Source organism: Geotrypetes seraphini, chromosome 1 (genome assembly GCF_902459505.1).
Source record: "Geotrypetes seraphini chromosome 1, aGeoSer1.1, whole genome shotgun sequence".
Taxonomy (NCBI): Eukaryota; Metazoa; Chordata; class Amphibia; order Gymnophiona; family Dermophiidae; genus Geotrypetes; species Geotrypetes seraphini.
Genome location: NC_047084.1, coordinates 302,498,280 through 302,630,282, shown reverse-complemented (window position 1 = coordinate 302,630,282; position 132,003 = coordinate 302,498,280). Strand labels below are relative to the sequence as shown.

The 132,003-nt window shown below is 41.9% G+C and overlaps 1 protein-coding gene across 2 annotated transcripts; it reads left to right on the top strand.

Moving 5' to 3' along the window:
* Window positions 1–10,473: 10,473 nt before the first annotated feature.
* Window positions 10,474–113,014, top strand: LOC117365089 (fibroblast growth factor 18-like). 2 transcript variants are annotated; one of them, XM_033955040.1, is made up of 6 exons: window positions 10,474–11,252; window positions 25,251–25,281; window positions 87,945–88,033; window positions 97,660–97,837; window positions 107,999–108,105; window positions 112,526–113,014. In XM_033955040.1, exons 3-6 carry the CDS (start codon window positions 87,980–87,982, stop codon window positions 112,823–112,825), a joined length of 639 nt encoding a protein of 212 aa, XP_033810931.1. In that variant the 5' UTR covers window positions 10,474–11,252; window positions 25,251–25,281; window positions 87,945–87,979; the 3' UTR covers window positions 112,826–113,014. The 2 variants fall into 2 exon arrangements, with proteins under 2 accessions (XP_033810931.1, XP_033810921.1); XM_033955030.1 differs by lacking the exon at window positions 87,945–88,033 and having other exon boundaries at window positions 10,475–11,252.
* Window positions 113,015–132,003: the final 18,989 nt, after the last annotated feature.

Below are 132,003 nucleotides of genomic sequence, written 5' to 3'. Positions count from 1 at the left end.
GGAAGGCACTCGCACATGCGTGGTGAGGCAGACTCGAAACTTCTACGTTTCTACAAGCAAGTCTGCTTGCGAGGCTGTCCACATCCGGGCTCCATGGATGACATCACCCACATTTGAGAATAGCTGCCTACTGTCCCTGGATAACAACTGTTACGGTAAGTAACTGTGCATTTTTGGTTGAATGTAATTTATTGGAAATAGTGCATACTTCGGTCACTAATAGACTGGATTATTGCAATTCTCTTTTAAAACCAGCCTTACAATAAGTGTAAAACACTGCATGTACTTTAATAACTGAAAATAGGAAGTACATTGGCTTTCAGTGGCTGCTCATGTTACTTTTAAGATACTTTGGTTAGTATAGAAATCAAATCATCTGAGACTTTCCACTTAATTCTCAAACAAGTTGACAAGGTATGAGTGGTGTTCAATAATTTATCTGCCTGAGTATGAAAGAAAGTAGCAAGTGTTGAAACAAGTCCATGTTGTGACATGTTTAAAGCTTACTCATGCACAGTTGTGGCTCAGTGTGAGTCCAACATTCGAGACAGGATGTCAGGAGCGTTCCCGTGCAAATCAAGTAAGAAACTGCTAGATTTGGAGCACTATTCAGTGATAAAATTTCTCACAGAAATAGGGAAAAAGCCAAAGGAGATCCACGACTGCAGTTTATGGCAAGTCTGGTCCATATCCTACAAAGTTAAATTTTGGACCAAGCAGTTTAAGTGGGGTAGAGAGTGCAAAATGGAGTCAATGTAGTGGAAGCACAAGTCCTTTCCCCCCCCCCCCCCCCCCGCAAGAAAAGTTCAAGACAGAAAAATCTGCAGGCAAAGTCATGGCAAATGTCTTCTGGCATGATGAACTTTTGCTTTTGGAGTTCATGCCACACAAGACGACCATAACCGGGGAGAGTTATGCTATCTCAATGATCGCTTTGTGGGTGTCAAGGAGAAAAAGACGAAAAATAGCAGGCATGCTGCTACATCACAACAATGTGCCAGTGTACATGTCACAATAAACACAGGCTGTCATCCAAAAATGTGGGTTTCAGCAGCTGAACAATCCACCCTAGAAACATAGAAATAGACGGCAGATAAGGACCACGGCCCATCAAGTCTGCCCACTCTAATGACCCTCCCTATTTATCTTTGCGGATAGATCCCACATGTCTATCCCATCTGGCCTTAAAATCTGGCACGCTGCTGGCCTCAATAACCTGGATTGGAAGACTATTCCAGCGTTCAACCACCCTTTCAGTGAAGAAGAACTTCCTAGTGTCACCGTGCAGTTTCCCGCCCCTGATTTTCCACGGATGCCCCCTTGTTGTCGCGGGACCCTTGAAAAAGAAGATATCCTCTTTCACCTCGATGCGGCCCGTGAGATACTTGAATGTCTCGATCATATCTCCCCTCTCTCTACGTTCCTCGAGTGAGTAGAGCTGCAACTTCCCTAACCGCTCCTCGTATGGGAGCTCCTTGAGTCCCGAGACCATCCTGGTGGCCATTCTCTGGACCGATTCCAGTCTCAGCACATCCTTGCGGTAATGCGGCCTCCAGAATTGCACACAGTACTCCAGGTGCGGTCTCACCATGGATCTATACAGTGGCATAATGACTTCCGGTTTGCAGCTGACGAAACTCCTGCGTATGCAGCCTATGATTTGCCTTGCTTTGGATGAAGCTTGCTCCACTTGGTTTGCAGATTTCATGTCTTCCCTGACAATCACCCCTAAGTCTCTTTCCGCTTCAGTTCTTGTCAGGATCTCGCCATTTAGGGTCCTGACCTGCCTCCCTCATTTTTGTTTTTCATAATTTTGTAGAAATCTCTCCATGGACAGTGGTTTTCAAGTAATGAAGCTGTGACATCCTGGTTTGAAGGTCAAACAGAAGAATTCTTTTCAAAGGGGTTAAAGTCATTGCAGGAAAAGTGTATGGAGCTATCGAGAGACTGTATTGAAAAATAAAACAAAAATGTTTGGAGAACATTTCTTTCCTACTGAGGTAGATACATTATTGAACGTCCCCATATATACCTGAAAAGACACTTTGCTCATCTAAAAAATGTTTTCTCCGGCTTCCACCTCTTGATATAATTAAGCTTTTAACAGTGAGAAATGTGGTGTTTTCATATGCTGGTCCTTTGCTTTTGAATTCTTTATCATATTTTTATTTTAGTTTTCAAAAACTTTTAAAAACTTGGCTATTTCAACACTTTAATTTCTAAATTCATTTTTTTTGTACTTTTATGTGACTTATATTGGGTATTTGCAATTAGTATGTTGTTATTTTTTTCTTTTGGAACACTACCACTGCACTTTTCATATTGTACTTAGTAGTGCAATGAAAAGGCTTGCTTTGACTCAAATTTCTTAAAGTATTGGTTGTCAGTCTATCTGTTTTGTGTGTGTGGGGGGAGGGATTGGGGGTTAATATCTTCATTAGATTTAAAGCGATACAGAAGTCACCCTGTATTATCCTCACAAAAATTACAGTACTATTTAATAAGTTAGGAAACCAAAACAAAAATTATTCAGCAGGCAATATAAACAATAGTTGTGCAAAGGAGCCCAAACCTTCTTAAAGTGCTGAACCCAGCAATGCTTAATAGCAGTTACCTTGTCATATTTGCATGTAAGGCAGAGAGCCCAGCCTACCATGCATGAAAAACCAAAGTGGCACTAGCATTCTATTCTGTCAAAATATGCTGTATTGCCAAACTCATAAGAATATCAAATAACTTAGGGCTCCTTTTACAAAGGTGCGCTAGCAGTATTAGCGTGCACTTAGTGCACGCTTAAATGCCAAATGCACTAGCTGCTACTGCCTCCTTTTAAGCAGGCATTAGTTTTTTTGGCTAGCGTGCGCTAATCTTGTGCATGCGCTAAAAATGCTAGCACACCTTTGTAAAAGGAGCCCTTAGCCTTATTCTTTTGCAGTAAATGAGGTAAAGCAGCTGATTGTAAAATAACAATTTTATAGGACAGCTCAATATGAAATGTAGAAACATCCTAAATTCTTTGTTTCAATTCTCTGGAACATCTAGAAGGAAAATCCATATACTAGGAAAATCCATATACTTGAAAACCCTATAAAAGAATTCCAGATCGCATACTCCTAGCAATTAAAGCTTAGTCTTTTCAGTACAGGGTAGTGGAAAAACACTTAGCCAGGGCAAAGAGAAGGATAAATAGAAAAGGTCAAGTAGTTAAAGATTAATTGCCATGATGAAAATTGAAATAGAATGAGATGGATAGAGAAAGAGAACAGGCTAGAAAGAGAAGAGCCATCAGCCCACCAGATGTTGAGCCAAATGTGTGCTCATCTGCAGATATTGCTTATTTATGCCCACCTGTGAGATACCTAGGGACAACTCCATCCAAAGTAATAGAGCAACTGGGAGAGACTATTATAAAGAGCAAAATTACTGGGCTGGATTAATGGGAGACAACTATTATTGATTTAACCAAGGGAAATCATGCCTCACCAATCTGCTACATTTGTTTGAAGGCAAATGAATATGTGGTCAAGGTATATCTGAATGTTCAGAATGCATTTGACAAAGTACCTCAGGGATGACTCCTGAGGAAATTACACAGTCATGGGATAGGAATTAGTGTCATATTGTGGATGAAGTAGTAGTTAAAAGATTTAGAAAGAAACAGGGTTACATGGTCAATATTCTTTTTTTATCTTTATTCATTTTTTAAACTCAAAATAAGTATAACACAAAATACAATCATTTTATACTTTAACATTACTTATATCATCAAATTATAGCTCTCATCAAATATCCCCCTCCCTTATATCCAACAATTAATCATAAGCAGGAGAAATCATAAAATATTCCCACCCTCCCATCCCACCCTAGACGTGTATGAACAAAAGGGAATTAATGTTTATTCTATGCAATACTTTCAATCTTTACAATATCTTGTTAATGGCTCCCAAATAACCTGAAATTTCTTAAAACTTCCTTGCTGCACGGCAATTATCCTTTCCATTTTGAAAATGTGACACAAAGAGTTCCACCAAAAGCTATAATTCAGCCTATCCCAATATTTCCAATTATTTGTAATCTGTTGTATGGCAACTCCTATCATAATGAGTAAAAGCTTATTGTTATTAGAGGATATTTGGCTTTTTGCCCTCATTGACATGCCAAACAATACGGTATCACAGGATAATGCCACTGGATTATCTAACAAATTATTTATTTGGTCCATATTCTTAATGGAGAAGAGTAAATAGTGGAGTTCTCTAGGAATCTGTGCTTTTTAACATGATCTGGAAACAGGACTAATTAGGGAGGTGATAGCATGAAGTTATTCAGCTGATAAATCACAAGAGGATTGTGAAAGATTGCAAGATGGTAGATGACAGTCTGAACAAAGGCAAAGTGATGCATGTTGGGAAGAAGAACTCAAAGTATAGCTATATGATGCAAGATTCCATATTAGGAATCCAGGAAAAGGATTTAGGTGTCATCATTGATTATATGTTGGAACCCTCTGTTCAGTATGTTAATCAGCGGCTAACAAAACAAATACAGTGTTCCCCCGTGAATTTGCGGTTCGTGAATCACAGACTCGCTCATTCGTGGTCTGCTCCGACCACCTCTTCCTGCAGCTCCTGATTGGTGTAGCCTGACTTTACTACATGAAGAGGTGGTCAGAGCAGACTGCGAGTGATTTTCTTTACCCGCCTGCACTCCAGCTGCCCTCTCCTGCTTCCCCTGCCTTTTGACAGGCAAAAATCTGCATTCATAGTTTTTCAAAATTCGTGGGGGTTCCTAAAATGGAACCCCTGTGAATTTCGGGGGAGTACTGTAGAATTTTAGTAATTATTAAGACAGGAATGGAGAGCAAAAGTCAGAATATTATAATGCCTTTGTATCACTCCATGGTGTAGCTGCATCTCAAATATTGTGTGCAATTCTGGTCACTGCATCTCAAATAGCAGAATTAGAAAAAGTTCAAATAAAAGCAAACAAATGAAAAAAAGGGTGGAATGACTTCCCTATTAGGAAAGACTAAAGAGGATAGAAGTCTTCAGCTTGGAGAAGAGACAACTGAGGGGAAGAGATATGATAGAGGTCTTAAAAAAATACTGAATGGAGTGGAACAGGTAGATATCAATTGCATGTTTACCATTTCCAAAAATACTAAGTAGTAAATTTAAAACAAACCAGAGAACATTTATTTGCTTAACATGCAATTACATTCTGGATTCATTGCCAGAGAATGTGGTGAAAGCAGTCAGCAGGGTTTAACAAAAGGTTTCCTAAAGAAAAATCCATAAAGCATTATTGATATGGACTTGGGAAAATCCACTGCTTATTTTTAGGATTTTGGGATCTTGCCAGGTACTTGTGACCTGGTCACTGGTTTTGATGGATCTTCAGTCTGTTCTAATATTTATGTACTTAAGTACCTTGGCTGGCCTGGGTCTCTTGCAATCAGCAGGCTTCCTAGAGCTAGGAGCAGTGATAGAAAGCATAATATGAAGCCATATTTTCTATAAGAGAGTCTGAACAAATTCCTGGAAGAAAAGTCCACAAGCAGTTAAGATTGATCTGAGGAAAGCCACTGCTTATTCTTAGGGATAGGTAGCATGGAATTTTGCTGTTTGGGATCCTGCCAGATACTTGTGACCTGGATTTAGCTACTTTGGAAACAAAATTTTGGATTAGAGGGATCTTTAGGTTAGCAATTCTTATGTACAGTAGGTTAGCAATTTTTGTGTACAGTAGATTCCACCAAAGTGTATACAGCTAATGAGGTGAGAAATGAATGAGGTTCCCTTGAAGTGTAAAGGCCTGTGAGGATTCTAATTATTTGATAGTATCTTTCAACCCATCCTTTTAGAAGGGAATGAACTAGGCACAATGGCACAAAACCCTATACTCCACATACAATACACAGAAATACCCTTACAATGGATGCAGAGGAGAATTAAGGTGTTTTCCTCTTATTGTATTTATAATATTTATATCCTGCTTATAACACAAAGGGGACTATATATATATTTTGGTGTCATCTGAATAACAGCAACACAAACTCCTTCCTACTGCCAGATACTCTGTGAAATAACAAAATACTGGAAAAAATGCACAACACAAATATTGCAAACCTGCCCTACCAAACCAGCCTTAACACCTGAACCCTGACAATTAAAACAGGCATTCCAAACACTGCAATAAGCACTAGCACATCAGTGCATCATCTCCTGTAGGGAGACAAAGATCACTATTTTGGAGTGACATTAGACTATCAATTATCCCTTATACTCTTCAAATCTGGGGTTTTCACTTTAAGACAACTATGCTGTGGTTGAAAATTCTTTGATCATAACTCTTTACATGCTTTTGTTCTATTGCAGCATTGATTATGCATGTCTGACACAAACTGCTTTGAAAAAAATTCCAATCTCTTCAAAATGCAGCTATTGGACTTCTTTGCCATGCCAAGTAATTAGATCATGCTACTATGCTGCTAATGAACCATCATTGGTTACCTGTGACTTTCTGCATCCAATACAAAATTCTTATGTTAGCTTTTAAAGCCTTTTGGTTAGGTCGGTCTTTTGACCCTTACCATCCCATACTCTCCAGTTCATTTTCTTTGCTCCATTAATAATCAATATTTATTGTACTTGGTCCCATGGCCACTGTGAGTTCCCGTAGTCTCTCGAGACTACGACGGGAACTCCCTACAGCTATTTCCTAATGGTGATCTGCACGGGGCAGGAGCATAGGAAGATTGCTCCTGCCCTGAAAGCCGCTAGATCACCAAGTAAGGCCGGGATGCCAGGGGGAAGACTTTACGATGGTTTTTTTTTCTTTCACCCCCCCCCCCAAAAAAAAAAATAAAAAAAAAATTGCAAATATGTGAAACCGCGATTATCAAAACCGCAAATGGGGAGGGGGAAGTGTATTCGTCTCGGCCTCTTTTCTGGTTGCAGGTTGGATGAATATTGATTCCTAGTAAGTGGGGGAACATAAGGCAAGAGGAACTAAAGGTGCATTAACAGATTTAGCAGGTGCTAAAGGCCGCTCGGCCTTTGTATATCTATGAGCTGCATCGTGCACAATGCTTATTATTTATTTATTTATTTAATTCATTTCCTGTCCCGTTGTCCCCAAAGAGCTCAGAACAGGTTACAGGTTAGATACACCTCTCCCTCCGTATTTGCGGTTTCAGCTATTGCGGTTTCGATTATTCATGGTTTTTAGCTCGCTGGCTCCTCCCCCCCCCCCCCATATTACATCAGCTGGTGTAGAAAAATCGCTGATTCCAAGCATTTACAGAGAAAATCGCCGATTCCCAGCACTTTCTTCACCGTGTTTTGCCTCTTCTTCAGGAACAGGCCAGATGGGTTTTAATAGAAAACAGCGAATAACATGAAAAAGTTATTCGCGGTTTTTCTGTATTTGCGGTTCTGTTAATCCCTTATCACTGCGAATACGGAGGGAGAAGTGTATACATAATTTCAGTACATGAAGATTACGGTACAAGTTTTTATCCTAACTTGACACATACTAGGGGTCTAATACTAATATACATGGTTACAATTTACCATAGTTATCCTTAAAGTGCAAGTTTTCCAGTACTACTTTTATCCTAATTGACACACAGACAGTTTTCAGGTTGGATTTGCCATGGTTACAGTGCAAGGCTTTACAATAGAAGTTTTCTTTACATGCACTTACTGGGTTCTGGTACCAATATGCATTTCTTTGTAATCCATCGGTCAAGTGAAGGGGAGTTAGGTGAAGAGGTATGCTTTTATTGCTTTCCTAAAGTTGAGGAGTCCTTCAAAGCAGGACAGGATTAATTTGTCGAGGGCCCCTAGGCACACAAGTACACTGGGCCCCCCTGCCCCTCCCCACCCCACCATGCGCCCAGGCGGAAACAGGAAGCTGCGTCAGAGGGAAGCTTTGGGCAAGCAGCACCGCTTGCACAATTACAGTTCTCGTTGCCTTTCTAACCCGCATTGCTTGCTTGTCTTACTTTCTGTTGATGGGGGGGGCATTGCCGATTGGGGGGTGGGCCCATGTTGCCAATCGATGCTGGAGGGGCCCATCACCGTTTGGAAAAAACAATGTTGATGCCCTCCTTCATTGGGCCCCCCTGACCATTTTGGGTCCTAGGCACATGCCTACTTGGCCTATTCGTTAATCCTGCCCTGCTTCAGGGGATCTGATCTGCTAGCACATCTTATTAAGAGGATGGTGAGGACCCCAAAGAGTAAGCAACTGAAGCTGTATCTGAACCCAGTTTTCCTGCCCTCCCTCCCTCCCACTTTTTTTTTTATTTTTTAACATATATACACACACACAAAAGGATCTGACGACACTGGAAGAGTGGGCCAAAAAGTGGCAAATGAGCTTCAACATAGGGAAATGCAAGGTCATGCATGTAGGGAAAAAGAACCCGATGTACACTTACAAAATGGGGGGATCACTGCTAGGGGTAAGTAACCCTGAAAGAGACCTGGGAGTGATGGTAGACACAACATTAAAGGCGTTGGCACAGTGTGCCTCAGCCTCAAGGAAAGCAAACAAAATGTTGGGTATCATCAAAAAGGGTATCACGGCCAGGACGAAGGAAGTCATCCTGCCACTGTATTGCGCAATGGTGCGCCCCCATCTGGAGTACTGTGTCCAGTACTGGTCACCATACCTCAAAAAGTCCAGAGAAGAGCAACTAAGCTGATAAAGGGTATGGAAAACCTCTCATACACTGACAGACTGAAAAAACTGGGGCTGTTCTCCCTAGAGAAGCGGAGACTTAGAGGAGACATGATAGAAACCTTCAAGATCCTGAAGGGCATAGAAAAAGTAGTCAGGGACAGATTTTTCAAATTATGGGGAGCCACAAGTACAAGGGGGCACTCAGAGAAATTGAAAGGGGAAAGGTTTAGAACAAATGCTAGGAAGTCCTTTTTCACCCAGAGGATGGTGGATACATGGAATGCGCTCCCGGAGGCTGTGATAGGCAGGAGCACGTTACAGGGCTTCAAAGAAGGTTTGGATAGGTTCCTAGAGGACAAAGGGATTGAGGGGTACAGATAAGAATAGACGTGGGTTATAGGGCTAGGAGTAGAGGTAGGTTATAGAAATAGTCAGGGATCACTGCTCAGGCAATGGGCCTGATGGGCCGCTGCGGGAGCGGACCGCTGGGCGAGATGGACCTCTGGTCTGCCTCAGCGGAGGCAACTTCTTATGTTCTAATAGGGTCTATCTTTACATAAATACAGCCAGAGCTGGCTTTTAACCATTAGGTAGACGTGACATCATGTAGGGGAGGCACAATAGAACTCGACAGTCGCACAAATGCAAAAAATTATCTCTCTATGGACCTATATAAATATGTAAAATTGCGCTTAATATTTGAAAGTATTATGCCCAATTATGTTTTTACAGGGTTGCTCTGGAATAGTTGGGATGAGTCTATTTATTGAGTTTAGTCATCAAAACCTGTGATGAGGGGAGGTTTAAAAGCGTGAAACTTAACCTTCAGGTCTCCTTTTACGAAGGTGCGCTAGGGTTTTTAGCGCAAGCACATAATTACTGCGCGCTATAGAGCGTGGTAGCTGAAAATCTACCGCCTCCTAAAAAGGAGGCGGTAGTGGCTAGCGTGATCGGGAATTTAACGCGCGCTATTGCGCGCGTTAAGGCCCTAGCGCACCTTTGTAAAAGGAGCCCTCAGTCTTTGCACCCTGTTTTCCTGGAATACCATAATAGCAGTGCACCAGCCCTGAACACAGTCTTCCACATTCAGAGTTTACATTTCCTAAATATAAATATATATCCAAAGATTTATTCTCACATACATATATTATACTTTGAAACCGTACATTTCCACTTAGATATGCATTCCCCAAAGACGAGTGTTGCATAATCCTATTACAGGTACCCACATGCTGGCTCACCTGCTGGAGGTATACCATATGGTACATGCATTTAACATGTGTATCTCACATCAATACACCCAAGTACATCTTTGTAGATATAGATATACCCATTTAGAAGAAATAAAGAAAAAAAAAAAAGGTTTTACATTCCAGCAACCCCTTTTGCCTCCACCCCATTCCTTAAAAATCTTTCCCAGAGAACTTAAGTCTATGGCTTAGAACCAACAATTGCACAGCTTAGAGCAATGCACCTGTACGGCAATGCTTTTAGCATTTCCACACCCACTCTTAAAAAGTTAAAAAATCAAAGTAGCCAGGGGGGACAGAACAGCGAAAAAACCCTGCAACTTCGCTCCCCCTCCTTTTTTTTTTCGGTCCTTTTGCCAAAAAAAAAAACAAACCAACCCTCTAGGGGGAAAAAAATGTTGCTGAATGTTTGTGAGGAGCTAAGGAAGAGAAGTCTTATCATAGGTGGAAATCAGTGCAGCTTGGCCGGGCAACAGAGCGACCCCTCCCACTCTCGAACTTCAGCCAGGCTCGTCCAAGCCAGAACTCACTCCCTTCGCTGCAGGGCGCAGGGAGGACCGAGCCTCAGCACAGGAGCTGCCACTTGCCTGAGTGCCTCCAACATCTTAAAAAAAAAAAAAACACAAAACACACCCCACCTTTCCTCAAATTTCCTCAGTTCTTGTCATTAGACCCGGCTTCAATTAGAAACTCTTCGGGGATTTTCAGAAAGAAGGCTTATCGGCCAGCAAACATTTATGCAAATACTTAGAACTAGCAATACAGCCAGAGGGGGCAGGTCGGAATCATCCACTTGAAGAAAAGGGACGAGGGATGCCAAGAAGCGGCACCATCAAGAGCTCCGGGGGAACATAAAAGCCGGAAGATCTCGCCGAAGCGACAGGTTGCTGCGGGATTTTGCCAGCGCCAGCGCTATGCGGTGCCTCTTCCGCGCGCCGCTCGTTCCCACGCATGGCACGTCGCTCTAGGTCCGGGGCAGGAAGGGCTCGGGGACCGGCGCGCAGATCCCACGCTCCAGGAAGGACAGAGCGCCGGGGGGCTGCCAGGAGCCGCTGACAGATAAGCCAGGTGAACTTCCTGCTGCCCGCCGCCAGTCTCACCTGGAGCAGCCTCGCCTCCCCCCGATGGCACGCGCGGGACTCCGTCCCGTGCTGGAAGGGGCAGAAGCCGAGAGCCCGCAGCCGTCCGGCCCCTGAAGCTGTATGGGAGACACCGCGCCGGGGGTGGTGGGGGCTGTCAGGGCACAAAGCGCGCGCCTGAGCGCAGGATCGCAGCCACCATGCCTCTACCTCTCTCCCGAATCCTGTGCTTGTAAGTATTCCTTCTTCTGTTATTACACCTATTTTTTATTATTATTATTATTTATTCATTTTAAAGCCATAAGTAAGTGCAAAATAAAATACAATCATATAATTCTATAAAAGCACTAAAATTCAATTACAATTATAATCTATGACAAAAAGATTACACCTATTAAGGAACAACCAGCGATCGTTAAGAGCCTTGTTTGCCCCTATGATCATTTCTTATGGGGGGGGGGGGAAGTTACACTTGTCAGCTGGCATGACTCAAAAGTTCGGGTATAAATATTCTGAACTTGGGGTCCCCCCCCCCCTTAAGGATGGGCAGCCAGAAAATGTTCATTTGTTGTAATTTCCTGTTTATGGCCATTTTTTTTAAATTGACTATTTTGTCAGTTTTTATTACAATGTACACTGTTTGGAAATAGTGCCTATTATGTGTAAAAAGAGTGCACTATTTTTATTTTTTTAGGATGCGCTCTTTTCCCAATAGGGCTGGCGCACTTGTTTGCGGGTTGGAAGTTCTACTATCTGAAAATACTGTGCTTTCTTTCCAGAAAGTGCTCATTATTATTGGCAAGACAAAGCATGCAACGTAACTTTTTTTTTTTTTCTGCTCATTTTCCGCTGCAATATCGTTCATATTTTCTATGTCTTTGCAAAGGACAGCCCATCCTCAGTTTCCCCTCACAAGCACTGGGCTACTGCAGAGTCCACTTATGAAAATGTCTTTCTGCTTTGCCTGAACACTATTTCCATTCTCACCTGCCCAGGTTTTACATCATATAGTGATATAAAAGTAGTAAACACAATCCGTTGTACCGTGAAAAACATGTACATATTTTTCTCAGTAGCTTCAGAGGATGCCTCTTGAAAGCATCCTATGGGAACCTTACCAAATGGAGGATACCCTTTATGGAAGATTTTAAAATAGAACCAAAAATGAGGATGACAGGCATAGGCTGCACTATGGGCCTTATTTTATAAAGCATAAATGTATTAGACTAAGTACATGCATTCTAAGTAGATGTGCTGACAAGATCGGCAGCACAGAAAATAGCTACTCCTTGGATTTTGACCAGGTACTAGTGACCTAGATTGGCCACCGTGAGAACGGGCTACTGGGCTTGATGGACCATTGGTCTGACCCAGTAAGACTATTCTTATATTGTATCTGTGCAGTTTACACCCCACCATGCCCTGTTAAAGTATGAAGATCATTTAAGTTTTGCTTTGATTCTGTCCTCTTTCAATACAGGGATCCACATATTTTTGAATATCATTACTGTTTTGTCCCCACCACGTCCACCAGGAGGATCTTCCAAGTACTTCCTGACATTACTCCTAAGTCTATCTCTCTGCAACCTTAATTCATGTCCTCTAGTTCTACTGCTTCCATGTTTCTGAAAAAGATTGGTTTGATGCGCATTTGTATGCATGTTATACATAGGTGTTCAAGAAGATATAGTTTGGGTGGAGCAGGGAAAGAGTTACAATGTACAGTGTGCCCATATTTTGTAAAATAGTCAAGTATATGCATAGAGCACACACATAAATCAAAGTCAAAAAGTAAAGGCAAAATACATTTTTCCACATAGTCCCCATCTAAGACGACACATGTGTATCATTCAACTAGCTTCTGCATTCCTGCAGAGACGTTTTTCGGCTGCTTCCAAAGCCAGGTGAGCACCGCTTCCTTTACTTCATCATGCTTTGTCTTTTGCTCTCCGGGTTGCAGTGATGCACCCATGGCTCGTCTCCGGTGACAATTCTCTCCAGAATACTCAGATCTTCTTCATACCATCTCGGGAAATGGGTCGCAACTTTCACACATTGTTGCTTGTGCAGATTAGTAAGCTGTTTGGAAACCCATCATGTGCAGAGTTTCCTGTATCCCAAGTCATCATGCATTATAGCAAATGCAGATCCATAGTTGATATCCAAAAATGCAGTCAATCGAGACACCTTTATCCGTCGGTCTTCTCAAATCAAGGCATCTGTCCCTGTCAATGTGCTCTTGTGCACACGATGTTGATGAGTGGCCAGAACGACCTTTGTCGGTTACACCTGTTTTTCCGGGAAGGGGTAAAAATAATTATTGTTTTTTTGTTTTGTTTTTTTACCAAAGGCAAGGTAAAACTAAAAGAACCTTACGGACCTTACGGACCTTGCGGATCTAAAACTGCATGTCCTTAAAAATCTGAGGTCTGTGCATTGACAAGTTTGCCTTTTAGCTTATTCTACCGTTTTCCCTGCACGCTCAGCTCAGGCCCTCGGCTCTGCCTTCCCTAATGGCTAAGGAGGGAGGAGGCGCACCGTGGCTTTTGCTAATTAGCCCGATCGTCCCTTCCTCCAGATCTCTCCCTCCGCGCTGATTCTGAGAGCCCCCGTGATATGACACTGGATGGCAAATAGCTGGGTTTTAGGGGGGGGGGGTTAAAAATGTGTGCAAAAGTCTGCAGTGCATCTGACCTCGCGGACCTCACGGATCTGAACTGCACATCCTTGAAAATCTGAGGTCCGCGCCACTTTTAGTCTCTGGCTCTGATAGACCTCGATGACAATTTAGCTCTGACGGATCCTAATGCTTTTTCCTCCCTATGCTGAGACTAAAAGTGGCACAGACCTCAGGGCAAAAGTTTTGCCGCTAGTCTCAGCATAGGGAGGGAAAAGCATTAGGATCCGTCAGAGCTAAATTGTCATCGAGGTCTATCAGAGCCAGAAACTACAAGTGGCACGGACCTCAGATTTTCAAGGACGTGCAGTTTTAGATCTGCGAGGTCCGTAAGGTCCGTGTTATACCCCTTCCCTGTTTTTCCTGCTTTAAACCTTTTCCCCCACTCATAAACCTTTCATTGATTCATGGTGTTATGTCCGTACTGAGTCAACATCTCATGGTGAATTTCCACAGGTTTCTCTCCCTCTGCCCAAAGAAAGTGCACTACTGCACATTGTTATTTGATGGTGCGATCTTGCAACGGAGTGTTCCTGACCTTGTGGCTGCCACATGACTAAAGGCTGAGCACTGTGCATAGACGAACTATCCATCAGGCAATGCACGAGTACATATGTTGCATTTCACTAGCTCTGTTCCAATTATCGTAAAACTTAAAAATTGCCTTTAATTTTTGATTTGCATATGAGAGAATTTGTGGGCCACTGGGAACCTTTGTCACCTTTTTCATAAAGGCACATGGGACTAAATTTCCTATTAAAAACCCCCACCTACTTCATTACTGTAGGCTACCACTATCACATTATATACAGCTGGTCCCATTTTATGCAATAAGACCTATTTATTAATAGTGCACATTAATAACAGCAGATGCACTAAACAGGTCCACCTATTTTGCCTGTACAAAATAAGTTCATCTCACAAGATCAAGCATATACTTTTCCAAAATTATTTATAAACACATTAAATTACATTTTTCAAGTTCAACTTTTGTGGAGCACTATATAAAGACTATTCTCTGCCAAAGTGTGCATCTCATACCAATAGGCACTCTTTTTTTTTTTTTTTTTTATAAGAATTGCTTAGTCCATTCAAGTAAAATTCAGGATGTTATTCTTTCAATAATATTCAAAAAATCCAACTATGGAATTCAGCAAACTACTTATCTTATGTGGCCAAGACATCCAGGCAGCTGTATTCCATCCACCCCACATGAATTCATGTTTTTGATCAAATCTGCTTTGGAGATGAATAGAGCATCTGGTTCACTTCATTAACATTTTCCAAACTCTGTTCAACAGTTTGATTTTCCCATGCGGGATGTAATATAAAATTAATTCAATTGTAAATAAGTGAACATTAGAGATGATCAAAGATTGCAAACTTGCTGGCACCTGTTGTGGAGTATTTTATTAAATATAATTATCAGTTTATGGACCTGCAGTGGAGACTAAGATATGCAACATATGAGATCTGACAATTAAGTTCACAAACTCATCCTAGAAAAAGTGCTATTTACCTCTTTGCTGAATATTATTGTGGTCACCTTCAAAGTACTCCCCTTTGGAAACTATGCACCAAAGCTAGCACCTAGTTCACCCTTCAGTTTTGAAACTCTTTTTCTGGAATGACCATCAAAGCTATCCCTGCATTACCTTTGATGTCTTGAATGTCATCAAACTGTCTTCCTTTCAATATTTACTTTATCTTTGGGTAAAGAAAAAAGTCATTGGGGGGCCAGATCAGGTGAGTAGTGAGGGTGTTCCAATACAGTTATTTGTTTTCTGGCTAAAAACTCCTTCACAGCCAGTGCCATGTGAGCTGGTGCATTGTCGTGATGCATGAGCCATGAGTTATTATTTTGTATTTATTCTATACCGTTTCCCCAGAGGAGCTCAGAACGGTTTACATGAATTCATTCAGGTCACATAGTAAATGATCCACCAGTTTGCCCATTAGTTATTCTCATTAAAAATACATGATTAAATTAACTTGTCTCTTCTTGGATATTTCTGGGCCATCTAAAGTCCACCTGGTATTGTTCTAAGTTTCAAGCATTTTCCCTGTCTGTCCCAGTGGACTCACAATCTGTCTAATATACCTGGGGCGTTGGGGAACTAAGTGACCTGTCCAGGGTCACAAGCAGCAGCATATGTTAGAACCCACAACCCTAGGGTGCCAAGGCTGAAGTTCCAACCCCTGCGCCACACTCTCACATATAGTATGGTAGGCGATAGCATGGCAAACATTGTTTTGTCATCCCTGTCAGACATACTGTATTTTTCGCTCCATAAGACGCAGTTTTTCCATCCCCAAAAAGGGGGTGGAAATAAGGGTGCGTCTTAAGGAATGAATATAAAAAAAACCCAAGACAGCCAGACAGCCAGCCCCAAGGCAGCACCACCCCCCATACTTTTTTTTTTTTTTTTTGCTTCCCGGCTCCCAGCGTGCTTTCTGCGCTCCTTCCTTGGTTCCTCTGCTCTCTTCCATCAGCAGCACAGCAGTGCATGAGGCAGGCACATCCTTTTAGCGTGCCTGCCTGGTCCGCGTTGCACTCTGAATGGCTGCTGTCAGTTCTCACGAGTCCCGCAAGAACTCACGGCAGCCATTTGGAGTGCAGCGCAGGACCAGGCAGGCACGCAAAAAGTGCACGCCTGCCTCGTGCACCACTGTGTCGCTGCCAGAAGAGAGCAGGGGAACCGAGGCAGGGGTGTGGAAAGTGCGCTGGGAGCCAGGATGCAAAAAAAAAAAAAAGGTACGAGGGGGCTGGCTTGGGGATTGAATGGCTGGCTGCTTTGGGGCTGGCTGGCTGGCTTGGGGTTGGCTGGCTGGCTAACTTGAGACTGGCTGGCTGGCTGGCAGCCTCTACACGTGCCTACCATTAGATGTGCCCACCGCTAGACTTGCCCTGTACCCTGTCCCTGCCTACCACTAGACCACCAGTGAGGGGACAGGGTGCAGGGCACACCATTTGGTTCAGAATTTTTTTCTTGATTTTTCCTCTTCTACAGGTGGGTGCATCTTATGGTCAGGTGTGTCTTATAGAGAGAAAAATACAGTAGTTAACAAAGCATAGTAAAACATAATATGACAAACATAGTATGATGGGTCTAGTATTACAAAGCATAGGTAACATAGTATGACATGAGTTGGCAAAAAGTTCAGGTTGTTTTCATCTAACTTTTTCACGCAGCCCTTTCAGCACTTCCAAACAGTAAACTTGGTTAACTGTTTGCTTTATAGGTCCTGAATCATTTTGTAGGGTTTTATATTATGTGGATCTAGCTCAAGCCTTTCCAAGTTGTAGCTCAATGGTACAGGTAGAGTAATTATTTTCCTATCTCTGAAGGGTTTATCAAAAAAGGTTACCAACATCGTTTTGACTCTTGATTTGGACTGGTGGAACTTTTTTTGGTCATGGAGAATTGTGCTCTTTGATGCTTTGTTTCAGGGTCGAATTGGTACACCCATGTTTTATCACCAGTGATAAGATGGCCCAAAACATGGTCTTGCCTCTCCTAAAGGTCTTGGGAAACTTTGACTCTCCTTTGCTTTTGTTCAACAGTGAGCTCCTTCAGGACCATTTGTGCACATACTTTTCTTATGCCAAGATTTTCAGTTAAGATTTTCCTAACTCTCTATCGATGTTTACTTGGTCTGCTATGCTTCTCACAGTCAGCCAACAATTATGATGCACAGTCCCTGTCCCGGGCGCCACCAGTCACCCTCGCTACACCACTGAGTACATTGACTAGAAATCAGGTCCTCTTAAGTATTTTTCCTAACTGTCCCAGTAGGCTCACAATCCTTCTGTGGTACCTGGGGCAATAGAGGGTTAAGTGACTTGCCCAGAATCACAAGGAGCAGGCTGGGGTCAAAGTCACAACCTCCTGGTGCTAAGGGCTTGGATTTTATCTTCTCTCTATGAGCAGTTGGCTTTTTTTTTCCTGAATAGATCCAGAAAGGATGTTGTCTGTGCTTCCTAAGCATGCCTATGCACTGCTCTCCCCTTTTACACAGTTGTAGATTAGTCATTGGTTTCCTACACCCCACAGATGGACACTAAACTGCACGTTCAGCTGTCTGCACCCATACCATACCATGCATGTTCTTCTTCTTCTTTTTTTTTTTTTTGCAAATCATTTTTATTAAAGTCAGCCAGAGGAACAAACAGGCTACAGGATAAGCAGATGCATAACAGAAGCGGCTGTGAGCAATGCAAAACAAGCACCAGCAGCATAGGAGATATGAACAACATAACAACCATATGTAATAAAGAAAGATAAAAAGAAGAGGAGATGCCCAAGATCCCCCCCACCCAGAATAAACCACAAAATCAAGGGCACAAAGCGAAGAGAGTATGGGAGATTACGTAGCAAAGCTCCCTCTTGAGGCTAAGAGGAGGAAAGCACCTGGTTGTGTTGTATGGTGTGGATGTTGCCCCTCGCATTGGGGATTACTAGGGAAGAGTCATACATGTTCTTCTATACCGCAAGTTTCAACAAGGATTCAGTGCGGTTTACAAGATTTCTAATCTGTGGTCATGAACGGTGAGCTGCAGGGCCGAATAATCAGTTTGGAAATATTCCTGCAGTTCGAATCATAGATCAGACAAAGAGATGACGAGATGAGTCTTTAGCAGTTTCTTAAAGTTGCGATATGTGGTCGGCTGACGCAAATGTTGCGGGAGGCTGTTCCAGATTTTGGGGCCTTGGAAGGCAAAAGTAGACTCATGTAACTTCTTTTGGTGTACGCTTAAGGGTGAGGGGAAGGCTAGCTTAAATCGTTGTGACCATCTCAAATTGAAGAAGGTGGGTGTAACTATGATGTCAGAGGTTAGTCCTGTGGAATTCTCCCCGTAGATGGATATGTGAGCCATGCAACCAGGGAGCCTAAGCAGTCACTCCATATAGACAGTTCAACAGCAGGTTTTGTATACAAGTAGAATGCATTATAATGTAATGTAATGCTAGTTTATGCTTGATGATATATCTCCTTTTATAATATTATAACTTTCTGTTACTTCTTCATAGATAGTCAGTAACTAAGAAGTAGCTCAACTATTACAATCAAAATACGATGACTCCTTTGGACTCTCATTGAGATGCCCTCCTTGTGGCAGCACAAAAGCCATGTCCATTGAACAAATGGTTCCTACAAAAGAGTGGCATAGCCAGAAGGAAATTTTTGGGTGGGCCAATGGGTGAAATGGGGGGACATAACGCATTTCCTTTATGTTCCTCTTTCCCCACCCTCCACCAAGCTTAAAAACTGAATACCTCAGCAGGCAGTGATCCCCAAAGGCTCATCAGCTGAAGATGTTTTCAGCTCACTAAACAACCGGGCCATCAGAGCACTGTAGCAGTCGACCGAGCATGCTCGAGAGCTGAGTATACCTAGAATGCTGGAATCAGTGATTGGGAGCCTTGCTGCTGACTGCTGCAATATTCTGATGGTCCAGGGCTTCAGTGAGCTGAATAGGTCTTCAGCTGATAGGCCTTGGGGAGTCTATGCCAGCTACACCAGTGGTCTGTGCCACTCTGGGTAGGCCTGAACCAAATGCGCCTCTGTTAGGCTCCTGTTTTGGCTGAAAGTTTCCCAGCATAATAATTTTTAAAGCCATTGGTTACACATAAACTATTTTTAGCATGTTCTGAAAAATGTCTAAATAGGGCTATAAAAATTAGTGACAAACCTTTCAGGTGGCATTAACCAAAGGGTTAAGGCTTCTAGCATTTCAGGCTACTGGATTTGTGTTAAATTTCTAATTAAATAATTTGAGGTCTCATGTTCATACAGTCGGGAAATCCAATAAAGCTATGGGCATTAAAGAAAACAATAATTTCTTAGCCATACTACAAAGCTACCCCTCCCCCCCTCCTTTTTTTTTTAGTTCAAATAGTTTTATTGATTTTATAAAAGAAGAAATACAAAGCCAACAATATGAGTGCTCCAACAAGGAACACAGTATAACAATATCATTAACAAATGTGAAGTGCGTCCATAATTAAACAAGAATCACAAATGAATAAATGCATCAGAAATAAAATAGACATGAGAGAAGACATAAGTTCAAGAAAAGGAGATAAAACACATTAGGAGACATGTTCTAACGATGTACCAAATTAATAAGTTACCCCCCCCCACCCCCACTTTCACGAAGCCGTGTTAAGCTTTTTTTTTATCATTGGTCGCAGAGGTATTAGCTCCGACGCACATAGAATTCCTATGAGCATCAGAGCTAATACCACCACGGCCAGCGATATAAAAAGCTTAATGCGGCTTTAAAAAATGTGGGGTTAGTCCATGATTGGGGAACCAAATTTGGCCCCTTAGGGTCTATGCATGTGTGTGAAGAACATGAAGGTACTTGAGAAATGTGTCAGTGTGTGATGGAATGTCACAGGAGCTCTTATTTGAGCTCCTTTTGTTTCTAATGTTTGAAGTTTTGTTATTTTATGGGAATGTTCTAATTCATCATACATCATTTTGTCATTATTACCGGTGAAAAAATATAACCTAAAACATAAGGGGAACAAATTTGACGGTGGGTTATTTATTTACTGGCACTTGCTATTCGTCTATTTAAAAGTGTTGAAAGTGACTCCACAAAATCATTATGCAACCATACAGTCAGCAAAATAATACAAATTCATAAAGCACAAACAGATTAATGCACACATTGACTCCAATACAATCACATAAAAGGCAATTCTTTAAAGGGTGCCTAAATTTAGGTGCCAATAATGTGTACAAATATATAGAATAATAGCACTTACAAATGTGATTGATGTTAATAATTGTCAGTTACACACATGTGTGCTAGGCTCTGATCTATATTCAGTTTACCTACATTACACAGCCCATAACTGCAAGGGAGGCATTAACATGGACAGAGCATGGGCATGTCATGGGTATTTCGCTTAGTGATGCATATAGTAAAGGCTGACCAAAACTGTTTTTTTTTTTTTTTTCAGTTTTGGTTGCAACCAAAACTATCTGAAAGTTTTCTGCCACAATTGAAACTGCAGCCGAAACTCATCACATGGCTTCAGCCAAAATCACAATCACAGTAGCCATTTTAGCAAGACGCCGTCAAAAGGCAAGAACGAAGAGGCCATACTCCTGCCCCCAAAGATTCTCCCACTAGACCACCAGGTATTTAGGTAGGACCCCTGGAGGGTGGAGGAGAGGTTGTGATGCTGGCTGGGGGGGAGGGAGATCAGAGTTTTGGGATCCATTTGTTTTTTGATTTTTTTACAGAAACAAAAAGGCTTATGCAGGTCCTGGCCTGATAAACCAAAAACAAAAGAAACAATGGAGAAGATATTCATTCAAGGCCATGTAACTCTTATACAGGCCCTAGATGAATATGAGCCAGCCTGCCAGGCATTATTCCCTTTTCAAAGCTAGTGCCTGGACATGGCCCGATTCCAAATATAAAGGCATAATTAAGCCAGCAACCACCACTGGCTGAATATTGGGGGGACAGTACACAAGCCAGAATATAATAAAGAAAATAGCCTTGAAACACATGGAACACAGCTAATGAGATCTGAAACTAAAAGCCAAAGAGCTTTCACAGTGGCTGACATTGCGCTACACTTGGAGTAACAGATGATGTCATAACTCCATAGAGAAGCCAGTTCCTAAGGAGTTTATTATCCCAAATGTATTAATTAATTAATTAATTAAATTTGTTTTTTATCCCATTATCCCCAAAGAGCTCAGAGCTTAAGGCCTCCTTTTATCAAGCTGCGTTAGGTTTAAAAAAAAAATAAAAATCACAGAACACCACAGTAAAAGCTCCAACGCTCATAGACTACCTATGAGCATCGGAACTTTTACTGCAGTGGCCAGCGACAAAAAAACCTTAATGCGGCTTGATAAAAGGGGGCCTTAAAGACTTAAATTCCTGCTAAAATATGGTATCAAACATATTTATTTGGCACATTTTATCTGATTGTAGGTATGTTTCCATTTCACAAGCTGAGAAGGTTGAAGAGCATCCAAAAGAGGAAACTATTTTAGTATCTTTAAACTTGACTAATTTTCTGGAATCCTCTCAGGGGGTAATTGTAACAAGAGCTACCCTCTTAGTGACCTTCTCATCTGAACAGTGAAAATATTAACATCCTAAAATATATATATATTTATTTACTGGCACTTGCTATTGTATATAAAAAAGATGATTAGTTTTGTGGCCAACCTATTTGGTTATTTCTAGGATTGGCCAGGACCACACAACCTTTTTTTAATTAATCTTTATTCATTTTTAAAGCTCACAATAAGTGTAACAAATAATACAATCATTTATACTTTAACATCACTTAATAAATCTTCAAATTGCCTAACATGGCATCAAATAACCCCCCCTCCCTTATACCCAACAGTTATTCATAAGCAAAAGAAATCATAACATATTCCCTCCCCACCCTGGACGTGTATGAACAAAAGGGAAAAAATGAATATTTATTCTATGCAGTAATTTCAATCTTTACAGTATCTTGTTAATGGCTCCCAAATAACCACACAACTACGTTGAAAATAATTATTGAAATTGAAAGACAGAGTAACATCTTTAGAAGGAATTTTTTTCCTCCAGTTTCCCTGTAAATGTATGATAACAGAATCTAATAGATATATTTACTTTGAACCTTCTTATTGTGAAAGATTACTGATTGAAAAAAGAAGTTTCTGTTGAGGGATAATGAGAGTGGATATGATAAAGTAATAGAATGGGTTGGAAGATAGGGGAGGGTTTACTGCTTTAAATTTTAATGCCTGAAGTAGTCCTCTTGCTGATGTAGACTATTACTTCTTTTTGTTTCATTTATTGAAGTATGTAAAGTTAAAAATTTAATTAAAACAAAAAAATTAGCCTCGAAACACATGGAACACAGCTAATGAGATCTGAAACTAAACGCCAAAGTGCTTTCACAGTGACTGACATTGCGCTATACTTGGAGTAACAGATGATGTCATAACTCCACAGAGAGGCCAGTTCTTACAGAGCTCCCCCCCCCTTTTACAAAACCGCGGAAGCAGTTTTCAATGCAGGCTGGTGCGCTGAATGCTCTGTGCTGCTCCCAACTCTCATAGAGTTTCTATGAGCGTTGGGAGCTGCGCAGAGCATTTAGCGTGTCGGCCTGCGCTAAAACTGCTTCCACAGTTTTGTAATGGGTGGGGGGGGGGTTAAAGACTTTGGGCCTCTTCTCACAGTTTGTAGTGCGGAAAGCCGCGCTGAATGGCCCGCACTGCTCCTGATGCAGTTTGATAGAAGAGGCCCTTCAATTCCACATTTTATGTACCTTATAAACTATTGTGCAAGATCATAACTGCATTACTTGCAATTGCAGTACAAAAAAAATGAATACAAAGAGTAGTCACCCTCCCCCTCTCCGCTCCCTGCTCCCCAGGACTACCTTGCAATCTCTGGTAGTCTAGCAGGTAGGGTTACCAGACGTCCGGATTTTCCCGGACATGTCCTCCTTTTGCACATGTCCGGGGTCTGAATGGCTTTTCAAAACCCGGCACTTTGTCTGGGTTTTGAAAAGCTTGGAACAATCACCAATGGGCAGGAGGGCATCTGTGCATGCGCGGATGCCACGCAATGACATCACATCACATGCGTGTGCACATGACATCATCACGTCACATCCGCGCATGCGCAGATGCCCTCCTGCCCGACGAGAGCAGGCAGCGGGGACGGGGCTGGGACGGGATTGGGAGTGGGACTGGGGTGTAACGCGGTGGGGATGGGTGGAACTGGGTGGGCCTGGGGGCAGATCTAGGGGTTCAGATTTTCTAAATGGAAAATCTTGTAGGGTAATTAGGGAAGAAACAATGCTCCAGGTATGGTAGACATTTTAAGAGCAGAATGGGAATGGGCAGGAGTAACGGGGATTGTTTCTGCCTCAGTTATACTCCTAGACCACCAGAAATTGTAAGATAAGCCTAGGGGTATCAACCAGTGAGAGGGGCAACACCTGTTCAAGTAGAGGAGGAGAGAAGGAGGGCGACAAATAGGAAAAAGCACAAATTGTCAGCTTCCACCAAGACACATGGTCTTTTTTGGCTCAACCAATACACGGCCGAAAATGAAAATAATCTTACAGCCAAAATCGAAACCGGGCTGAAAAAGCATTTTGTGCTGGTTTCAGCGCCATAACCCCCCCCCCCCACCAAATTCATTCAGCCTCTAGCACACAATTTATAGAATATATGGCACACGCAAGCACACCTACTAACAGTAATGAGATGACATAAGTGGTCGCACCTAAATTGTGATGTTCCAAAGCAGCTTTGCATTAGTGTTCTGTAATGACATAGGCATGCCTTTAAATTGTTAAAGAATTGACAATAAATACGCCCCTTTGTGGCACCACAAATATAGCACTAATTTATAGAATTGCCTCCGTGGCATATACAAATAGAATTGGTATATAAATAGACAGAATGACAAGGGGACAAATTTTTCCCCACGGGAACTCATTTTCCCTTCCCGCCCCTGCAAGTTCTTTTCCTGTCCCTGCCCTATTCCTGAAAGTTTCATCCTCATTCTCACAAGCCTCAAAGACTTTAAAATCGTAAGTGTTCGAAGCTCGTGCGGTTAAGGCAGAGCTTGCAAGAATGGGACAGGGACAGCGACAAAACTTGCGGGGGCAGGGACAAATATGTCCCCGTGTCATTCTCTATATAAATACCTGAAGCAGTACAAAGTCATAAAACATAAATAAAGGGGCTGATTCTATAAAGAGTGCCTAACTTACCCCTCCCCCCCCATTTTACTAAGCCACGGTAGAGGTTTCTACCTTGTCCCAGGGTATTAAATGCTCTGATGCTGCTCAATGCTCATAGAATTCTATGAGCGTCGGAGCATTTAGCAACCCAAGGTGCAATAGAAACCTCTACTGTGGCTTAGCAAAAGGCGGGGGGTATTAATTGGCAAAATACCCTTTATAGCCTCAGTAATTGGTTAAAAAAATAATTAGGCGGCAGGCACCTATTCAATTCTATAAAAGATAGGCACCTATCGCATGGCAATTAGTGGTGTCTAATGCCTAAGTGGGCGTTTCTATGGGCGGAGCGTGACTTAGGCGCCGCTAAGCATGATTCTCCAAAAACGTAGGCACCTGAAAAGTAGGCCTTTAAAAACCCTGGCCTATATTTCAGGCGCCCAAGTTTTTACATAAGCGCCGCAATTCTGTACACGATGCGTAAGTGTGATTGACATGCAGCTGGCGCCATTTTTTCTAGGCACCGGCCGATTTAGGCACCGTTTATAGAATCAGCCCCAAAAGGCGAACGTGCATTTTGCTTCAACATAGATCACTTGTTATACATATACTTTGGCTGGAGGGTACAGAGAGGGAGAAGTCCCTCCCTCTGTACGAGACTGCTTTGTGCTTCCACTGCCTGCCTGTCTCTGAAGAATTCTGGTGACCGAGCGCCAGACCTGTGCTTACTGTTTCTCCTCTATTTTCACTTCATAATGGCTGAAAGGTTTCATTTCCCTAGTTTCATCTCTTGCTTTTCTTTCTCTCCTTTTAGGTATGTCCAGCTCCTAGTTCTGTATTTCCAGGTAAGTACTGAGCTACACTTACATTTATACATTTATTTTTGTGACCTGAGCCATGGGGCAAAATATATATACAAGGGTCCTTGCTGTACCATGATTTTGTAGCTGTGATAAGGGCTCTGAGACTCTGCCCTTGCTGCGAGATTGGCCGATCTCTGTGTAATGGCTGCAGGAGAACGGGGGGGGGGGGGGGGGGGGGGGGGGGGGGGGATGGGGGGGACGACAACTGTGTGACAATGGTGGCGACAGTGAAAGCAAGCATCTTTTCTCTTTCTCTTGTTTTGTCTCTCCCCTTCCCTTTCTGCTGTGATCCTTTCAATATCCCTCCTGTACCAGCAGTTCATCTTTCACCATGTGGTTCAAAAGAGTACCATCCTCTAGCCTAGGAGGAAGGTGCAGCCCTAAGTGCCACGCTGCTGCCCTGAATTGTATGAGAGGATTGTCCAAACGTTATCAAGTTGAATGACTCCCTTATATGTGCATAAATTTCAAAGATGCATATAAACTTTTTGTGAAATCACTCAAAAAAGAAATAATATGCTCAGAGACCTGGAGACTAGACCTGGAGAATACTCCCCATCCAATCATCGCATATATTTATTAATAAATGCCTTAGATGATACAATATGAGCCTTAGATGTTATCCACGTTCAAAAATGATAAAGCACTTACCGTATTTTTCACTCCATTAGACGCACTTTTTTCCCCCCAAAACTGGGTGGAAATTAGGGTGCGTCTTATGGAACGAATACCCAAGACGTGGCCCCCCCGTTACCTTATTCTAAAGCGGCCACCCTCCCTCGCTGGATGCGGCGCACAAGTCTGGCTGGCTGCCTGATTCCCGCCGCTTCCTCCGAGAACTGCCGGCTGACTCCTCTTCCATTCTCTCGCATAGCGGTGCACCAGGTTGCCTGCCTGAGTTCTCGCGGGAAGTGGTGCGGGACCAGGCAAGCAACCTGGTATGCTGCTACGCAAGAGAATGGAAGAGTAGGCAGCCGACATGGTGCGTCGCTTTCAGTGAGGTGCCGCATCCACAAATTAAAAAAAAAAGGTGTGCAGGGGGCATCGGGGAAGAGGAAGAGGGCCAGGGCTTGCCTGTCACCTGCCTGGAGGGTGAGGAGGAAGAGGCCGGGGCCTGCCTACTGCCTGCCTGGTGGGTAGGGTGGGAGGAGGAAGAGGGCCAGGGCCTGCCTGTCACCTGCCAGGGGGGTAGGGAGGAAGGAGGGAGAGGCTGGGACCTGCCTGCCTGCCCTGCCGAATTAAAAATAGGAAGGGAGGAGGGAGAGGCCAGGGCTTTCCTGCTGTCTGTCTGGGGGAAGGCCTGTCTGCCTGCCTGGGAGGGGGAGGCCTACCTGCCTACCTACCTACCCACCCACCCACCCTGTCCCATCCCTACCTACCTGCTTGCTCTGTCCCTATCTGCCCTGTCCCCTGTCCCTGCCTGCCCTGTCCCGGCCTACCACTAACCACCAGAGAGAGGACAGTGTAGAGAGCCTGGAGGGAAGGGAGACAGGGTGCAGAGCTTGACAAGGAGTATGGGGTTGAGTGCAGAACCTTTGCAGGGAGAATTTGGTTCAGAATGTTTTTTTCTTGTTTTCCTCCTCTAAATCTAGGGTGCGTCTTATGGTCAGGTGCGTCTAATGGAGCAAAAAATACGGTATCTCAGTTTAAACTTATCATAGCTTAAACTCCTCCCTTCCTTTTACCTCTCCACTGTCCAGCAGCACCTCTTCCCTGCTCCCCCTGTCCAGCAACAGCCCTTCTCCCTTCCTATTACCTCTCCACTGTCCAGAAGCACCCCTTCCCCTGCTCCCCCTGTCCAGCAGCAGCCCTTCTCTCTTCCTTTTACCTCCCCACTGTCCAGAAGCACCCCTTCCCCTGCTCTCCCTGCCCAGCAGCTGCCCTTCTCCCTACCTTTTACCTCCCCACTGTCCAGCAGCAGCTCTTCTCCCTTCCTTTTACCTCTCCACTGTCCAGCAGCACCCTTCCCTGCTCCCCCTGTCCAGCAGCAGCCCTTCTCCCTTCCTTTTACCTCCCCACTGTCCAGCAGCACCTCTTCCCTGCTCCCCCTGTCCAGCAGCAATCCTTCTCCCTTCCTTTTACCTCTCCACTGTCCAGCAGCACCCTTCCCTGCTCCCCCTGTCCAGCAGCAGCCCTTCTCCCTTCCTTTTACCTCCCCACTGTCCAGCAGCACCTCTTCCCTGCTCCCCCTGTCCAGCAGCAATCCTTCTCCCTTCCTTTAACCTCCCCACTGTCCAGCAGCACCCTTTCCTTGCTCCCCCTGTCTAGCAGCAGCCCTTCTCCATTCCTTTACCTCTCCACTGTCCAGAAGCACCCCGCTCCCCCTGTCCAGCAGCAGCCCTTCTCCCTTCCTTTTAGCTCCCCATTGTCCAGAAGCACCCCTTCCCCTGCTCTCCCTGTCCAGCAGCAGCCCTCTCCCTTCCTTTTACCTCTCCATTGTCCAGCAGCACCCCTTTCCTGCTCCCCCTGTCCAGCAGCAGCTCTTCTCCCTTCCTTTTACCTCTCCACTGTCCAGCAGCACCCTTCCCTGCTCCCCCTGTCCAGCAGCAGCCCTTCTCCCTTCCTTTTACGTCCCCACTGTCCAGCAGCACCTCTTCCCTGCTCCCCCTGTCCAGTAGCAGCCCTTCTCCCTTCCTTTTACCTCCCCACTGTCCAGCATCACCCTTTCCTTTCTCCCCCTGTCTAGCAGCAGCCCTTCTCCATTCCTTTTACCTCTCCACTGTCCAGAAGCACCCCTTCCCCTGCTCTCCCTGACCAGCAGCAGCCCTCTCCCTTCCTTTTACCTCCCCACTGTCCAGAAGCACCCCTTCCGTTGCTCCCCATGTCCAGCAGCAGCCTTTCTCACTTCCTTTTACCTCCCCACTGTCCAGCAGCACCCCTTCCCTGCTCCCCCTGTCCAGCATCAGCCCTTCTCCCTTCCTTTTACCTCTCCACTGTCCAGCAGCACCCCTTCCCTGCTCCCCCTGTCCAGCAGCAGCCCTTCTCCCTTCCTTTTACCTCCCCACTGTCCAGCAGCACCTCTTCCCTGCTCCCACTGTCTAGCAGCAGCCCTTCTCCCTTCCTTTTATCTCTCCACTGTCCAGAAGCACCCTTCCCCCTGCTCCCCCTGTCCAGCAGCAGCCCTTCTCCCTTCCTTTTACCTCCCCACTGTCCAGCAGCACCCCTTCCCTGCTCCCCCTGTCCAGCAGCAACCCTTCTCTCTTCCTTTTACCTCTCCACTGTCCAGCAGCACCTCTTCCCTGCTCCCCCTGTCCAGCAGTAGCCCTTCTGTGTGTGTCTTTCACTCCCACCTCCCTGTCTTTCAGTGTGTGTGTCTCTATTTCTATTTGTCTGTCAATGTCTCTGCCCACTACCTGTCTGTTTATTGTGCCCCTTCTCCCACCTATCTTTTTTTTTTAATCACGGGCAACCAGCACACAGTAACCACTGCTGGTTACAGTAAACCGCCGAATGCTCTCTCATCGAACGCGCACTAACATTTCTCTCCCGGCCATGGAGCTACTGATGACGAAGGCAGTGATCACGCAGGTAGGAGTGCGCATGCGCTTAGGGTTTAATTATTAGTGATTTAATTAGAAAAGAAGGTAATTTTATCAATTGCTGTTAAACCATAAACTGTTGCTCTAGAACCTTGAAAAATATGTTATAGGAAACTGGGAGCAGTGGTTAAGACTACATTTGTAAAAGAGGAATGCATAAGGATACATTTTTCAAATTTCTTGTCCTTCTCACTCATTCTTGTACCAAGGAGGGAGTGGATTTGTTTACCAGCTGTATGTAGGCTTGAGCTGATGTTAAAACTGAACTAGATGCCTAGCACTGTGGGGCAAAAATCAGAGTATAATGCCTCAGACCAGACTGTTCGCCGAGTCAATTTCATCTTGCTGCCTGGAAACAAATTTTACAGTGGGAAGCGATGTGAAAACTGACATATAAGGCACTGAGAATATATTAAAAATAAATATATTTTTCAATACATAATCTTTAGGCCCTTCATTGCACTGATATTTCAATATTTCAGATTTGAAGAAAGAGATGCTTTAATTGCTGATGGTCCAATATTCAGTCCAGGCGGCCAGTGGGTTAATTGGATGTTGCATAAAAAAACAAAAACAAACAAATAGCATTACAGACTATACATGTTTGCGGTAGACTGCAGACAACTATAGGGTCAGTATTGAGTTAGTAGCAGTCAGCTTAAACTTTGACCGCTGCCAGCTAATTAGACTCAGATAGTCAATGCTGGGCCATATCCTGGCAGTGGCATCTTTGGAAGACATGAAAGTTATGCAGGTACTGGCCTAAACAGGCAAATATAAGATTGCATTAAAAAAAAAAATAAATAAAAATACTATCTACCTAGTTAGGTATGTGAGCACTGGCTGGGACTATCGCACACATCTGCATGCCTTCCAGCTCTCCTAGAGTCCTCTCCCAGACTTCCCTGGTACTAACTAGACAATGCTGTGGCGGTCACACTGGTTTCTCAGGGGCACTCTGTAGTTAAATGATGCTGAAAATCTAGAGACGGCACTCAGGAGCCTCTTCTGCCCACTTAGACCACACAAAATATTGACCCCCATGTCTGGATAGTTGTGACATTCAGCTAGTATCCATACAGTCGAGTGTTTTAATGCAGAGCAGCCTTTTTGCTGGCCTAACCTAACCTAAAAAGATATAGCGGAACTAGAAAAGGTTCAAAGAAGAGCAACCAAGATGATAAAGGGATGGAACTCCTCACGTATGAGGAAAGACTAAAGAGGATAGGGCTCTTCAGCTTGGAAAAGAGACGGCTGAGGGGAGATATGATTGAAGTCTACAAAATCCTGAGTGGAGTAGAATGGGTACAAGTGGATTGATTTTTTTACTCCATTGAAAATTACAAAGACTAGGGGACACTCGATGAAGTTACAGGGAAATATTTTTAAAACCAATAGGAGGAAATTTTTTTTTTTTTTTCACTCAGAGAATAGATAAGCTCTGAAACATGTTGCCAGAGGATGTGGTAAAAGTGGTTAACATAGCTGGTTTTAAAAAAGGTTTGGAAAAGTTCCTGGAGGAAAAGTCCACAGTCTGATATTGAGACAGATGTGCAGGAAGCCACTGCTTGCCATGGATCGGTAGCATGGAATGTTGCCACTATTTGGATTTTTCCAGATACTTGTGACCTGGATTGGCCATTGTGAAGACGGGCTACTGGGCTAGATGGGCCATTTGTCTGACCTAGTAAGGCTATTCTTACGTTTTCTTAGAATAGCAGATGTTATCTGTATAGTTAGGTGAAACACACTCATTCCATAGTATTTCCACCCAGGCACTACTAGGACAATTCTATACTGGGGCACATGGAAAAAACGTAATCTGTATAGGAACCAAAGCTCTAGATTCCTTTATAGAATACTGGCATAGCCTGGTACTGACATGCCTAATATTTAGGTGCCTTTGCTTACACCAGTCATAGGGCTCCTTTTACGAAGGCAAGTGTGGAATAGCACACGCTAAATTGCCACATGCGCTAGTCGCTACCGCCTCCTTTTGAGCAGGCGGTAGATTTTCGGCTAGCTCGCGCTATAGCGTGCGCTAATCCGGTGTGTGCACTAAAACCACTAGCGCACCTTCGTAAAAGGAGCCCATAGTGTGACAGGGTATATGTAACATAGAGTATTCTATGTTATGCGTGTATGTAGAAGCCCCACCTATGGCCTGCTCATTCTCCCCTCCCCCCTTTGTACACACCTCTTTAAAATTGTGCTGGGTAAAAAATTAAGTGGGTATTTGCTGACTAGCACTTAGGCAAAATTTTTACATTTATGTGTGTATGCACACAAACACGCATAGAACGCTATTATTTTAACCATTTTGCACATGTAATGCATGCATAAATGTGAGACTCTGGCTCATAGAATTGCCCTTTATAATAATAATAATAACTTTATTTTTCTATACCGCCATAGTCAAACTGACTTTTAGGCGGTTCACATAGAAAGAAGGCTGGACAATCAGCGAATTACAAAATGCAAGAAGAAGGATGTTACATAATACATTGGGGTTGAAAGGGAAAGAATACCTGAGCGAGGACATCTGATTAAGCAAGGAATTTGTCAAATAGAGCGGTTTTAATTGATTTTCGGAATGTGTTGTAGGTCTGTCTGGCTTTATTTATGTGGTTTATATGGATAGACTCAGGCAAATAAATTGATAAGGGGGACCACAACTAGTGATTAAAGAGAATATGACAAATCTGGTGGAGAATATGGTTAAAACTGGTGGAGGAAGAAAACCTGTTTTTTACATCTTTAAATGATTTGGAATTTTTTGAGACAACACCACCTCTGATTTAACTTTTTGAATCAAGTATTTGGTTCCCACGTCGAAACCTGCAATTTAAGATAAGTTTGTTATTTTGGAACTTCTGATTATGAGAACGTGATAGACTGTGGGTCACAACATATTGAATACTTCTTTGATATCAATTGAAATATATTGAATATGCGATGATTGGGTGGTGAGGCGACATTCTTAGGGTTCGCCCCTTGTTTTTACCTCTATGTCTCTGAGCACATGTTTCATTATAAGTTGATATGATTTTGAAAAGTAACATCTGAACACAGTAGAGTGATTTTATATCAGATTTGCTTTATATGGATAGTACTGAGGCTTTAGAAGAATTTTTAGTGGTAGTATCCATATAGGGCCGGATTCAGTAAATGGCGCTGAGAAAAATCATCCCAGAGCGCTAGTCTATAAAGAGCGCTCTGGGATGGGTGCTCCTAGCAGGGATTCTCACGCCCAACTTTGAGCACAAGGACTTACATCAGCTGAAACCTGATGTAAATCCTGGCCCCACAACTTGGGCACACATCCCCCCAATTCTGTAACACTGTGCGTAATTCTTTGGAATGCTCCTAACCCGCCCATGTCCCTCCCTTGGCCACACCCCCTTTTGGGTTGCATGCAAGAAGATTTGAGTACACAGCCAGATCCAAATGCAGATCCAAATTGGTGCCGATTAACATCAACGGTTGTTAGCAACCAATTATTGATTAATGGCTCATTAACTAATATTTTTGTGCGTAGATCTGAGGATCACACGCAGATTTGGGCACCATATAAAATCCAGGATATAGTGCCATTGAAAATCCAGGGAGAGGAGACATATATTTTAAACGGTTGTGCTAAATGTATTACTCCTGGAGGAATTCTGCGTTACTGTGCAATGCAGAATTTCCCAGGGACTTAGAATTACCTGAGGTCTGCATAGATTTTGGTAGCTGTAGCCTGAATCACTTCCAGTAACATCTTTGAGGCCTGCGTGGGCTCTGCAGACTTTCCTCTACTATGGTCCCACCCTTGATGATTTCACTTCCTCTTTCTTCAGTGTAACTGTGGTAAAGGGAAGCCTGAAGAGCCATCAGCAGGTTGCCATTAACTGGAATTGCCTTCATAGTGGTAGTGGATAGGAATACTGGATTGGGGATAATAAGGAGAGTGTGAAAGATGCTGGTTGGGGAAAATATTTGAGAGAGTGAGAGATACTGGCTGGGGGGGAACAGGAGTGACAGAGATGTTGCCTGGGGAGGGGGGACAGGGGTAAGGGAGATTCTGGCTGGGGGGCAGGGGTGAGAACATGAGAGATGCTGGCGGGGGGAGGGAGGGCAGGGATGAGAGTGTGAGAGATGCTGGCTAGGGAGGGGAAGGGGTGAGAGAGTGAGAGATGTTGGCTGGGGGGGGGGACAGGGGTAAGAGAGAAGCTGGCTGGGGGGACAGAGGTAAGAGAGATGTTGCCTGGGGGGGACAGGGGTGAGAGATATGATGGCTGGGGGAAAGGGGTGAGAGCTTGAGAGATGCTGGTTGGGGTTGGCAGGGGTGAGAGAGTGAGAGATTTTGGCAGGGGGTACAGGGGTGAGAGCGATTCTGGCTGGGGCGATAGGGATGAGAGAGATGCTGGCTCTTTGTTTTCTCTAGTATAATTTAACGAAAATACTGGATTGTAATGAAATTCTAGATGACAATTAGCAAAAGTATTGTTTAAATGTCAAATAAATTTGCAGAATTTGCCAATTTTGTGCCCAGACTTCCACCAGGAGTAATATATACTTCCCTTTCAATGTTGGACCCTGAGTCAATGCAAACCAGTCTCCAGGTGGAAATCTGTGACCCTCCCCCCTGTCGCCCCTTCTCTTTCTCTGTGCCATGGACATCCTCTGGCCCCTAATACAGACAATTCTGCTCATAGAAGTCCAGTTGTGAGAGCATTTTCCTTACAGAGCTCTTAAAAAAAACCCCCAACAACCCTACTCCCAAGAGTATTTTGTTTCCAAGAAATCTTTTTACAAGAACATTCTGCCTATAAAACACTTTTTCCAATGCCCCAGCATGTTACACTGCTGATAAGAACATAAGAACCTTTACCTCTAACCTCCAGAGTGGAAATGGAATTTACATAGCACCACTGCAGCTTTCCCAAACTCCTCAGATGTGAATATAACAGAAGGAAATATCTGGTACACTGGACTTTCCCATTTCCTCCTCAAATGATTCTCTGCTGCAGGATAAGGAAATAATTATTGGCAATGTAATAATGAATTAACCTGCCTAGTATTTGTTTTGGCTCTCTTAATACAGAACCACACACTAAGAGCACACCTGGTCTTCTGTCGTGCATGTATTCTTAGCTAGGCTGCAAGGAAGCATTCTAGAGGTGTGCTAGTGCACTGTTCTTCAACCGCCGGTCCGCAGGAAATTTCTGCCGGTCCGCGCAGGACCGGCAAGATTAAAGTGACCATAGGTCCGTTTTCAGACCTCCTGTCCCGTTGTCCCCACACACAGCTTCGGGACAGCGGGACAGGTGATCATTTCCTTTCCCTCCCTCCTTCCTTTCCCTGGGTCCCCTTCTCTTACCGCCCTGATGCTGCTGCTAAAGCCGACAGAAAGTCTTCTTTCTGACGTCAATTCTGACGGAGAGGACGTTCTGGGCCAGCCTGGCTAGCCCAGAACGTCCTCTCAGATGTCAAAATTGACGTCGGAAAGAAGACTTCCTGTCTTCTTTAGCAGCAGCAGGGTGGTAAGAGCAGGGGAAAGGAAGGAGGGAATCTTTTATTATTATTTTTTTTTTGTAGGGCAGGGAGGGAAGGAGGTAGGCAGGCAAGCAGGCTGGCTTTGGCCAGGGAGGGAGGGAGAGAGAGGTAGACAGGCAGGCAGGCTGGCTTCGGGGGTGGGGGTGGGACAAAATGTGGAAAGCAGTGAGAGGGACATAGGAAGGAGGCACTGGGGCACTAAAGAGATATGAAGGAGGCACTGGGGGCACTATGGACATGGGAAGGAAGCACTGGGGGCACTAAGGACATGGGAAGGAAACACTGGGGGCACTAAGGACATGGGAAGGAAGCACTGGGGGCACTAAGGACATGGGAAAGAGGCATAGGTGCACTAAGGACATAGAAAGGAAAGAGGGAGGGAATAGAAAGGGACAATTCTTGGGCATGAGTGCAGAAAGAAAGAAATGAAAGGAAGGATACACAGACAGAAGGAAACGCAACCAGAGACTCATGAAATCACCAGACAGCAAAGGTAGGAAAAATGATTTTATTTTCAATTTAGTGATCAAAATGTGTCAGTTTTGAGAATTTATATCTGCTGTCTATATTTTGCACTATATTTGTCTATTTTTCTATAGTTACTGAGGTGACTGAGCTCGCGGAGATGGGGCGGAAATAGGGTTTTTAAATTTTAGTCCTAGTAGTTTGCCGGTCCACAAAATAATTATTTTATTTATGGGTGTAAAAAGGTTGAAAAACATTGTGCTAGGGTACAAGGAGAAAATGTCATCCACGCAAAACGCAGATGTAAGGCCCATGGCTACTTTGCATCTGCGGGCAGTTTTCAGAGGGAAAGACACACACACATACACTAGTGAAAGTTCCTTGCAAGGTGCATGGTTCCAGAATTTTACAGTGTTACAGTCGAGTCTGAGTCTGTATCACATTAGATAAAAAGAGACTAATGGTATGGCAGATGCAGTCAGACAGATAGCATACAATGAATCATTTTGATCAGGGCTTGTGTTAAGACATGGAAGGGCCCAGGGTAGAAAATGGGGAGAAACTTCAAAGCTCTCCTGCTGGCTCTGTATCATTCAGATTGAAGCAGGTTTGGGACCCAGGACAATTGCTCTGGTTGCCACCCCCTAACACCAGCCCTGCCTTTGATGGAGCATCTTTGGAAGATAAGAACATAAGTATATTATAGATCAGACCTATGGTCCATCTAGCCCAGTATCGCGTCTTCACAGAGGCCAATCCAAGTCACAAGTACTTGATAAAAACCCAAATAGTAGCAGTATTCCATGCCACCGATCCAAGGCAAGCAGTGGCTTCTCCCATGTCTGTCTTATAAGCAGACTATGGACTTTTCCTCCAGGAACTTTTCCAAATCTTTTTTAAAATCAGTTACATTAACCACTCTTATTGCATCCTTCCAGAGCTTAACTATTCTCTGAGTGAAAAAATATTTCCTCTTATTGGTTTCTAAAGTATTACTCTGTAACTCTGAGTGTCCCCTAGTCTTTGTAAATTTTGATGCAATTAGAAATCAATCCACTTGTACCCATTCTACACCACTCAGGATTTTGTAGACTTCGATCAAATCTCCCTACAGCCATCTCTTTTCCAAGCTGAAGAGCCCTAACCTCTTTAGTCTTTCTTCATACGTGAGGAGTTCCATCCCCTTTATCATCTTGGTCGCTCTTCTTTGAACCTTTTCTAGTGCTGCTATATATTTTTTGAGATAAGGAGACTAGAACTGAATGCAATACTCAAGGTGAGGTCACACCATTGAGTGATACAGAGGCATTATAACATTCTTAGTCTTGTTTACCATCCCTTTTCTAATAATTACTAGCATCTTGTTTGCTTTCTTCGCTGCCCCTGCCCATTGGGCAGGAGGCTTCAACATATTGTCCACGATGACACCCAGATCTTTTTCTAGAGCGCTGACCTCCAAGGTGCACCCTAGGATATGGTAACTATGATTCAGGTTATTCTTCCCAATGTGCATCATTTTGCATTTATCTACATTGAATTTCATCTACTATTTGGGCGCTCAGCCTTCCAATTTCCTAAGATTTGCCTGCAGTTTTTCACAGTCCATATGCATTTTAACAACTTTGAACAGTTTATGACATCTACAAATTTAATCACCTCACTCGTAGTTCCAATTTCCAGATCATTTATAAATAAGTTAAATAGCACCAGTCCCAGTACAGATCCCTATGGCACACCACTATTTACCCTCCTCCATTGAGAAAAATGGCCATTTAACCCTACCCTTTGTTTTCTGTCCAATAACCAATTCTTAATCCACAATTGAACATTGCTTCCTATCCCATGACTCTAATTTTCTCAGGAGCCTCTCATGAGGAACTTTATCAAAAGCTTTCTGGAAATCTAGATACACTACATCAACCGGCTTACCTTTATCCACATGTTTAGTCACACCTTCAAAGAAGTCAAGCAAATTGGTGATGCAAGACCTCCTTTGGCCGAACCCATGCTGACTCTGTCTCATTAAATCATGTTTGTCTACATGTTCCACAATTTTATTTTTTATAATCGTTTCCACTATTTTGCCTGTCATAGTCACCCTTGCGAAAATTAAATGCCACTACAGTAGATTTCTTTAACGACGTCACTCTAGTTATCAGCTCAAATTTGATCATGTTATGATCACTGCTTCCCAGCGGACTCAACACCGTTACCTCCTGTACTATGTTGTACAATCCACTAAGGACCAAATCTAAAATAGCTCCCCCCCATGTCGGTTCTTGTCTAAACCTACATCAGCAACATGAGGAGACTAATAGGCATGATGCATGTTCCATGAAGTAGCATTCACTGGGGACATTTTCTGAAGATGCTCCATCAAAGGCAGGGCTAGTATTAGGGAGTGGCAACCAGGGCAATTGTCCTGGGTCCCTATGCCACAGGGGGTCCCAAGCCTGCTTCAGTCTGAATGATACATAGCCAGTAGGTGGGCTTTGGGGCCCCATCCTCATTTTCTGCCTTGGGCTCCTGCATGTCTAACGCCAGCCCTTTTTGAAGGAATCCATTGTATGCAATCTGTCAGACTGCATCTGCCATGCCATTATTCTCTTTTTATCGAATATGACAGAATCAAACTTTTGACTGTTACACTGAATGCAAGAAAGAGTTTCAGAGAACCTCAAAAACAGCAGGCTGCGTAATCCAAAAAGCTAAGAATGTGCATGGAAAATAATTCAATTGGTTTTCAGCCTATTTTCAGGTTTTGGTCAGTCTTCAGATATTTTACAGTTAATTTTCAAATTTTTATTGTTGAAAAATATTTGTATGCATAACATTTGACTTTATGCATGTTAAATCGATTTTGCATGCCTTTTTTACACATCAAAGAAATCAAATGCAGACTGTGAATGTACAGCTGCACTATGAAATGCACTCGTGCCTCCCAAATGAAAAAAAATCAAATCAAATCATGAAAACCCCCTGAACCACACAAAAATTCCTGTAAACAACATTGAAAACTAAACAAAATGATATGTTTTGGGCTGCACACCCATAATCTCTACCAGAAGCACTGAGATTTGGTTAGAAAGCTGTGAGGGTGGATGCCGCAGGAAGCGTAATAAGGAGTAACCTAACTATTATACTTTAATATCTGTGGTAAAAAAGGGGGCATAACTTCTTTTATAAACCACACAGTGCAGGCCTGCAAAGTGCAATTTCAATGATATTGGCACCACAAATGCTAATTACAGCTTGTTTAGTAATTAATTAGCATGAGAAATTCAAATATCACTGGTTCCAGTTCTCAGCTTCTCATTCACTAACATCGTTTGTTAATTACTAGCTGATTCCAGCAAGAGTGCAAATATTTACAGTCACTTAATAGTGTGAGGAATTATTTGGATTCTGTTAGGCCTCTATTGTGTAAAATTCATGGATGTGCGAAAAATGGTGGAATAAATCCCTGTGGAAAAAAACTAAAATATCCTATGAGCTGGTCCAAATATCTAATTCTTTTTAATGCAGCATGAGCAGAAAACCCATAGCTGATGCATATCTCCAGATATGAGGTTAAATCAAAAAGTAAAGGCAAAATACATTTAAAGGCTTTAATAGAAGTAACTGTGATCAATTGAACATATCACTTTTTCACTTAGTCCCCAAGCAAGACAACATATTTTGTTGTATTGTTCAACTAGCTTGAGCTACATAAGTTAAGTAGGTATTTGCAGAGTACTGCTTAGATAGAATTTTTGCATTTACGCACATATATACACACATATGCAGATAAAGTAGTGCAAAAACAAACTCCACTTAAAGGTAGGTGAGATCGTGAGCACAACACTGTCACTCTGTGAAGATTCAAGCAAGGTCATATTAGCCCTGAAGAAACGGCTTAGTATTGTGAAACGTTGGCATTCTAACAGATGGTTAAGAGGCTGGAGGAACTGCTGTACAGTGAAAGACTAGAGAAACTAGGCCTCTTCTCCCTCGAGCAGAGGAGATTGAGAGGGGACATGATCGAAACATTCAAGGTACTGAAGGGGATAGACTTATTAGATAAGGACAGGTTGTTCACCCTCTCCAAGGTAGGGAGAACGAGAGGGCACTCTCTAAAGTTGAAAGGGGATAGATTCCGTACAAATGTAAGGAAGTTCTTCTTCACCCAGAGAGTGGTAGAAAACTGGAACGCTCTTCCGGAGTCTGTCAGAGGGGAAAACACCCTCCAGGGATTCAAGAGAAAGTTAGACGAGTTACTGCTGAACAAGGACGTTCGCTGGTAGGGCTAGTCTCAGTTAGGGTGCTGGTCTTTGACCAGAGGGCTGCCGTGTGAGCGGGCTGCTGGGCACGATGGACCACTGGTCTGACCCAGCAGTGGCAATTCTTATGTTCTTATGACTGCTTTAAACACTCACAGTGGTTTCAGTTGCAAAATATCTCAGTCCTCAATTATTTTAAACCTCAACAGCCAGTTGTCACTCTATGGAAATTTTTTAGCCAATGATGTGGAGGTTGTGGTTTGAGCGAGGCTTTTTCTTCCATTTGAGCAGACTCTCAGCTACCTTTAAGTGGAATTTTTTTGCACTACTTTATTTATATTTCCCCACTTCACCTTATGCAATATTGTAGTTATCTCACATATGCAGATATACATCATTATTCTATACATCGACATGTGCTATATTCATTTACATGTGAGCACCTAAGTTATACTGTAGACCAGGGGTAGGGAACTCCGGTCCTTGAGAGCCGTATTCCAGTCGGGTTTTCAGGATTTCCCCAATGAATATGCATGAGATCTATTTGCATGCACTGCTTTCAATGCATATTCATTGGGGAAATCCTGAAAACCCGACTGGAATACGGCTCTCGAGGACTGGAGTTCCCTACCCCTGCTATAGAATCGGTGGTATAGTAAGGGGAGGGGGGTTTGCCTCAGGTGCTGTCTTGGTGGTGGCACAGTATCACGAACCTCCCACGTCAGTGTCGGCTCTCTCGGACGTCACTTCCAGGTCCTGACATCGGAGGAAGAGCCGACACGACGCGGGTAGCAAGTTTGTGATGTTGCTAGCGCTGGAAAAATTAAAGAGGAACAGGGAAGGGGGACACGTGTATGGCAGGGGGGTCAGGAAGAAGCGGAGAGTGGGGCTGCCACCCTGGGCATCACTCATCCTCGCTACGCCACTGTATAGAATTACCCAATAAGTATGTAACTTTACCTGAACATCAGACAGGCAGTTCTATTAAAGCCCATTTTTACATATAAAATATTATTTACTTGTGGAAATGGCTTTGAGGATACCCTCTAGATTCTGCAGAGGGTGATACAGTGAGAATTGTTCCGTATTTTCTTTTTCCCATAGCATGTGATTCAGTGAGAGGGCCTAAAAGGAGTAGGTGTGACTAGGTGTGTCTTTTTCCCATACAGCATAAAGTGGTGAGATTGTCTAGAAGGGATAGATATGGCCAGGGACATTCTGGCAAAATGAACTGCCTTGGGTGAATATCTTCATAAAGGTAGTCAATAAGTCCTAATAAACAAGCACGTGTTCTATATACCTAGGACAGACTTTAATGAAATTCTATGCAAAAGAGAGAGATATAGCAATTCCATGGCATATAATGTATTAAGATTCTGCAGTAGGTATAGGCATGATTTGTATGTTGCTTAGTTTTTTACTGACATATAAGTGGCTCCTGCAGCCATAAGGGCTATTGGGGTGGTAGATAAGTGGGTCTAGGGGATTCTGGAGGTGGTTTGGGAGGCTCACCATGACCTATAAGGGAGCTGTAGTGAGGAGAAGACATGGCATCTTTTTTGTGTTCATAGCAGTGCCCTGTAAGGTACCCCACTATTTAGGTGCCATATCTGGGTGTTCAGTCCATCACTTTGCAGATCTCTCCCACATCCAACAGGGCTTGTTCTAGGCATTTTTGACTTGGATAAAAAGTTGGATGAAAATGTGGTGTAAAGATGGATGATTTAGCGACTTGGACGATCAGATTGACAGGATGTATACTTAGATGATTTTCAAAACAAAAAAAAATGTGGATGTATTTTTTGAAAATGTGTCCTAAGCTGTTTTATACTTTGGATGACTTGCGACTTAGACGAAAACGGACTTAGATGTTCCTGTCGATTATGCCCCTCCATGTTTTTATCTGCTATAATTTTCTGTTTCTATGATTCTATTCCTGCAAATTCAAACAATCTTTTAAAAATTGTCTCTATCATCTTTGCCAGCTATGAAACTTCTATCCATATATTGAAATGACAAATTTGACCACAGTGGCCAATGCCTTGATAACATCACAACTAGACTACTGCAATGCCCTGAACACTGGTCTAACCAAAAAGAGTTTGCATCGCCTGCAACTAATTCAGAATGCTTCAGCACAACTGATACAAGGCTTCAATAGGTGTGACCACATCACACATCCTTCCTGCACAAACCACACTAGCTACCAGTACCTTAAAGGGCTAAATTTAAATTTGCCTAAATGATTTTAAGGCCCTCAGACATGATGGGCCAGAGCACTTAAACAACAAGCGATATCCTCATCAAAAGAAATTGTACAATGCGATACCCACCAGCGAGCCTTTTCAGGAGTAGAACCTACACTCCCTGAGGGGCTACGTCTAACTCCAAACTACCTCTACTTCAGGAAGCAGGTGAAAGCCTGTCTCTTCACCCAAAACTTTAATACTTAGGGTAATTAACAATAAACTCATTCTGCATCAGGACTATCTTGTCACACACACTGACTAAATCAGTTCCTTATACTTTGTTTAACTGTATAAAAAACCTGCCTTGAGTTTAGCCTCCCATCTGTTTATCTCAGTGCACACTGCACCATAGGGGTGTCAAAGTCCCTCCTCGAGGGCCACAATCCAGTTGGGTTTTCAGGATTTCCCCCAATGAATATGCATGAGATCTACGGTATTAGCATACCATGAAAGCAGTGCATGCAAATAGACCTTATGCATATTCATTGGGGAAATCCTGAAAACCCGACTGGATTGCGGCCCTCGAGGATGGACTTTGACACTTCTGCTGTACCACCTTTCTTGTCCCCATCTAAAATCTGCATTAGAGGTCTGCACGGGAACGGGGATCGCAGGAATCCCTCGGGTCCCGCGGAAGTCCCGCAGGAATCCCCCCTAATCCACGGGACTCCCACGGGGACCCACCTCTGGCCCACGGGACTCCCACGGGGACCTTCCTCTAGCCAACAGGACTCCACGGGGATGGAAAGCTTTGGAAGCAGGGTTCGTCCATATAATGTAATGGACACGTCAGCCTTAGTAAAAGAGGAGGTTTATAAGTTAATTACCTGAACAGAAAACAAAAAAAGGGTTCCACCAAAGAGATTCCACAAGGAAAACAGCAGCGCAAACACAAAAGAAATTGTGGAATTGATGATCCTGTCAGAAGTAATTGCTGCTTTTTTATGGGGACGGGCGGGGATGGAGGTAATTCCTTGCGGGGATGGGTGGGGATGGAGAGGATCCTGGCGGGGACGGTTGGGGACGGAGAGGATCCTGGCGGGGACGGGCGGGGATGGGTGGGATTTCTGTCCCCGCGCAACTCTCTAATCTGCATTTGACCCCTCGGCTATAGGATATTATAGAAAAGCATTAGTATCATATCAGTGTTATCTGATGTTCTAATTTGTGTTTATTAGTTACTAAACTAAACTAAACTAAACCTTAAGTTTATATACCGCATCATCTCCACGGAAGTAGAGCTCGGCACGGTTTACAAGAACTTAAAAATGAGAAAGGGTAGGAAAAGGTTTACATAAGTTTATAAGTTGAGTGGAAAAGTAAGGGAAAAAAGAAATTACATGTTAGAGAAGAGCCAGGTTTTTAGTTGCTTGTGAAATAAATGGAGGGAGCTCAGGTTCCGCAGCAGGATTGTAAGGTCATTCCAGAGACCTGTGATTTTGAATAGAAGTGATTTTCCCAGTTTACCTGCATGGAGAATACCATGTAGGGAGGGGAAGGATAGTTTTAATTTATGGGCGGTCCTGGTGGAGTCAGGGCACGAGGAGTTGAAGGAAAGTGGGATTAGGGAAGGAAGGATGCCGTGAATAATCTTAAAAGCCAGGCAAGAGCATTTGAATTGGATTCTGGAAATCACTGGGAGCCAGTGAAGATTGGCCAGGAGTGGGGAGACGTGGTCAGATTTACGTTTTGCAAAGATCAGCTTGGCTGCTGTATTCTGAATAAGCTGGAGGCTTTGGAGGCTTTTTTTTGTTAAGCATAGGTAAATGGCATTACAGTAGTCAAGTTTGGAGATGATGATGGATTGGACAAGGACAGCGAAATGGTTTTGGCGGAAGCAGGGTCTTGCTTTCCTTAGCATGTGGAGGCTGAAAAAGCATGATTTTGTCAGGGAGTTGAGGTGGTCGTTGAGGGAGAGAGAGGAATCAATAATGACGCCAAGGACCTTGCTGCATAAGTATTATGTCTCCCTTTTAGTATGTATTGATTGTATCTCTCTTATTTGAATTTCAGTGCTGTTAATAAGTATATTTTTGAAACTGTTTCATAGTAGTCCTATTGCTAAGTTTCCATTGACTGTACTTCACTCATTGTATTTATGTATACATACGAGTTATTTGATATTTTTACTACTACTGTTTTGCTGTGAACAAAATTGTAAGTTTTATTTTGAATTATACCTGCTGTACACCCCCTTGGGTGAATCTCTACATTTAAAAAATAAAATAAAATAAACCCAGTTAATAAATACCAATAAATAAATAAGTGCTGAATATTAAAAATATTTAAAAAGATTTCTGCATGTTGCAGAGAGCAGCCACTTGAGGGAGCTCATCTCAGATGCCAGTTTCTTCTTCGGTCTCACTTTATGGTACAAGTATTTGAGATGCAAAAACATTCCATTTATAATTTGATGATATAGAACACCTCACTTCTAGCAGACATAGTTATACCAGACAGTCACTTATGCATCACACTGCATTTTACCATAAACAGATGTTTAGATAGAACACTTTAATTGCTGAATAACATAAGATGTCTGTGAGGGAGAACTGGTTACCCAGCACATTCCGGTGCCGTATATCTGATATGGATGTAACAGGCGGCAATTTATGCACACAAGCCAATGTCAAGCAGACAGGCCTATAACTAAGACCAGGTTATACAGCACACTTCAGGTAAATGGATATAACAAACAGGCATATTGCTTTTGACAAGAAGGCATATAGCAGTTTGTCATACACTACAAAATAATAAACAATCATTATACGAGGGTTCTTTGAAATTTTCCACGCTTTCATATTTTTGCGCTTAACTAAAAACCTTCTTGCCGGATGGCATTAAGAAGTTAGTAGGATGCTGGGAATAATGTATCGCTAAATATGGTGATTATGTGAAAAAGTGATATAATTTGCTTTTGAGATATTTAATAAATAGTGTTAAAAAAATAAAAGCGTGGAAACTTTTTGATGATCCCTCATATAATAACACTCCATGTCTGAGAAGTAGGGATATATTAATTCTCTGGTCAAGAAGTTTTTCTTTAGATTAAGGCAATTAAGAACAATAAGATCAATTTTAAGATAGACTAGGTTTAGGATTGTACAAGCTGGTTTGCTTCTATACTTGGTTTATTGCAACTCTCTTTATTGTGGCCAAATTAATCCTTCAATTAAATCAATTTGAGAGGGTTAGTCCACTTTTGAATGAACTACATTGGTTACCCTTGAAAAAAAAAGAATCCAATTTAAGATGGCTTGTGTATGCTCCATAAGACTATATATGGATTAAACTCTAGTGGGTTAAATTTTGACATTAATATTTTGAGATCATTAAATAATTCCAGGTCAATGCAGCGTGTTAAATTAAAATTTCCTTCTCCTCTGCATGTTCACCATGAACAATTGCATGAATCTACTTTTGAATATCAAGGACCCAAAGTTTGGAATAGTCTACATTAAGTTTGAGACAACGTGAGTCGTATCGTCAAGTAAGAAAAATGTTGAAGGCGCATCTTTTTGTCCACTAAATATTCTTGAATGTTTGTTAAAACTTGCAGAACCTAATTTGAGGGAATTTATGTTGTAAACCCCATTAAATCCTTGTTGAAATTTTGTGGGGAAATAATGTCATGTTAAACAATATGATGACACTAGGGTGAAGGGAGTAAAGCTACCAGTTGTACAATGTGCTTTAGATAGAGGAGATGTAAATATACCAATAGGTGGCACAGATCAGTCAGCTAAGAGAGCACATGGTTTTTGACAGGCATTGGCTACAACTAGACAAAAGCTGGTTTCTCACAGATCCAATGGTTAGTTTCTTCTTGTGACAGAGAACAGTTTATCGGTCACTTCTAATAAGCACTTTTGATGTTTTTGGAAGAAAGACAGGAGAGAGGGGATATGATTGAGACTTTTAAATATCTCCCTGGCGTTAATGTACAGAAGGTGAGTCTTTTTCCTTCATTTGAAAACTCTGGAATGTGAAGGCAGAGTATGAAGTTAAGAGGTTTTAGGCTCAGGAGTAATCTAAGAAAATACTTTTTTTACGGAAAGGGTGGTGGATGCCCGAATAGTCTCCTTGTGGAATGACAGAGACAAAAATTGTGTTTGAATTCAAGAAAGTGTGGGACAAGGATGTGGGATTTCTCAGGCAGAGGAGGAGATAGAGGATGCTTTGGATGGGGAGACTGCTTGGGACAGTTGGCCTTTATCTGTCATCCTGTTTCTATGTTTATGAGGGAAAAATAGACAACACAACATTTTTGGATGAAAGTGTTTCAAAAAAAGATTTTTATTGATGGTTTATCTCTGTGTGCATGGATTAGCGCCAAAGCGTTTAGTAAATAGTATTCTGCCATATCTGCCTCAAAAATTGCATTCTGTGTATCGTGCGGGTCTGTATATTCTACCAGTCAAGCAATTGAGGTTGAAAGTGTCTAGGACAAGTATGTTTTCCTGTATAGGCCCTCGAGAATGGAATGAGATTCTGACGTATTTATGCCAGCAGGAAAATCTACATAATTTAAAGAGATTATTGAAGAGGTATTTATTGTGCAATGCCTTACTCTCAGCAATGTTATTATTCCTCTTTTTCTATTTTAGGCTGTCTTCCCTCTCCTCTCGTTCTGCCCTTTTTATGTTTCTTTACTATACAAATTGCAGTTCTCCCTTTTCCCTCTCATTCCAGTCCATATTTGGAGTCTTTGGGCTCCTTTTACAAAGCTGCGCTAGCGGTTTTAGCGCATGCAAGCTGAAAATCTACTGCCTGCTCAAAAGGAGGTGGTAGCGGCTAGCGCGCGTGGCAATTTAGCGTGTGCTATTCCATGCGTTAAGGCCCTAGCACGGCTTTGTAAAAGGAGCCCTTTGTTTCTTGTCATATTTTATATGATTCCATGTATTCCCATATTTTAATTATAAATCACGTGAGCAGACTGCTGGGCACCCTGGTCTGACCCAGCAGCGGCAATTCTTATGTTAGACAAGTTCCTGCTGAATCAGAATGTACGCAGGTAGAAACATAGAAACTGACGGCAGAAAAGGGCCAAGGCCCATCTAGTCTGCCCATACCAATGTTCCACCCCCTAACTCCCTCCGTGAAGAGATCCCATGTGCCAATCCCATTTTTTCTTAAAATCTGACACGCTGCTGGCCTCAATTACCTCTAGTGGAAGACTATTCCAGCGATCAACCACTCTTTCGGTGAAGAAATATTTTCTGGTGTCGCCATGAAATTTCCCACCCCAGAGTTTTAACGGATGCCCTCTTGTTGCCATGGGACCTTTAAGAAAAAAAGATATCTTCTTCCACCTCGATACGGCCCGTGACATATTTGAACATCTCGATCATGTCTCCCCTCTCTCTGCGTTCCTCGAGTGAATATAGCTGCAACTTATCCAGCCGTTCCCTATACGGGAGATCCTTGAGTCCCGAGACCATCCGGGTGGCCATTCTCTGAACCGACTCAACTCTCCGCACAACTTTGTGGTAATGTGGCCTCCAGAATTGTACACAGTATTCCAGATGGGGTGTCGCCATGGATCTGTACAAAGGCATTATGACCTCGGGTTTACGGCTGACGAAGCTCCTACGGATACAACCCATGATTTGTCTAGCTTTGGATGAAGCTTTCTCCACTTGATTGGCAGACTTCGTGTCTTCACTAATGATCACCCCAAGTCTCGTTCTGCTACAGTCCTTGCTAGGGTCTCACCATTCAGGGTGTAAGACGTGCATGGATTTTTGCTGCCAAGGTGCATGACCTTGCATTTTTTGGCATTGAAACTTAGTTGCCAGGTCCTTGACCAATGCTCCAGTAGGAGCAGGTCATGCGTCATATTGTCGGATATGAGCCTTTGTCAGGCACTGTGCTTTTGTCTGTTGTGCTCTTGCCCACTATGTTGCATAGTTTGGCGTCATCGGCGAATAACGTAATTTTACCTCGAAGACCCTTAGCCAAGTCACTTACGAAGATGTTGAATAGGATCGGGCCCAAGACCGAGCCCTGCGGCACTCCGCTGATCACCTCCGTCGTTTCTGAGGGGGTGCCATTTATCACTACCCTTTGAAGTCTACCACTAAGCCAGTCCTTAACCCATGCAGTTAATGTATCGCCTAATCCCATCGAACTCATCTTGTTCAATAACCTGCGGTGTGGGACGCTATCAAATGCTTTGCTGAAGTCCAAGTACACGATGTCTAGGGATTCCCCCGTATTCTTGTTACCCAGTCAAAGAAGCTGATCAGATTGGATTGGCAGGACCTTCCCTTTGTAAATCCGTGTTGATGGGGTAAGGCTAGTTTCAGTTCGAATTTTATGTAAAGCGATCAATCAAATTTTAATAAACTTGGAAACTTGTATGAAGAAGTATGGGAATTATATTTCAGCGCTGGCCGCTGATATGTTTTTTATTTGTATCTAGTTTGTTGTGCATGTACTGGTGTTTTTATTATTGTGCATGCATGTGTTGTGACCCGCTTTGTTCAAAGCAGGATACAAATGAATAAACTATAAACTATACACTTTACAAGTTTAGGGCTTCTTTCACAAAGCCGTGGTAGAGGTTTCTACTGCTGGCCAGCAAGATAAATGCTCCAATGCTCATAGGAATTCTATGAGTGTCGAAGCATTTACTTCGCCGGCCCATGGTAGAAACCTCTACCACAGCTCGGTAAAAGCCAGCATTAATTTGTAAATCAAAAATATCAGTGCTAGGAAAATTCTTATACAATAGCAAAAAAAGAAATAGAAAGAGGAAAATAATTATGGATTCCTACAATATAGTCTATTAAAAAAATAGATACAAGTAAAGATTTCCATAAGTAAACTTGGAGATTTAGAGGGGCAAAATCAAAAGGAATGTCTAAGTCCGTTTTCGTCCAAGTTGCACGTCGTACAAAGTAAAAAACAGCTTAGGACACATTTTCGAAAAATACGTGCAAATTATTTTCCATTTTGAAAATCGTCTAACTATACGTCCTGCCGATCTGATTGTCCAAGCTGCTAAATCGTCCATCTTTATACCACATTTTCATCCAACTTTTCATCCAAGGCAAAAACGCCTAGAAACAGACCTTTTGGACATGGAAGGGGTCTACAAAGTGATGGACTGGACAACCAGGCCTGGCACCTAAATAGTGGGGTACCTTATAGGGCACTGCTGTGAACTTCACAAAAAGGGTGCCATGTTTTCATCTCACTACAGCTCCCTTATAGATAATGGTGAGGCCCTCAAAACACCTCCCAAATCCCCTAAACCCCTAAATCTACCACCTTTATGGCTGCAGAAGCCACTTATAGGGCAGCACAAAAGGGTTTTGAGGTTTTTTAGGGGAGTGCACGTTTAACCAGCAAAGCAATGATTACAGTGGCTTATGGGCATGGGTCCCCCTCTCCTGGGTCCCTAACCTACCCCCAAGATGACTTAAGCTGCCTCTGTACAGGTCGACTAGGCTTTCCTATGCCAGGCTGCCAGGTGATGATGGTCTGGAGGCTGAATTTTAAAGGTGTGATTATGATTTTTATAGGGTTGGGGGGGGGGTTGGTGATCACTGGGGTAGTGTGTGGGGGTCTGTAGTTTGTGTCTGCAGTGCTTATCTGGTGACTTTAGGTGGGTTTTTGTGACTTAGACCATGTTTTAAATGGTCTAAGTCACAACGTCCAAATTCCGTCTATGCTGTGCTGTATAACTTTCGGTTATACATGCTGTACGACTAAGTCTAAGCCTGCCCACATCCCGCCCAAATCCTGCCCTCGACACTCCTCCTGAAATGCCCCATTTAGCTATGGTCGTTCAGCGGCACTCTGAAGGCCTAGGTCATTTTTAAATACATTCAAAACCTGGTTTTATTATCGGCACTTAGACGTTTTTGACTGATGATCGTCCAAGTGCCGACTTATGCCCGTTTTTGGATGTTTTTCTCTTTCGGATATGAGCCCCATAGTATATACCAATAGGAAACCAATCAGAAAAGGCTTAACATGATTCCCACCTAATTTCCTAAATGTCTGAATCATGATATTAAGTATCAGCTGGAAATATTCATAGCATTTGTTTTACTGAAAAATTTTGTTATTTAATTTGCACTAAACTCAGTCTTATGCACAGGGATTGACAGAGAAGGATGGGTTCCTACTGATGGACAATGAATATTGATCTTTGCTTTCAAGACTGTTCAGTTTGCTCAGAGGATGAGTATAAGCTAGAGCTCTGTGGTCTATGGAAGAGCACTAGGTGGAGGAAGAGAATGACAGAGGAACAAATTTTTCTCCTTCCCCGCGGGAACTCATTTTCCTGTCCCATACAGGCAAGTTCTTTTCCTTTCCCTGCCCCATTCCTGCAAGCTCCGTCCTCATCTGCACAAGCCTCAAACACTTTAAAATCATAAGTGTTCAAGGCTTGTGTGATTAAGGCACAGCTAACAGGAATGGGGCAGGGATAGGGACAAAACTCATGTATGTGCAATGTGTCGAAGATGCAGCGCAAAATAGATATCCGAACAAAAAGGAATTAATGGCCATGTACTAATATTGTATTAGCACTGCACTCAGTAAATCAAATTTTCATCCAGGATATCAGTACAGCTTGTGAATCACACCCTTATATCCCAGAATAACACAAACCAAAAAGTTCTTTGTATATGGACCATCAGAGGCTCTCTTCTCACAGTGCAAGCTTCATGTGAGAGCTAAAATTGTCATCGGTCCTTTCCTTTTTAAGTGATTTTTTTTTAACTTTATAGATTTAATATTTGCATAAACCTATTTAATACAACTTATCTTGCAGATCATCACAAAGGGAAAAATGCATATTGCATAAACAGTATACAGTTTAAAATAGCATATATATATATATATACATTCAAACCTTGGATAGCGAGTAATGTGGTTTACGAGTGTTTTGAAAGACGAGCAAAACATTTTCTTAAATTTTAACTCAATAAACGAGCGTTGTCTTGCAGTACGAGCACATATACATGCGGATCGCATTACTGATCGCGTCTGAATGTAATACATGCACCCGCAGTTCAAGCGCACACAGCATATACACATCTCACGCTGAGCATGGCTAAACGTAATAAAAGCATCACACCCAACTCATCCGCAGTGACTGTTCGAAATGAGTGAGATTTTGCAATACAAGTACGTACAGTACTGTATTTTCTATTAAAGTGTTTGGGTTGTGGAATGAATCATCCAAGTTTCCATTATTTCCTATGGGGAAATTTGCTTTGATATACGAGCGCTTTGGATTACGAGCATGCTTCTGGAATGAATTATGTTCGCAAACCAAGGTACCACTGTATATATAAAATAGCAGTATATGTAAATGATCTATAAATAGGAATGACAGAGTTAATTATAATGACAGAGTTAACTATTTGCATCTGATACAAAACTATTCAAAATTGTTAAAACTTATTCAGACTGTGAAAAATTGCAGGAAGGCCTTACAAAATTGGAAGACTGGGCATCCAAATGACTGATGAAATTAATGTGGAGAAATGCAAAGTGATGCATATTGGGAAGAATAATCCAAAATCATAATTACCTGACACTTGGACATACCTTAGGAGTCAGCACTCAATAGAAAGATCCAGGCGTCCTCATGGGCAGTATGCTGAGATCTTCTGTTCAGTGTGCGGCAGCAGCCAAAAAAGCAAACATCATGCTAGGAATTATTACCATAGGAAAAGGATAGAAAATATGACCAATAATATTAAAATGCCTCTGTATTGCTCAATAGTGTGATCTCATCTTCAGTACTGAATGTAATTCTGGCTGCCACATCTAAAAAAAAAATCTAATGGAATCAGAAAAGATAAAAAAATAGGGCAACCAAAATGGTTAAGAGGCTGGAGCTCCTCTCATACAAAGAAAGGCTGTTCAGCTTGAAGGGGGATGTGATAGAGGTCTGCAGAATCCTGAGTGAAGTAGAACAGATAAATGTATAGTAAATCAATTTTTTATTCTTTCAAAAAGAACAAAGACTAGGGAACACTCCATGACGTTGAATGGTAATCCTTTTAAAACAAATAGGAGGACTTTTTTTTTTTTCAGTCAGTGAATAGCTAAACACTGGAAGATTTTTTTTTTAATTTCACTGGCTTCCATTCCCTCAGAGAATATATGCAACAGATGATATACTCTACTGTTCTGGCATGGTTTCAAAATCTTTGGAATGTTTACCACTTAATCGTAGTTTACGATCTGATGGGTGTATGAGGCTTGTCAATGACAAGAAACTTAGGATTCACTGTAAGAGAATTGAAAATATGATGTTCTTTAGTAGTAGGTGTTAAGCTCTGGAACTCCCTCCCTGGAGTTATGAGACTGTGTAAAGATCAGGTATGTTTCAGGAAACAACTGAAAACTCAATTGTTCATTGATGCATTTATGTAATATGGATTATATGTTATAATTTAACATCATATTGCCTCAATGGGTTAATGAAGGGATGTTGAGAGATAAGTAAGAGTTTTAGTTTCACTGTCATGCTATGTAGATGTAATTTTGTTTGATACACTTATATGATGCACTTATATTATATTATGATGTCGTTATATTATGGGTCACTGGTAATGTATATAACGTGATTTAAATCAAGGGAAAAAAGACCTCAAAATACCCCTGAAATGTGAGCAATGAAGTCACAAATATTTTGGGGTTGGGTATCATCACTGGTCAAAAACCCTTGAAGTATTTTTAATATTTTTGCTTTTAATTAATATTTAATATTTTTAAGTGTTTTTTTAAAATATTTTTTCTATTAATGTGAATATAGTGTATAACATTTTTATATTCGCATTTTCTTTCTCTGAACAAATGAGCATATAAATGGCTAGCGACTATTAGTCCAATACCAAAGTAATCATTATGCTTATATTTGAATGATAATGAGCACTTATCTTTGATAACCCAACGGGGGCCCAGTCCGTTTCGCACTGATGGGCTTCTTCAGGGGTAATGAAAAGGCTTGTTGGATTGCCAGTTAGATTTCAACTTTGCTCAAAGATCGGTGGTGAAACTTTCATCAACTTCTCACCGAATTTTTTCACCAAGCAGGAACAAATTATTATTTAAAAAAACCCACTTAAGTGACTCTAGAGATCTTGTGGGATCTTGTGGCTAATTTTGGTAACACTCATGAAACGGGCATAACTAAGGGGAAATACCTTGATAAAGCCCTTTGGGCGAAACATAGCCTATGTTGGATGAAGACCCCTGCTATGCTTCTTAAAGAGATGAGTATTTGAATATTAATATTGACAAATGAAAATTAAAACAAAGTTAAAAAATCTAAAAAATAATAGACCAATGAAGATTTTGGTGCTAGTGAATCTGTATATGAAAATTGTCACACAGTTTGCACCGCTGAGGTCTTTGAATGTGTTATAACCTAATTATCTAAGGTGATTGTTTTTTGCTTCTACTGCTAATGAATAAACCTTAGGAAAATAGACGTTATTGTGTGCCAACTATACTTGTGTAATTTTGGTAAAGCCATAAATCCCCATTTTCTGTATATTGAGGGGAAATTAATTGAACATACAAGAGAGTTGAAAACTTTAAAAATGGATAAATCCAGCATTCATAATGTTGAACAAGATTTAATTTCTTAAAAAAAAAAAATAAATCCAAGAGACAATAATTAAGGACAATACAAATCTCAGGAGGAAAGTTGAAAGTTTAGAAAATAATGCTTGTGGTAACAATTTAAGATTGATTAATTTTCCTGGGGTCGCTACTGTGACTACTAGGGAAATGATTAAAAGATATCTGCAGGAAATTTTGGGAGTATCGGAGGAACATTTGCCTCCTTTTTCGCAGGTTTACTACTTACCTTCAAGAAGTCAAGTTCAACTTCAAAAAGCTACTAATCAAGATATAATGGATGTCTCAGCGTTGCTTGAGACAGCAGATAAAGATATTGCAACTCCTGCAACATTGATAATATCGGTAACTCTTCAACCTGACAAAGCATGGATTCTGAGACTATTTTTTGAGAGAGAATTTCTTGGTTATAAAATTCAAATGTTCCCTGATTTAGGGACAACCTTTTACTTGCGACACCCCTGTAAGTGTGTTGTATCTCACCAAGCAAATAAGTATGTATTCTTTGAACCTTTTCAATTAACTACTTTCCTGTCGCTTTCCCGTTTGGAGAAAGAAAAATCATGAGCTCGTAGATTGATTTATACATTTTGCTCTCAGCTTTAAGCCTTTGTTCTTTATTGTTCATTTTCTTTGTTTTCTCGCTAAGTGTTAAATCTTGGATCTTAGTTGAGGACTTGTTGCTCTGTTAAAGTGAAAACTTTATTGAACTATGTACACCGGTTTAATTTCTTTCTGTACAAGTTGTAATGCTTGATATTTAATTTGAAATTTATAAATAAATAAAATTTAAAAAAGCGTGTCAGACATTGGGTGTGCCAACAATCCCATGCTGACGTCTGCACGCAGAACCAATGTGCGCCACCAGTTTTGCCGCTTTTATGCCTTACTGTTAGCATTCTGAGGGGAGGTGTGGAGGTGTGTGGTGGGGGGAGGTCATGCTCCCGCTGGGGGCATCTCCAAAACAGCGAGAGAATGGAAGTTTTCAGTGTACTGGGGGGGTTCCCCCTCCCAAACCCTTCCAACGGGAGCACAACCAGCTCTAAGTATACCGGGGGTCCCCCCCCTCAGAACGCTAACAGTAAGGCTTGAAAGTGGCAGAACCGGCGGTGTGCATTCTTCCTGCATGCATTTGTTCTGCGCGTGATTGTCGGCTGTCACAAACCCCCTTGCAGTCCAGGGCTGGTGTGTGACAAACACACTGCTTCGGGCGCGTCCCCTTCAACTAGGGGTACCTCCAGGATTTTCAGGCGGCCCCAGACAACGGTCTAGGCCCCTCGAGATATAGGGTAAGTACAAGGTTTCACTATATCACCAAGCAAACGAGTTCTTTAGGAAAACATAAGTGGTTTATTCTGACCTCCAGGTCAAAAGATATGCAACAGCAAAACAATATCTTTGAACAAAAATAGTAAATTGGCAAAAATCAAACTTACAGTACATTTTCAAACAGACAAGAACTCAGTAGGCAAAAATCGTCACAGCACACTCTGTTAGCAGCACAGCTTCTCTCTCAGCTCCTACGTGCAGGCACAAATCACACAGCTGAGACGGTTAATCTAATTAGCTCCCTGCAACGGGAGTCACAGTAACTTTCTTACAGTTCCAACTACACTCTAAAACAGTGCAGCCTGCCTCTGGTTCATAAACTTGTCTTAGAATGCATTACTTGATTCAGACTTCAGGCAAGTATTATTCTCCAACTTCTCATGCTTATACAGCTCAATATATATCCCCTTCTTCAGGTTTAACTTGGGCAGCTGAGAGAGGAAAAAAAAAACGATATGCAAAAAGAAAACATAAAGCACAAACAGTTTCCCTGTTGCTGTATTCTTTCATTCAGAATTCCATACCTTCTACTTGGCCTTCTACCCTAGTACCAGCTATTTCTACCTCCATGCCTTCTACCTGGTCTGGCACTGGATAGTTTGAAGGGGTTAAGATTTCCTCCAAATCCTGCATGGGATAATCCAGCATGTTTTCCTCTGCTGCCCTGTTCCACAGCTCCTTTCTTCCCTTGGGCTGTGGGAGTGACTCGCCCTCGTCACTCGCTCCTCCTCCTCCTGTTTGTCTCTGCCTGCTTTTAAACAGACCAGAGCCAATCCCCTTCAGCCTGTAGCGGGGGATGGGTTTTGGCTCTACAGCAGTTTTTCTCTGCCTAGGTTTTTCTACTGCAGCTACCTTCCTCGTGGCTTCTCTAGCTGCTCTAAAGACAGGAGGCTGTTGTTGCCAATCTGCCTGCCTCTGTTCCAGTTCACTATCTCTTTGGTTATGGGGGCAAGGGAGGTCAGCCTCAAGGTGAGTGCCAGAATCGATCTGGTCTGCTCTTCTGCATCCGATCCTATCAGGGACCAGACTAGTGCTGATGCTGGGTTTGTCACACGGCGCGCCAATGTCCTACGTGCTTTCATCTGTGTACCATGTTATGTATGTTACTTTGTACATTGCTTCGATTGTAAGCGGTTTATAAATCTTTTGACTAAATAAATAACTCATTGCTGGAGGATGTGGTGACAGCAGTTAGTGTATGTAAAAAAGGTTTGGATAAGTTCCTGAAAGAAAAATCCATAGTCTGCTAATACAATAAACAGGAGAAAAGTCACTACTTATCCCTGGGATCAGTAGCATATATCTTGCTATTGTTTTGGATTCTGCCAGGTATTTGTGATCTAGATTGGAAGCAATGGGATTCTAGGCTAGATGGACCATTGGTGTGACCAAATGTGGTTATTCTTATGTCTTATGTTTAGTAGTATCAGTAGAAGAACAGGGAAGAGAGAAGCAGATCATCTCTGACCTGCCATTAAAATTATCCAAGTTCTTATGTTCTAGATCAGTGTTTCTCAGCTCAGTCCTGGAGTACCCCCTTGCCAGTCAGGTTTTCAGGCTATCCATAATGAATATGCATAAACTTGATTTGCATACACTGCCTCCATTATATGCAAAGTAGTCGTTCATGAGGAACCTTGTCAGACGCCTTCTGAAAATCCAGATACACAATGTCTACCGGGTCGCCCTTGTCTATCTTTCTGTTTACTCCCTCAAAGAAGTGCAGCAAGTTCGTCAAACATGATCTGCCTTTGCTAAAACCGTGCTGATTGGTTCTCATCAGCCTGTGTTCATCAAGGTGATCAATGATGCGGTCCTTTATCAGCGACTCTACCATCTTTCCCGGTACCGAAGTCGGGGTCCATTGGGCCATCTCTACACCCAGCAATTGTTAGTATGCATTGTTGCAATAGTTGATGTCTTGCCTAATGTTTAAAGTTCCACACTAAAGATTATATCATTCCTCCCTGTCTAGTTAGCTTGATAACTATTGCTTTCATTGTGCTTGGTTCTCTATTTTATATCATCATTTCTTTTGCTGCATTGCCTTATCCAAGGAACAGCATTTGATATCATGGCCAGCATTGTCCCGGCTTCTGGTTGCCCTTGTGGTCTTTCTATCCCATCTTTTCTCCTCTTGTCTTGCTCTTTACCTTTGCCTGGGCAGCTCCTACATTTTCTACTTTTTGTCCCTCTCTGTGTGCAACCCCTACCGTCTCACTGTCTCTCTGGTAGGCTTGGAATGACAATAGTAAGGCTGAAATCACTCTGTATTCTGTATAATGGTGTCAATGATTATCCTATTTTATGGCTGTATTATAGAAATAGCACAGATCCCATGCCATTATTTTGTTATGTCTGATTGCCTTCAAATGGGAGGAAGTTTTATATGGATTGCTTATCTTCTGACCAGCCACATATCTGCAGACTTATTCAATTATACTTGATTGCTTTATTCATTTTGCCTATGATTACTGCTGTATATGTCTACCAATATCTACCGTTATTCTATGTTGATGTGAAGCTTGAGCAATATTGCTTTATGTACCTTTTTCTGGTGCTATGCAATATATATGATTGCTATCAGTCTATTACATTATGTCATTGAAATTATGTTCATTAAATGTTACAGGGCTGAATAATCCCACTAAACAATTGAAAATCAAAGAGTACATTAACAGATTACAACCTGACATAGTCTACCTCCAGGAATCTCATTTGTCAGCTACAGATGCTTCCAAATTTACTTTCCCCTGGGCATTGCCACCTTTATACTCTCCTGCGATTGATAAACGGAATGGTGTTCTTACAATAATACGAAATAGACCTGATGTCCATCTAGCCTCTCATAGTGCTGATACGGATGGTAGATGGGTTAGGGCTTTAGTCCAGGTCAGTGAGAAAAATATTACTTGTCTCAATCTTTATGGTCCTAACCTTGATGACCCAGGTTTTTTTTTTATACCATCTCTGATCACTTATCATCTACTGAAGACTATTGTTTCATCTTGGGAGGAGATTTCAACATGATCCAAGATCCTGGTATAGAGAAAATCACATACCCCATATAAAAAATCTAGGTCATGGTATAAACTTCAGGACCTGATTGCTAATTTTGATCTGACTGACCCATGGTGGATACAGCACCCTCGGGATCAACCCTTTTCCTTCTACTCCATGCCTCATGCTACGTAATCACGCATCAATTTTTTCTTGATTAGCACATTGCTATCCACTTTCATGGATTCCTCCAAGATTGATGGAATTACAATATCAGACCATGCATCAACAACACTTTGCCTACATAATTTATCTAACTCCAGTTGTCAGAAACAATGGAGGTTCAATGGATCACTCTTACAAGAACCGGGTTTTGTGGAGCATATCAATACTGCAATTGATGATTTCTTCACTACTAATAAGGCCAGTAATACAACTGTTGTGAATACCTGGGATGCTTTTAAGGCGTATCTTAGAGGCTGAATTATATAGTTCTTGGCTTATTGTCGGAAACAGAAACTGAAGAAGATAGAAGATTTAGAAGACTGTATTAAACAACTAGAAAGAGATCATATTCAATCTTCGGGTGATTTTACTATACTATCTAATCTCTGTGCTCTCAGGATACAGCATAGTCTGCTCACTAGTCAAGTGGCCTCTCATCAGCTGTTATTGAAGAACGCCACTTACTATCTAGAGAACAATTGTTTTGGACACTCTTTGGCCCAATATTTAAAAGGAAAGTCTACCAAGACTTTTGTAGTTTCCTTAAATACACCTGATGTCTCTTCTACTACTGATGCTTCTACTATTGTACATTTATTTCAAAAATTCTACTATGACTTATGAGACATTTCTGGAGACCTTACCACATGACACACTAACTGAGGATCATATTAAAACCCTTGCCCAACCAGTATCTGTCTCAGACATCTCTACTGCAATTCATTCCCTGGCCAAAAATAAGACACTAGGTCCCGATGGGCTCAATGGTGAATTCTACCAAGTGTTTATGCCAAGTCTCCTTCCTTATCTCCTTGGCCTTTATTTAGATCTCATTCAAAATGGCTGGGATGAAGGATTTTTCACGGAGGCAACCATTATAGTCCTTCCCAAACCTGGAAAAAATGCCATGGATGTTAAGAACTATAGACCCCTATCGCTGATCAACACCGATGCCAAGATATTTGTGAAAATTATAGCTTCTAGACCAGTGTTTTTCAACCTTTTTACACCTATGGACCGGCAGAAATAAAAAAAATTATTCTGTGGACTGGCATCGGTCTGTGGACCGGCAGTTGAAGAACACTGGGCTAAGTCGTGGGCCAGACCCCGCCCATCTCTACCCAATGTCCACCCCAGACCCTGCCCCCCATAATAGTACTAATTGCACCTTGCACGTCCCTTGCCTCATCTGGAAGCCTTCCCTCTGATGTTGCAACGTCAGAGAGAAGGCTTCCAGTTCAGGCGCAGGATGTCCGTAGGAGCCACTGCTGGAAGAGGGAGCTGGCTCGAAGATAACGCCGCATCGATGGCACTGTGGACCGGCAGTTGAAGAACATTGTTTTGGGCCAGATGCACATGCTGGCCCTGTGGAGCGGCAGGAAATTTCTGTGGACTGGCACTGGTCCATGGACCGGTGGTTGAAGAACACTGTTCTAGACTACAACCAATCTTGAATCATCGCCCCTGACCAGACCGGTTTTATGACTGGTTGCAAATATTATTCATCAATCTGGCATACTTCCAACTCCAATGATAGTGATGGGATTAGATGTGGAGAAGGCGTTTGACCATCTTGAGTGGTCTTATATATTTCAAGTTTTACATTGGTACCTTTTCCCGCCTTACTTCATATCAATGATCAAGGTGCTTTATTCTAACCCATCGACAAAAATCTATATTAACAATCTCTACTCTCCACCATTCCTACCGGCTAGAGACACCCGTCAGGGGTGCCCACTATCCCCATTATTGTTTAACATTGCCATGGAACCCCTGTTCATTGCATTGAGAACCAATAAGAATATTACTGGATATCGCACAGCTGACATTGAAGTGAAACTGTCTGTACTCATCTATACTTCTCCATCGTCTGTACCTCAGATTCTGGACGTCATACAAGATTTCTCTAATGTCTCAGGTTATAAACTGAATCTGACAAAATCCAAGATCATGCCGCTAAATTGTCTGGAAGTGAGCGAATACATCAAAAGGATGGGCTTTCTTTCGTTGCCTAACAAGATCAAATATCTAGGCGTGTACTTCAATCCTTCCTTGGAAGATACTGTCAATTTTAATGTTGAATATCTTTTGGGGAAAAAAATCAAACGACTTACTGCCCAACTTAAACTGTCCTGGTGGGGCCACCTGGACATTATTAAAATGGTGGTGACTCCTATAATCACATATGTGCTCAGTATGATCTGTCTTTTCCCACGACATACACACAAAAAAATGGAGAACCTATTGGTAAATTTTCTATATGTTAATAAAACTGCTTAAGTCCAGTCCTTGAATATCCTGAAAACCTGTCCTGCCAGTAGATCTCGAGGACCGGACTTGGGCAGCCCTGGTCTACACAAACTTAAATGTAACAAAAGTAATGTCAGAGTCTCTTTTCCAAGTCTACTTGACAATCACATGGCTTTTATATTGCGGCACGGGGCTAAATGGTATTATACTAAAAATGAGAGCACTATACCACCATGGCACTTAGTTGAAATTAATTCATGCCCAATGCAGTTGAGATATCTCCCTTCAATGTGTAATCTGTCTACATTGACTGAACATCCTATTATTATGTCTACTGTACAAGCTATAAGAGAAGTGGGTGATTTTTCAGATGTTAAAAGGGAAAACTCCTTATTAGCCCCCCCCTAAGGAACAATCCAAAAATTCTAATACAAAACAACCTAGTATCATTGAAGTCATGGCAAAGCTCTATGGCCTCTGGCACGTTGGACAATTATTTGATGGTCATCATTGGTACACTTATGACAAAATTTGTAGAACATATAACCTTCCTCCATCCCAATTTTTTTGCTGGCTCCAGCTCACCCATTCTATTAAAAAGGATGTACTGTCTAAGTATTGTTATTAGTTACACCCCTCTTTTATATCTCTCTGTGACAGAATTGTCTTCAAGCGACAGGAAGCCTCTCAATGTTACAAGGTTCTTTAACTTCACAAATATGTATTTGACTCCCATCTGCGTGAAGTATGGCACAAAGAGTTAAACATGACCTTTACTGATGACATATGGTCTGATATCCGCTACTAAATCGCTCCACTCTTCTTCCATGATGCAAACTGCCTACTTCATCATGAATAGAGCTTTTTGGACACCCCATAGGGGTCTCAGTATCCTGATGCATGCTGGTCTTGCAATATGAACAGGGCCTCGCTTAAACATATGTTCTTTGACTGCACTATACTGCAGACCTTCTGGAGTCAAGTTTGGAAGACAATAGCAACAGTATTACATATACATCATTCATTATCCTTTGCTATTATCGTGTTTGGAACTGGAGCACTTTCTTCCCCCCTCACTGTACCACAGGTTCTTTTACTAAGAGGATTAATTATGATTGCACTCAATGTAAACCTATCCAACTAGAAATCACTACATTCAGTCTCTTACACTGCATGGTAAGCTACTGTTTCTCATATTGTTAAATATTCATGCTGAAAAGTTTGATTCTATGACCAAGTTTCATGAGATTTGGGACCCACTATTAGAGTTCTGTACTGCACGCAATAATTGATCTGGGCGGTATTGTACTTGATACATTATTATATATTACTACTGCCCTTGGTTGACACCATTTTCATTTCTTCTGTATACTGTCTCCTAGCCTTGCCTATTGTATACCATTGATGTATGGGTTTTCTCTCTATTGCTCAGACACGGGTCATTTGTCTTATCCCTGCTGTTGGTGCTGTTTGTGTTTATATTCTTTTTCTTTTTTTGTATTTTGTTAATATATACCAATAACAGTTTTTGAACACACACACAAAAAAGAAAGTGGTCTGGTGGTTTCCCCCAGATTTCAGATCTGTTCCAGTGGGTTGTTAACATTAGAGAATTCTGGAAATGTTTCTCATCTACAAAGTAAGGAGGTGCTGGGTCACTCAAATCCTTCCATGGTTGTGATTTTATAGGCCATATGGACTATGCTAAACAAGACAGATAAGTTTGTGGCTAAATCTTCCACAGGGCTTTGGCTTCGGTTTCTAAAGTTGAGGGTATAACTATGACCCACAAGGTCCCCCATACAGTTTATTTAATCTAGAATCCAGAATGTGGAAGAGAATGTCAGATCTGATGCTAAGACAGGATATAACTGATTCATTGTAATCTTGAACATAGACATTTGAATTTGCAGCTTGTAAATTTCCTTAAAGTATCTGGGATGACTCCTCAAGAATAGTGAATAGTTCTTGCCTACCATGAGAGTTAATGAGGGAAGTCTATTGAGAACCCAAGAAGGATTAGAGTTGAAAAATTCAACTGCTAGTTTGGAGAGTACAGCTTTGTTGGATCAATGCTTTTGATTTCTTCATTTTTGAACAGGACTTGGAAAGAGTTATATACTTATACTTTTAAAACTCTCAAGCATTGGGGGGGAGGTAAATTTTCCTGACTTCTTGCACTATCACCAAGCCTTCATCATGAGACACAGATCGATATGGCTGAATCTTGATTCTGCTGCTAATTCCCTTACTTGGTTCCAATTGGAAAAAAGTGTATATGGAAATACTCGCCTCACTTTTACACTTTCCATCCCACTACACCCTAAAGATAAAAAACAACCAATCTGCTATTCCACTCATGTAATACTCAAGGCTTACGATAATATGCGGCATGTCCCCTCAATTTTCTCAGGTTTGCTGAGTAATTTTCTACTTTGCATGCATACTCATGGTTTAAATTTTTATTTCTTTCTCCTCAGTGTTCAGCACAAGGTTGCCCGCTAAAGTAATTATATTTTTTTTACACTTTAACTTCCCACTACGGTGCATTGGGTATGACTGGATCAATGCCACTTCACATTCATATGCATTTTTTCATAACACATGTGACAGAAGCCATTCATGAAATAACATAAGAATTCTAAGTATATACAGTGGAACCTTGGTTTACAAGCATAATTTGTTCCAGAAGCATGCTCATAAACCAATTTATTCATATATCAAAGCGAGTTTCCCCATAGGAAGTAAGGGAAACTCACTTGATTCGTTAACCCCCCCCCCCCCCCGAGGCCACTGGTGCTTCTCCACCTTATCCTCCCACCCCCGAGGCCACCGGCGCTGCTCCACCTTACCCCCCACTCCGAGGCCACCAGCACTGCTCCACACAACCCCGCGATTCGGCATCCCCCCTGCTCATGTTGCCCCTCCCGCCGCGATCCGGCATCTCCCACCCAAACACAATCTCTTACTCCTATCTGGCACCAGCATCAACGCACAGGACATGCCGGTGCCTGAAGATCCTCCCTCTTGCTTGTGCTGGGCCTTGAACATCTGCACATGCTCAAGGCCTTCTAGTTCTCACTCTCTCCGAGATTCTCGGAGATCTCTGAACAGTCACTACACTCCTGCAGCATCAGAGAGAGAAGAACCATCAGCTCAATTGTGATGATGTGATGCGTGTATACTGTATGTACTCGTATTGCAAGACCTTGCTTGTTTAGAACAGTCACTACACTCTCGCAGCATCAGAGAGAAAACCATCGGCTCAGTTGTGATGATGTGGCGTGTATATACTGTATGTCCTTGTATTGCAAGACTTTGCTCATTTAGAATAGTCATTACATTCCCGCAGTGTCAGAGAGAAAAGAACTATCGGCTCAATTGTGATGATATGATGTGTGTATACTGTATGTACTTGTATTGCAAGAACTTGTTTGTTTATCAAGTTAAAACACTTGCACGAGCAGCAGGTTGGGGTTGCTGCTCACACCAGGAATGTTAAAGAGGTATGGGGGAAGGGAAGGGGCACGCACACACAGCAAGAGGGGGCAGGGAAGGAGCAGACAGGGGCAGGGGGCAGAGAAGAGTGTGGGGAAGGTACACCACCGCCCTGGACGCCTCTTATCCTTGCTTCGCCACTGGGTCTGTGCTTAGCATGTTTTTATAAACTGCTTCCAGAATTAGGCGCAATTTATGGAATCACATGTAGCACCCGTCCACATGACTAACTTTTAGGTATAGGCATTTATGCCAATGAAAACCAAGTCTAACTGCCTGTGCATAGGTTGTGTACAGATCCTTGACCCACCAATGCTCTTTCCCTGGTCACACCCCCTTTTGGGATCCATGTACGAGAATTTATGTGCACCACTTTATAGAATATGCTTAAAAAGATATGCGCATAAATTCAAATTAGTGCCAATAATTGCTTGTTAATTGGAAAATTATCAACACAGATTAGATTGTTCAACAATTAAAGCTGCACGTGCAAATCGGCAAAGTGTGCATATTTGCATGCACAACTCTGACTGCAGTATACGGACTCCAAGGGATAGGGCATAAAAACAAGAGGAGCGTTCATATGGGCAAGGCTGCTGCTCATGTGCTTTTAAGTGCACACAGTTATGCCAGGCCTGTGGTGTAACAGCAGGGGCACAAATGTAGGCATGTCAATGCTGGGTTAAGACAGTGGAATCCCAGCACCCCGATGCTGTAGAATAAGCTCTCACCATGGGGCATCAGGTGCCTAAAAGGAGGTACCCACATAAAGAATTGCCATAAGTTTCTGTGGTGCTGTGCCAATACTTAGCTACTTCCAGGTCTGTCGTCAGAATTCTAACCTTCAGCCAGTGGCATAGTAAGGGTAGGAGGCACCTGGTGTGGTGGCACCCCCCCCCCCATGCCAGCCCTCCCCCAGCATCGACCGACGGCAATGTAGCCAATGAAGCTCGAAGAAGATCCCGCGATGACTGCTTCTGCCAGTCCATCCCCTCCAACGTCACTTACTTCTTCCGGAAGACGCAGTCATTGCAGGATCTTCTTCGAGCTTCATTGGCTGCATTGCCATCAGTCGATGCTGGGGGGAGGGCCGGCATTGTTGTTGTCGGGTGGGGGATCGTGCCGTGGAGGGAAGAGGGGGGCCCATTGCCATCCTTCCCATATGTCGTCCTTCAGTGGGCCCCCCCTGACTATCTCGGGCCCTAGGCATGTGCCTAGTTGGCCTAGTAGGTAATCCGGCCCTGGGTAAGGCTAATCTCAGTTAGGGTACTGGTCTTTGACCTAAGGGCCGCCGTGTGAGTGGCCTGCTGGGCACGATGGACCACTGGTCTGACTCAGCAGCAGCAATTCTTATGTTCCCTAAAACAGACAGACATATTTCTTTCATTTACTACTACTACTACTACTTATTACATTACATTACATTAGAGATTTCTATTCCGCCATTACCTTGCGGTTCAAGGCGGATTACAAAAGAGTTATAAATGGTGGGTTACAATATAGGATCATTGGTGAATTCAAGAGAATTTGAGAAGAACTGGTAGTATCTGTGGGGCGGGGTGAAGGCAGGATGATATATCACATATATAGCGCTGAAAGGCATATGCAGCGCTGTACATTTTGACATTTATAGATGGTCCCTGCTCGGAACAGCTTACAATCTAAACTTCCCTGCTCGGAAGAGCTTACAATCTAACGGGCAGACAGACATGCCATAGAGCAGTGGTTCCCAACCCTGTCCTGGAGGAACACCAGGCCAATTGGGTTTTCAGGCTAGCCCTAATGAATATGCATGAAGCAAATTTGCATGCCTATCACTTCCATCATATGCAAATCTCTCTCATGCATATTCATTAGGGCTAGCCTGAAAACCCGATTGGCCTGGTGTTCCTCCAGGACAGGGTTGGGAATCACTGCCATAGAGGGTAGGGGATGCAGAACCCACGGTGAGAGGAGTTAAGAGTCAAAAGCACTCTCAAAAATGTGGGCTTTTAAACAGGCCTTGAACACTTCCAGAGACAGAGCCCACTGAAGGGATTCAGGCAGCTTGTTCCAAGCATATGGTGCAGCAAGGCAGAAGAGACAGAGTCTAGAGTTGGCAGTAGACGAGAAGGGCACAGATAGGAGGGACTTACCAGCTGAGTGGAGCTCACGGGGGAGGGGATCATAGGGGGAGATAAGTGAAGAGAGAGAGTGAGGGGCTGCTGAGTGAGTGCATTTGTAAGTCAATAAGAGAAGTTTGAATTGCATTCATTGTATTTAAACCAATAGTTCACAGTTTGGTTGGTTGTGGTAGTTACAGACTTCCAAACTGGTTAGAGCGCTACAAGGGTATCCTTGGCTCACCCATTCAACCAATGATTTCTGTTTTAAGTAGGAGAATATTCTCTAAATTTCTACCCCCTGCCTCCATTTCACACAGCTCAGTACTTGCTATTCTGATGCATCCCCCATATGATTATAATAATAACGTTAACGACACCATCCAAAGTTGTTTCCTGTCTAATTATAGGCAGCACTGATTAACCTGTTGGAACATTTTTGCATGTGTAGGTTGGTATCCCTAAGCTTCATGCCAGTCAGCTGGCATGCATGGCACGCTAATGTTTGTTATCTTGCTCACATCTGAACGTTATTTCTCAGACCCTGTATTTAGCTCTTTCTCATATGAAGAGACATAGTTATTTTGGAGACTTGAGGGTGGGGGGAAAGGTGAAACACAACCCCATTGGACTCTGATTTCAAAAACTGCATGCACAGATAGGTGAGCAATAAATGAATGCATATATCAAAGTAAAATCTGTGCCAATAATGTAGAAAAAAATCATCATACTCGCATTAATTAGCCTTTAATCATACTTCTAATGTCATGGGGTGAGAAGGTCACAGCTGACTCAGCCTTCTGAATCTAAGCTCAAGATTCAAGTATAGCTGGTCTCTGAAGAGTACCGATACCTACATGTCGTAAATGCGAATGAGTCGAGTCTCTTTCATTTGAAAGGAAGCTCTGGAAGGACATAGGACAATGTTACGAGGTGATAGGCTCAGGAGTAATCTAAGGAAATACTTTTTACAGAAAGGGTGGTGAATACGTGAAACAGTCTCCCAGAAGAGGTGGTGGAGACAAAGACTTTGAATTCAAGAAAGCGTGGGATAGGCATGTGGGATCTCTTAGAGAGAGGAAGAGATAATAGTTACTGTGGATGGGCAGACTGGATGGGCCATTTGGTCTTTAGCTGTCATGGTTCTATGAGAGGGGAGGAGCATGAAACTTGACTTCCTGATACAGAAATACCATCAACCTATGTGAAGATTTGCAAGATTTTTAGTGAACTGTGAGTTACACAATGAGGCAGCACATTAAAGTTTCTGCTAGAAGTTGGGAGGGAGGAAATCAGTGGCAAAACACAAGCAGGGGTTAAGTTCCTGTTTTCCCTCTTGGTGCCTCTGTTCTGAACTGACTGAAGGGTTGAGTGTTTCTAATATTGCACTTCCTGTTTTCTTTCTTTTTTTTTTTTTTTTTGGGTGGGGGATTTTATAAAGCTTTTTCTGGATTAACCTGCGGGAAAATGGCTTTCACTGTGTAGTTACACAGGCATGTAAACTGTAGGCACATGTATAGATTGTGCGTGCTTTTATATATCTGCCACACAAATAACTCAGGACATATTAAGTATTATTCATATTTCTAAAGGACTTCAGCGGTGCTACTTAGGGCTCAAATCAAGTTTCAAGTTTCAAGTTTCAAGTTTAATACGTTTTTGATGAATCGCTTCTTCTAAATTCGAAGCGATGTACAATATAATAAAATTACAATATAAAAACAAAATCATAAAAGATACTACTAACAAGGTTAAAAAACAAATTTGACAAGACTGGAGACAAAAGGAAAATAAGGGGATGAAGTTACATTTTAAATACAGTAGAATGTACATAAAGGGAAGGCACATAAGGGAGGTATAATGATAATAATTTTAAAAAGATAAAATTTGATAAAAGAGTAAAAATCGGAAATAAGACTCGAAAGATTAAATTTATGAGATTCTCAAAATTTTTAAAGAGACACTTAGAATCTAATTAGTTTATAAATGCGTCATTGAACAGGAATGTTTTTAGTTTACATTTAAATTTTTCTAAGTTAGTTTCTTCCCTTAGAAAGATCGGTAAAGAATTCCATGTCTGGGGTGCAGTGACTGAAAAAATAAACTGACGACGTGTATTAATTATTTTTAGCGATGGAATTGTTAGAAGATGTTGTTCGGCAGATCTTAAAATTCTATTAGCTGTATAAGGGATTAACAGTTTGTGAATGAAAGCTGGTGTTTTGTAAAGAAGTGATTTAAAGGTGATCAAACTGAGTTTATATATTATTCGATGACCCACCGGAAGCCAATGGGCTTCCTTAAGGAGCGGCGTTACGTGATCAAATTTCTTTGCTTTAAAGATAAGTTTAATGGATGTATTTTGTATTATCTGTAAGCGTTTTATTTCCTTTTGTGCTATACCTTTGAACAGGGCATTACAGTAATCTATCTTTGAAATGACAAGTGAATGAATGAGGATGTTTAGAGAATTGGCATTAAGGAACTGAGATACAGAGCGGATTTGTCGAAGTCATGTCATGTGGAGGGGCATTTAAAAAAAAAAAATCTAAGTCCAACTTAGACGTTTCCAGCTGGGCGTCCAAAGATAGAGGAACAGAAATAGCCATTTTCGAATGGCTAACTGCTAGATGTCCAAATATATATATTTTTTGAAAATCGTCTACTTAGACGTCTTGGCCACCAGAACGTCTAGGCCGCTAGATCGTCTAATTTTATATCACATTTTCAATCAGAAAAACATCCATGTTGAAAACATCTAAATGCATTTGAATGTGGGAGGGACCAGCATGGTAATAGACTGGCCACATAGACATCCAAATAGAGCAGCGGTCTCAAAGTCGCGGCCCCCTAGGTACTATTTTGCGGCCCACGGTCGCTCTAAGCAATGTGACAACTCAGATTTGTTGCGGCACACTGGGCAGGAAGAAAGGCTCCGGCTCCAGCGTCAGCTGTCTTGCAACTTCCTGCCTTCTGCTGCTGGGACTCCTGCTTTCCTCTTCTCCTCCAGCCAGTAGCCCCACGCCTCCCTCTCTGTGTCGGCCAATCGGCGTCCTGCTTCCGGTATGTGTCAAGGCAGGAAAAAGGGTTGGCAGTGGCGGCCGCCATTGGAGACTCCAGCAGAGTGGCATCTGTGCTGGCATGTGGTTTGTTAGAGAGCGCGAGAGTGGGCCTCATTCTGGGCGAACGTTAAGGGCAAGCCCCCTCCAAAGAAGATGACAGGAACTCTGTAGACATATGAATTCTTCTCTCCCCACCCCCGCACCAGCAGTGGCAGCTCACTGTGATTTTAACTTAGCCACACAGTTGCCGCTAGCAGTAGTTTACACGCGGTTTCATCAGGCAGCCTTGGGGCCTTTGTTGGCCGGCCCACTTCAATGATGCGAGGCGGGCCGACTAGACATGGGGAGAGGGAGAGGTGCTGCTGGACAGGGGGAGGGAAATGGAAGGGAGGAGAGTTACTACTGGACAAAGGGGGAGAGAAGGGAGGAGAGTTACTGCTGAACGGGGGAAGGAGGAAAGAGAGAAGGAGTACTGCTGGACAGGGGGAGGTCAAAGGAAGGGAGAAAAGGTGCTGTTGGACCTGGCAGAAAGGGAGGGAAAGGAAAGGTGCTACATACTGGAGGGGAGGGAGTTATGGTGCTTGGGGAGAGAGAATGTTGGGTTGGGGGGTGAAAAGGAGGGATGCCACTCAAAGGAAGAGGCAAGGACAGAGAGAGAAAGCATTCAAGAGGCAGAAAGTGTTGGATTCATGGAGAGGGCAAGATGGATGGGGAGTACTGAAAGGAGGGAAGGAGAAATGTTACACTGGGGAAGGGGGAGAGGGCAGAGAGTGAAAAATTGGACTCAAGAGGGAGGGGGAGAGAAAGAGATGTTGGTGGGGAGGCAAAGAGGACCAGAGGAGAAGCATGCAGGAGGAAGAGAGAAAAAAAATGTTGGACTGGTGGAAAGGAGGGAGAAATGTTGGACTGGGAGGGGTGCCAGAAAGGAGGAAGGGAAAGCAAAATGTTACACAAGGAGGGAAGGAGAGAGATGTCAGACCATGGAATAGGGAGGGAAGGAGAGAGAGATAGGAAGGGAAGACATGGAAAAGTAGATTGTGAGAAGAAAATTGAAAAATTGAATGTTAAGTTAATGCCAAAGATGGATGCAAGGCAGAAAGTGAAGACGGAGAGAAAAACAGTCAATGGACAAGAAGGCCTGGAAAATGATTTTATTTTCAATATAGTGATTGAAATGTGTCAGTTTTGAGAAAGGAAAGATGTTAAACTTTAGCTGTGAGGGCTGCAGTAAAAATAGGTAATGTCTTATTAAAGAAATGACAATTTTGCATGAGGTAAAACTCTTATAAATCTTTCCTTTAACAGTTAAAGGAAAGATTTATAAACTGTAAATATCTCACCATAACCTCCTTATAATTTATAGTGAGCTCCCAAACCCTACTATATCCACCTATGTAACACTCCAATAGCACTTATGGCTGCAGGTGGCACTATAGGCAGTATAGTAGGATTTGGGTGGGCTCACACTTTCTACCATAAATGTAGTGGTTAGAGTGGCTTATGGGCCTGGGTCCTCTTCTCTGGTTCACTAGCTCACCCACCAGCTCTACTAGGCTAAATTTGGAGGGTAAGATGTTAATCTCACATGTTAAGATTAGGGCAAAAATGCTGTCTGTAGCAGGTGCCAAGCTTTGGAATGCGCTGCTTAGTATTCTGCGTTTTTGTGATGGAGACTGAATTTTAAGAAAATGTTGAAAACACAATTACTGTATTTGTTAATGCCTTCATGTGCTAATGCTATTTGCTGCTGAAGCTTTACCGTCTTGTAAATGTTTTTATGGGATTTTGACTTTCTATCTAGTTCGATGAATTTGAAAAAAGGTTTTAATAATGATACTGTTAGTTAATGTTTTTATTGTGTTTGTTCTGTCGAAACATGTTTTAGTATTTTTAATATGTACGCATGTAATTTTTTAACCCGCATAGTTTTTATGCAGCAGATAAATTTTTAAATAAATAATAATAAACAGATGCTGCTGTTTTAGAAACAGTTATGTACCTTTTTGTTCTCATTTTTGTGTAGTGGAAGGGGGCCAGTGAACACTGGGGGTGTGTGGGGGTGTCTTACCTTGATCCATGCAGTAGTCATCTGGTCAGTTTGGGCACTTTTGGGGCACTTAAATGCTTCTAAGACAGGTCTAGTTCCAAAGTCGACGTTTCATACAGGACGTTTTGCAAAATGCTCAATTATTGCTGCACGATATCCAAGTCTAACCCACCCTTAGGCATGCCCAAAGCCCGCCCATAACACGTCACCACCATGCCCATCTCATGCTCTGGACACACAGAGGCTGGGACACTTTGCTAGACATCCAGAAAGGCGATTTCGATTATCAGCACTTAGATATCCTGGCAATTAGGACGTCCAAGTGCTGATTTAGTACACTTTTTGGCTGTTTACATTTTTTGATTATGAGCCCCTTAACGTCTTAACTTATTCTAATGCACTTATCTTAGTAATGCCTCCAATAGCCAGAGGAATTCAAATATGTCCAACATGTCACATGTTTTGCCTACATTGGCTTTATCAAGGACAGTTCCCTGGAAACAATACAAACCAAATTTTAATCTCATAGTTGTACACCTCCCCCTTAGGTCTCTCCAAATAAACGTATTCTACCCTTTCTTTGCCGCATTCGCCATCTTCCACTATTTTCTTCAGGTCAGAATGGTGGGGGCATCTATTATTCCATTTTGTTAAAGGGATCTAACACCTCCCCCTCAGCCAATCAAATCCTGTCCTGAATCACAATAGCGACACCCATTCAATCTGTGCATTTACGCCAGGGAGCACCACCGTTTTCAACCTATATATTCGCTGCTGTTCTTTAAAGTTTAATACTTTTTCTCATATAATCCGTGTGGTAGTTGTCAATGATGTGAGCAAACAATAAAAGGGAAAGAGTGGAGAGATCCAGATTTGAATAAGATAATTGTAAACTGGAATAATTGTAAGCTGCAAGAATAATCGAAGGTTTGACAAGACTGCCTAGATGGAACTTATATGTTATGAGTTAGACGATGTAAAGACACATATAAGTGTCCAAAATGTATCCAAAGTCACCAGATAACCACTGCAGGGACAAAGTAAAGGCACCCCCCCCCCCCCCCATGCTTACTGACCCCATTGCACCACCACAAAGTTCAGAATAAAAACATACATACCTGCCTCCGGTACATCAGCACTTGTCATAGGAAAGCCTAGTAGAGCTGCACAGAGGTGGCTTAAGTAGTCTGGGGGGTAAACTAGTGAACCATAAAGAGGAAGACCCAGGCCCATAAGCTACTCTAACCACTACATCAATGGTGGAAAATGTGATCCCACCATAACCGCCCAAAACCCTACTGTACTGCCATATAGGTGCTACCTGCCGCCATAAGGGCTATTGGGGTTGTAGACAGGTGGGTATAGTGGGATTTGGGGGGCTCACCATGACCTATTAGGGAATTGTGGTGAGATGTTTATGTGGAACCCTTTTTGTGAAGTTCACAGCAGTGCCCTCTAAGGTGCTCCACTGATCTGTTGCAGTATCTGGGTGGCCAGTCCATCACAATGCTGGTCCCTCCCAGCAGCCTACTCTCCTTACTTCCCTGGGAGATGATCCCTCTTTTCTTCTTCTTTGGCCAGGATTTGGCTGTGGTTCAGACTTAAGCCCCTGGTCCTCTCTATTCCATAGTTATAGAAAACAGATCCCACTCCTGGCCTTTTCCCTCTCTTTCTCTCCCTTGGTCCTTAGTAAAAGTACCAGAGTCCTGATAGGAAATCCACCTCTTGGTTACAAGACTTCGTTTGAGTACCCATAATCTCCTCTCAGTACCCTCCATTAAAAGTCATCAGCACTAGGCATAATGAGATCTTTTCAGTCACCACACCCCAGCTTTGGAACTCGCTCCCAAATCATCTTAGAGAGGAACCCATACTGGAAAGATTCAAGAGTTCTTTGAAAACTTCTCTTTAAAGATGCATTTGAAACTTAAATCCACTAGCCTCAGCATTGCTAAACAACCGATCAGTAAATCATTCAATTTCTTCTATTTTCATAAAATATTTCTAGTCATGTACCCATTCCATCGGTTTTCCTTTATTGTGAACTTTTATTTATACCATTGTAGTTCTTCTCATCTTTTCCTTCCAATTCCTAAGGAATACCTTTCCATGACTAGCTCACCCCTTCACTTGTTTGAATGACATTGCCCTGGAGCAGAGACCCAGAATTTTCCATCTGTTATTGCAAGGATGGCTTCTGCCACACTGACATATCTTCTTCACAACATTTTTTTTCTGTTAATAATGTTACAAAAAAATGTAGCTGCTCACTACTTCATAACTATGCTGAGTGTGTTGTCAGTAAGCTCCCTGTTTACATTCCTGGACTGTTTAATCATCTTCCTCTGATATCTGTGATGGTGAGAATAAGTGTTCAAATAAAGTTCCTAGACAAGTTTGGTATGGGATTGATTCATAAACTGCATTTCAACTCATTCAGGGTCTGTTGGCAATAAGCTAGAGAACTATTTCTATATTCACCAAAAACCGCAAATGCCACACTGTTCTACCAATAATGATGAAGTTTCTGTTTATGAAATCAAAATGGCTTAGAAATCACACACTTTGATGCTAAAACAAATTTCATAACTTAGCTACTTTTGGTATTATCAGTGTAAATAAAGTTGTGTCTTGGGGCTATCAGCCACAAGCCTATCTGAAGACTTTTTCCTCTAAATTAAGAGACCATTTCCATTTGTTACTGACCCTATGAAAACAACAGGGCTCAGGGTTGGGTTTTTTTTTTTAAATTTTAACAATTGACAATCATTGCAAGTCAATAATGAGAAAAAATACAATGTAAGCTGAAAATAATACTAATATTCCAAATTATTTAAAGAATAGCACCTTATTACAGCATAGAGTTAGTCCTTAATAATCGGAGATGTAGCTGAAGAAAAAAAACTGAAATAAGTTACCAAGCAAAATGATTATCAAGCAAACTAAAGAGGCGACCTGATTGCTCATGAACATTTCTTTCTTGAGCTATCTTGAGAACAGCAAAACTCATGTAGTCTCTCTTTCTGAAATAAACTTAGACAGCTGTTGTGGTTCATAGAAAACATATCTGTTACCTCTATATATGTCATAATACACTTACAAGGGTATCTTAGAACAAAGGTTGCCCCTAACTGTATAGCCCAAGGTCTTAATATAAGAAACTGCTTCCTTCTCCTCTGGGTTAATCGGGATACATCAGAATACATTATTATAATATTTGTCAAAGGGCTCAGGTTTTTGAGCTAATAAGTGCTTACTTTAACCTTTTATAACCTTGTCCAGCTGTGCCCATGAATGCCCACTCTCAGACATCGCTCGTAATCCCAAACCAAACAAAACCTGTAAAAAAATTGATTGAAATAAGCACAATGCTATCATAAGAAAGCTAGCATCATGCCCCAACTCCCCAAATCAGCCACCTGGCTAAGCCACTGAATACAGTATATAAACGTCTGTGATGCACATAAGTACCTTAATAAACATAAAATATAAATAATCAACATATTCTAAAGCTAATATATTCCAGTTAATAAATTCAAAATAAAACACTTTTTTCCTACCTTTGTTATCTGGCCATTTTGTTTTTCCATCATCTTGGTCCCAGTTTCTCTTTTCTGCTTTCTTGTCTGTTTTGCTAATTTTCTTTCCAGTGTCTACTGTCCATTTTTCTTTTCTCGTTTTTATCACTTTCATTCCATTCCCTCACTACACCTGTCTCTAAATATTGATTTTGCTCTTTCCTCCCTTTTTTCTGCCTCTGTCCACCCTAATTTTACCCTCTTACTCACCCTTCTTTTTAATTTTCAGCTACCTATCAACTTTCCATCTCCTCTCAGTCCCTAGCTCTCCCATATTCCATCTTACTCTTTTCCCAGCCTCCTATTTCCTTCCATCTACTCCCCATTACCACATTTCTACCTCTGAAATCACTATCTTCCTCTTACTCATCTTCTTGCCACTCTCCTTTTGAACTATCCCACATGGTTTTACCATTTCCAGAGCTCCTTCTCTCTTTCTCCACTATTGTAGCCCACCCCACTCTCATTTTCTGGCATCTTCCTGTCCCTTTTCTTCTACTTCCCTAGCATCTATCTGTCTCATCTCCCTTTCCTCCTGCCCACATAGGTCCATCTGCCCTCCTCTTCCCCCCACCCCATAGTCCAACATTACTCTCTTTTTTTCTGTTCTTATTCCCCTCTCCTTTTGATGCCAAACAAAGGGACAAAAAGTGGAAAGAAATGTTATGTCATACTTCAAATTTTGATTCTTGCAGGACTTTAATCCTGTTTGACTCTTAATATATGGCACCTCCTCCACCAATATGATCAACTCTTAAATTTTGATATAATTTTTGTACTCTGATATCGCACTGTCCCACTCCTTTCACCAGATCTCAGAGATGCCTATTATATCATTATCATTCCTTTTTTTGCTTACATACATTCTGTAATGCCCCCTCAGAAACATTTCTGGATTTGTGGCCTGACCTAACAGAAGCTCCCCTGGGCCCGCTTCATCAGTCCCTTGTATGTGTGGCAGCTGATGCCTCCACTTGAGGTAGAAGGGCTTTAGCATGTGAGACTTTCCTCCCTAATCCAATAATTCCAACAAACACTTCTGTGAATTTAACTTATGATTTGCCACAGATTTCACAGAGCAGAAAAATCACTCTGTATTCATTTCAGCACTGAGGGAAACCCCTCTCCCTCCTCTCAAGGCAGACAAAGAGAAGAGAGACACAGCAATTTTCCCTCTATTTTAGCTTCTTTAGAATCCCAGCCCTCTATAGGCTAAACCAGGGGTCTCAAAGTCCCTCCATGAGGGCCGCAATCCAGTTGGGTTTTCAGGATTTCCCCAATGAATATGCATGAGATTTATGTGCATGCACTGCTTTCAATGCATATTCATTGGGGAAATCCTGAAAACCCGACTGGATTGCAGCCTTCAAGAAAGGACTTTGAGATCCCTGGGCTAAACTCTACAATTACAACTTTTCAGTAAAATCTTTATCCTATCCCAGGGGTAGGCAATTCCGGTCCAAGAGAGCCGGAATCAGGTCAGGTTTTAAGGATATCCACAATAAATATGCACGAGATAGATTTGCATCTCAAGGAGGCAGTGCATACAAATCCATTTCATACATATTCATTGTGGATATCCTGAAAACCTGACCTGGCTCTGGCTCTCGAGGACCGGAATTGCCTACCCCTGTCCTATCCAATCCAATTCCCACTTCACTTTCCTTGGGTTTTATCTTCCACGCCCCATCCTTGACATTACACGGTTTTCTTAAGGCCACTTCACTTCTTCGCTCTAGGTATTAGGGTGAGGCATTTGCGTGGACATCAAAAACACTTCCGTTACTCCTGCACAGTTTGTGCCTTTCATTAATCATACTCTATTTTTTTTTTTTTTTTTTACTTATAGACTGAATGGACCATTTGGGTCTTTATCTGCCGTCATTTACTATGTTACTGTTACTATGTTATACTCATTTACCCCTCTTTTTACAAAGCCACATGGCAAGTACTCCGATGCCCATTAAATCCCTATGGGTGACAGAGTGATTACCACAGCAGTAGCAGCTTATGCGGCTTTGTAAAAGGAGCCCTTAATATTCAGAGATGCCAAGTTACCCAATATTAAGATTTTGGGACAATCTTAGTTTTGAACTTTGTTACCAATCCCATGATGCACTACAATTAGGGTTACCAGATTTTACTTATATAAAATACGGTCCCATAGACCCAACCCACGGCCCGCCTAGTTTTACCCATCCCTAAACCGTTATGCCCACACCGGGCCCCAGCTTTGTCCCCTAGCCACACCCCTCAGCCTGTTCTCATCAGTCAGGAGGGCATCCGAGCATACGCGGATGCCCCCTCCCTAAGCGATCTGAAGAGGAAGCTTTCCAAAACCTGAACAAAGTCCCATGTTTTGAAAAGCTGTCTGGGTAGATCCAGGCATCTGGTAACCCTAACTACAATGAGGTGGCCAGAAATCCAGGACTATTCCAAAATCTGGAACTGGATAAGAGAATGACACGGGGACAAATTTTTCCACGACCCCGCAGGAACTCAATTTCCCCGTCCTGTCCCCGCAAGTTTTGTCACTCTCCCTATCCCATTCCTGTAAGCTCAGCCTTGACCGCACAAGCCTCGAACACTTATGATTTTAAAGCGTTTGAGGCTTGTGCAGATGAGGATAGAGCGTGCAGGAATAGGGCAGGGACAAGAAAAGAACTTACCGGGACTGGAAAATGACATAGGATTTCAATTTGGGGCGATATTCCAATAGCAGTTTACGCCGTTTAGCAGTTTCTTTGGAGAGATCTGGAACTATCAGCAGGGAGCTTCCTTCATACTTTAAAGGGAATTTCAGTTTTGCCTGGCACATAACCTCCATAACCTGCGTGTAGCGCAACAGGCGCACCACAATGGGCCGAGGGTATTTTGCGTTTAAGTCCTGCTTATGTCTTTGTACATGATGGGCTCTGTCGATTTAGAATTCATTCTTGAAGGCCACATCAAGCAATTTAGGCAACATGCCATGCACAAAGGCAACCACATCCCGCCCCTCGTGACCCTCAGGAACCCCAAGGATGCAAAAGTTGTTGCACTAGGAGTGGTTCTGCGCGTCTTTTAGCTCCTGCTCAATGATCACTATTTTTTTTATTTTGCGCTGAAGTGTCTTTACGTTCATGGTATTGGTCTCCACCCTTTGTTCCGCAATATCCACTCTTGATCGGAAAACTGCCTTCTCCGTCTTTAACGAGGTAAGATCAGACATCATTTCATCCGTGTTGTCTTTAGTTGTCTGCAACAGTTTGCGTAGGGAGCGGAGCTCCTCCATGACCACGTGCAAGGCCTTAGGTTCGCAGTCAAGTTTGCTTGTTGACGATTTCTTTGGAGAGACCGGATCTACGATCTTTCGTTTGTTTGTTTTGCTTGCAGCCATGTTTGCATAAGTATTGGAAATAGTTATTTGTATTTCCAGGTGCAGAGAACAGCCCCCCCCCCCCCCCCAACCACCAGACCATTTTCAATCACTGCTCTAGTTTGGATCAACTTCATAAGCCCATGGGGGTCTTTTTGAAGATTCTGTCTCACCTCTATCCTCAGTCAAGTTTGAATTAACACATCTCCCTCTCCAAGGACAAGCACACAAGCATCTTGTGCAGCTGCTGCCTCTGCATGCTTAGGCTGAAACTCTTCCAGATTAGGAGGAAGGTTAAGAACTGGTATTTCTGATCCAAGCTTCACTGACTTTTCCTCATCCACAAAAGATGTTTTTTCCTACTGGGGCCCTGTCGATGTACCAGATAATCTGCTGCTACAGCATGGGGCTGATAGAAATCAATGAGGGGGACTCCCAAACCTTACCCCTCTGCTTAGAACAGTGCTACTCAATGCAAGGCCAATGAGGACCCCCAGAGATCTCTGGGGTGGCCCCCATTGTTTGTTTGTTTTTTTTAAATGCTACTTCGCTTCTCTACTCAGGCAAAGGACAAAAAGGGGAAAATGGATGGAGGAGAAAAGCTGCATGCTTGGAGGACAAGGCATTTCACAATAGACAAAAGAAAATGCATTTGGAAATGACACAACCTTGAGGATACCCTCCAATGAAGTTTGAAGGTGGGCTGATGGGGATGGATGTCATTGATAAACACTGATAAACAACGTCATGGCTCCACACAGGAAGATATTTGGTGGTTCTTCTTCAGCTCATTAGAATCCAAAGTGGCATGTCAGGTAAATTCATAGGAGAACATTTCCTCAAGCAGCTAGCAGAAATACTGACTGGTTTTATGGCTTTATTTTTTACTCCTCCTCACTACATGCTGTACTTAAGTTACTTGCTGCTGAATTATTGTCTGAGTACAACAGTGTAGTATCGTGATTCATATGCACTTGAAGTGCCCATAAGACTCTTGGAATCTGAGATCCCTTTTTTCCCCACAGAAGAACCTATGTAAGTTTCATCTTGGTGCTCCTGAAAGGCACTAGGGGCTTTTTTTACTCAGGTGCGTTAGGGCCTTAATGGACGGAATAGCGCATGCTAAATTGCCGCGCACGCTAGACCTTAACGCCAGCATTGAGCTGAAGTTATTCTGGAAGCATACCACACGGTGTAACATGCGGTAATTTCGTGTGTGCGCTAAAAACGCTAGTGCACTTTAGTAATAGGAGCCCTAGGTTACAAGAAAAACTGAAGGCTACGATTGAGGGACATAGGCTAAACTTTACAGTGTTCTCAGCATTTGAATAAAAGGGGACGATGTGAAATAGGATTCAAGTGCACTGGGAGAAAAATATGAATATGAATGTGGAATGCTCAGGTGGGCCAATTGCGACTGTGTGAAAACCGATTTCAATTTAAGAAACAGTTAAAATCTGAGTTGTTTGTTACTGCATTTTTGTGATTTATTGGTTGGATTTTGAAGAAAAAAATCTGCTTAACCGTGTTTGCTATTGTATTCATGCGATGTATTAGTTGACATTTGCAGAGAAGAAATGATTTAATTGTGTAGATGTTATGATATGGTTTGTTTTTATCCTATGTATGTTTTAATTGATGTAAACCGTTCAATTTTTCTGTAAACAGTATAGAAAAGTTTTAAATAAATATTATATGACGGCTTAAAACTAAACAGAAAATTCTGCTTTTGCAGCTGATTTTGTATTTACCACATTTCAATAGATGGGATAGCAAAACTCCCACAAGTTGTGGTGAGGCATTCCAGTAACTTCTAACTCATCAATCTTCGAGTTACATCCTTTCAGCTCTGAAGCTCCCGGAGAATTCTAGCCTCTGATACAGAAATCCTCATTAAGACACATTTAATCTGTTACCTGTCATTTCTGTGATTAGATGTTGTTGTCCTCCTTATAGTTCTCAAAATCCTTCATATCTCTCATCAGAAATCCTCCTCCCTTGAAGCACACATATAATTAAAAGGTAGCTCTCTGGATTTCAGACGCCTTCTTATACCCACATGCTATCAGGTGTTTAATTCTAACCACAGTGAACTATTAGTACAGCTGTTATATGACTTACTTGGTTGAAGTAGCCCATTGAAAGACATGGTGGAAGGAAAAACATTGCTGGAATTTAAAAAAAAAAAGAGTGGGAAATACATAGTGGGTTCTTAAAAGCGAGAAGGTGTGAACCAAGCATTGAGCATTTCAGCTAAGTACTGTAATGACCTTTGCACCACTAAAGAATCATGGGAAAAGTAACTTGCACTAAAAGTCAAATACAATCCCAACAACACAACCATGAGGAAAATAACCTTCACATTGTGGCAAATACAATCACAACAGCACAGGCATGAGGAGGAAAGTAACCTTCAGTGCATGGCAAAAACAGCCCTAACAATCTTCCCGGGCAGACTCAGTGAATCATGTTGGCCTTTTTCTGCTGCCATGTACCTAAATTAACAGAAATTATATGAAAAATTACAACAGTTCTAAGTTGGCTTGATAGCCTTCTGGTGCCTCATACCAACACAGTAGATACTTTCAGTATTGATGTGCTTTCATTGTCTGATGTTAGTCTCACAAGATAAACATCAGGAAGTGATGCTCTGAGTGTTGACAATGCTCATGATGTAGGCATGATACAGGAAAGCTCAGTGGTGCAAGATGGAGGGCCAGTCTCCTGCTGCTCATAGTACGGTGGCAGTTCCAGTCAAGATTGCTATAGCTGGTCTAGGAATCCCCACCACCTAAACTATAAATCCAGTATTATGTGGTGTGGCTTGGGGAGGCCCATGCCAAAAGTACAGCGGCCCAGGCTCCCAAGTTGCTTTTGGGATTATACCTCTGGTTATTTTAACACCCTGAACTCTAATCCGAGCTTCTACCGCACACTCTAGCATACAGCTGCTGGTTATCAGGATCTTGGAACAGGACCAGCAGTTTCTGGGAGACCATTGACTTTTGGATTATACTATTCTCACTCACAAACTGCACAATATAATCCAAAAGTTCATGATCAAAGCAAACATTTACTGAAAGTTCATTCAGTAGGTAGATAGGTAAGAACAAATACTAAACAATGATCTGGATAGTCTATCATCAGTTATAGTTCAGTTCCGCATTGCCCACCACTAAGGTTGGAAATCTTTACATCCACTAGCCTGCTTCCTTGCCAGATACCAAGGATGTGAGCTCTAGACACCCTGGAAGGAGCCGGGGAGGGGGCGGAGAGAAGGGCACAGGGGGCTGTCACCTCCCTGACCGCCTCCAACACTCATTATGCCACTGGTATGAATAGTTATTCTTTTTTAAAATTTTTGCAACTGTCAGGTTTTGGGGTTGGTTTTTGTTGCATACTCTATGGGGTTGATTCTCTCAATAGCACCTGTCTCCTAGGTGCTGTTCAGCATAGAAACATAGAATATGACGGCAGAAAAGGGCCTTTGGCCCAACAAGTCTGCCCACTCAATTAACCCTCCCCCCTAAGTTCTTCTTTGAAGAGAACCCACATGTTGATCCCATTTGTTCTTAAAGTCAATGAACTGCTAGGCACCATTACAGAATCATGCCTTAGAGTTATCATATTTTTCTCCAGGAAACCCCGGACACCTGACCCTGCCTCCAGCCCCACCCCATTCTGCCCCAGCCTCACCCAGCCCTGCCCCCACAAAGAGACTGGAGCATGCGCAGATGTGTGTAATGTCATCCACTCATGCTCTGAGGGCCTCCAGACATGGCCAGAGCTCATTGAGGCTTTCCAAATCCCGGACAAATACTTGGTTTTGGAAAGTATATCCGGGAGCCCGGACAGTCCTCTAAAAAAGAGGACATTTCTGGGTTTTCCTGGACGTCTGGTAACCCTATACCTACTGGCCTAACTTGACTTAGGTGCCGGTAGGCATCATAATGTTAGGTGCCGGTATATTAGGCTAGGGTTTTCTTTGTCAAATTTACCAGCACCTAACACAGGTGTCTACCAGTGCCTAAGTCATACCAAACCTTTTCTCCGCCCCTAACCATACCCACTTTTCTGGTAGGCAATGGTAGGCACTGCTCTTAGTTCTGCGAGAATTCTTAATTAATTTTTAAATGAGCTTTTAATGGCATGGTCAATTACCACACCAATTAAACTCATTAATCAGTTTTGAGTTCCACGTGGAATTCAGCTAGGCATTCTCAATCTAGGCACCTAGCTACGCGTGCTAATGATTTTCAAAGACGGTGTATGAAGAAGATGTTGAGAGGAGGATCCCAAAGCTCAATGATGTGCTTTCAAAACCAAAACTGATCAAATATGGTGTTCCTCAGGGGCTCTTCTATCCCCTCTATTATTAAATCTCTACATTAGATCTTCCCTAGACATAGTCCACAAATACCAAATACAGATTCATTCCTTCACCAATGACCTCCAACTATACCTACCACTAGGAGAAACCTATGGTGCCCAGATCACAAAACTCCTAAACTGCCTCTCAGAAATTAAAAACTGGATGTCTGTCAACAAATTACTACTAAATGTCTCCAAAACAGAACTCTTTTGGATACGCAAAGAACACTGTAACCACACCCATCTCTCATGAAGCTGGGACTCAACTACTATAACTGCAAATGACCATGCACGCAGCCTAGGAATACTCCTTGACTCCAACTTGTCACTTTACAACCATTTCTCTCAAGTGGTATCGTCCTCGTTTTACTACCTGCGGCAACTCCAAAAAATAAGGAACTACTTTTCTGAATCTGACTTCACCCAGCTACTACAACATGCTGTTCAATGGTTTCACGGTGAAGAACATACAATGTCTCCAGCATGTACAAAACGCGGCAAACAGACTCCTAAATAACCTCTGTGCCTGTGACCCTGTCTCCCAGGCTCTAGCATTGGCTCAATTGCTACCCGTTGCCAAACATTGTGTCATTAAGGGTCCGATACTAGCGTTCAAATCCTTATACAACATGGTGCCAGGCTATATGGTGACCAAGATTCCTCCATATGTGCCTAACAGGTCCCTCCGCTCCCAGGATGAAATACGCCTCAAAACGCCCCCTGATCGTGCCCTTCAATTGCAAACCGCCAAACAACGTTCCTACTCCTACTTCATACTGAGCCACTGGAATCAACTGCCCCCACAGATTAGATCCTTTGAAGGACTCCTCAACTTTAGGAAAGCAATAAAAACATACCTCTTCACCTAACTCCCCTGCCCACAACCGATAGATTACAAAGAAATGGATGTTGATACAAGATCCTCGGTATGTGTTGCGTTAGGATAAAAACTTGTATTGAAAAATCTTGCACTGTAACTATGGCAAATTGCAACCTGTAAACTGTATATTAAGCATATTGGTATTAAATCCCTAGTATGTGTTGAGTTAGGATAAAAACTTGGTCTATAACTATGGCAAATTGTAACCTGTTAACTGTATATTATGTATGTTAGCCTGTAACCCGTTCTGAGCTCTTTAGGGAGGACAGAATAGAAAATGAAATAAATAAATAAAACCCGGACAAACTGCCGGGTTTTGGAAATCCCTCCGGGCACCCAGACAGTTCTCTATAAAGAGGACACATCCAGGTTGCCCTGACGTCTGGTAACCCTACCCCACTGAAGGGACACTGGAGCTTTGGTTCCATGCTTACCCTGTTCACAAAGCAAGCTTCAAGCATTCAAGGTATCTATGACACCTAAAGGAGAATTAACTATTACCACTATTGGGATAACAGCACAGCAACCTTGTTACCACCTACTAAGAGATATTAAAGGGTCAATAATTCATTTTAAGGTAGCCATATTATCTAAACTGAGAAGAAAGAGATGCAAAATATCCATTAGAGACTTGGAAACCTATTAAGAAATAAGGGGCTAAGTGACTCATTTTCAAAATAGAAACATATCCCAAAAACCAGCATAAAGTAGAAGATGGACATATTTTTGCAAAAACGTCCAAATCATTATTTTTTAAACTAATTTATTAAGATATTTTCTCCACAGTACATCTCAATCTTGAAAGAGTGTGGTGGTGTATGTTAGGCGGGCAATTTTCTTTCTATAATGGAACATGGTAAAAATGTCCAGGGCCATTAGGCTAAATCTGTTTCAATAACAATTAAGTACCAAAAAGGTGCCCAAACTGGCCAGATGACTACTAGAAGAATAAATCTAATCTAATCTAAATCTTGGATTTATACAGTAAACCGTGTCATCTCCCCAAAAGGAGCTTAACTTGGTTCACATAAAGATCGATAATCAAAGTGAAAGTAGTTAGATTAGAGAGAAGATTATTTATTAATGAAGACTCTCATCCAACATCTTAAAGAGAAGATAAATAATTTTCCTTAGAACAATTTTCTAAGAAATGTTGAAATAACAGGTTTCATAGATTTATGGAAAATCTGGAGGGAGAGAAGAGTTCTAACACAAGCCGGAATCCCATTCCAAATCATTGTAAAAGTATATGAGAAAGATCGAGTAGTATTACCTATAGATTTTATTCCTTTTAAAGATGGAAAGGACAGTTTAAATGTCTGAGAAGATCTCTGATTATTCAAAGATAGAGGAATCAAAGATGTAAATAGCCCATGTATGATTTTAAAAATCATAGAAGCACATTTAAACTGTACTCTAAGATAGTCAGGGAGCCAGTGAAGATTTCTCAAAAGAGGAGATTCATGATCAAATTTTCTCTTACCAAATATTAGCTGCTGACCCTCTCTCATCCCCCTAAGAAGTGAAAGTGAGAATACAGTTACAGATGTGATTGGGCATTTCTCTTACAGCTGCAAGCAGGTCCTGGAGTAATGCAGTGGACAGTAGAGAAGGGGATCGAGACCCATATCCCACTCTAACAAGTACACTTGTGGTACAATGTGTGAGTGCCCCAAAACCCACAAAATGCATACATTTTTTTGCTATTTCTGGAGGGCTCACCATCCAATTTAAGGGGGTTATGATATGATGTGTACCCTCGGCTGTCCCACTGCTCTACTGGAATATCTGTGTGGCTAATCTAGTAAGACTGTTGCTGGCCCCCAAACGTCACAATGCTTGATTAGTGTATTTTTCCTTGGACATTTTGTGGTTTGAAAATGGCTCTGTCTGACTCTGGATGTTTGGACATTTTTGCAAAACATCCAACATCGTATTTGATGTCATATCGAAAATGCCCTTCCACATCTGTTGTTGTTAGAACATAAGGACATAAGATCTGCTGCTGCTGGATCAGACCAGTGGTCTATCGTGCCCAGCAGTCCGCTCATGCGGCGGCCCTTAGGTCAAAGACCAGTGCCCTATTTGAGTCTAGCCTTACTTGCATATGTTCTGTTCCTGTAGGAACTTATCCAACCTTGTCTTGAAACTCTGAAGGGTGCTTCAAGACAAGGTTGTATAAATTTCTACTGGAACAGAACATACGCAAGTAAGGCTAGACTCAAATAGGTGCCATTGACTTGTGTTCGAGTTGTAGCAACTTGATGAATTGCGGATCTAAAAAGAAATTGGTTTTGTGCTAGTCCGGAAAGGTCCTCCGGCATCATCCCTATGGTTATTTTCAAAGTGTCCAGTCATCTGATTGCAGGTCGCTCTCTTTGCCTGGTTCCTTCGATCTTCCCAAACTTGATGTCCTTCTTCATGTCTACCACCTACTAAACATATGAAAGATGCTGGAGTTGGACTTGTATGAAATTCCTCCAAGGAGACCATGCTGCCAAAAGAAATTTGAATGTCTGCAAGCAAAGCTAGTAAAAATATATGAGCTTATTTCACGTAAATTGAAAAAGCGCATACTTGGAGAGAAACACAAAGGTGTGTTTCTGCTCCTGCAAATTCCAGCAAGGCCTCGCTGCACTGGTATATTTCTTTCAGGGACCTTCCCTTGCTGCTATGTAAGTATACAGCTGTCATTTTGTTTGGATCTTCAATGAGACACAAGTCCATCTTGTTTTACTTTGTTGAAGTTGTGACTATAGTATATATAAAAAAATCATTAGGACCCCTGAGGCAGGCCTTATGGCTGAATCACGACTCACGTCGAGTCACTGCGATACATACTCAATAAAGGCTTTTCAGTTGTACTTTGTCTTTGCCATTGGTTCACCGTTTATTCCACTGTTGTTGCTGTGTATGAATAAGAGCAGAGCATGGCTTTATAGATGCAAAGAGGAGTGCAAAGAGGAATGAGGGATAGAATAGCTGAGAGAGAGAAAAAAAGGAAAGGGCAAGAACAGAGTGAATAAAAGAGAGGAGAAAAGTAGAGTATGATACTGTTGATGTATATTTTTTGAACATCTCTATGTTTATAATAAGATACTGTCATGCTATAGTATTAAAAGGTGGAAGGCAGTATAATAATGGTTTCAGATAGATGATAACAGGCCAAGGTATTTATCAAAGCCCTGATCCTGTTATTAACATGTTTAACTCTGTCTATACCATGACAATATTATTATTACTTATTACTGTTGTACTGCAAAGTGCAGTTTGTGTGGTTAAAAATATAATTTGATGTTTTAGTTTTTAAACACCTAGATCTTGATTCACCCAAATTCATATTTCAGAGAGTGTCATAAAAGCAGCTCCAGTCATGGTGCACGGGCTTGTCATGCCACTGGAGCTATTGCGCATCTGAGAAGCTGAAAGCTATGCCATTGGTAGTTTTTACTATAGGTTTCAGTAGAGATGTCAGACTAGGGATAACATATTTTTCTCCAGGAAACCCCCAGACACATGACCCCCCACCTCCGCCCCACCCCCACAAAACCTTTCTTCCGGACGAGCTCCAGGGCGTCTGGAGGGCATGGAGCATGTGCGGATGCGCATGCTCAGAGGCCCTCCAGATATGGCCGGAAATCTGGTAACCCTATGTCAGACTAATAATGTACCACCCATCTCATAGAATTCCTAGGAGTGTCTGAGCTAATACCGCTGCGGCTTCATTAAAGGGGGATGGAGGTAATTTTGGTGGATATTAACATTTTTACTGCATTGAATCTGCCCCACCATGACAAAAACATTGGGAGCCATTAGTCCTCAAAATCATGATAGACTTATTTTTTTGATAACAAATCCCATTTCCGTTGTTTGTGATTTTTATTTTAATTATGACTCCTCCAGAAACAAAAAAATACCTAATATAGTAGTTTTATCAAGGGGGGAGAGGGAGCCATTGATGTAAATTCATGCTAATAGCATCATCTATTCTGATGAAGTTTCCACTCAGGGTAAATAATGTCACTTCTTTAAATAGATATATTCGTTCAATATTGTCAAATCTCTTTTCTGCATCAAGTGATAAAGCAAAGGCAGGCGTGTCCTGCTGCTGTGCTAATGAAAACAAAATTGCAAACGAAGCAAGCACTGTCTCCGAGGGCACTATAATATTATTCCCTGGAACCTTATCTAGCCAATTAGCCTATATTTTGGAATGAATCAAACAATCCACATTGATCAGTGATATTGGCCTATAATTTGAAACCAATTGTAGTTTCGTCAAATATGGGACGCACCTTCAAAAGTTCAATTTCTTGGGAGAACATGTGCTACCCTTAGTAAGACATTCTTTGTTGAGTTATTTTTTAAAATTTACTTTTAATTAATTTATCAAATCAAGTTAAATCACTTGGGGTTTTTTTTTCAGTTCAAAGATTTTATTGGTTTTAACATACAAAAAAGTACAAGAAATGTTAACCAGGCAAGATACAGACAAGCTGTGCAAAAGCAAGGAATCATAAAGTATAATCAATATAATACAACAAGCTGACCTATGCCTTTCTGAAAGAAGAGTATCAGCACAACATGAAGCCATAACCATGTACTGTATCCAAAGCACAGAGAGACACCAGAGCCATATGCCTATAGGAATGTAAAAAAAAAAAAAAAAAAGGGAGCCATGATGTGACAGATATGTTATATTGTAGATATCTATATTCTATCACAAGAACTGAATGTCATCAACCTGTATTGCAATAAGAGTTGACCGGACTCCAGATTTTGACATACGATCTTGTAGACTTGTGCTTTTCCGCTATAATGCTTTCATACTTTACTGTAAGGCATAACGTATTCCACCAGGTAACATAATTTACCTTAGATAGGTCTTTTAAACAATGTAAGATATTTTTGAGGGCCAGGAATAGCAATATGTTAAGCAACCTGAGATTATGATCAGACACCATTTGCAGTAGGCCATGATGACCCAGCATGATAATGTGCAAACTTAAGGACTCTTGTATATTCCAAGATTGTAGAAATGGTTTCCCAGACTTTGCTCCAATAGACTGATAGATGTGAACAGTCATAGATCATATGAGTTAGCGTGCCTTCCTGTGAGTTACAAGACCAACACATGGTAGAGAGTCCATTTGAAATCTTAGCTACCATAATTGGCATCGAGTGTGCTCTATGCATAAGGAAGAACAGAGATTAAAGAATGCTGGCAGAGCGAGATCTAAACATATTTTTCCAAACTTCCTGCCACATCTCTTCCTCAGGCGAAAGTCCCAAATCTCCATGCCAAGAGTTCATCATGCTCGTTAATGAAGAAGTTGAAGACCTTCGCATAAGGTCAAACCATCTGGAGGTAACTCCTTTTTTATTAGTATTGATTAATGAAATGTAAGAAAGTACTTCTGGAATATTCTTTAATTGTACTACATTAGGAAAAAGAGCATTCAAGCAGTGTCTCAATTGTATCCAGCGATACTGCTGATGGAGAGGCAAATTGTAACGATTTTGTAATTCAGCAAAGGACATCCATTAAGGATTCGTTATTAAATCTTGCAAAGTCCAGATACCACAGTTCTGCCACAATATCTAATTAATTGATCTATCATGTATCTTAATATGATAATTTTTCCTCAGCAATATTTGGCGCAATTCATACCATTTAATTTCCATCAAGTTATCATAAGCTTTGAGTACTACATGAGTGGAATAGAAAATGGGATGTTGTTTATCCTTCGAGTGTAGAGGGGTGGAAAGTGTGAAGGCAAGGTGATTATTGCCTTATAGACTTTTTTCCAATTGTAGCCATATGGGTAAATTAGTAGTGGAATCCACATCCAGCCACATCGATCCATGTCTCATGATGAAAGCTTGATGATATTGCAAGACGTCACGGAAATTCACCCCACCCCCCCATGGTTTTGGCTTGTTTTAATTATGCAACACAATACGGGGTTGTTTATTCTGCCATAAAAATGCGCTAAGGCAATTTTCGATGTCGTGATATATGCATCTTTTGAACATAAATAGCAGCATGCTCAGAATATAATTTATTTTTGGTAGTATCATCATCTTGATGGTGTCCAGGCGACCCTACCAAGTTAGCTTTAGAGGGGACCATTTCAGAGTAGAGTCTTTGATGATGTTTAGAATATAATCTGTGTTATATTGCTCCATGTCCTCCAGCGTGGGGCCTACATATACATATACGCCAAGGTATTTAATCTTAGTTGGGTTCCAAATAAATAAAGCTGTAAGAGTCCATTTCATGCCTGTCTTCAACACAATTCAGTTGTATTCAGTCTGTATCCAGAAACTGAAGCATAGCTGTCAATCACAGTTAGAACAGATGGAATTGATTCTGGAGTTATATAAACTAAGACGTCATTAGCATATGCAGATGGTTTAACCTCCATGACTTCATAGATAAATCCCTTAATGGAGTCATTAGCACAGATAGTAGCCAACAATGGCTCCAATGCCAAGTTGAACAATAGTGGCGAAAGTGGACATCCCTGCCATATTCCTCTCGACGGTCTAAAGGAATCAGAAAGTTGTCCATTGATATAAATTTTAGTAGTAGGGGCATAGTATAAAACTTTTACCATTTGAACAAATTGCATGGGGAAGCCAAATTTTGTGAGAGTTGCAAACAGAAAGGGTCATTCCACTCTGTTGAAGGGTTTTTAAGTATCATTATGCGATTCAGTCATATATAGGACTTCATAAAACTTTTTAAATTCCTGTAATATCTCAGTTGTAGTGGATAATGCAGTGTCCTGTAGCAGTCAGACTGGTGATAGATTTGCGCTCACTCATGTGTTTTAAATATGATGCCAACAAGTGGCCCAATTTATTGTTGTCTGCATATTAGTGGGCAGCTTGAACAAACACAGAATGAGCAGCAGCTTTCCTCAACACAGAATTATATTGGAATCTCCATTTCTGCAATTCCTCCAAAATAAGAATTCTACTCATGAGAAACAAAACACAACAATTAGCGCAAAAGGCCAAGTTTGCATAACATTAAATAGGAAAAAACAGGATATTGCTTTTCTTTCATCATCTCATGACCCTAATGGAAGATGAGTTCAGGTTAATTTGTGTGTTAATAAATGCTCTGTATCTATTACTAATATTTATGCACCAACACTGGACTGCCCTGAGTTCTTCGAGGAGATTGCAAATCACGTGAACTCCAATTCTATTCATCATGTCATTGCTGGTGACTTTAACTTAATTTTGAATCCAAGTCTACGTAAAATCTCTACAGCGACATATTGAACAACGAAAGTGAGTACTACTCTTTTAGATATAATGGCACAACTTGAATTACTCAATGCATGGAGAATGATTCACCCGAATGACAAAGACTACACGTTCTATTTCCCCGCCCCCTCCCCCCCTGCATGGCTCCTATTCCAGGTTTGACATGTTTCTCATTAGTAGCGCTCTTCGGCAAACCCTTTGTGACTCCGCGATCAAGGAAATTTTCATATCGGACCATGCTGCTATCACACTTACCTTGGACAATTTAGTATCATCTACATCATCTAAGACATGGAGGTTTAACCCTAGCCTGCTTGCAGAGGATGGCTTTAAGGAACATGTGGAAAAAGCTATCACTGAATTATTTCTTTTTAATATTCCTGAAGATACCAGCTGTAGTGTCACTTGGGACTCCTTCAAAACATATATTAGGGGAGTGATCATATCGTTTAGCACTATGATTAAAAATACAAATGCTACAAAGCTTCATAAGCTTGAAAATCTAATTAAAACAAAAGAATTAGCACATCAAAATGATAAAACACTTGTTATAGAAACACAGAACTTATTTTTCCCTTGACTACAAAAAAAGGTGTCAAATAAAAGAGAAACAAATTCATGAAATACAAGCTCTTTCTCAGACCAAGACCACTATTAAGAAGAGAAAGGAGATAAGAAAATAAAGGAGATATTTAGCAGAAAGCAAACAAAAGGTAAAGGTCTAAAAAGACTATATCCCAGACAACTTCTTACTTGCTAAACTTTAGACAGCACCACTGGTTAGCTTCTTAAGGTCTAAAAAAAGACCTAAGCTGTTCAGGTTGGAAAAAGATGTATCTCAAACCCAGATACATAATTTGTTTCAAAAACATGCTTGTAATCCAAAACACTTGTATATCAAAGCAAATTTCCCCATAAGAAATAATGGAAACTCCACAACCCAAAAACTTTAATACAAAATACTGTATGTACTCATATTGCAAGACTTTGCTTGTTTAGAACAGTCACTACACTCTTGCAGTGTCAGAGAAAGAGAGAGAGAGAGAGAGAACCATCGGCTTAGTGGATATACTGTATGTGGGATGTGGGTATACCGTATATACTTGTATTGCAAGACCTAGCTTGTATATCAAGTTAAAATTTAATAAAATGTTTTGCTTGTCTTGCAAAACACTTGCATACCAAGTTACTTGCAATCCAAGATTTTATTATACTTGTATGTAACAACACACTTGCATGGGTATGCCAGTAGGCGTGGTAGACGTGTAAAATATAGGCCTGCAAAATGCTGGCCTTTATTTCACACTCCTATACAAAACTGTAGGCGGACCTAGTGGTTGATTGAGAACCACACACCTGCATGCCTCCAATGTAGGCATGCTAAGGCACGCTATAGAGAATCAAGTCCTCAGTGTTCCGGGCCAAGGTAGAAACCTCTACCGTGGCTTACTAAAAGAGGGCAATGACACCTAGAGCTTGCTTGAAGACAAAACTAACAACCAGGGTTGCACGTTCCATTACATCAGAAAAATAACCTTCAAGAATAGCTGTGATATCATGCATTGTTGTAGATGGTTCTGAGTTCCAGATTGATTCAAAGGTTGGTCCTCTGTGCCTTTCTTCTTACCATTATTTATCGACAAATAATATGTCTTATTAATAGGCGGAACAGAATCTGGATCAAATTTCAAATTTTCCAGAAGAAACTTTTTAAACACATCCACAGGGGACATAACTAAGATTTTAGGACCGTTTAAACGTCTATTAAAGTTCTCCAATTGTTCAAGGTTCCTTGTAATAAACGTTTGATCTTTTATTACTGCTGAAACAGTCTCTTTTAAGTTATTTGTCACAATATGTACTTGAGAAATCTTATCCAAACAATCTTGATGTACTTTATCCACATAATGAGATATTAAATCCACTTTACTTACAAGTGCTGTCATGTCTTGTGTGGCCTTTTCTACCATCCCATTCAGCTTCTTTATTGCTTTCAAAAGCATTCCCAGAGTCACCACTGGCTAAGAAGCTATATTCTCAGCTTCTTTAATGTCTCCAGTTTTAACCAGCTCCTTTGAGGGTAAGGCTCCACCGAAAACTAGTCCTGGCTTAACTTCTTCAAGTTTCATAGGACCTGCCACCAAATCTTTTGATTCTGCTGGGCATGGTGGGAATTTAGCTATTGGGGGTGATAAAGATATATCATGTCCCAAAGAGCCAAACACTCTTTCATTCAACTCAAAAGCAGGACTCTCACCTCGATCATCAGTCTGGGAGTTGACAGTGATACAATACAGCACCTGGAGGATTGTTGGTTGTAGTGGGGATGATACTACAGCCAGTGGTGGAATGGCTGTAATCATCCCCTTCAATTTAGTGTACGGCACCGGTATGAAGTAAAACTGCACTTTTGGAATTCGCCGAGCAATACTACTAAGGTAAAACTCAAGCTAAAACATTAGGATGCTAGAATGCTAAAACACCATCAGTGGCCAACCGCCATCTTGACTCTTCCCCCTCTTTGTTGTGATATGTAAGTTTGGAAGATATGGTAGGAACAAAGGTCCTACAAAGTTCTATAATCATCTGGTCCTAGAGCTTTATTGGCCAGAAAGGATTTTATAGCTGATCAGCTCTTTCCTAAAAAGGTCACAATCAAGTCTTCTATTTACCTTAGATTTACCTTAGAGCAGGGGTTCTTAACCTGGGGTCTGTGGACCCCTTGGGATCCATGGATGGGTTTCAGGGGGGTCCCTGAGGGCCAGATAAAAATTAACATTTATATTCACTATACAGCCTGGTACTTTTGATTTTTCTCACAGATAACGAGAGAAAATAGATGTAGTATTAGTAGTAGATCTGTTTTAATTTGCACAAGAGGATTGTATTTAATAATTATAATGAATGGCATTACTTTTTGCATAAAAAGGAGTGTTTTTTTAGATTGTTTACTTTAATGTTTAATAATACTTTGTGTATGTCATATATGCATGAGACAATCAAATCTCTATAAATAAAGTACATTATATTCATTGCATGCAAAGTTGTGTTTATGTGAATATTTCTGGGGAAGGGAGTTCATAGTTTTCATCAGATTCTTAAAGGGGTCTGTAATTCAAATAAGGTTAAGAATCACTGCCTTAGAGCATACTATATACTGTAAACAGGTATAGAAATTGCTGAATTCTGTCCTTTTCTTTTATGGCAAGGTCATTGTTATCAGGATGACCTGTATTCTTTGCCAAAATGTCCTGTTTTTGAGATATTCAATCAGGAGGTGCGTTGTCTTTTTCGGCCCTCATAATATTTTGCAAGTTGTATTCTATTCTTTATATTTGTTAGCTGTCTAATCCCCAATATTTAGGTTCTAAGGAACATACAGTACAGAAAATAGGACTGATGCATACACCTGGAGTCACAGAATTAAAGCAAGATCAAATGCTAAAATAAAACTTTAGCATAATATTTAGTAAAATAGAAAGCTTTCATGTCCCTATGAAGGCCCAAATAAGAAGAAATTTGCCTCAGATATAAAGAGAATGATTTCCAAAGTTTTTAGTTGCTTAGAACTGGAAGGAAGGGTCAATAATTCATTTAAATCAAATACCTCTACTAGATGGAAATTCAAGTAGATGATGAAGCCAACTCAGTGTCTGTTTAGATGTAAGTAAAGATAGTGGGGCCGATATTCAGCCAGTGGGAGGAAGCTGTGATCGATACTGATCCCAGATAGTCAATGCAGGATGAAAATAAATGTCTCGCAGTCTAAGAATAGGTACAAAGTCTTAGTGCACGCTTACTTGAGAAATGAGGCTATAGTGTCAGTTGGGTTCTATTTATAACTAAACAAATTTTTTGCCTCTCAGATACAACAATTTGTGTAGTGTACACCCACGCTGGTTATTTTTGCTCACTTGCTTAATAACCCCAATAATTTCAATATAATACGGTCTTGTTTCATATAGCAAGTTACAAATTACTTTCTCTTTATTTAGCTTGCAGTATGTGGTCTTTTCAAGCATATCACTGAATTAAATTAATCGTTCTCAGATTCGTTTTGCAATTTTCTTCGTAATTAAAAAATTTTTTTGTTGGTCTTAATAAACAGAAGTTCTGGATTTTTAGGCTAAATTCCGAAACTGGCATATTCATTAATCATTATTAAGAGTGCAGCCTGGGGAATCTCCGAAGATCAATGTGCTTGAAAGAACAGGATGTTAACAAAAAAGTAAGGGCCTGTTTTACAAAGCCGCACTAGCAGCCCCGAAGCCCATAGAGATTTAGAGGGCTTCGGGGCTGTTGCCGCTAGCGCGGCTTTGTAAAACAGGCCCTAAATCTCCAGCACAAGGTTACTGAATGACTAGACCTACGGAATGATTACTAGAATGCAGCTGACTGACCAGTGGATCTGGAAGAGTGCCAAATTTTGATAATAAAAACTGAGGCTACAATACCCAGTAGTGTGGACCTAAGCAGAAACCAGGTGCAGATAGCACTCTAGAACCCATGAACTGTGTGACCTTCTATTACCAACTGATTAGCACGGAGTGTACAGGGGAATTTATTTCACGATCATTTGCAAAACAAGCCTAATCCTAAACCCTAGCCCAATAATAGCATAATTTGGGTTGTCATCCTCTAGCCATGTCCTTAATTCTGATGAGCGTTAGAGCAGTGTCAAAGCATTCAGTGCGCCTGCCCATTCTAAAACCTCTAATGCAGCTTTGTAAAAGGAGCCCAATATTAGGTTTAAATTGTTTTACTAAGACATGGTACCTTTTTCAATTTTCAATTGGACTCTGATATTACCTATAAAAATTATTAAATTTTGTAACCCATATGACTAAAACCATTTGTTTTTCTATTTTGACAATCCATGTTTCCAGTAAACCAAATTTAGGCCCCCTTTTATCATGCTGTGTAAGGGTTTTTTTTATTGCAGACCATTGCGATAAAAGCACCGACGCTCATGGAATTGCTATGAGCGTTGGAGCTTTTACCGCAGAGGTCTGCAATTAAAAAAACCCTTATGTAGCTTGATAAAAGGGGGCCTTAAAAACTAACAATTGATATTTGCATTAATAAACAGTTGTCAAGCTTTGTTTTTAATTTTTTCTCACAATTTTGAATCTTCAATTGTTGAATTATATTGTTAATTGAAATGGTATATCTCTGGCAAATGAAATGATTGAAAGATGTGGTTTGTTGCATTTGAATCAGCATCTTTTTGATTACTTAGCCAGCTGAATAGCTCAATTTCTAAGACTTGGTTCCTTTTCTTGGATTATGGCACAGATTGTTCTTGAATCTTTTTAAATGTGAAGCATTATGGATATCCCACTCAAGTACACCACTGCTGATTCCTAAGATCCAACACTGTTCGACTGTTCTAAAGAAAACAATCATCTCTTTTGGGCGATTTGGGACTCACAGCTATTATTCTTTCCTTATATTTCAGAAATACTGTAGTTCATAACACTTTTTATATTTTAGGAAAATTAGCCCTTCTGGCCCCCCACTCAACCAACAATACTCACTTTGAAGAAATTATCTCAAACCTAACCTGCCAATACACCATAAACCTTCCCCTTGCAGCCTCTGACAACAACACCATCCAATACTTCAAAACATTGCTTAAAGACTGCCAAATAGATCTCAAACCATCTGGTCCAACACATGAAAAAGGTCATACCCTTGACTTCACTGCCTCTACTCCCCCCCCTGTCCCCTGGTCAGACCATTATCTCCTTTCATTCAACCTACGCCTCCACTCCTCACAAACTACCAGCACTTCCTCTCACTCAAATAAACAAGTAAGAGGCAAAATAAATTCTGCTAAATTCAAAGATCAAAGTTGCTACCTCATGAACTATCACAACCGACTCGACTAGTATGATGCTGTCAGATTGGATCAAATCACGCACAAACACCCTAGATTCACTCACTCCCTTACACCACCACAAAGTAAGATGTACTAAACCCTCCCCTTGGTTCAAGAATAGAAAAGCAAACCTGCTGAAGACTGGAAACACAATGGCAGAAAAGCTGGCTGTCTGACCATAAAATACAATGGAGAGCAGCAATCAATAAATACAAATTTAATAGAACCGAGCCTAAGAACTACTACACCCAAGAGATATAAAATAATACCCTTGACAATAAGAAATTATTTTGCCTCATTCACAACCTTACAGCACCACCAGAAAAAGGCAACAATGAACATAATACAGTGGACCAGATTTGGAACACCTTCACTCCACTAACTACAAGCGAAACAGTGAACCTTGTAAAGAAATTATCCACTTGCAGCACCTCTCTTGACAGCTGCCCCCCCCCCCCATACCTTTTAGCCGCCACACCTGATGTAATCATCACCTGGATCACCAGATTCATAAACAACCTCCTAAATCAAGGCCAACTCCTAGCTGAAATGGGCAAAATAGCTCTCGCACCCATACCAAAATCACAAAATGCAGACCTATCCATCTTCTCAAACTATAGTCCCATTGAAGGCATCTCTGTACTTACCAAGCTTCTAGAAACTCATGCCAATAAGCAACTCATATCCTACATGGAACAATATACCTGCCTACATCCCTCTCAGTTTGGATTCTGACCATAGCATATCAAAGAACTCCTTCTGCTAACCCTTACTACAAAAATTAAACAGATACTAAGCATAGGCCAGCAAGTAGTCCTCCTTCAATTTGACATCTCTGCAGCCTTTGACTCTGTAAACAACCACCTTCTCTTAATGAAACTTATTGCAATTGGAATCACAGGCACCTCACTCAACTGGTTCAGGGACTTCCCAGAAAAGAGAGAATACCTTGTGCAGGATCAAGTATTGTAATTCCCTCCTAATAGAATGTCCACAGTATCAAATAAAACACATATAAGTAATTCAAAACTCCGCTACAAGACTGCTTTACAATAGTAAACCGTTTGAACATGTTAACACCTCTTCTCCAACACCACCATTGGCTTCTTTTTGAAGCACGATTAAAGTATAAGATCTTGATTTTGGCTCATCAAGCTTATTATACAAGTACTGTGGTTTGTCTTCATTCTTTGCTCTTGCTGTATCAACAAGTTCATACCCTGAGGTCATCAGAATCTAACAAATTACTTATTACTTTGCATAAAAAAATCTGGCTTGATATATCTCGGCATCTGACATTTATCGATGTCATCCTAACACTCTGGAACATTCTTCCATTTGATCTTCAATTAGAACCATCGTATTAGAAATGCAAGAAAGGATTGAAAACTTGACTGTTTAGGCCATCTTTGAAATTTTAGTTTTCCAGTTCAGAGATATGTAATTTTTATACTTGCATATTCCTTTTATATCCAGGCAGCAAAAGTGTGCAATAAGCAGGGTTGCACAGGAGCCTAACTCCCTTATTCCTATAGGATCAATGGTTTCATATTTGTATTTTCAGTATTCATGAGGTTTTCTAAGAACCTAACCTCAGGGAATAGTAGAACACACTGTACAACCCCCACACCCATCACTTTGCCATCCCAAGGGTATCTGCCAAATGTATTGGCTTTTTTTTTTTTAAGAATGTTAATATTACTCAAGCTTAAATAATATTTGCTTCTTTATTCCTTATTGTTCAATGTGAACATTCACTTCACTTTACCACATGTTACTTTTTCACATAAATAGCAGGTTGTATCACTTTGTATATTTTGGCTTTTCTTCAGGAGTCCCACCAAACAGTGGCAGATTTTCGAGTATATGTGGAAAATCACACCCGGAACCCAGATGAGTTGAGTCGGAAACAGATTCGAATATACCAGCTCTACAGCCGGACCACCAGCAAACACGTCCAGATCCTGGGCAAAAAGATTAATGCCGATGCAGAGGATGGCAACAAGTACGGTAAGAGGTAGTGTCCATCTTCATAAACAGGCTTTTACTATTAGTATTTTATTTGTATTATGTGCCTGACTTATGCAAAGCATGTAGTAGAACAGGAGTAGGTCCAGCATAGTCGCTCAGCAGCAGTTCTGTATTTTGCCATGCATAGGCTTGATTCCCAGGTCAAGCCTTCAGTACAATGGATGGGCAGTGGAGACAGTATTGAAAGTCTGTGGGGGTAGGGAGGTGTGGTCATTGTTAATGGTGACTCAATGCTCAAAAGCTTGCTGTGTAAGTAAGACTTATTGTAGTCAGTACAGCAATAAGGTGGGGAGGGGGGCGGATTGCCCCAGGTGCCGGCACCTCTCTGTCCTCCTATGCCACGCTCTGTCCTCCCATGCCTCTCTGTCCTCTCATGCCTCCCATGCCTCCTCCCGGTACCTCTTTATCTTCTCCAGTGGTAGCAGCTTCTCAGACCTGCTGCTTACACTGGCCTGGCTCCCCTCTTAAATCACTTCCAGGTCGCGGAACCAGGAAATGATGTCAGAGAGGAAAGCTGCTCATGCTGGTAAAGATTTAAAGAGGTTCCGAGGCAAGGGAGGGTGCGAGTGTGACATGAGAGGTGGGGAAGAAGCGGAGGGAGGTGGTGGAGAGGAGGGCCTGGGGGGGTGCCACTACTCCAAGCACCCCTACCCTCACTACGCTACTGGTTGTAGCTAGTCTTACTTGTAAGTTAGATCAGCCTTTGATGCACGAAAGGGTTCTTAGGGACGTTTACCAATCAGGGTAACAGCCACAGAGAATCCTACGCAAATGCATTACAGGGAGCTGCAACTAAAACCAATGTGTAATCTCAAAAAGGAAAAAAAAAGAAAGACTTCTGAATTTGCTGCAGTAAAAGTAGTTTAGATTGTGAACCCACTGGGATAAATAGGGACAATGCTTAGAGTACCTATTATTCAATGTAAATCGCCTTGGGTGAATCTCTTATTAAAGGAGGTTAATAAATCCCAAATAAATAAATGAAATAAAAGATGCTTCAGCTGTGGCTGGAAGATTTTTTATTTTTTTTCCCTTGTTGCTGCTTACTGGAGCTCTGCGAATACAGCCCTGTACTGCATTGGGCCTGTGCAAAAGAGCTGTAGCTAAGGCTCAGCTCTTGAGTGCAGGTGCCAGGCACAGTTCTTTCCCTTTTCACTCAGCCCAAATAGCATGCATATCATTGGTATGCTATTTGTGCTGAGCATCACCCGGAAAATGAAGCTCGCTGCCAACCCACTGTTTTCCACTGTGTTGCCAGGGATCTGTGCATCCAGCCCTAAGTGACTATGAAAAACTGAAACAAAATGGAAAATCTTTATGCACTGCCCCTTAATAAGATTTCTGTTACGAACACATGCTTGCTACCTGCCATTTCCTTTAAAAGTTCTAATACTTTTTGATATTCCAGTTTCTAGAGTTGTTTCTCCATGTGAATTTTCTAGAGTGCATAGTTTCCTTCTTCATATTTCAAGATGTCGTCAGGTTTTATGCGGGTCCAGTTAGACATCCCTTGTTTCATATGACATCCAATGGAATTACACTTCAAAATCCAGTGATCTACTCATATGCTGAATAGGAATCATATATCTAGTCTTATACTTTTAGATTTTTACATTGTTATCCACCATTCATAATCCACGAATGCCTTCTTTCCCCTCGCTCTTCTTTTCATTCCTGCATCCTGTCTCTCTGCTCCATCCCCTTGATTTGCTTCATTTCTTTCCTATGGTCTATCTCCCCTCCCAATTTGTTCATCCTTTTTATGATGTTTGCCCACATTCCTCCAGTTTTGAACAGATGGGGGGGGGTAGGGGGTAGGGGTGTTTCTTCAGAAGATGGCTTAATGAATGTGAAGTAGATTTTTCCCACATAAAAGACAATGGGCTCCTTTTACTAAGCTGCGTTAGCATTTTTAGCGCACACAGCATTTTAGCGTGCGTTAAACCCACGCTACGTGGCTAGAACTAACACCAGCTCAAAGCTGGCGCTAAGGTCTAGCGTGCGCGTCAATTTGTGCTGAGCAAAACTTACCTATTCAGCAAACAAGACCCCTAACGGCCCCACCCGTTCACATTAACACTTCGCCCCCCTTTCCTCCCCCCCTGCTCTCCTCCCCCCTCATAATAGCTTCTCTCTTCCCTATCTTCAACAAGCTCCCTCCATCCTCTGACCAATACACCGGCTTTTATTGATAGGCTCCTGATCCCATATAGTTCATCGAGAGTTCTTAGATCATCCTCTCAGTCTACCCTTAACGTTCCCTCCTTGAAAATTATCGGAACACGCCGTGCCTCTATTTTTTCAGTGACAGCACCAACGATTTGGAATTCTCTCCCTTTGTTCATGAGACTTGAACAAGATTTGCAGAAATTCAAGAGTAGTTTAAAGTGTCTTCTTTTCAAAGAAGCCTTCAACTGAATTTACTAAGTCTATCATGTGACAACATCTTATGATTTTTCTCATTCATGAAACCAGTTCACCATTATTTTTCTCTTTTTCGATCTCTCACAACTACTTTCTCTTACCCTACCCAATGTACTTCCCTTTTATGTACTTTTCTTGAAAAATTGTATTTCTGCCCGCCATTCCTATTGTTTCACAAGTTTATTTACCCCTGTTGGTCTAGTTATAAATATTATGTATCAGTGATTTCTTTAAAATCTTATTTTTATTTCTGTAAAACGCTTTGTAATTTGAAAAGCGTTTCATCAAATAATTTGAATAAACTTGAAACTTGAAACTTGAATTTCGGTTACACTTGTTACATAGTTGATAATTTGTTTGTAAACATAGATCCTAATCTAACTGATGTAAACCGCCTAGAACTCGCCGGGTATGGCGGTATATAAAAATAAAATTATTATTATTATTATTATTTAGCGCACGCTATTCCTCGTGTTAAAGCTCTAACGCGGCTTAGTAAAAGGAGCCCAATGTTCAAGTGGATGAGTTGGGTAACTAAGCAGTTACCTGGTTAGAATTCTCTGTTTGAAAACTATTTCCCTCATAGCTATGAGGGAACCAGTGGAGGAGTGGGCTAGTGGTTAGAGCAGCTGCCTCATCACCCTGAGATTTTGAGTTCAAGTCCGACTGCAGCTCCTTGTGACTGGACAAATCACCTAATACTTCATTGCCCCACGTACAAAGTAAGTACCTGCCTAAAATATGTAAACCACTTTGTGTAAAAGCCACACCGAAAAAGTAGTATGTCATTGTATTTTTGTGCTATTGCTTCTGTTTGCATACATGCTCATTGTGTCATGCCTATTTCTCTTGTTGACTCCTTAATAAAAATGATATTTAAAAAAAGTCCCATCCCCCTAAAATTGCACATGGATTTTCATACCGCACATACTTTAGTGAGATAAAGAAACCTTCCCTTCTAATGGACTTCTGTAAAGACGCCGTCTGTATACAGTCTCTTCCTGTGTAAACCGCTTAGAACTGTTTGTTGTATGGCGGTATATAAAAATAAAGTTATTATTATTATTATTTGAATTTTAAATTGCATGTGCTCTATTTTGTCTCACTTCCACCATCCTCAAAGCGGGTGCAAAGTGTGCAGGCATGCCTTTGTAGGCAGTTTAAAAGGAAACTAGTCTTGTTGGTTCCCTCTGAAAATTGCCTACAAGGTATCAAGGTATACAAGTGACCGTGAATTTGCAGTGATGTAGGGTGCCAAACTGATCTCCCAAATAAGATGTGGGCATGAAAATGGGACTGATCTTTCCTAACAAAGGGTCAGTAACAACTTTGTGTGAATCAGAAGAAAAAGAGCCATTAAGAGCCTGTTCCAAGACAAAGACAAAGAGTCAGTGATGAGCCAGTTCATGGAAGAGTCTAAAGACAGAAAATAATTAGGGACCTGGGACGTAGAACTGACCAACAACAGTGGTTTATGTGGATTAAGCAAAGAATAATTTGGTGAAAGATCCTCACAAACAGTAAATATTCAAAGAAGTAGGGAGGGAGAAAGAAGCAAGAAGAACTCTAAAGAAATCAGATAATGATCAAGAATAGTAAAATCAGTTAAGAGAGTTAAAATAAAAGAATGGAAGATGAGCAAGAGAATGAGGACCTATGCAGCTAGCTAAATAGATGAAGCAGAACAGCTTTTTGCTTAGGGCAAAGAAACCAAACCCAGCCCTGCCTTTTTATCTCCCTGGTGCTAATGCTAAGTGAGGAAAAAGGGAAATGGCTCCTCTGGCCAATTCCATTCCACTGCCCATGGGATGAATTCAGTGGATTGTGAGAGTGTGAAATCAGTAGAGAGCATCTTTCAAAAGTTTGCAGAAACAGGGAAGACCAAAAGGATAATAGTTAAAAACAGTGTCTGGGAGAACAAAAGAGTATAAGTTTGTTGAACGATAGGGGCGTGACAAGATGGCGGTGGTATGAGAATAGCTACGAAGCGGTGTGAAAGAACTGATGATTGCAGGCACTTTCCATTGGAACATTTTACCTTTTGCTGCTGTCATGATGCCACATTCAAAGAGGAAGGGGGTGATAAGGGCCGTACCTTTACCGGCCCTTTCTTCAACACCTATCCAGCAAACCGTCAACTGCTTCTTCGCGGTTCTGCTGACAGCTACTTAAGTTCCCGGAGGAAGTGACTCAGCTTTGGGGGAAGGTGGTAGAGAGCCTGTTCCCCTTTCGGGGATCAAAATATCTTTATCCCCTCCGGCTCTAACTACCCCCATATGTCCAGCTTCTGTTGGGGCTCAGCTGCGGGAGATCCATGATCCCGGAAGGGAATCAACGGGGCTTCCTGGTCAGGGCGCTGAGCCAGTAATCGCAGGACAGCTGAAGAAATCAACACCAGTACCAACAGAGAGAGAGGGAACTAATCCTTCTCCCACGGAGGTGTCCTTAGGAGACATTTGGTTGCTCCTACAACGGCTGGAGACTGCTATGGCCAAAACCACTGAGGAGGTAACAGATATTAACTCTAAGATTGATACTCTTACTAAAACTATTGACTCAGTTAAAATGGATTTCTCAAACCAAACCAAACAGATGCAGGATGATATACAGCAGTTGCAACTGTTTAAAATAGCAACAATTAAAGATAATTCCTCTATACATAAAAAATTTGAACAAATTGAAAATTATAATAGGAGATTAAATCTTCGCATTTTGAATTTCCCAATTTTACCTGGAACTCCACCTATAGATTTTTTCAAAAGATACCTAATTGAGATTTGGGGAATTTCCCCTGACAATATTCCTCCTATAAATAAGATTTACTATCTGCCGAATAAAAAGATTCCTCAAAGAGATACGGAGAAAAATAATGGACGAAACAGATTGATTTTGGTAATGTTACTGCTCTTTTGGAACAAACTTTGAACTCAGATACTGAAAGAGCTACGCTTCTAACATCTTTTGTTTTTGAGCAAGATTTAAATATGGTCTTAAGATTATATTTTAAGAATTCTCAAAAACTATTTGGAGAACAACGGATCTGGATTTATCCAGACGTTTCAAAAGTTACTCAAGAGCGAAGGAAAAATTTCCTTTCCCTATGTCAAGAAACTCTTAAATTGGGGGCTACATTCCTATTAGCTTACCCCTGTAAATGTCTGGTGAGGTATTTGGGAATTAAGTATGTATTTTTTTCTCCAGACCATTTGAAGGAGTTCCTAAAAGTCAAAAAGATAATTAAGGACTGATTTAGAATGGATTATAAATAGATAGTAGCCGTGTCACACTAAGCTTTTTCTTTGAACTTATTTTTAATTTAATGTCTCCAATATTATCTGATTATCACACCCCCACATAATTGGTAAAAATTGTTTCTTTGTTGCATGTAACAAGATTATTCTTGTGAATTGAAGTGAAAATTCAATAAAGTAATAAAGTTAAAGAGTATAAGTTTGTTGTTGTTTTCCCTCAGAAGGCAGACAAGGACTGACCGGAAGAAAGGAAAGAGTACAGAGAGTAAGGGTGAAGCAGAAAAAGAGGTATCTTTGGAAGTTGAGTGAGACATGTATTGTAAAGTTTGGGGAAAAAAGAGGAGAAACAAGCTAGTTTGGGAAAAAGAAATGTAGAGACAGCTTAGAAAAGCATCTTGTCACATATCAACTTATTCTGTAGTGATAAGCAAGTGGTATGAGAATGTTGTCTATTGGAGAGAATTAATGGATAGTCTCCCTTCAGACCTGTAGAATTAGGGGAAAGAATCAGATTCTCTCCCCAGCTTTCCAGTTCTGGGTAGGGGAGTGACATTGCAGAGAGAAAGAGGAATGAGACAAGTCTCAAAATGTTGCAGTATAGGCATCTTGGCAGCTTTTAGCCAGTGACATCATCAGCTGAAGAGATAAAGCATTTTAAAAATTCTTCCTGCACAAATACAGGAGAAAGACTAAATCTGAAATTCCATGGAAGTCTGAGTCAGCCATGAGGAATGTGTAATATTTCTATCATGCATAAATGACAGATGTTACTAAGTGTGAAGTGATATAACATCTATGGATTCCTAAGGAAACAGAAGGCAAGCTATGTGAGGAATAAACAAGGCAAAGACATGCAACTTAATCTACTCAGGAATTCTTTGTTTCTACTATTGAAAAGTCAAGAAGACCCAAACCTATAATGTCAGTTCACAACCGACTTTAGGGTAGGGTCACCCATGGGAATTACAAGCACTCCTAATGAACGAGGAATGCCGCAAAGGCCCTCCACTGATTCAACCCACACTCAGTATGTATTAATTAGAAGAACCATACAGCCGCCTGCCAATCCAAACTGATCTGAGTAAACACAAATTGGAAGCACCATGGCTTTGAACCAAGAAAATCTATCCTTCTTCTAAGAGGCACAGTCAACACTCTCTCTAGGAGAGGGGCCATCATTGCACCTCTTCTTTATGAGGGAGGGGAGATGCAATCAAAACACCCTTCAGGGTGCCACCCATACCAGAATCAGCATTGCATAATATGTAGCAGAAGCTTTCACACTGTTGAGGTAAGATGCCATCGAAAGATAGAATCTCAATTCAAACACGTGCTATCTTACTTTTGATCTCAGGTGCAGATGATAATTTCACACCTGTGAAAATAGATGCAGCGGAACTATCATACCTGTGTTCAAACCAAGAATACCTTCTGGAAATACCCTCCTTCAGAGACATCAAATATAAAATTGTCAGGACAAGAATGTTCTCAGTGATGGCTCTGAGGTGGTGGAATCCCCTTCTGAAGGAATTAAAACTAGAAAAGGACACTGGAAAGTTCAAGAAAGGGATAAAGACCATCATCTTCATAAACTAATATAGTAGATGATGGCACATAAAGACCTGAATGGTCCTTCCAGTCTGCCAAACCTGATTCAATTTAAATTGTTTTTAATTTTTTTCTTCTTACCTATTTCTGAGCAAGAATCCAAAGGTCTACCCGGTACTGTGCTTGGGTTCCAACTGCTTAAGTCTCCGTCAAAGCTCACTCCAGCCCATCTACATCCTCCCAGCCATTGAAGCCCTTCCCAGCCCATCTTCAATCAAATGGCCATATACAGACACACAGACTGCAAGTCTGCCCAGTACTGGCCTTAGTTCTTCAATATTTACTATTATTTTCGGATTCTAGATCCTCTGTGTCCATGCCACGCTTCTTTGAACTCTGTCACCATCACTGCTTTAATAATGCAACATAGAGGAGATAGCGGGCTAGTCCCCACTAGGAACACGATAAGGTGAACACAGTAGAGATACCCAGAATTGCTGAGGGTATGATAAACAAAATACACATAACTAGAATTATCAGGATGTATGTAAATCTAAGATGAACATAGAACACAATACAGATATTAGGTGTGCAAATAAGTAGGATTTAGTATGAACATAGTACATGATACTAGTATTATATGTGTTTATACGTAGGATGATTGATTATGGTATAAATGTGTCTACAGTATACTGAAAACCATCTCAGAAAATACTAACTCTGTATTGTAATACCTTTACAGAAGTTCATGTGGACCGCTCTGAATTGATTCCCCAGTCATTAGTAGTGGTATAGAAGCTCTCAATAAATAAACAATACCTGAAAGGATCTTGGTATTATTGTTGATGATATGTTGAAACCCTCTGCTCAGTGTGCTGCAGCAGCAGCAACTAAGCAAACAGAATGTTAGAAATTATTAGGAAAGGAATGGAGAACAAAACTGAGAACATTGTAATGCCTCTGTATCGATCCATGGTGCGACCACACCTTGAATACTGTGTGCAATTTCGGTCACTGCATCTCAAAATAAGATATAGCAGAATTAGAAAAGGTACAGAGAAGGGTGACAGAAATGATGAAGGAGATGGGATGACTTCCCTATGAGGAAAAGTTAAAGAGACTAGGGCTCCTCAACCTAGAGAAGAGATGGCAAGTCTGATTTGCCAGGATTCGGTGGGATATAAGATTGCACATAAGATAACATGGTAGAAGTCTATAAAATACTGAGTAGAGTAGAAATAGTAGATGTGAATTGCTTGTTTACTGTTTCCAAAATTATAAGGACTAGGGGCCATGCAATGAAGTTCTTAAGTAGTAAATTTAAAACAAATTGCAGAAAATATTTCTTCATTTAGGCCCAGATTCTGTTTATGACGCCCAGTCTCAGAAGCAGATGGGCGTCCTAAACAGAATTGCACCTAAGCCTGCCTAAAAAGAACCCGATTCTCTAACTGATGTCCATGTTACAGACGCCGGTTAGAGAATCAGGTAATGTAAGTAGACGTAGCCGCTGAGCTTATTGCGGCAAGGGATCTCCCTACCGTGATAAGTTTAGTGGCCATGGCCGCCTGTCCCCTCTGAACGATCGCTGGCAGGAGGGATGCCCAATCCCTCTTGCTGGAACTCCTTCGCCCCCAAACGATCGCTGGCAGGAGGGATGCTCAATCCCACCTGCCGGAACACCCCCCTAATAGATCGCAACAGGAGGGATTCCCAATCCCTCCTACCAGAACCCCCCCATAGATCGTGCTGCATCCCCCTCCCGGACCCCCCCCCCCCACACACACTAGAACCCTTCCTAACCGCACCCGGACCCCCCTAACCTTTTTCAAAAGACTGACAAATGGGTCTTGCCTCCATCCAGCTTGCAGGCCCATCTGAATGAGGTGGGCCTGCCCCTTCCTAGTGCATTGTGGGATGCATCGGGGAGTGGCCTAAGGCCTGATTAGCCCAGGCACCTAAGGCCTTGCCCATAGGAGGGGCCTTAGGCACCTGTGCCAACTGGAATCTTAGGTTGACCCATACCTAAGGCCCCTCCCATGGGTGGAACCTTAGATGCCTGGGCCAACCGGAATCTTAGGTTGGCCCATGTGCCTATGGGCAGGGCTGCAGGTATGCTGATCCAGCACAGGACCTTGACTATCTGCACATGCTCAAGGCCTGCCAACTCCCACCTTCTCTGAGAATCTCAAGGCCCCACACTGGATCAGCATACAGCATTGGTGGCAGCAACTTTTCTTCAAAACCGACTAGGTAAGCACAATACCTGCATGGCAGGGGGTGTGCATGGAGGGCAATGGCATGGATCATCTTGAGGTTGGGTGGATAGCGGAGCTGGTGTTCATTGGGGGAGGGGCATAGGGAGGAGAGGGGTGGAGGGGAGGGGAAGGGGCATGGGGGTATATAACTCTATGTTCTTCTTGAGTGCTGGTGATCATCGAGGGTTAAAGGGAAGACAGCAGCCTTAATGATTGGGTGGCAGCTCAAATATAAACCAAGACCCCCATTTTTGAGCCATTTTTTGTCCCAAAAATCTCGGGTTAAGTTTGAGTATATAAAGAAGTCTACTGTTGGAGAATTTCTCCCTAAATGGTGGTTTGTCAAAATTTTACTTAAGTTGTAAAGCCCCTCAATGGACATGTAGTGTTGCTTGATTCAGGAATCTAGATGTGGGTTTAGAATGGGCTAAAGCTCTACAGATTCAAATGGGGAGATCCACTGTGTATCCCTGTAATAAGTAGCAGAGGAGCAATCTACTTTTTGGGGGATTTTGTCAGGACCTTGGAATATGGAGTGGTGACTGCTGGAAACAAGATACTGAGGGGCTTGATGGATTTTTGGTTTGGCATAGTGGTGCAATTTTCAGATGTTTGTATTACAGAGTAGTTAATCTCTGGTTTATGTTTTTTTACCTCAGCTCTCCTTGTGGTAGAAACAGACACATTTGGAAGTCATGTCCGAATAAAGGGCAAAGAAACTGGATACTACATATGTATGAATAAAAATGGCAAAGTGCTGGGAAAGGTAGGTATTGGAAATCCCTAAAAGTCTGCCCAGACTGCTCTTATTATAAAAAACACTGGGATCTTGAATAAATAGAAATCATTGCAAATAGAAATTATTATAATTATAATCATTAATTGAATGACTATGTTTTCATCATCTCTTATTTATTTTATTTAGTTAGTTTTATATTCCATCCTCTCAGGGGAGCTCAGAATGGGTTATAGCAGGGGTGTCGAAGTCGGTCCTTGAGGACCGCAATCCAGTCGGGTTTTCAAGATTTCCCCAATGAATATGCATGAGATCTATGTGCATGCACTGCTTTCAATGCATATTCATTGGGGAAATTCTGAAAACCCGACTGGATTGCGGCCCTCGAGGACCGACTTCGACACCTGTGGGTTATAGTATTACACACATAATTCAGAGTGATATAGCAGATGACTTATTGGTTCCAAATTACATGCAGAGTACAGAAAGGGGCATAGAATTACATGCTTGATGCACTCAGTAGTTGTGGGGGAAGACTGCAGGTGAGGGAGAGGAGTAGGTGTATGGGGAAGACTGACTGCCGACAGGATGTGCCTCTCACAGCAAGAGGCATATCCTGTAGGCAGTCAGCTGGCGCAGGCGCCTCTCCTCCCCTCTGCGCATTCTCTGTTTCAGCACCCCCTCCTAGCACCTCAGGGCCCCCTCTGAAGGGCCTCCGTACCTGCGCAGATGTCAATGTGTTGACGTCACGCATGTGTATGATGTCATCATGTTGCCATCCACACACTTCCGGATGCCCTCGAGCCGTGGCCTCCAATTTAGTGTGCCGCCGGCTCATAAAGTTTGCGAGACACTGATATAGGGTGTTGTTTAGAGCATTAGTACTTACACACAAATTGCTGTATTCTCAAACACCAGCGTACCTACATTCTATGATCATTCCCCTCAAGAACATTAAGATCCTTGCAGGCCAATAGACTGGTAGTTCCCTCAGATAAGAAAGCCAAATAGGAATTTACAAGAGCAAAAGCATTTTATTACTTTGCTCCCTGTTTATGGAACAAAATTCCAAAATACTTACGTTTGGAAGCCAATTAAGAGCTTTAAAACTCTTCCAAATGTCTATTATTTCATCAGACCTTTGGGATTGAAAACACACAGGATCTGCATATGCAGTATATTAAGGAAAGAACAGAGGGTCCAGCAGAGTCGACTGCTCTTGGACCGCATTGCAATGGACTTGAATGGATGGCTCTTTTGAGGGGTGTATTTTATACTGTGCTTGAGAGAGAAGAGTATAGGTCTTTCCTATCATTTTTAGGGAGTTCTTTTCTTTAATTATTGTGTTTTATTGTAACTTCTTAGATCTATTGAAAGTTGAATAATTTCTGGGTTTTTGGGGGGATGACTAAGACATGGAGGCTTATTTTCAAAGCACAAAAAGTACCATAGTAACATATGGTACTTTGTGGGGCTGATTCTATTAAAGGCGCCTAACTTAATTGGAAAAATACCTTTAAGAGGCTCAGTAATTGCTAAAAAAAAAAAAATTAGTTGGGTGATAGGCACCTATCTGATACTATAAATGATAGGCACCTATCGCATGGTGCTTAGCGATGCCTAACGCCTCAGTGGGTGTGTCTATGGGCGAAGCACGACTTAGGTGCCTAAAATGTAGGCCATTAAAACCCTCACCTACATTTCAGGCACCTAAGTTTGTACATGGGCGCTGCTAGCCACGATTCTGTAAACAATGCCTAAATGTGACTGACATGCAGCCGGCACCTATTTTTTAGGAAATATCTGATTTTGGCGCTGTTTATAGAATCAGCCCCTGTGTGTCTAAGTGCTTTGAAAATGAGCTCCATAGCCAGCTAAGCTGATATTTATCAGCTGGCCAGCTAAGTCCTAGCAGCCAAAGATAGGCCTGCTTTTTAGGCGGGCCTATCTGGCTGCTGAACTTAGCTGGAGAGCTGCTGAATATTGGTAGTGACCAACTATGGGCTATTTAGCCAGCCGGGAGCCATTTCCAGCTGGCTAAACAAAGCAGAATACTGGGCCCTAATTTGTTTTCTATAGTCTTGTCACATTTCTAGTATTAATGGACTACACCTCTGGGATCAACCCTCCGACACTGTCCATGGCAGGAGGGATGTCCACTCACTCCCACCGCCGACCCTGTTGATCCTCCAAACCGCTGACACTCCCAACATTCCCCAACACCCACCTGACACTCCCCAACACCCATCCGACATTTTTCAACATACTCCAACACACACACCCCCGACACTCACCTGACATTCCCCAACACTCCCCAACACCCATCCGACATTCCCCAATACCCACCCGACACTCCCCGACACCCACACGACAAGCTTAGGGATCAGATCTGGAGAACTCACATGACAGGGAAATGCAAGGTCATGCATGTTGGGAAAAAGAACCCGATGTTCACTTAGAAGATGGGGGGATCACCGCTAGGGGTGAGCAACCTTGAAAGAGACCTGGGAGTGATGGTAGACACAACATTGAAGGCATCGGCGCAGTGCGCCACAGCCTCAAGGAAAGCGAACAAAATGTTGGGTATCATTAAGAAAGGTATCACGACCAGGACGAAGGAAGTCATCCTGCCACTGTATCGTGCAATGGTGCGCCCGCACTTGGAGTACTGTGTCCAGTACTGGTCGCCGTACCTCAAGAAGGACATGGCGGTACTTGAGAGAGTCCAGAGAAGAGCAACTAAGCTAATAAAGGGTATGGGGGACGTCTCATATACTGACAGACTGAAAAAGCTGGGGCTTTTCTCGCTGGAAAAGCGACGACTTAGAGGAGACATGATAGAAACCTTCAAGATCATGAAGGGCATAGAAAAAGTGGACAGGGACAGATTTTTCAAATTATGGGGAACCTCAAGTACAAGGGGGCACTCAGTGAAATTGAGAGGGGAAAGGTTTAGAACAAATGCCAGGAAGTTCTTTTTCACCCAGAGAGTGGTGGATACATGGAACGCGCTACCGGAGGATGTGATAAGCAGAAGCACGCTACAGGGCTTCAAAGAAGATCTGGACAGGTACCTGGAGGACAAAGGGATTGAGGGGTACAGATAAGAGTAGAGGTAAGGTTATAGGGATAGGATTAGAGGTAAATGGTAAAATTAGTCAGAGACCACTGTTCAGGCAATGGGCCTGATGGGCCGCCGCGAGAGCGGACCACTGGGCGAGATGGACCTCTGGTCTGCCTCAGCGGAGGCAACTTCTTATGTTCTTATGACAGTGTGCAAAGGAGATTTAAATTCTTCTTAGTAGACCTTGACTTTGCCTTCCAAAGTATAAGGTAGGGAGACTCCAAGACTTATGGTTTAGGGATATATGTTGGCTAAAGGCTAAAGGTAAAGGGTCATAGAAGGTCATGGATTTGATATGCCCCTTTCTGTGTACAATAGAGTCTTGGTTAACTGGGTCTCAGTTAACCGGGACTCTCACACAACCAGAAAAAAAAATTGCTGGTGGGGAAAAAAGTCCCAAAATGTCCCCCGAAGCACCTGCGACAGCAATTTGAGCCGCAAATCCTTCCTCCCTCAAGCCCCCAAGCCCTGAAGCAGCTACAAACCCCCCTCCCTCTCAAACCAAAGCACCAACACAGCAACAGTCCTGAGTTGCAAAGCCTTCCTCCCTCCTTCCCTCAAGCCCCGAAGTAGAAGAAGCAGGCGGTGGTCCTGAGCTGCGAGCTCCCTTGCTCCCTCCCTCTCTCTATATCTCTCTTCCTTACCCAAAGCACAGCAGTTAGCAGGAGGCACAGGCTGCTTGTGGCCAGCCCCTGCAGGGATTTTCCTCTGACGTGTCACTTCTGACGCATCAGAGGAAAAACCCTGCCAGGGCTGGCCGCGAGCAGCCTGTTATGAGGCTGCCTCCTGCTGGCCACTGCACTACAGGTGAGGAAGAGAGCGAGGGAGGGAGCAAGCAAGGGGGTTTGCAGCTAAGGACCGCCTCCTGCTTCTGCCACTTTTGGACTTGAAGGAGGGGGGGAGGGAGGAGGGCTTACAGCTCAGGACTGCTGTCGAGCTGTTGGGGGGGAGGGAGGGGGGCAGGGATTGAGAGTGTGTTAGACAAGGTTTCTAACACACTCTCAATTAAATAGAAAAACAGTTATCTGATATCCACCAATCCCCATGAGTGCCGGATAACTGAGATTCTACTTTACAACTGAAGCAGTTTACTTGTATTTATACAGGTACTTTCTAATCAGCTGATTGGCAAAGACTTACTTTATCTTATCCTTTATGAAACTGAACTAATTTCTCAAGCATTGACTTGGCATTAGATGGAATACAAATGTTTAATTTTTTTTGTATGTTTTTCCCTCTGTGTGATTTATTCACATGCCATGACAAAATGACCTGGATATCACAGAAGGATCTCTAACAGCAGCTTTGTCTCTCTTCTTACGGCAGTTGAATGGCAAGAATCGGGAATGTGTGTTTGTGGAGGAAGTTCTGGAGAATAACTATACCGCCTTCATGTCTGCCAGTTACCAAGGCTGGTACCTTGGCTTCACGCGGAAGGGGCGGCCACGGAAGGGGCCCCGCACGCAGCAGAACCAGCGAGAGGTCCATTTCATGAAGCGGAATCCCAAAGGCAAAGGGGAGACTCACAACCTCTTTCACTTTACCACTGTCACCAAACGAACTAAAAGAGCCCATCACTTGCGATCCCAGCCTCAGCTGGAGGGGAATCTGCTCTGGAGGCCTTAAGAGAAGATAACTGGAGTTTCCGTTGTACATAGGGCAAAAGTACAGAACACTTTCTACACGTGGGAAAGTTCTATTTTTATATTCTACATGGACAGGACCAGATAGAGCTGGTCTTTATTTGTGACTTTAGTAACTGCTTAAAGAGGTTGTAAAGTATGTGAAAACAGCAACAAAAGATGATTTATTGATCACTTTTGTATGTTTTTAATTTAATTTTAATGACGACACAGGCTGTAGAAGGTGGAAAAATATCTGGCCATTTTCTCCAGATGACTTTTTTGACTACTGTCCATGGTTAAGACAGGGAAAAAGTTTTTAAATCTAGTGACAAAAATCAAATTCCGAAGCCAAATCCAATGTTCTTCTTGAGAAAAATGCTATCAGAAAACAGAGAGGCAAGAGGACAGATCACAAGAAGCCATGTTACCACCGCACAGAATCAAAAACTTGGAGTCACAGACACAGGCAGGAGTTGAATATAGTGGAACTCTATTGCAGTGACTGTTCCTAACAGACTGGATAGTTCTCTGGGTCCTCTTTCTTTCTTGTGTATTTCAGAGGGGCAAACATCCTACTATAGTAATTAAGGCTACTGTTCTTACCAGTAGTTAGCGACAAGGCGCCAGCTATTGGAATGGACAAATCTCTCTTCAGGAAGCCTTGTCCATTCTGAAAGCCAGTTACAGATGCTAAAAGGATACAATTGAAAATGGAATAATAACAAAATAATGTGCAATGCTGTAAATGTCTGTATAACTATTGTTACCATATTTTTCTCCGGGAAACCCTGGACACATGACCCCACCCAGTTCTGCCTCCAGCCCCGCCCCAACAAAGCCTCCTCTCTTCTTCCGGGGAAGCTCCAGCTGCGTTTGGAGGGTTTGGAGCATGTGTGGATGTGTGTGATGTCATCCATGCATGCTCAGAAGTCCTCCAAATGCGGCCGGAGTTCGCCGGGGCTTTCCAAAATCTGGACAAATGCTGGATTTTGGAAAGTCCATCTGGGAGCCCAGATAGTCCTCTAAAAAGATGCTCGGTATTCCTTAATGACATATAATACAATGGCTTCAAAACATATAGCCTCAATTAGAATTAATATATATTCTTGTATGACCTCAGCAGTACAAACTGTGAGAAAGTTTTCATTCACAGTATAATTTGCACTAAAGTCTTCATCGGTCAGAGTTATAAGACTTGATAGAAAACTCTGACCGATGAAGACTTTAGTGCAAATTATACTGTGAATGAAAACTTTCTCACAGTTTGTACTGCTGAGGTCATACAAGAATATATATTAATTCTAATTGAGGCTATATGTTTTGAAGCTTCTTGGATTTTTGGCCTTATAAAGATATATATTATTGCCTTATATACTTGTTTATATAATACAATGGCACATGCCATCTAGAGTGTAAAGCAGTCTACTCTAGTGCTCATTAGGTGTGGTCCCATAGCCAGTTCTGACACTAACAAGAAATATTGTCCATGGTAATATTATTCCAGCCAACAGTATATGCTCATAGGCTATCTCTTGTATTTTTCCAGTAGTACAAGATGTCTATTTCCTCACAATACTGAGATTATTGCTCTTTTTGGAGGGAGGGGTAGGGAGAGGGGGGAAAGGATTATATGATGCCAAGAAAAGGAAACAGGAAGAAATAAGTAAGATCAAACTGAGATGAAAATACCTGTACATTGTTTATCACAAAACCAAGCATTTAGTCTATCTGGGAAAACCAGACTTAGGGGCCTTTACTAAACCGCATTACATGCTAATGCATGTGTAACGCATTTAAGTGTTTTGTGGCAGCTTGCTTGTCAGCTTGCGCTAACTCGCACATTAGCTATAAAAAAAATATTTTCCCGTGGGCATGTCATGGGCTGAGAATGAGTTTAGGAACGTTAACCAGCTGGTTAAGAGCACTAAAGGCCAGATTCTCTCAAGGGCGACTAGCTTAATTGGCAAAAATCCCCTTAATAGCATCAATAATTGAAAAAAAAAATGTAATTGGGCTACAGGTGCCTAACCAGTTGTATAAAAGGTGGGCGCCTATTGCATGGCACTTAGCGGTGCCTAATGCCTACATGGGCATTTGTATGGGCAGAGAGCGACTTAGGTGCCAAGCGCAATTTTCTAAAAACTTAAGTAACTGAAATGTAGGCCTTTGAAACCCTGGCCTACATTTTGAGCACCTAAGGTTTTACATAGGCACCACTGTGCATGATTCTATAAATGGTGCCTAAACATGATTGACCCATCACTGGTGCCATTTTTCTAGGTGCTGCCCAATTTAGGTGCTGTTTACAGAATCCAGGCCTTAGTGCCTCCTAAATAGGAGGAAGTAAGGGCCGCAATGCCATAGCAGCCCCTCTCCCGCCCTCTTCTCCATCCTCCCCCTACCGTGCGTGTGCGCCCCTTCCCCATACCTTTTGATCTTCAGCATGAGCAGCCACGAACTTGCTACTTGTGTTGGCTTTGGTGCTCTTTCTGACATCACTTCCTAGGCGCGGGGTCACAGAAGTGATGTCAGAGAGAGCGCCGAAGCTGATGTGAGCAGGAAGTTTGTGGCTGCTTGTGCCAAAGTTAAAAAGGTATGGGGGAAAGGGCGTGCGCGTGGCAGGGAGAGGAGTGGGGGGGGGGGGCGGAGAGCAGGAGGGGTGCCAGTGCCCCAAGGAAGACAGCGCCCAGGGCGGACTGCCTCACCCACCCACCCCTTACTATGCCACTGAGGACCAGATTCTATAAATGGTACTTGACTCAGTAGGCATCTGTAAAAATGGCACCTATTATATGTCAATCAAAGTTAAGCGCTATTTATAAAATAGCACCTACTGCCACCTAAATCGACTTAGGTGCAGCCAGGCATCATAATGTTAGGTGCTGGTAAATTAGGCTAGGGTTTTCTTGGCCTAATATACTGACACCTAACGTAGACACCTAGCAGCACCTATGTCAATCCACACCCAAACTATGCCTGCTTTCCAGTTAAGTCTAAAGATGGTGGTAGGTACCTTGGTGTGGTCATCTACCACAAGGTGGTAGGCGCCTGCCAAGTTGCCAACTGGCCAGTTAATTTTTTTAATTGTTTTTTTGTCTTTTAATGGTGCTTTCAAATAGCAGCGCCAATTAAGCCAATTAAAAAAATTAAGTTAGGCACCTAAATCGGCAGTGTCTTGCTGATTTAGGTGCCATTTATAGAACCTGGGCCTAAGTGTTCCCGCATTAAGTTTTTTCAGGTAGTGCGAGCTAATTAGTGCATGACCTGAAAAAAAATAATCTAATCAAAAAATGCCTAAAGTACTGTTGCATTAGAAATGGACTCAGCATGTGGGAAAGTCCCAAATTACATGTGCTAAGCCCATATTCTAACATTGTTTAGTAACAGGGATCCTTAGATTTCTGGTGGCTTCCATTAGAATTTTCTTCCTTAAACCATGAAGAGAAGTCTAAGGAAGAAGGGAACATGGTGTCTGAAATCTCTGCACTCTGCAAAAGAGGAAAAAAAATCCTTCAGTTCATTTATTAATGTATTTGGAAAAGGCAGAAAAAATTCAAATCTTTTTTTAGTTCAGGTGAGGATGGTTGCTTTAAGTTGGAGTTTCATTTCATTTACAGATTGGTGCAGGGAAATTCTACACAGAATAACCCCCTCTTTTACAAAGGTGCTTTAGCCGTTTTAGAGTGCACTAAAAGGTAATGTGCGCTAAACACTAGCGCGTCCATAAACTTATAATGGGTGTGTTAGCATTGAGCGCGTGCGAAGATTTAGCACACGCTAAAACGCATAGCGCACATTAGTAAAACTAGCCCTAAGTGAAGAGACTTTGTAAAAGAGGGGATGAATTCCTCTCAGGCAGTCATGCTGTTTCTGTCTGTTTACCCACCAAAAAAATTTAATATTATTGACTTTATTTTTTCATAGGCCTTGATAATGAGCTTTTCCTAACGGGTGGATATTTGATAAGAAGTAGAAAGAATAGAGGCAACTTAGCAAAGTTATGGCCTAATGTTGTGGGGAAGGTTTGAATATGTTCCCCGACTGTTGATTTATTCTTAAATGTTACTAATAGAGTAAGGGTGGGCCACCTGCGGCCCACTGTTGAATTATGTGCAGCCCCTGAATCATGGGATGTATAAACAGAAAATGTCATTAATCAGAGTTTTGGCAATTTTAAATAGAATATTTTACAAATATTTTCAGAGTAGCTACACAAGCAGCTTCTTTTTATCATGTTTACGAAGGGCTTCTGAAAAATTTTCAGCCCATACAACAAAGTTAGGGCAGTCTCCATTGAGGGCTATAAACTTTTATCGTTCTGTATTTTTCCGACGGAATGAACAAAGTGGAAAATGACTGGACTAAGTGTATGGCTGTCGATGGAGACTGCCCCAACTTTGTTGGTTGGGCTGAGAACTTTTAAGCAGCCCCTCATAGTTAAATGATCATTTTTAATTTTACTTATATATTTTTCACCAAAGGTCTGTAGAACTCTATGTATTTACAGTTCCAACATTATATAATGTTGCAGACATCTAGAGTTAGTACTGACATTTATGTGGCCCTCTGTGCATAAAGGTTGCCCACTCCTGAATTAGATGGAATGTTCCTGTATCCAAGATATTCCCTTCCTAAAGAGGACATTTCTCTTGACTCTTTTCCTGTCTTTAATGTTCTTTCAGTTGCTTTCATTCTTCAAGCAGAGAAGCAGATTGCAATCTGGAAAACCAGAGTTCAAATTCTACTTTTCCCATTGATACTCTTTGTGCTCTAGGGCAAGTCACTTCACCCTCCATTGCCTCATGTACAATTTTTTTTAAAAAATTAGGTATTTATATACTGCCTATCAAGATTATCTAAATGGTTTACAATCAATTAGCCTATTTGGACAGGCAAATAACTTATATGCCTGAATGTACCTCAACTTAAGCACGGATTTGGAAAGACAAGTAATAAATCTAAAATCCAAGCCTAAATCCAAATACATTAAAGTGTGTCCCTGGACCTATTTTGCTTCATTTCATCACATATCTCCTCTGTCTTATTTCACCAGCCTCAGTCATTTGCAGCATTTCTCTTTCACCACTGGATCTAACTGCTGCTATGTTACTCAACTTTCCTTTGAAAGCTCAGTATGCCTGCTAGAACCGGAGGACAATTGAATAATTCTATGGCAAAGTACCTAAAATTAGATGCCCAAAGGGCACTTGGTAGAATCTATGCTATAAAGGAAGGTAGGTACCTACTTTCCATGATAGCCTAACTAAGTACAAATGCACAATGGCAGCAATTCCATAAAGTTGCACCCAGAGATGAGCGCAACTTATGTACGTCAAAAGCACCATTAAATTAACATCATCTATGTGAACTAGAGGAAGAATTCAGTAAAGGTTGCATAAAGTTAGGTGCCAGGATGATACTCGTTAAGTGCAAATTCTATAAAGGCAGTTCTGCATGGATCTGTCTTTATAGAATACTAGCATAGCATGCAATTTCACACCCAACTTTGGCCCAGCCAAAGGCTAGCTTAAATGCTTACACCCAACTACTGGTTGGTTAGGATGGAATTTCAAGTATTCTATAACCATGAGCCTAAATCCATGTCCCTCCCCTGGCCACACCCCCTGTGGAGTTCCGCGCAAGATAAGTTAGGTGTTCAGAATATAGAATAGGGTATAGGGCAGATCCGAGCGCAATTACAAATGACTACCAATTAGCACTTGTTAACACCAATATTTGATTGTTATCACCTAGTTAGCCAAAAACTGCATGCTCAATTTTGGGTGACCTATACAGAATCTGGCTGTAGGCACTACATACTGTAAAGTATCACCTAAGTGCTATAATGCCTAACTGCATAGGACACATACAAGTGGGTAGAGCATGAGTGGTCCATGAACTTGTCTCCCAGCTACATACGTGGAGGGCCATTTTTGATAGTGCCCTTTGGACATTGTACGCAAGATGTCCAAAGTCAGAGGTGGAGAAATGGCCATTTTTGAAACTGGCAAAACTGCTAGATATTCTAGTTTTTTTAATCACCTACTTAGATGCCTTGGCTGCCAGGACATCCAACCTTAGGACATCCAACTTTGTTTGCCAGTTTGACCACAAAACTGTCCCAAGTTCAAAACATCCAAATCCAGATCATTTGGACATGGGAGGGGCCAGCATTATAATGGATTGACCACAAAGACATGCCAGCAGAACAATGGGGTAACTTAGAGGGCACTACTAAGTACATCATATAAAAGGTGCCAGATGTACATCTCACCATATACTCCTAATCTATGTTGAGCCCTCAAAACTCCCCCAAAACCTACCATACCCACCTGCCTACCACCCCAAAAGTCCTTATGGCTATATGACAGTATAGTAGGATTATGGTGGATTTTGGTGGGCTCACACTTTCCATCATAAATGTAGTGGTTAGAGTGTCTTATGGGCCTGTGTTCTCTTCTCTATGACTTTCTAGTTTACTCATCAGGCTACTTAAGACTCCTGTGTGATGCTCTACTAGGATTTCCTAATCCAGGTGCTGCTGTTCTATAGACAGGTATGTACTGTTTCATTCAGATTTGAGGAGAGAGTGGGAGGGGGGTTAGTGACCACTGGGAGAGTGCGGGGGGGGGGGAGTCATTACTTAATCCCTCCAGTAGTCATTTGGTATCTTTGTGGCACTTAGACACTTCTAAAACAGGTCTAACTCAGAACATCTAAGTTCCATCCAGGACATCTTGGGAAAGATTCAATTATCGCTGTAATACGTCCAAGTCTAAGCCCAGCCAAAGCCCACCATGAGCATGCCTACAACACGTCCCCCCCCCTTACTCTTAAATGCACAGCAGAAAGAACGCCTTGCTAGATGTCCATAAGATGGTTTCAAATATCGGCACTTGGACATCCTGGCGATTAGGACATCTAAGTGCTGTTTATGCCATTTTTGGGATGTCTGCAGTTTTTGAAAATGAGCCCCATAGTTTATAGAATACCATAAACTACACACATCACTTAGTACACCTAGGTGTTCCAACTTACTTGCCAGCTTGAGCTTGTATTCTATAACAAAATCTTGGTGCCATGATGCTGTTATAGATTTAACGCTAAGTACATGGCAATGGGACACCTACGCTGAGGTACTTGTTTATTTTTAGCATTTAGGTGTGACCAATTATACCAGCCATACAGCCATAACTAGGTTGCCAGCCCACTAGGGACAGGGAAAATATGTACCTGAATGTAACTCGCCTTGGAAAAAGGTATGAGCTAAATGCATGCTTAACTTACAATATTCTATAAGTTATGCACATAAGTATGAGCTCTGCCCCTTGTATGCTTCCTTGCAAATACATGCTAGGCAAGATACTCACTGTATTTACAGATAGCATGTAGGCGGGATATTGGCGCATATGCGCATATGTACAAATGCATGAGTATGATAGCATTCTAAGCATTTATGTATGAATTGGGTTTGTAAATGTTAGCAGCTGGTTTATAGAATTGCCCCCTCAGGCCCAGATTCTCTAATTGGTGCCATTGTTGGGGGCTGCCTTAAAAGCAGCCGCCAATCATACGATAGCGCCGTTTAGAGAATTGTGCCTCTGGCAAAAGTAGGTGCCCGGAAATATAAGCCAGGGTTCTTAAGGCCTACATTTCCAGCACCAACCTTTCACGTGAATCACGCCTACATAAGCGCTTTATGGGGCCTAATGCCACTTCTGGTGTTAGCCACACCTACAGTCGCGTTACATGCCGTAAAACGCCTACGCAGGTGCAATTCCAGTGCTGTTTTTTTAGGCGCCTTGAAAATCATTTTGAAACATCTTTTAAATGGCATTATTCACTTACCTTAGGTATCAGTAGGGCACCTGAGTTAAGGTGCTATTTATAGAATATGTACTTCAGTGCCTTAGAAGCTTATTGCATCATGTTTGTGCTTTTGCCTTTTTAGCTTTCTTTTGGTCAGACAACAGGAAAGCTTTCTTTTATCAAGGGAAAAAGACAGAGTTTCCAGTTGTTCTTTAGGGCTGCAGACTTGGAGCACAGGAAAGGCAGTCTAGATATATTTTCTTTACAACAACACATTTTCAGTTTTTAGGTAAAATAGAATAGAAAAAAATAAGTCTCAATGAATAAAATGTTAACATAAACCACCTCTTCCCATCCACATGACTGCCAGGTAAATTCTGATACAACTTCCCCTAAAGCACTCCTGCTAGAGTGCTTCACACAGAGAAACATTAAAAAAAATTACTAAACATGACAAACTGAAACTGCCAGACCCACGTTATCTAGTTTCTGCATTTTTCCTGATGACTGTGGAGCTGCACTCACTGCTCTTCGCTTTTACTGCAGATTCTCTTTGCCTGCTCCATGCATTCTTGAATCTGAACGCCATATTTGGTCTCACGCTGTCCACTGGGCATTATTAATGTGATGTGTCTGCGCTCCATCTTGGACAGACCCTCTCTAGGTGCGAGAGAGACTATTTTCCAGGTTATTTTACAACCTGTGGCTTCTCTGCTAAGACTGCCAATGAGTGTCCAGAGTGATGGTTTTGATCAAATTCACAAATGTCCATAAGGTACCAAACGAGCATGAACAACTCATTTCACATAAATATGTGAGTAGTCCTTTGATCCCATGCTCCTCCCACATTTAGGTCCCCTTCACAATTACACATTTATATGTGAAGTTACAGAATAACGCTTTGGGCATAAAAGTGACACCAATTCGGTAGCCTTATACAGAATTGTTCTTAAAGACTCCTAGAGGTAAATGTTCCTCTATTCCTGTATCAGCCCTCTAAAGAGTCTAAACCAGGGGTTTCCAACCTGCGGCCCGAGGGCCGCATGGGGCCCCGTGAAGTATTTTGTGTGGCCCCAGTCGAGGGCGATGCAGTGTTTTGCTCTGCTGTCCCCGGGTGTTTACCGTCTTGCCGGCTCCCTCCTCTGTCTTGCTGCAGCGTTTGCACGTTTGTGCGGCCCCAGAAACATTTTTTTTTGGCCAATGCGGCCCAGGGAAGCCAAAAGGTTGGACACCCCTGGTCTAAACCATGTGGTCTACAGAACTGGCTGTCTCAAACAAGAGATTCTTTTGGTGTTACTAATTACTAAAAGACTGATGATGCTACTAATATTCAGATCTCTAATCTGGAATACAAAATAACTCATGGTAATATGACCAGTGTCAAATTGTCATCAGGGTTGAGTTGGACATAGATTGGAAAAATCTCTTGTTGAGTTGTATATCTAAAATGTTTTACAATTATAGCATTTGTAGGATTGTCTGCTGCCTTTGGGTCTGTACTTTAAATTAGATTCAAGAAATTTGATGTATCGCTAGTAGGGGATAAGCAAGTCACGTTACTTTAAGTGCAGTTCTCTCTCCCCTAGAGAGGGGACCGGACAAGGCCTGTTTTAATTTTATTATTTTTTTATTTATTTGAAGAGACTTGATATATCACCTAAATATACCGAGTGCCACTAGGCAGTTTACAATTAAAAAAAAAAAAAAATCCAACATTTGGAAAATAAATCACATTATTATTAATAAAAGAACAGAGCATAGAGACAAAACAAACCAGGATTTGGATTTAATACAGATTTTTGTTCAGCTTGCCTCTAGTTTTGTGCCAACTTTTATGCGTCTCAACAACATTTATGGAAATAGAAAGTAAAAGTCTTCCCTTTTACCTCAAAAAGGTCAAAAACTGGATTCTCACCCTTTTATAATTATTGGTGGCAGATTGAATCAGCTACGATATTTGTGGAATCAAAGTTGGGGTGTGAACTAGGTCAAAGGCGATCATCCCCTTTCTCAATGTTACTAACACATTTTGTACATTCATAATGGCAATTTATGTTTGAAATATTTTTGACAATATATTATGTATAATATAATATTTATTGCATTCCAATTTGTAAATGAATGCTCCAGAGACTTATTTTATGCCTCTTTTATTAAAAAGAACAATATTTGAACATCAACCTTGTGTGCCAATTCCTTTAATAGGAAATAGGGGAGGGCTAACTAGATAAATGATTGTGAACCCCACTCTCCAGGTATCATAGACAGTTTTGGATTTCAGGAAAGGCACACTATGCAAATTAACAAGGTTCTAGGATAAAATGGGTGAACATAAGAACATAAGCAGTGCCTCTGCTGGGTCAGAACAGAGGTCCATCATGCCCAGCAGTCTGCTCATGCGGGGCCCTACCCTCTATCTATCCCCTTCTATCCCCCTTTTCCTTCAGAAAATTGTTCAAACCCTTCTTAAACTCCAGTACCATACCTTGTCCTATCACGCCCTCTGGAAGCACATTCCAGGTGTCCACCACCCTTTGGGTGAAGAAGAACTTCCTAGCATTGGTTCTGAATCTGTCCCCTCTTAATTTTTCTGAATGGCCTCTCGTTCTTGTAGTTTTCAAAAGTTTGAAGAATCTGTCCCTCTCCACTTTCTCTGTGCCCTTCAAAATTTTGTAAGTCTCTATCATGTCCCCTTTTAAAATCTTACGAAGGGGTGCTGAAAAGTTCTCAGCCCAGCCAAGAAGAGAATGACTTGAATTTGGTTCAATCAATGATCTGAAACAATGTCAAAAAACATAGAATTTCATTTCTGCAAATTGGCACTTAATGAAATAAGATAAAACTCTTTTCAGCTACAGTGGCAAAATAATGCTCAGAATTTAGGAAGTTGATTGGTTGGACTGAGAACTTCATACATCTGTTTTGGGACCTGGAGGACTAGATTTTGTTTTAATGGTTTAAATTACAAAATGAAAACAAACATTCTTTGGGGACCTAATTTGAAGTTGACAGCAGTACTGATAGTGATTTCATGTTTTAACAATCCAGCTGTTATAGAAGGTGATTTTCATTCGGCCTGGAGTGGTGCAAAGTTCGCAGGTGCTTTAAACTTGTGCAAGAATTCACCAATATTTAAAGTAAAAGTCTGTTGTCTAAGAAAAAATAGTATCAATACACATTTATACTTCAGTTTTGTATGAGTACATTTTTCACCCAAAACAGCACCTGAACTTTTGAAAATTTGAAAGGTCGTGTATTGTTTCAAATCTTATCCCTGGGAAATTCAGATTAATACAAGCTGATAGTGGAACCCCAAGCATACTTTTATTCATATAGAAAAAATTTCAAAAAACCCATATTACATTACATTACATTAGGGATTTCTATTCCGCCATTACCTTGCAGTTCAAGGCAGATTACGAAAGAATTATCCAAGATGTATTACAACAAGAACTTACAAAAAAAAAAAAATTGGTCATTTTCAAAAAGAGTAAGAAATGGGTAAGGTTATTTGTTTGGGGTAGTTGGCTTTAGTGAGAGGTGGAGTTTGAGACTTGTGGTATTATTTCTTTTTTCAGAGTTTTCTTGAAGAGTATGGTCTTTATTTCTTTTCTAAAAGTCTTGTAGTTGAGGGATGCCGTCAGTAGATTGGCGATTTGGTTGTCTAGTTTGGCTGCTTGAGTGGCCAGGAGGCCATCATATAGTTTTTTCCGTTTGACCTCCTTAATTGGGGGTATGAGAATGGGGTGTGAGTTTTCCTTTGTCTGGTTGCGGTGTTGTGGATGAGGCGGTTATTCAGGTAGTTTGGACTGTCTCCGTATAAAGTCTTAAATAGTAGGCAGTAGAATTTAAATTGTATTCTTGCTGGGATCGGAAGCCAGTGCGATTAGAGATATGCTTCTGTAATGTGATCATGTTTCTTTAATGAGTAGATGAGTCTTAGTGCTGTGTTTTGGATAGTTTGTAGTTGTTTTGTTATGGTTGTAGGGCATGGGAGGTAGAGGATATTACAGTAGTCAAGTAGGCCTAGTATTAAGGACTGAACTATGAGCTGGAATTGAGTTTTCTCGAAGAATTTCCGAACTTGTCTTAAGTTTCTCATGACTAAGAATGACTTTTGTATTGTTTTATTGATTTGAGGTTGCATGGTGCAGCATCTGTCGATAGTTATTCCTAGTAGTTTTAGGGTGGTTTGTATGGGGTAGTTGATTGCGTTGATTTCAATGTTGGTTATGGTTGGTAATTTGTTGTTTTCTAGGAGGATGAATTTCATTTTATCTGGGTTCAATTTCAGTTTGTGATCTTTCATCCAGGTTGCTATTGATTTTAGTGTTTGGTATATTGTGTTCGTCATGGAGATTTCAGGTTGATCGAAGGGTATGAGAATGGTAATGTCATCGGCATAGCTGTAGGAGGTTATGCCTTGTTTGTCCAGGTGAGAGCTGAGGGAGGCTGTATAGAGATTGAAGAGAGTCGGGGATAGAGGGGATCCTTGGGGAACTCCGCAGGGGTTTGACCAAGGTTCAGATTTTTGTTTGTCTGATTTTACTCTATAGGTTCTTGATTTAAGGAATCCTTCAAACCATGTGTATACTTTATCTGTGATACCTATTGTATCCAGGATTTGTAGTAGAATGTTATGGTCCACCAAGTGAAATGCAGCGGTAAGGTCTAGTTGTATGAGCATCATTTGTTTCCTGTGCTGAGATGTTGTCTGGCTGTGTCCAAGAGAGATCCTAGTAGTGTTTCCGTGCTGAAGTTGTTCTGAAGCCGGATTGTGTGGGATGGAGTATGTTATGGTTTTCTAGGTAATTGGAGAGGAATTTGGCAAATAGTCCTTCTATTATTTTGACGTAGAGTGGAATAGAGGCAATGAGTCTGTAGTTAGCTGTTTGGTCTATCGGTCCTTTGGGGTCTTTGAGGATCGGAGTGATGATGATTTCACTGAGGTTGGTAGGGTAGTGGCCGTTTATTAGCGAGATTTGTATCCAGTTTAGAAGAAGAGCGTGGAATTTTGTGCTGGATGTTTTTAGGAGATATGGTGGACAGTTGTTGAGGTCACAGGATGCATGGCTGTATTTTTTGTAGTATTTGTTGAATTCAGGCCATTGTATGTTGGGGAATTGAGACCATATTCTATCTGCTGCAGTAGAATCTCTATCTATGGGGAGAATTGTGAATTCGTTAGGATGGGTAGAGGTGTCATTGAGGGTAGCTCTTGCATTGGTAATTTTATTTTGGAAGTGTTCTGCTAATAGAGTCATGTCCACTCGAAAATCACTTGTAAATAATAAAACAGCTATCAATACCAAAAAATCCCAGAGTCACAAAAACGAGAGAGAAGTGTAAAAGAGGACCTATAGGGGTATCAGACAACCCGGCAAACAAACTATGTTCGCAGGGAAAAATTCCTCATTTGCCCCACGGTACCTCCACCTCCTATTTTTTAATAATTTTTTAAATAATTTTTTAATAATTTTTTCAATTGTCTTCTATCTTGCTTAGTTAATTTCATTAAATAGTTTTTTCGATTCATACATGTCTATAATGTCCAATCTGGAAAAACTTTACTTAGCTTTTAGCATTTAGCATAGCCATCAATCCCCAGAACGCCAACGCGTTTCGATTAACTTTGTCAAGGCGACATGGGGGAGATTTAAGTTGAACAAACACAGCGTACCAACCACCGGCTGAAAAGACCAAAAGACCGGTCTTTTCAGCCGGTGGTTTGTACGCTGTGTTTGTTCAACTTAAATCTCCCCCATGTCGCCTTGACAAAGTTAATCGAAACTCGTTGGCGTTCTGGGGATTGATGGCTATGCTAAATGCTAAAAGCTAAGTAAAGTTTTTCCAGATTGGACATTATAGACATGTATGAATCGAAAAAACTATTTAATGAAATTAACTAAGCAAGATAGAAGACAATTGAAAAAATTATTAAAAAATTATTTAAAAAATTATTAAAAAATAGGAGGTGGAGGTACCGTGGGGCAAATGAGGAATTTTTCTCTGCGAACATAGTTTGTTTGCCGGGTTGTCTGATACCCCTATAGGTCCTCTTTTACACTTCTCTCTCGTTTTTGTGACTCTGGGATTTTTTGGTACTGTTAATAGAGTGGCTGGGGGGGGGTAGTATTGTTAGTGGTCAGGTAGGGTTTGGTGTCGGTTAGGGTTTTTAGAATTTGGAATAGTTTTTTGGTGTCTTGGGTTTCAGTGCCTATTAGGTTGGTGTAGTGTGCTTTTCTCTTGTCTTTTAATTGTGATTTGTATTGTTTGGTGATTTTTTTCCAGGCGGATTTTGTATGATCTGAGTTTGATTTTCTCCATTTTCTCTCTAGTCGTCTACATTGTCTTTTGAGTTGTAGCAGTTCGGAGTCGAACCATTTATCTGATCTCCTGCTGGATCTGGATTTGGTTTGCAGTGGGGCTAAATCATCAAGGGTGTTGGAGCAAAGTCTTTCCCAATGTAAGATGAAGTCCTTGGGATTGTTTTCTAGAATAGTTTCATCTATTTTAGACCAGAATATGGAGGGTTCGATGTGTTTGCGTGAGGTGTATGTTACTTTATTGAGTTTTGTTATAGTTTTTTTGTTGTTTTTGGTCCAGTTGATGTTGAAAGTGTAGGTGTAGTGGTCTGACCAGATGGATCTGGACCATGTTCCGTTAGATGTATGAATTTCTGTTAAGGATGGTTGGTGTGTCATGAAGGCTGCAATATCAAGTTGGTGGCCTTTTTCATGAGTTGTTTGTGGATTTAGCATTTAGAAAGATAAGGCTTTGAGAAATGAGAGAAAGTTATCTACTTGTTTGGATGATTGATCATCTAGGTGTAGATTTAGGTCTCCTAGGAGTAGGTTGTAGGTTGCTATTAGTGAGTTTTGGTATATGAAGTCTTCCACTTCGGTTCTTGCTAAAGACCAGTTTCCCGGTGCTATGTAGCAGAGCATGCAGTTTAGTGTGTCTATTAGTGTGGTGCTTGAGAATTGGCAAGCTAAAAGGTCCATGTACGGGTTAGATGTTTTCTCAATTATATTAAGGGTTAGATCTTGTTTGATTAAGATTGCTAGGCCTCGGCCTCTTTTTTTTTTCTCTGCAGACCACTGTAATTTTGTATCCTTGTGGGCAGATCAGTTATTCTGGGGTCTGAGTTGGAGGTTAGCCAGGTTTCTGTGAAGAAAAGACAGTCCAGGTTTTCTTATGTTATCCAGGTTTTTATAAGCTCTGTTTTTGGACCTAGCGCTCTGATATTTAAGTAGGCGCATTTGAGTGTGGATATCTCTGTGTGATAGTTGTGGGTTGTGTTTGGATATATAAGTGATTTGGTGTGCCGGTGTGGTTTAGTCTTAGTGTGTGTTGGTCTTCTTCCCCATGCTGTGGTAATGGAGTGTAGAGTGTTAGATTGTAGGTTTGAGTTTCTGTCACTTGATGTTCTCCTATTTTGGAAGAGAGATTTATTTATATCTGTAGCGGGTGTAGGGAGGAGGTTATTTGCTGCTGTCTTCCTGCTGATTAAAAGAAGGATTAACAGTATGAAGTGCTGGGTTCGTGAGGTTAGCTTCATTTTGGGGCGCTTTTTTTAAAATTTTTCGTTTTGTTTGGTGGTTGGTGGTTGGTGAAAGGTGGTAGAAGGGTCTTTGGTGGTTTGGCTGCTATTTTTCGGTTGGTTTTACGTTTGGTAGTGTTGTGGGGGTGGATCGCTTCACAAAGGTGCTATGAGCATCTCAGACAGCGTGCTGTTAGGCGTTGAATCTTTTATTGGTTCAGCGTAGTCCTGTCGGGTGGGGAGGAGGAGTGGAGTGCGCTCCCATGCCGGCAGGCCTCCCTGCCTGCTCCTGGGTCCAGCGATGTCGGCCAAAGTGAGATTCAAATAAAGCAAAAAGAAAAAGAGACAAACTAAAAACGGGTGCTGGGAGACTCCCTGAGCCTTCCAACTGGCTCAGTGTAGTCTCGTTGGGTGGGGGGAGGGGCTGAGTGCGCTCCCATGCCGGCAAGCCTCCCTGCCTGCTCCTGGGTCCAGCGATGTCAGCCCTGTGCAGTCCCGTCGGGAGGGGGGAGGGGCAGAGTGCGCTCCCACGCCGGCAAGCCTCCCTGCCTGCTCCTGGGTCCAGCGATGTGGCCAAAGTGAGTAAGTAAAATACTGTTCTACACATGGGAATAGCTTTGAAAATACCCCTTTGTAGCAGAGTTGGGCAGCGTGCCCAGGAGAAGGGTTGCACAGACAGACAGACCACACTCTGGACATTCAGGAAAAAAACCTCTTTAATTAGACAATAGTGCAGAACCTGTTTCTTCACAGGCTCCTATAAGTTTAGGTTCTTCAAAGAAAACAGGCTTTTCCCCAGTCTTTTCCCAAACACAAGTCCCATTCTCCTTAGGGCTTGACACACCCCAAACAGTCTTTATTCTAGGTGCAGGAAACAGTGAGGCAGCATTTGGTCCTAGGTCTTAGTAGGCACTAGAAAAAAGGCGGAGTTTTACAGTAGAGTCTCTGAGTTCCAGGCCCTTCTAACCAGCTTCTCCAGCTCCTAGGTTCCCTCTAGCACATCTCTCTGCCTGGGTCTGGCTCAGCTTTTTAAGTTCCCCTGAGTCACTTCCTGGTTTCCTATTTTTCTCCCCCTCCCCCCTCCCTGAGGGAAACACTTTCTCAGTGCTGTTGTGGTTGTGAGACAATTTAGGAGAAGTTCCGGGTTTTCCTGAGGTTTATTCCGAGTCTGAGAAACGAGGTCAAGCAGGGGAAGTGGCAGGGTTTCATACCCTCTGTCACACCCCTCATGATAGTCACTTTTAATGACAATTTCAAGCATACAACTCAGAAGTAAACCTCTTTCAAACTTACCATGCTTATAATTCCCTGGGGTGTGTCCTGTATATATGATTCCATGTGAACAGGATTTCACATAGTGGATGCAGAACTGCACAAAAATTGTATAATTCCCTTTATACAAGGCACTTAGAAGCATGGTAGTTGGCACGTTTCTTGGGGAACCTATTTGCTACACTTCGAACACTCTCCCTCACTTCCCAACTACAGAATGATGAAAATGCAAAGCTAGCAGTGGTATTGAGTAGTGAAGTGTTGGAGAGCAGTAGGTGCAGGGCCGGATTTTCCTATAGGCTAACTAGGCTTCAGCCTAGGGCCTCAAGATCAAGAGGGGCCTACATTCAAATTGTCAGCAAAATTAAAATTACACTATTCTAAAAACAGTGAACATTAAAACACTGAACTGAAAATAAGGAGAAATTCTACGCTTCGGGATCAGAACTGGCTCCGGCTGCAATGGGGCGCCGACTCGGCTTCTTCCTTTCTTTTTCTCACCCTGGGAGGAGGATCGGGGAAGGAAAGACGTCAGTCCGGAAACAGCTGGGCAAAGCCCAGCCCCGCGGGGAGAGAGGCAAAACGTGGATCCGTCAGGACAGGGCGGCCCAGACTGGCATCGAGGGGGGGTGTCAATGGAAGGGGGATGAGAGGCAGGCAGGCTGGCATCGGAGGGGGGTGGGAGGGTTTAATGGAAGGCAGGCAGGCAGGATGGCATGGGGAGGTGTTCAATGGAAGGGGGATGGGAGGCAGGCGGGCATCGGAGGGGGGGTGAGGTGAGGAAGGACGCACTGGGGGCACTATGAACATAGGAAGAGGCAATGTTGTGTGTTATGTTTGATTAGTTATTGTTACAAGTACTATATATGGTGCTGAGAATAAATGTCCAAATAAGTGTTCTCGACTTTTTTTTATTTATTATCCGTGTCACATTTTTTATAAAGATTAGTACCAATAACAACATGTTTCATTTAGCATATTGATATATATCACAGTAATGATGTATTTTATTATCTCTCATGTAATTTACAAACTTAAAAATGGGAGGTGAAAGGGCCTCATAAGTGAAATAGCCTAGGGCCTCTTTTCATCTAAATCCGGCCCTGAGTAGGTGGGAGCCAGTCCCAGCCTTCTGACTAGTGGAGGAGCATCCAGGACAGAGGGCTAGAGGTAATACTGAGGGGGAGAAAGTAGTATGTAAATAGTTGAGGAGCCAGGGTTGAAGATAGATAAAAATGGGGAAGAAGCCATGTGCTAGTCTGCAATGTTCCAGGTTAGCAGAATGAACTATTATACACCTGTGGCTGCACATCTCCTAAACCCTGCACACCCACTCTCTCACACCCTTTGTAGTACACCCCTGACCACATAAAAATATAGAAACATGATATCAGATAAAGGCCAAATGACCCATCCAGTCTGCCCATCCGCAGTAACCATTATCTTTTCCTCACTCTAAGGGCCTGTTTTACAAAGCCGCACTAGTAGCTGTAGCGCGGTAACGCCCCGAAGCCCATAGAGATTTAAAGGGCTTCGGGGCTGTTGCTTGCGGCTTTGTAAAACAGGCCCTAAGAGATCCCACGTGACTATCCCATGCCTTCTTGAATTCAGACACAGTCTCTGTCTCCACCACTTCTTCCAGGAAACTGTTCCACGCATCTACCACCTTTTCTGTAAAAAAGTATTTCCTTAGATTACTCCGGAGCCTAGCACCTCTTAACTTCATCCTATGTCCTCACATTCCTTTCAGATTAAAGAGACTCGATTCATGTGCATTTATGCCAAGTAGGTATTTAAACATCTCTATCATATCTCCCCTCTCCTGCCTTTCCTCACACAAGGGGCCGAAATCTAAAACATAGGCTAAGTCACGGGCTGAATTTATAATTAAGATACTTAGGGGTCCTTTTATTAAGGTACGCTAACCGATTTAGTGCGCACTAAATGTGCACCTTAATAAAATGACCTCTTAGTCTTAGTAGAAATATAGGGTTACAACCTCTCCAACCCCACGCTGGCTCTGTGATGTACACAAAATAAATAAAAAAGACTTTTCCTCTCTCTTTTAGGTCTTAGTTCACGCTTGCTGTATAACACCAGCTCTGGCAAGATACACATTTCAAATCTGATGTATTGTAATCACATAACAGAAAATAAAATTATTTTTTCACCTTTTTGTTGTCTGGTTATTTTTCAAATCTTGTTGGTTCAAGGCTCTGGTTGTCTTCTGATAACTTGCTTTGCCAGGGTCTCCTTCTTTCTTCTTCCCTTCCCTCCCCCTCTTGATGTATTTTATCTGCTCTTTATCTCCAGATGAACACCTCTCATCTCTTCTGCTGCTGGTCTAATGGACTAATCAAGGCTGGAGTTGCCCCCAAGTCACATAGCTGGGAGGGGGGAGCAATGGCCTCATGCACACAAAAAATGAATACCCCATTAATGTGGCTGGTGGGAATGCGTTAGTCCTGCCAGATGAAGACCTCCCAGCAGAAGGCACACAAACTGTGTAGCTGGCGGCAGTGTGTCTGCCCAAGCTTCTACTGCTCCATCCCTCG

Bases quoted from the DNA above. Each gene is read 5' to 3' on its own strand.
- LOC117365089 (XM_033955030.1), top strand. From the start codon at position 11,221: ATGCCTCTACCTCTCTCCCGAATCCTGTGCTT. The intron at 97,838-107,998 runs GTAAGAGGTAGT...TTTTTACCTCAG, and splicing joins AGAGGATGGCAACAAGTACG to CTCTCCTTGTGGTAGAAACA. The intron at 108,106-112,525 runs GTAGGTATTGGA...TTCTTACGGCAG, and splicing joins ATGGCAAAGTGCTGGGAAAG to TTGAATGGCAAGAATCGGGA.